The sequence below is a fragment of the Thalassophryne amazonica genome, chromosome 4 (genome assembly GCF_902500255.1).
Source record: "Thalassophryne amazonica chromosome 4, fThaAma1.1, whole genome shotgun sequence".
In the NCBI taxonomy this organism is placed as follows: Eukaryota; Metazoa; Chordata; class Actinopteri; order Batrachoidiformes; family Batrachoididae; genus Thalassophryne; species Thalassophryne amazonica.
In genome coordinates this window covers 83,029,475-83,173,653 of record NC_047106.1, presented here as the reverse complement: position 1 = coordinate 83,173,653, position 144,179 = coordinate 83,029,475, and the positions used below count along the sequence as shown (strand labels likewise).

The 144,179-nt window shown below is 40.2% G+C and overlaps 2 protein-coding genes and 1 long non-coding RNA gene across 7 annotated transcripts in view; all 3 read right to left on the bottom strand.

Moving 5' to 3' along the window:
* The window catches only part of taf15 (TAF15 RNA polymerase II, TATA box binding protein (TBP)-associated factor), a 52,241-nt gene extending 37,850 nt beyond the window's left edge, over positions 1 to 14,391 (bottom strand). For all 4 annotated transcript variants that reach the window (XR_004560085.1, XM_034168180.1, XM_034168181.1 and 1 more), the window contains exons 1-7: positions 14,235 to 14,391; positions 13,520 to 13,553; positions 13,277 to 13,310; positions 6,917 to 6,995; positions 6,517 to 6,589; positions 5,346 to 5,548; positions 1,046 to 1,232 (exon numbers count right to left, since the gene is read on the bottom strand). Coding sequence is in view for 3 of the 4 variants with exons in the window: in XM_034168180.1 (XP_034024071.1) it covers positions 1,046 to 1,232; positions 5,346 to 5,548; positions 6,517 to 6,589; positions 6,917 to 6,995; positions 13,277 to 13,310; positions 13,520 to 13,553; positions 14,235 to 14,244 (620 nt within the window). In the remaining variant the exon portion in view is untranslated. The remainder of the gene's footprint in view (positions 1 to 1,045; positions 1,233 to 5,345; positions 5,549 to 6,516; positions 6,590 to 6,916; positions 6,996 to 13,276; positions 13,311 to 13,519; positions 13,554 to 14,234) is intronic.
* Positions 14,392 to 25,525: 11,134 nt separating this feature from the next.
* LOC117508416 lies at positions 25,526 to 27,849 on the bottom strand. Its single transcript, XR_004560084.1, has 2 exons — positions 26,055 to 27,849; positions 25,526 to 25,848 (listed from the first exon to the last, which is right to left on the bottom strand). It is a non-coding gene; the product is annotated as an uncharacterized LOC117508416 (long non-coding RNA).
* A 5,546-nt stretch (positions 27,850 to 33,395) lies between these two features.
* Positions 33,396 to 136,516, bottom strand: porb (P450 (cytochrome) oxidoreductase b). 2 transcript variants are annotated; one of them, XM_034168178.1, is made up of 16 exons: positions 136,496 to 136,516; positions 83,774 to 83,959; positions 65,898 to 65,946; positions 58,707 to 58,835; positions 56,426 to 56,578; positions 50,697 to 50,821; positions 46,935 to 47,024; positions 42,389 to 42,487; positions 42,006 to 42,122; positions 41,591 to 41,709; positions 41,159 to 41,340; positions 39,819 to 39,968; positions 37,400 to 37,667; positions 36,224 to 36,369; positions 33,972 to 34,057; positions 33,396 to 33,542 (listed from the first exon to the last, which is right to left on the bottom strand). In XM_034168178.1, exons 2-16 carry the CDS (start codon positions 83,941 to 83,943, stop codon positions 33,398 to 33,400), a joined length of 2,028 nt encoding a protein of 675 aa, XP_034024069.1. In that variant the 5' UTR covers positions 83,944 to 83,959; positions 136,496 to 136,516; the 3' UTR covers positions 33,396 to 33,397. The 2 variants fall into 2 exon arrangements, with proteins under 2 accessions (XP_034024069.1, XP_034024070.1); XM_034168179.1 differs by lacking the exons at positions 83,774 to 83,959; positions 136,496 to 136,516 and adding an exon at positions 69,098 to 69,498.
* Between the last annotated feature and the right edge of the window lie 7,663 nt (positions 136,517 to 144,179).

Genomic DNA, 144,179 nt, shown 5'->3' with positions numbered 1-144,179 from the left:
AGCATGCCCCAAGTTTTTGTCTTAAAAATATCCCAAAACATGGCTAGTTGCCAATATAAGCTCAGATTTAGAGACAGGGTATTTAGCCATGACTATTTTGTACATATGAATCATGCAAATAGATTGGCTCAAAAGAATAGGCTGTATAAGTTGGTAGATGTTCTGATCACTTTACCCAATTTGTTCCAGCAGGACCGAAACAGTAGACAAATATTACTGAACCGGCTCGATGCTCTCACTGTTCCATTGCACAACACTTCTGTGAAATTACCCAGGAGCACATTTTCCATGAATTATGTTGACCATTTCAGCCCTGCTTGAAAGCTAGCATTACTGCTTTTGTTGAAATCAGCATTTATACATGATGTTGCCTACCGTCTTGGTTGACCTTCACCATGGCGTCCGGGTTACCAGTTGCCCGGATGTGATGACGTCAGTGAAAACTAAACACAGCCTCCGAAACTTGACACAAGAGGTGTCCCCTACTGGTTCATAGAAAAGGAGTTAACTATTCATTTGCAGAATGGAAAAAAAAATTTTAATAATCTATACCAGTGCCTGAGATGGTGTGTTTGCAAAACAGGACACCTATGGATTTCCTGATTCAGCAGAAATGTTCTGCCACCTGTATATCAAAGACCCCAACGATAAGCAGATTGGAAGTGGCTCATAGATGATATCCTTTACCTCTCAACCACCACTTACAAGTGTAAACTGATGACTGCACTTAAAAAGCATGTGGCACAAACACCATCACGTGTTTGACCTGTTGAAAGCTTGTGACTTATGTAAAAACAAACACTAAAAATCTTAAAACCAACTAGGTACTGTTTGGGTGTTGCCGTGAGCATTACCATCGCAACTACATAATTCTTAAAAATTATGCTTTTGAAAAAATGTGTCAATTTTGTTATCTAGAGCTTAATACTGATGTAAAAAATTAATTTCTAGTTGATAGGTGATGATTGACAGCTAGAGTGATAATTCATTTCTAACATCACATTGCAAAGAAATACCTTGGGGGCAGTGGCACTCTGCAACTTACCCCATACCAGGAGGTCCACCTCTTCCACCTCGGTCATAGCCGCCGCCACCACCACCACCACGCTCATATCCACCTCTGTCATAGCCGCCACGATCATAGCCACCACGGCCTCTGCCTCTGAAGCCTCCTCCTTCTGAACGGTCTCCATGATCACGGCTATACCTCCCTCCTTGACTACCACCTTCACCTAGTCCAAAAACATTGTGTGAAAACAACTGAACGAGTGGGCCGAACAACAGGACCAAGAAAACAAGCCATCAGTGACACAGTGAACTGAAATAAGATGACACCAATACTGCACAGACATTGATGTCTTAGAGACCCATTGACTTGACTTTGATGGTCCAAACTAGAAGGTGACTAGTATTTTGCTGTAAAGACTGGATTCAATAGTATATCTAGCACAGTAACCAACCAGCCTTCATTTTATAGAAATACACTTGTTAGTATCCAGCATATATTGTATTTGCTGCTTCAGATTGCAATTTTGGATTAATGTTCTACTGCACACAATGAAAGCCCAGTCACGTCTGAAAATGGAAGCAGTGAGTCAGCCTCAGATACTTCTAAATATCATAAGGGCTCTTCCACAGCAATGGAAGTGTCCACCGTTTTCTTGGATAATTTTGCTATTGTTTTAAATTTGCCCGTTTGCAGCCATGCAAAGCAATTTCTCATTGCTTTCAAGTGCAAGCTTGTAAAGCAGGCAGCTCCCAATGATTCAACATGCAAGATTCGTGCACATTATCGGTCTGGTTAATGCGTCAGTGTTCCTTGTGACTGAGTTTAACTTAACACTGAGGAGACGTTAGCTAAAATCAGTTTAACACCACCAACAAATTTCCCACTATCTGTAGAATGTTTCAGTAATTACATAAGCTGAATAAAATCTTATATTTTCCCTACAATTTGTACGACATTTCAGTAAGTACATAAGGTGAATAAAATCTTTTATTATATGACTGCGACGCTATGCGTGCTCTGATTGGCTGATTACCGGTCAGATATTTTCCCATATCCAGACCGGTTACCATGATAATCGGTCCGCAACGGGCATTTTCTTTACTAACCAGGAAACAAAAAACATGATTAGAAAAACCAAGTCGGACATGAACGTACTCCATAAATATCGAAACATCAGGAAAAAAAAAAAAAAAAACAGACTGAAAGCTCACCAGCTAACAACCGGACCGTCTGTTACCAAGTGCTTCATGGCGTTGAAGAAAGCAAACAAGCCCAACACAGCCACCACCATATTCGGGTGATATTGTAAGTTTACATGTTTATATGTATAACAGCCATATAATAAATTATTAATGTCGCTTGCTCAGTCTGTATGAGGATATTGGACTGTTTTTCGCACAGACCTAACTGGTTCTTGGTCCATACTAACATCTTGGTCTGATATTTCCCCATACAGACCTCTTGCTCAGTTAATAATCCTTTAATATTTGCTGCAAGTTCAAGTTTAAATAAACTGTGTTCAGGAGGTGGGGCACTTGGATTCAAAAATTGTAATTTTGTCTGAGACTCTTCCAATAACCTGTTTAATAGGAATCCTTTTATTTTCATATAATTGATTAAAAAAAAAGGGAATACTACATTTAAATAATATATCAATCAAAACAGACCCAAATGACACAAAAGGTGCTTGTTACCAACTCAATCCTTTATTATGAAGTTTGATGGGATTTAAGACGTTTTTTGGGACCACCCCAACAACTACACATACCAACAATGTCTATCCTTACACTATTCTTCTTCAAGCTACACTTAATTCAATAACTAATAGTCTTTAAATTTGAATTTACGCATGGAATTAGTTTATCTTTACAAAACACACTAAGAAGCATGATGGCGGCGCGCAGAGACGCTGCGGCTCAGAGCTCCCAAAAACAATGTTTTGTGTGGCTGTTGATCGTACTGTTTTTTTTTGGTTGAGCTCACTTTGTGTACATCAAACATCTTCTACAGTAGAGAAGATTTACTGCATCCCTACATTCCTTGGATGAGTACGGAGGTCCAGGTTCTAGTGCGAGACCGCAATGCAGCTTTTAAATCAGGTGACACAGCATGGTACAGCTCAGCAAGGTACAATTTGAAAAAAGGCATTAGGCAGGCTAAAGCTGCATACAAGGCAAAGATTGAAGACCACTTCATGAATAGAGATCCGACGCGTGTGTGGCAGGGGATCCAGCAGATCACAAACCACAGAGGCACTCGTGAACCACCTGTAGACATTGTCTCCCTGGCTGAGGAGCTCAATCATTTTTATGCCCGTTTTGAAACAAAAGGGCTTAACAACGGAGCTATTCCCCACCCCTCTGCTGACACAGACTATCCACTCACTGTTTCGGCAGAGGAGGTGAGGCACATAACACTAGGAAGGCAGAGGGGCCTGATGGAAATCTAGGAAGGGTGGTTCAAGACTGCACCCACCAGTTGGCAGATGTCTGCGGATATTTTTAACAGATCTCTCTTCAAAGGTACTGTACCAACTTGCTTCAAAACAGCCACCATCATTCCAGTGCTTAAGCAAAGTAACATCAGAACCATGAATGACTACAGATCGGTGGCCCTTACTCCTATTGTGGCTAAGTGCTTTGAGAGGCTGGTGATGAAGCATTTAAAATCTGTCCTTCCCCTTAATCTGGACCAGTATCAGTATGCCTATAGGGCAAATAGATCCACAGAGGATGCTATCATCACAGCTCTCCATACAGCTTTAACGCACCTCGACAATAAAGGTGCAAGTGTGAGAATGCTTTTTATAGATTACAGTTCTGCTTTCAACACAACTGTACCCAGTAAATTGGTCACAAAGCTCCTCAACCTAGGCCTTAGCAATACCTTATGTGCATGGATTAAGGATTTCCTGTCTGACCGCACACAAGCAGTCAAACTGGGCCCACATCTATCCTCCAGTCTGTCTCTTAGCACTGGCGCACCACAAGGCTGCATGCTAAATCCGTTGCTTTATTCCATCTATACATATGACTGTATTCCCACTCATCCCTCAAACATGATAAAATCTGCTGATGACACTACCGTGGTGGGACAGATCTTCAACGGCAACGAGGCAGCCTATAGAGATGAAGTTGAAAGGCTAGTTGAATGGTGCACAGAAAATAATTTGACCCCGAATGTCAAGAAAACCAAAGAGATTATAGTTGACTTCAGGAAGCGCAAGGATGACCCCTCGCCCTTAACCATCAAAGGTGAGGTAGTAGAGGGTCTCTTGTTTTAAATTTCTGGGCACCTGGATCACTGAGGATCTTAAATGGGAAGTTAACACATCTGCTGTGGTCAAAAAGGCACATCAGAGGCTTTATTTTCTACGAGCATTGAAGAAGAACAACCTGTCGGCTGAGCTGCTCAAGGCCTTTTATCATTGCTCCATTGAGAGTGTTTTAACCTACTGCATTACAGCATGGTTTGCAAACTGTTCTGAAAACAATAAGAAATCCATCAGACGAGTCATTAGAACGGCAGAAAAGATCATTGGTCTCCCTCTGCCCTCATTGGATGATGTTTTTAGGACTCGCTGCCTCCGCCGAGCAAGCAGTATTCTGCAGGATGGAATACACCCCTCACATCACCTTTTCTTTGCTTCCATCCGGCAGGCGTTATCGGGCCTTTAAAGCCCACACCACAAGGCTGAAAAACAGCTTCTTTCCTCGAGCTGTTACAGAACTGAACAGACACGCCCACGCTTTAGTTGAAACAACTGCATTATTCTAATTAAAATAAGGACGGACATGTGTAATAATTGTTTTTAATTATTTTTTAATTTTAGGTATATTTATTACTGTTTTTATGCTATTTAAGGGGTTTTATTAAGTTGGGTATTTTTACTGTTAATTGATGTTTTAGAGGGATACATGCAATATGGGACATGTGCAGCATGGGATTAAGTGTAATATGGGATAATGACAATGTGGGATTAGTACAATACGAGTTATGTTTGTCTCCGAGCTTGCGGAGGCATGTTGCACAGTCGCGCAGTGTTGCAAGACTTGCATGGAACACTGTGTCCATGCTCCACGCTGAAAGTCCGCAAAAAAATTAAACGTTTAATTTTTTTGCATCTGTTTTGCAGACCCCTTTGCATCCCTCAGCATATGACCACGTAGGGCTGGATAAAAATTGAAGTAGATGGTACGCCACATTACACAACTCGGCCCTGCGTGAAAGGGGCTTATGTGGGATATCAAAGTTGTACAGTGTGTGTTGAAGCTATAATTATTATAGTGACATGGTAATGGCCAACACATCTGCAATGAGTTATCAAAATCAGTACCTTCATTCCATCTTCCATAGCCACCGCTTTGCCCCTGGCCTCCATAGCCACCGCTTTGCCCCTGGCCTCCATAGGATCCCTGTTGTCCATAACTATCACCCCCTTGCCCCTGGCCACTATAGGATCCTTGCTGTCCATAAGAGCCCTGTTGACCATAGGAACCTCCTGATCCTTGCTGGCCATAAGATGGCTTGTCACCATACCTAAAATACATTTGGACAAAATTAGAAAAAGGATTCAGAATGAGAGAGCATGCAACAGTTTATTCTGGCACTAGCCTAACTAGTACCAGAATCAATGTCAGTTTCACATCACCACAAATGTCCAGTAAAACTGTACAGCAGCGCAAACCTCTGCCAACACTAGTTTCCATTTCCACAAATTTTTACCTTGCAAAAAATCTAAAAGGTCAAAGTCCTGTTAGAAGTGGCTTTTGATGAGCTACACAAACACTGCGTGTGTAAAGAAAGAGGGAAAACCACCTGCATTTGGACTATATGAGACAGTTAATTTCAAAATCTAAAAGGTTATGTGATGAAGCACTTGCTTAATTATTCTGACAAGTACACAAGGTACATTAGTACAGCACATCCAGTGTGCACGTGATGTTAGAATCAGTGCATGAAAGCCACACAGGTGCAAATATAGTGGACTTGTTACTCAATACATTAATTATGGATCACTACAAATACTTTCATTTGAAAAGCAAATGTCAGTGAGGGGAACCCCCCCAACAACATGCATTGATAAAAGCTTCATAACCAAATCACACTCATTTGAATCGTAAGGTGACTAAATATTCTTACCCCTACAAAAAAAAACAAAACAAAAAAAAAAACACACACCACAGGTCCTTCAATAGCTGCTTTTCACTATGGCATAGATGCACACACTTTGTGCCATTGTCACATTAAACTGAAACATGTCCAGTTTCACAGCTTTGGCAGCACCATTTCATCCCCATAAGTTGCAAAATTACGTCCGACTGAAAATAAGGTCAAATATACTTAATATGGATGTCAATAGCTTACTGGCTAGAACCTGACAGGAACAACTTTCAAAACTCTTACTGACCACTCCACTTAAAGTCAGCAACCAATGTTTTCAACACAAAACGTGAGAACGAGACATCAACTTTACTGTTTACAGCATTCAATATTGTCAGTCTTACCCAGATGACTCCTGTCCATAACCATCATAGCTCTGCTGTTGCCCATATCCTCCTGGAGACTGTCCATAACCATCTATCAAGGTACAGATTAAGAAATATTAATAAATCGGAGGGGGGGGGTTATACACACATGAAAAAACTAACATGACTTATCAGCATAAGGAATGAGCAGCACTCAACCACGAGACATTAAACACATGTATCAGGAGACAACTGAATGTAACAAAATTTTACATAGTGTGCATAAAGTCAAATAGATGCAGCAAGTCTGCTCATATAACCTCAAACCAAAAAGAATTTAATATTATTTTGGAGGTCAACTGATCACTTTCTCAAAAACAAGTAATTTGTTATAGCTTATACGCTGATCGGAGAATCAATCTTTTAACAATTATTTTACCTTGTGTCGCCCCTTGCTGTCCATAACCACTGTAACCTTGACCCCCATAGGAGCCACTGCCATTTCCTTGTCCATAACTCTGTAAAACAAAATGCAGAGTTACGCAGACAACACAGATGGGAAGAATCATGATAACAGGAATGACTAATGAAAATCATTAGTCAACTAATCTTGACGTGTACACACACACACACACACAACACAAAAAGCTAAGCAGATAAACTCTAAACTGACTTGACAAGGTGAAAACACAGCAAATGACATTTGTAGTACTCCTACAACCCCTGGCAAAAATTATGGAATCACTGGCTTCGGAGGATGTTCATTCAGTTTAATTTTGTAGAAAAAAAAAGCAGATCACAGACATGACACAAAACTAAAGTCATTTCAAATGACAACTTTCTGTATTTTGTTGCACCAACTCTGGCTTTTATAACAGCTTGCAGTCTCTGAGGCATGGACTTAATGAGTGACAAACAGTACTCTTCAATCTGGCTCCAACCTTCTCTGATTGCTGTTGCCAGATCAGCTTTGCAGGTTGGAGCCTTGTCATGGATCATTTTCTTCAACTTCCAAAGATTTTCAATTGCATTAAGATCCGGACTATTTGCAGGCCATGACATTGACCCTATGTGTCTTTTTGCAAGGAATGTTTTAACAGTTTTTGCTATATGGCAAGATGCATTATCATGTTGAATATCAACGTAAACTTGTGCATTTATTGATGATGTAATGACAGCCATCTCCCCAGTGCCTTTACCTGACATGCAGCCCCATATCATCAATGACTGTGGAAATTTACATGTTCTCTTCAGGCAGTCATCTTTATGAATCTCATTGGAACGGCACCAAACAAAAGTTCCAGCATCATCACCTTGCCCAATGCAGATTCGAGATTCATCACTGAATATGACTTTCATCCAGTCATCCACAGTCCACGATTGCTTTTCCTTAGCCCATTGTAACCTTGTTTTTTTTTTCTGTTTAGGTGTTGATGGCTTTCATTTAGCTTTTCTGTATGTAAATCCCATTTCCTTTAGGCGGTTTCTTACAGATCGGTCACAGACGTTGACTCCAGTTTCCTCCCATTCGTTCCTCATTTGTTTTGTTGTGCATTTTCGATTTTTGAGACATACTGCTTTAAGTTTTCTGTCTTGACGCTTTGATGTCTTCCTTGGTCTACCAGTATGTTTGCCTTTAACAACCTTCCCATGTTTTGTATTTGGTCCAGAGTTTAGACACAGCTGACTGTGAACAACCAACATCTTTTGCAACATTGCATGATGATTTACCCTCTTAAGAGTTTGATAATCCTCTCCTTTGTTTCAATTGACATCTCATGTTGGAGCCCTGATTCATGTCAATCCACTTGGTGCAACAGCTCTCCAAGGTGTGATCAATCCTTTTTAGATGCAGACTAACGAGCAGATCAGATTTGATGCAGGTGTTAGTTTTGGGGATGAAAATTTACAGGGTGATTCCATAATTTATTCCTCAGAATTGAGTGAGTCCATATTTTTTTTTCCCCTCTGCTTGGTCTAAAAAGTAACCGTTATTGACTGCCACAATTTTTTTTCTTGATTTCTTATAGTGTTTCTTAAAGCCAGAAAGTTGCCATTTGGAATGACTTTAGTTTTGTGTCATGTCTGTAATCTGCTTTTTTCTACAAAATTAAACAACTGAATGAACATCCTCTGACGCCGGTGATTCCATAATTTTTGCCAGGGGTTGTACATGCAATAGATTCATTCACAGCCCTTAAGTGAAAGAGTGCTGGATGTCTGGGGATGCTGGTCACTGTTTATTACTGCTGACCCCAGAGAAGGAATCCACAATGTAAAAAACTATAATGCCCAGTGAGAAAACCCACAGCAAGTTATAGTACAAAAAGAAACCCATCAAGAAGGCAAAGGAGCATTATTTTGCCAAAATAAAGAAAATATATGTTCAGAGTGGTCAGATGATTTTGATGAGCTGCTGATGCCAATGTTACAAGGTTCTCTCATGTCGTTTATGGTGTCAGCACCTACACATACAGTTGTATGCAAAGGTTTGGGCACCCCGATGATTTCCATAATTCTCCTTTATAAATCATTGGTCAACAATTTCAGTTAAATATATCATATAGCAGACAAACTGATATTTGAGAAGTGAAATTAAGTTTATAGGATTTACAGAGTGTGTACAATAATTACTTAAATTGGGCAGGCGCATAAATTTGGGCACCCCAACAGGGAAAATAAATAAATAAATCCATCAATATTTAGTTGATCCACCCTTTGCAGAAATAACACTTCCTATAGCTTCCAATGAGAGTCTGGATTCTGGTTGAAGGCATTTTGGACCATTCTTCTTTACAAACATCTCCAGTTCAGTCAGGATTTTTTTTGGTTTCCAAGCATGGACAGCCCACTTAAACTCACCACAGATTTTCAAAACTATTCAGGTCTGAGGACTGAGATAGCCATTCCAGAACACTGTACTTGTTCCTCTGCATGAATGCCTCAGTAGATTTTGAGCAGTGTTTAGGGTCGTCATCTTGTTGAAAGATCCAGCGCAACTTCAACTTTGTCACTGATTCTTGAACATTGTTGTCAAGAATCTGCTCGTATTGACTGGAATCCATGTGACCCTCAACTTTAACAAGATTCCAGTACCTGCACTGACCACACAGCCCCACAGCATGATTGAACCACCTCCAAATTTACTGTAGGTAGCAGGAGTTTTTCTTGGAATGCTGTGTTCTTTTTCTGCCATGCATACCGCCCCTTGTTATGTCCAAATAACTCAGTTTTAGTTTCCTCAGTCCATAGAACCTTATTCCAAAAGGAAGCCAGCTTGTCCAAATGTGCTTTAGCATACCTCAAGCGACTGTTTGTGGTGTGGATGCAGAAAAGGCTTCCTTTGCATTACAGCATCATACAGTATCTCCTTGTGCAAAGTGCGCTGTATAGTTGAACGATGCAGAGACACTATCTGTAGCAAGATCATGGTGTAGGCCTTTGGAGCAGGTCTGTGGGTTGACTGACTGTTGACACCATCCTTCGCTTCAGCTTATTTGCGATTTTTCTTGGCCTGCCACTTCAGACCTTACCTAGTACTGTGCCCGCGGTCTTCCATTTCCTCACTATGTTCCTCACGGTGGAAACTGATAGCTGAAATCTCTGAAATAGTTTTTTGTATATTCCCTTAAACCATGATGTTGAACAATCTTTGTTTTCAGGTCATTTGAAAGTTGTTTATCGGCTCCCATATTGCCACTCATTACAAGAGATGCAAAACACTTGCAAATGGCCACCTTAAATACCCTTTATGATTTGATTCACCTGTGTAAGGAGGTCAAGGGTCAATGAGCTTACCAACCAACTTTGTGTTCAATAATTAGTGCTGAATGTATTCAAATCAATAAAATGACAAGGGTGCCCAAATTTATGCACCTGCCTAATTTTGTTTAAATTATTGCACTCTGTAAATACTACAAACTTCATTTCACTTCTCAAGTATCAGTGTGTTTGTCTGCTATATGATATATTTAACTAAAATTTCTGATCCATACAACCAATGATTTATAAAGGAAAATCATGAAACTTAGCAGGGGTGCCCAAACTTTTGCATACAACTGTATAAACAGTTTTGGGATTTTAAGTCACACGATGCTCAAATTCAATTCACCAGTGACGGTGCAGGATCTGCATTTTAAAATGGAGGAACCAGAAGATCAGCGTGTGCACAAACATACTGTATTAGTCAAACATTTGGACACACTGAGTCAATTGAATGGGAAAATATAGGTTACCACTCTCTTACTGTCACACATAATGTCATTGTTGTAACCACAATAAACTTTTTTTAATGCGTACTTCTACAAACCCCTGACAATAATTATGGAATCACTGGCCTCGGAGGATGTTCATTCAGTTGTTTAATTTTGTAGAAAAAAAGCAGATCACAGACATGACACAAAACTAAAGTAATTTCAAATGGCAACTTTCTGGCTTTAAGAAACACTGTAAGAAATCAGGGGAAAAAAAATTGTGGCCGTCAGTAACGGTTACTTTTTTTAGACCAACCAGAGGGAATATAATAGACTCAATCAATTCTGAGGAATAAATTATGGAATCACCCTGTAAATTTTCATCCCCAAAACTAACACCTGCATCAAATCAGATCTGCTTCTTAGTCTGCTTCTAAAAATGAGTGATCACACCTTGGAGAGCTGTTGCACCAAGTGGACTGACATGAACCATGGCTCCAACACAAGAGATGTCAATTGAACAAAGGAGAGGATTATCAAACTCTTAAAAGAGGGTAAATCATCACGCAATGTTGCAAAAGATGTTGGTTGTTCACAGTCAGCTGTGTCTAAACTCTGGACCAAATACAAACATGGGAAGGTTGTTAAAGGCAAACATACTGGTAGACCAAGGAAAACAAAGCGTCAACACAGAAAACTTAAAGCAATATGACTCAAAAATCGAAAACGCACAACAAGACAAATGAGGAACGAATGGGAGGAAACTGGAGTCAACATCTGTGAACGAACTGTAAGAAACAGCGTACAGGAAATGGGATTTACATACAGAAAAGCTAAACGAAAGCTATCAACACCTAAACAAAAAAAAAAAACAAGGTTACAATGGGCTAAGGAAAAGCAATCGTGGACTGTGGATGACTGGATGAAGGTCATATTCAGTGATGAATCTCGAATCTGCATTGGGCAAGGTGATGATGCTGGAACTTTTGTTTGGTGCCGTTCCAATGAGATATATAAAGATGACTGCCTGAAGAGAACATGTAAATTTCCAGTCATTGATGATATGGGGCTGCATGTCAGGTAAAGGCACTGGGGAGATGGCTCATTACATCATCAATAAATGCACAAGTTTACATTGATATTTTGGACACTTTTCTTATCCCATCAATTGAAAGGATGTTTGGGGATGATGAAATCATTTTTCAAGATGATAATGCATCTTGCCATAGAGCAAAAACTGTGAAAACATTCCTTGCAAAAAGACACATAGGGTCAATGTCATGGCCTGCAAATAGTCCAGATCTTAATCCAATTGAAAATCTTTGGTGGAAGTTGAAGAAAATGGTCCATGACAAGGCTCCAACCTGCAAAGCTGATCTGGCAACAGCAATCAGAGAAAGATGGAGCCAGATTGATGAAGAGTACTGTTTGTCACTCATTAAGTCCATGTCTCAGAGACTGCAAGCTGTCATAAAAGCCAGAGGTGGTGCAACAAAATACTAGTGATGTGTTGGAGCGTTCTTTTCTTTTTCATGATTCCATATTTTTTTTTCCCTCTGCTTGGTCTAAAAAAGTAACCGTTACTGACTGCCATAATTTTTTTTCCTGATTTCTGATAGTGTTTCTTAAAGCCAGAAAGTTGCCATTTGAAATGACTTTAGTTCATGTCTGTGATCTGCTTTTTTTCTACAAAATTAAACAACTGAATGAACATCCGAGGCCAGTGATTCCATAATTTTTGCCAGGGGTTGTAGTAATTTTGGTATTTTTGTAATAATTTATGTTATAATAATAATAATGGTATGTTGCAAATTTGCGACAACAGGCATACTGGTCAATTTGGTATGTTGCATATTTGAGTCAAATATTGTAGCATATATGCAACAATAGGCGTTAAGGGGTTAAAGTCCTTTACTTTGAAGAAAGTGGTTTGTTTTCTAGTGACTGAAGCCAAATAAGATAGTGGTAGCAATGCAATTAATCTGTTTGGACAAATAACGCATAATGTGAAATGAGCCAGTAATTGCGATCCATCGCAACCTTTTGCAGGCCATATTATCAATTAGTCTGGTATGGTGTGATGCTAAAGACCATGATGCGATATCCAGTTACCACACGCAATATCATTGTGCTATATTTGGGCATCCTTAAATTAAATGGAGCTAAATTTAACAGTATCTTGAAAGCTATTAGAACACTAAATTATTTGTGCAAATGTTTGTTGCAGAAGAAAAAGTAAATAAATAAAGGTAAATGGAGGAACAGAATGGTGGTTAACCACAGCTGGTGTCACTCGACAGAAAGCGCCCCCAGTCCTTTCTGCTTCATGACTCAGGATGCCAAACATTTTTACTGACCTCTTGCCTGCCTCTGCATGTTTTGTACACCCAAAGGGGGAAGGGGGGATATAAATGAATAAATAAAAATCAACACCACATGAATTAACCATTCTCTCCCTTTAGCAAGAACTGGTGCCTCACAGCTCACTGGTGCCTGCTCTATGATAACGTTTTCTGCCCTACGCATCACGGGTACCCATGCACAGCATGGAAAAGGGTCTATTACCACTGGCCACCCCAACCCAGAGACATAGCACAGATGCGTACCTGTCCACTCTGCTGACCTCCATAGGATCCGTAGCTAAAGCAGGGGGAAACAAAGCAGTTAGTAACAACAGACTCTTGATCCAACTCAAAAATTAAATCACTTTCCTTTGATAAAATACCATTAATAAATAAAGTAGCACTATCACAATCATTTTCATAATCCCAATATTTTTTTTTCAAAAAAAGAAGAGAATCATTGTATCAAACTGGTTCGGTCTCAAATTTCAGTATTTGAGTTAGTACCTTTGTGCGCCACCATGTTGACCGTAGCCTGAATCTGAAAGTCAAGTCACAGATTTAAACAGCTTAGAAATCTTACAACGCATTTCTTTAACACCTTGTTAAAAGGTTGGTGAAGCAAATTAAATCAAACAGAGGAAGGGGAAGATTAATTCCACAGTTTTGATCGTTATACGCAAACAGGCCGGTCAGCACGCCTTCAACGAAAATGGCGGTTAATTCACTGCTGCCTCCGGCTAATTCCTGATACAAAGCGAAGCAACATACGAGTTTACAAATCCCGCGCATCCTCGCAGTAGTTATTACACAGAGACGGCCAGATATAAATTTTGTCTGTCATGTGGCATCTTACAATTGAGTACATCACATTTTGTAGGAGAAAGTAAAAACAAAGACGCATTGACGCAACATCAAGCACCAAACGACAAGGCCCGGTGCCACGCCAAAACAAAAACATAAAGTCGAAGACTCAACAAATACCACCACCATAATAAGTGTATTATATCTCGGTGACAAAAGGGAAATACTATTTTAAATTCGTCATAAAGTGAGTTCTGTTGTATTAATAGAAGACGGGCTGCATTTCATGAATTAGACGGAACCCGTCTGGCCTCAATAGTGGTTAACTACCAAATTAGCTTGTTCGGCTGCTGTTAAAATCATTACTAAAAAATCTAAACGGGAAAAGTGGACTAAGTAAATGTGATAACATACTTACCGGTGGCCATTCTGTATATTGTAATATAAGATTAAAAACGACGAATCCTGCTGCGATTGATTAGCCGATTAAAATGAACGCAGCTCGAGAGAATGAGGTGAGCACGCCGCGGCACTTCCCTTATGGCGGCTTTCCAGAGTTGCCAGATCTAACGAGAGAACCAAGCCCAAAAGAAGTGCATTGTCTTACCAAGAGAGGGGGGCGTGCGTGCGTGCGCGTGCGTGTGTGTGTGTGTGTGTGTGTGTGTGATGAATAAAATTATAGTTTGATCATACTATAAATATTAATAAACAGAAAAATGTTCAATTGTCCACTGACAGAGCCAAATGTTTTTGGTTTTGTGCATACATGCAGTGGTGTTGTGCCACCCAACACACTATGCAACTGAAGTAGTCATCTGCTGTATTTCCTGCAAACAGATAGAACGTGGACATCCCCTTGGTCATTTCTGGTTGACTGGGTCCTCAGCACTGACACACCTGCGTGCTAGCTCATGCACATTGCATGGAAGTAGTGAGACACCCACTTTCAGAGGTCTGGCCCAAGGCCAACAAGTCCAAAATGTAGAAGCTGACATTCCCTCACATTGCAAATGAGACACCCGAGTCTCCATAAGCAACCACTCATTTGACAAAAAGTCATTCCATTGGTACCCAAGGATTCCAAAGAGACCAACCACAAACGACAGTCATCATCATAGGTCAGTGGTTAGTGTCCAACCACACAGAAAGACAAGAAGCACCAGGACATCATTCCTGCAAACCCCTGCAGACTTATCAGCATTGTCAAACACTTCTGCCCAGCGACATCATGTTGCCATAAGATAATAAGCGCAAGGACCCAGACATATTAATGTCACTGCTGACCGAAGTGAATCTTTCTACAAATTTGGAACTTTGAGCACATACAAGATACACGTCTTCCAATGACTGAGTCCAGCAATTCACTTGGGGTCGTCACAGCAGATCCAAGGTGGATCTGCATGTTGAATTGGCACAAGTTTTACGTTGGATGCCCTTCCAAACGCATCTTCACTTTACATGGAGACATGTGGTAGGGGTGAGGTTTGAACCGGGAACCTTTCACACACTAACCACTTGACCACCACCGCTGCTCCATGACACGGACAGTATTTACAAAAAAGTCGCTTGTAATAATCAGATTTGGCAACAATATTGAGCTTTTCTTCGGCTCTCTGAAAGCACTTAACGTGTAAATATCGCCACCTATTGCTTTGGCATGTTAATTAGACATCAGAGCTTTGTAGAATTACAGACCGAATCTCACATTACAGTGCCTTGCAAAACTATTTGGCCCCTTGGCATTTCACACATTTCAATTTATTTATGCCATTTCAAATACAAAAAGTAAATCAGGCTTCTCAATATAAAAAATTCTAAAATTCTTTTCCTTAAACTCAAAGCAAATCTCTACAACTTGATATAAATTAATTAGATTAGACTAGATCAGATTACATTAGATATTACCTGGAACTTCATTGATCCCTTGGGAAGACTCCCTCGGGGAAATCGAGGTTCTAGCAGCATTGTATAGCAGCACACAGGGTAAGAAGCACACAGAGTATCAAAAGTTAAAAAATAAAAAGTTTGCAAATATAAATTTAAATACAAATACATAATGTAAATGCCAGACATACTGATCAATACTGGTTTACTGGCTACTACTGTTCCTCTCATTCCTGACTTCTGTCTTCCTGTTACTTCACCTTCCCCAAGTGACGAGGAGTACAGTCTGATGGCCTGAGGGACAAACGAGTTTTTCAATCTGTTGGTTTAAAATTAAAATTAAATTAAATTAAAATAAAAAATATAAAAGCCAAGATGATGGGTTGCCTAAATAACGGGCCCCTTTGGTATAATACCTGTAAATAATCAGTTTTTTTGCTAGTATTCTATAGACACACACACACACACACATATATATATATATATATATATATATATATATATATATATATATATATATATATATATATATCGTTGAAATCCCCCAGGAGTTGACCCCAAATATTTAAACTCATCTTCTTTCACCACTTCTACTCCTTGTAACTGCACTATTCCACTGGGCTCCCTCCCATTCACACACATGTACTCAGTCTTGCTTCTACTGACTTTCATTCCCCTTCTCTCCAAAGCATATCTCCACCTCTCCAGACTAGACTCAACTTGCTCTCTACTCTCACTACAGATCACAATGTCATCTGCAAACATCATAGTGTTAAGGATTTTATATATATATATATATGTTATCACTGTTAAACATTTGTACCTTCGTCTTCTTTCTTATGAAAACGGTGTTGTGCTGTTTGCACTTCACCCTGAGAATGTATGTGTTATTCAACCTTGTTTTAGCTTTGTCTTCTTTCTCATGAGAACGGTGTTGTGCTGTTTTGCACCTGTCTTAACCAAGCCTGAGAATTCAATTTTGTTTTAGCACTCTGGGGTCAATCTGAACTGGGAATGAAGGACTGGATGTACTTATTGTTATAACATAACTTTGTTTTCGTAGCCGCTAACGACTGGGAGTAAAAGAACTGAAGGTTGAATTTTGACTGATTGTGATGCTTAGTGTTCCAGGCAGATGCAAAACAGCTGATAACTGCAACAGACGAACGAGATGTGCTGACCTGAAGTGTTCTTCCTTACAGCTGCACCTTGACGTATGCGTTTATGTTATGGGAAGAAACTTGTCTTGCGTCATTACCCCCACCCTTAGGACAAGTTTCTTGTTTATGTGATGAGGGCGTCTCTTAATAAAAAGAGCGGAAAAGCAGGCCAGACTTTAGTGTAGCCTTGGTGTACAGCCTGGCCGCACTCCGCGCGTAATATTTGACTTTCTGTCTCACTGGTGTTTCTTGACTCTGTTTGTCTTGTTAAAGGTTTTAAAAATGTTTGGAGGAGAAAATACCCAACATTGACTGGGGGCTCGTCCGGGATCTCAACAATACCGGAGGTGTCCAGCGGAGGTCGTCAAGTCCAGACGTAAATCCTTGGCCAAGGTCCGATCGATTGATCGTGTCTGCAATTGTCGACCACCGTTGGCATCGTCTGGTTGACGAGATTTTCCCGAAGAAAACAGACAGGAAGTCGAGTCAGTGAGTAGAATTTCTTTGTAAATAGTACCGAGTGAGTGGTGATCAGATCACATAAACAGTTAAATTCCGCAAGCGATGATACAGAATCGTCTGTTAATGCAAAGCAGTTAAACTCTGTAAGGAGGGTGCGGACTCCTCTGTTTATATACGCGTACCGGTAGGGGATAAAAGTGATCACATAAACAGTTAAACTCCGTAAGCGATGGCGTGGAATCGTCTGTTAATGCAAAGCAGTTAAACTCCGCGAGGAGGGCGGACTCCTCTACGGTTGCGAGGGACGCAAGTAGTTAAATTCCGGAAGGAGGATACGGACTCCTCTGTTTTAATACGTAAAGGAAATCCCGGGTAGAAATATGTGCACTGTAAAAAAGCAGTTAAATTTGGCAGGGACGGCGGAGTCCCCTAATGCAGGACAGTAGTTAAATTTCACGGGAGGGCGAGCTCCCCTGACATAAGAATGCGCGTACGATTATTAAAAGTGTTTCTATGTGTAAATAGTGTTTTGTGTAAGTGTAAATAACTGTGTGAAAGTGCAATACTTTGGACAACGTTAGTGACAACCGTGTGTGTGGAAGCAGAGGCAAGTGATTCCGCTTCCTACGGGGAGGTGAAAGGAATCAACCACACGACGGCAAATTAATTGTCACGTCCAAAGAAAGTGTGAAAACTTCAGATTTAGAACACCCCAGGTGTGCCCCCGTCTGAAGTCCAAATTATAACAAGGGATAATAAAAATGGGGGGTAAGACGTCTAAAATAAGGAAAATTTATCAACTGACGACTGGAAATTTATGGAAGCAAAAAAAATCCAAAAACAACAAAAAATTGGAGACCTGGATTAATAAACATGACTTTGACGGACGACTGAACCTGATCAGTATACAGAAGCTAAAGAAGGAGTTAGAACAGCAACATAAAGGTGATGAGAAAAAGATGCAGAAAGTAGGGGCAGATTTAGTGGCATTTTGGGAGGAGGAAGCAGAGAACAGACAGAAGGGAGCAGAGAAGCAACGATTAGAGAAAGCAAGGAAAAAGAAAGCTGTAGGTAAGGCAGAAGAAGATGTGATAATTCAGCACAGAGAACCAGAACAACCTCAGCAACCACCGCCGGCTGGATCGTCGGTGACAACAACACCTTTATCTCCTCTACCAGAGGATGACGATGTACCGCCACCACAGTATGATTTAGCAGTAAAACCTAAGGTAAAAAGTGAAAAACCAGAAAAACCACAAACACGCAGTCAAGCGAAAGTGCCCACAGCCCCTCCCATGGTGGAACACAGTGACCAGGGAGGTGCCTATCCTATGATAGAAGTACCAAATCCTCGTGCAGGAACAGCAGGACAGCGATCAACCATGCTCGTATATCGAACATGGAATGCTGATGATATCAAAGCAGCAGTCGACATGATACCATCGCCACATGTCGATATTGAGGGATTTATGCAGGATATAGAAAACATTAGAAATTCTTACCACCTTAGTGGACCTGAAGTCCAACAGGTGTGGATGAAAGCATGTGGCCCTAAATGGAGTCAGATACGCGGAGACTGGAATCCTGCAGACCAGGATGGCGTACCATTGCCACATGATGATACAGTCTTGAAAACAAGAGTGGAAGCTATGATTACACGGGCAAAAGGAGTGTTAGGACCAAAGATAAATTATACTGAAATTACCAGGACAACTCAGAAAGAAGGAGAACCATGGATAGAGTTTAGATGCAGATTTGAGAGTGTATTTAGAGTCCATAGTGGCATATTGCCAGGAACACCAGTGTATGAAACAAATTGAAAAATGTTTCACCTGTGAAGCTGACAATGACCGATTTGATTCATGATGGCAACTCAACAGCTGTCATAACAGTAACAGGTGCCACTGAAGATGTTTTAAAATTGAGATTCACAGGTATGCCATTACATGTGTCACTTTGTAAACCATATTTGACAGAATGGCAAGAATTGGGACTGACAGTCATAACAGCTTTGTCAGCCACTGATTGGAGCAGAGTTGGACCACGAACGGAGTTCAGTCCATCAACTAAATTGTATAAAGTGCCAGTTAATGTCTCATTGGTGCTGACAGCTGGAACACACATTGATGTGTCCACTTCACAATCCTGAGTGTTTCAGTTGAGTCCTGAAGAGGATGATCTTCTCTCTTCTGTACCATCAGGATTGTGGACAACAGGTCCTTCAGACGTAGGACTGATAAAAAATGCACAACCTGTAGTTATAAGAACAAAAACAGAATACAGACCATGTGTAAGACAGTATCCATTGAAACCTGATGCAATTGAAGGAATCAGGCCAGTAATAGAGAATTTATTAACAGCAGGAGTAATAGTGCCATGTCCAGATTCACCATGTAGGACACCCATATTTCCTGTAAAAAAAGGCTCCGCCCTCAGTGGGATGGAGAATGATTCAAGATCTGCAGGCAGTAAATGCTGCTGTAGTAAAAAGAGCTCCATGTGTACCAGATCCGCACACACTGTTAAGCTCATTGAGATTAAATTCTAGTTGTTTTTCTGTAAATACCCAACACATAGTCCATGGGGACTCCTGTCTGATCTCATCCGTCTACCTGTCCATCACCACCGCAAACAAGAAAGGACTCAGAGCTGATCCTTGGTGTAATCCCACCTCCACCTTGAATGAGTCTGTCATGCTGACTGCGCATCTCACCGCTGTCACACTATTCTTGTACATGTCCTGCACTACCCTAACATACTTCTCTGCCACTCCAGACTTCCTCATACAATACCACAACTCTTCTCTTGGCACCCTATCATAAGCTTTTTCTAAGTCCACAAACACACAACGTAACTCTTTCTGGCCTTCTCTGTACTTCTCCAACAGTATTCTCAGAGCAAACATTGCATCTGTAGTACTCTTTCTCAGCATGAAACCATATTGCTGCTCACAGATCTTCACCTGTTTTCTAAGCCTAGCTTCTACTACTCTTTCCCATAACTTTATGCTGTGGCTGATCGACTTTATGCCTCTGTAGTTACTGCAGCTCTGCACATCACCCTTGTTCTTGAAAATAGGAACCAGCACACTTCGTCTCCACTCCTGAGGCATCCTCTCACTTGCCAAGATTTTATTAAACAATTTGGTTAGAAACTCTACTGCCATCTCTCCTAGACATTTCCATGCCTCCACCGGAATGTCATCTGGACCAACTGCCTTTCCACTCTTCATCCTCTTCATAGAAGCCCTCACTTCTTCCTTACTAATCTCTTGTACTTCCTGATTTACTCTCACCTCCTTCATCCAACCTTTTCTCTCGCTCATTTTCTTTATTCATCAGCCTTTCAAAATATTCCCTCCAACTTCTCAGCACACAGTCTTCACTTGTCAGCACATTACCATGTGCATCTTTTACCACCCTAACCTGCTGCACATCCTTTCCAGCTCTGTCCCTTTGTCTGGCCAATCGGTACAAGTCCTTTTCTCCTTCCTTACTATTCAACTTCTTGTACAGCTCGCAATATGTCTTTTCCTTTGCTTTTGCCACTTCTCTTTTCGCCTTACACTGCATCTCCTTGTACTCTTGTCTACTTTCTTCATCTCTCCGAATATCCCAAAACGTTTTCGCCAACCTCTTTCTCCTTATTCCACCACCGAGTCTCCTTGTCTTCCTTCCACTGTCCAGATGTCATACCCAGTACTGTCCTGTCTCCCTCACCACATCTGCAGTACCTTTCCAGTTGTCCAAAATTGCTTCCCCTCCAACCAGTGCTTCTCTCACCTGCTCACTAAATTTCCCACAACAGTCTTCCTCCTTCAGCTTCCACCATCTGATCCTTTGTTAAGCTCTCACTCTTGTCTTCTTCTTCTTTACCTCTAAAGTCATCCTACAAACAACCATCCTATGCTGTCTAATGACACTCTCTCCTGCCACCACCTTACAGTCTCTGATTTCATTTAGTTTGCATCTCCTATAAAGAATGTAGTCCACCTGTGTGCACCTTCCTCCACTCTTATGTTACCCTGTGCTTTTTCTTAAAGTAGGTATTCACCACAACCATTTCCATCTTTTTTGCAAAATCAACTACCATCTGTCCTTCCCCATTCCTATCCTTGATACCATATCTACCCATTACTTCCTCATCACCTCTGTTCCCTTCACCAACATGCCCATTGAAGTCTGCTTCTATCACCACTCTTTCATGCTTGGGCACACACTCCAGAAATCTTCTTTCTCCATCTCACAACCTACCTACCTATGGGGCATATGCACTGATGACAGTCATTATCACCCCTTCAATTTCTAACTTCACACTCATCACCCTGTCAGACACTCGCTTAATCTCCAACACACTTTTAACGTACTCTTCCTTTAAAATGACCCCAACACCATTTCTCTTTCTGTCCTCATCATGGTACAACAACTTGTACCCACCGCCGATGCTCCTGCTCTTACTTCCCTTCCACTTGGTCTCTTGCAAACACAATATGTCTGCCTTTCTCCTCTCCATCATATTAGCAGCCAGCTCTCTCCCTTTACCAGTCATACTACCAACATTCAAAGTCCTCACTCTCATTTCCACCCTTCTAGTTTTCTTCTTCTCCCGCTGTTTGTGGAAATGTTCTCCTCCTCTTCTTCGTTGTCTTCGCCCAGCAGTAGCCCAATTTCCACCGGCACCCTGTTGGGCAACAGCACCGGTGGCGGACGTTGTTAACCCGGGCCGTGACCGATCCGGTATGGACATTTGATAGTCTGCATAGTTGGGTTGGCTTGTTTTACGCAGGATGCCCTTCCTGACGCAACCCTCCTCATTTATCCGGGCTTGGGACCGGCACTCAGAATGTACTGGCTGCACACCCCATGTGGCTGAGTTAAAAAAAAAAGGCATGTTAACCAGCTGTTGGAAAACAAAAACAAACAGAATCTGAATGTAGAAAGAAATGTACAAGAATGATGCTCTTGATGATGGATTTGTTTTTGATTTTGGACTGGCTGAGAAAACTGAACCTCAGAAAAAGGAACCTGAGAACTGTGGGACAGTAACAGTTCCTTCAACAGTCGTGAAACCAGTTTTGTACCACAAACTGCAGGAAGACTAAAAAGGACAAATAAACCTCCCAGTAGACTGAATTTGTAAAAAGACTACCGTACTTTTTGTAACTAAAAAAAGAACGTTTTTTTTTTTTAAGGTGCAGTTACAGTATAAGTTTACAGGGGAGGACTGTGGCGTCCTAAAAGGAACCAGCAGGGGGCCCCAGGCCTTTAAAAGGCTGTATCCACATCTGGAGCAGAGTTGTTGAGCGGGACAAGAGAGGACGTGGATTTGCACTGTAATAGTTGGTTGTGTTTTCTAAGAAGCAGCCTTTTTCCTGGAGATCCATATAACACAGAGTACTTAGGTGTTGATATTTCTTGTCATTTCAACAAGGGTTTTTGATTCATAGGGACTGTTTTTTGAAGCTTTCCAGAGGCGTCATACATTTAGCAAGGAAATGTTTGGAAGACTGGTCAGTTTGTGAAAAAGTGGGGGATTTCAGTACCTGAGTGTTAACATCCTTCAGCTTCAGACATTCTGGCCTTAGAAATGTTTGGGGAGTCAGTTCTTTGTTAAAAATGGAAAATTAAGGCACCTTTTGATGCTGTAAAGATATATCTATGGCCATACTCACTACAGATGTAAATGCAGAGTCCAAAAACGAGGTCATTAAAGAGGTCCCGGTATGGAAGAGGAGGTATTAATACAGAGGGGCCTTATCCATTCACAAGCTGCAGTCAACCACATTTACAAAAAAATCCTGTTTAGTATTGGAAAAACTCATCCTGAAATCAAAAATCCCAAAAAGAATGTCTTTAAAAGAGAAGCAAAAGTTGTTAGAGCAGCTGTGTGAAGCCAAACATCCATCCAGAAATTTACACATCCAGAACAGATGCAAAGTTGTTTCAATATTGGAATTACAGACTCAATCTTTCTAATATAAAAGTATTGACCAGTGTGTATTTATGCAAAATCTTAAGATATTTCTCTCATCTTAATAGTTAATCACACCTTAAATTTTGGTCTGTTTTGTTTAGGTGCCGGTGTTCTGAGCACCGTTTGAAAAAAAAAAAACAAACTTAACTTTTAATCACGGAAATATGGTACAAACTGTCCTTGAATCGGTGTCAGTGCTGAACTTCATTTCCGTTATATACGGTGTTAATTACATGAAAAATTGGGACTTTTGTTTTTGTCCAGCAAGTGTGAATATCCGGTTTATACAGTGACAGTTTAGGCAAGTTTTATTTGCATTAACATTTTTAAAGAACTTGCTGGTGTTGCGTCAAACTCTGATTGTTCTGATGGCCACACCAAACCATTCTAAGTTTCCCAAAACATCATTTATCCTCTTTAGAAAAAAATTGGTAGTATAAAAACACAATATCCACTGCATAGATGACAAACCTTCAGCATTTTATTTCATGAAACAATTGATTTTCTTTAAGTACTTTATTTGGTCCCAAAAATCAAGGTCACAACCTTATTTACTCAAATTTTATTAATTAAAAATACATACCATGATAAAATTCAACAATTATACAGTGAAATGATAAAACAGGGTAATGTTTCTCAGATTTACATGTATTACTACATTTTCAGAAAAGAGAAAATAGTGATGTAAAGAGTAAATATGATCAGGGATTAGCATAATAGTCTAATACATACGGTACATCCAGAATGTATTCACAGCGCTTCACTTTTTTCATATTTTGTTGTTACAGCCGAATTCCAAAATTTATTAAATTCATTTATGCACACAATACCCCATAATGACAATGCAAAATGTTTATTTTTTGCAAAATAAAAAAAAAACTCTAACTAAAATCACATATACATAAGTGTTTACAGCCTTTGCAATAATGCTCAAAATTGAGTGCAAGTGCATCTTGTTTCCACTGATCATCCTTGAGATGTTTCTACAGCTTAACTGAAGTCCACTTGGGCTAAATTCAGTTGATTGGACATGATTTGGAACGACACACCTGCCTACGTATAAGGTCCCACAGGTGACAGTGCATGTCAGAGCAAGCATGAAGTAAAAGGAATTGTCTGTAGACCTCAGAAAGATTATCATGAGGCATAAATCTGGGGAAGGGTACAGAAACATTTGTGGCTGCTCTGAAGGTCCCAATGAGCTCAGTGGCCTCCATCATCCATAAATGAAAGTCTGGATCCACCAGGATTCTTCTAGAGCTGCCCGCCCGTCTAAACTGAGTGACGGGGGAGAAGGGCCTTAGTCCGGGAGGTGACCAAGAACCTGATGGTCACTCTGTCGGAGCTCCAGCATTCCTCGATATGAGACAGAACGTTCCAGGACAACCACCTCTGCAGCAATCTACCAATCAGGCCTGTATGGTAGAGTGGCCAGAAAGAAGCCACTCCTTAGGAAAAGGCACATGGCGGCCGACCTGCAGTTCACCAAAATGCACCCGAAGGACTCTCAGACCATGAGAAACAAAATTCTCTGGTCTGATGAGAAAGATTGAACTCTCTGGTATAATGCCAGGCGTCATGTTTGGAGAAAACCAGGCACAGTCCCTACCACCAGCATCATGCTGTGGGGATGTTTGTCAGCGGCAGGTATGGGGACACTAGTCAGGTTTGAGGGAAAAATGAATGCAGAGACATCCTGGATGAAAACCTGCTCCAGAGCACTCTTGACCTCAGACTTGGGCGACGGTTCATCTTTCAGCAGGACAATGACCCTAAACATGCAGTCAAGATATCAAAGGAGTGGCTTCAGAACAAGTCTGTGAATGTCCTTGAGTGGTCCGGCCAGAGCCCAGACCTGAACCCAATTCAACATGTCTGGAGAGATCTGAAAATGGTTGTGCACCGACACTCCCCATCCAACCTGATGGATCGTGAGAGGTGTTGCAAAGAGGAATGGGCAAATCTGCGGAAAGATGCATGCACCAAGCTTGTGGCATCATATCCAAGAAGACTTGAAGCTGTAATGGCTGCCAAAGGTGCATCAACAAAATATTGCGCGAAGAGTGTGAATACTTATGTACACGTGATTTCGTGTCTTTTTTTTTTAGAAATTTGCAAAAAAAAAAACAAAATAGTAGTAATAATAATAATAATAATAATAAAAAAGCCTTTTCATGTCATTATGGGGTGTTGTGAATTGAAATTTGAGGGAAAAAATTAATTTACTCCATTTTGGTATAAGGCTGTAACATAAAATGTGGATAAAGTGAAGCACCGTGAATACTTTCTGGATGCACCATAAGGCAGTGTTAGAAAAGGCACAAGCTGCACTTAGTTTTCTAAGTGATGCTATGATTTTTACATGCTTGTTTTACTTGCAAGAATGAGTTAAAAAACATTTGTATGATCAAGTCAGTGACAATATGTGTTCTCCATACAGATGTGCATATCTATGAAATTACTAAGGGGGTGGGACAAAACTATAATGCCCAACAGAGGTTGCCTGTCAGAACTTTATGTGCATGTTGCAGAATTTTATCTCATCACAATACCCTTGTTTAACTCAGGGGTCACCAACCCTGCACCTGGAGAGCACCTGCCCTGCATGTTTTCGAACTGTCCCTGTTCCCACCCCCTGGCAATTAACTCTATTACATGTTCTCAGCTTATCAAGAGCTGGAAAATACCCATAAAAAAAAAAAGTAGGTAGATGTGAAAAACATACAAGGCAGTTGATCTCCAAGAACAGGGTTTGTAACCCCTGCTTTCACTGATGTATGAGTGAAGGAGTGATGTAGTCAGAAGTGCCCACAATGAGATTACTGTTCAGTGTGGCTAAGGTGCACTCACCACACTCCTGACTGCATGTGAACAACTACAAATTAAGATTTGTAGGGATGAAGTTACTCTTTAAAAGGCAGTCTTATGCAAATAAAAGAAAAACACTCATGTTCCCTTAAAAGTAAAAAAAAAAAAAAAAAAATCTTCCCATTGCATCATCCTCTCTTAATACATTACTGTTTCCGATTTAAGTTAACAGCAACTTCTGCATATAAGGAAAATTCCTCTCAAAATACAAAGTTGTAAAAAAAAAAAAAAAATACTGTACCAAGTTTGTTGCCAGTTTTGTACATTTTCTCACTTAAGTTTTACATGCTGTACAAGACATTTAATGCATTATAATCAGAGAAATTTGTAGCTCAGTTTATCAGCACAACTTTATATCAGATATGTGACAGTACAACACACTGCCACAAATGTTACATTTTATGCATTCAGTCACATGATGTCGTACATTCGCCCGTGACAATGTGTAATGGTATTCCCTTGAGTAAAACAATTCAATTGCAAGTGTGAGAAACTGAATTTAAAAACATTCATGGTTGAACCCTTCATTTTCACAGTAGAATTATGTACTAACAGGTTGGATTAGCAAGATTTTATCCCACAAAACACACTGACTTCCCCACTTAGTATCCCCCTCAGAAGCTGCACACCTAAATTTAATGAATGGTAACAATTACATAAAATATAACAGTGTTCAACATTTATGACTTATTCTAAAACAACAACCCTGATCAAATAAATTTGGAAAATAGGTTCCTAAATGTGATCTCAGAATACGGGTGGGCAATATGACCTAACATTAATATCACTGTATTTGTAAGTGTTTGGACTCTGATGTTATTATATCATGGCATTACTGGTTTTACACTATATGTCCCCTCAATAATTGCCTTATTTGAGCAAGAGTTTAACCTGGGCTGCTGTCATTTTCAAATTTGCTCCTCCAAAGTTAAAATCTGGATGAAAGACTTCATTAATCAAAGATTCTTACAGATTCCCATTAAAATAAAAAAATCAGTTGTGTTTCATTAATGATCATTAAGGCTTACAATTAATCAATGTAAAGACTTAAAAGAGCGTGCACACAGCACATGACTGTCTTCCAGTTAAAGCAATAAGAAATGTGTTGTTTTGACTTACAAGAGCTCAGCAGAACAGGGAGAGGAGAAAGCGAGAGAGAGAAACAAGATTAATGGCTGCACAGACCACCTCAATCTCTGGTGTTGATCATCACAGCCTCTGCACTGTAGTGTTGATTGGCGCCGTGCTGACATAATTAGTCATTTCCATGGATACCTGGCATTATTTTCTATAATTTTGTAAGCAAAGAAAATTATATATATATGTGTGTGTTCAGCACTATTATATGGGTGAAACAAAAACAGATTCTCATGGTTTTGACGGTATTGTGCAGTCTATTAGGGTTGGGACAACTAATGAAAATCATTAGCTATCGACTAGTTCCCAACTAAATTTGACACTGAATGAATTAAGCCAATTCCTAACTTTCAAGGTGAAACTCAAATGTGACATTTTCACAAATATAGGCACAAAATCACAAATACAAAAAAAAATAAAAATAAATAAATAATAATAAAAAAAAATCAAAATCATGAAGACCATACATAACTCAGCTACATGGGGTGTGCATTCTGAGTGCTGGTCCCAAGTCCGGATAAATGAGTAGGGTTGCGTCAGGAAGGGCATCCAGTGTAAAAAAAAAAAAAAGAAAAAAAAAGCCAGCCCAACCAAGCAGAGTACAAGTCAAATTTCCATACAAGATCGGTCGAGGCCCTGGTTAACAACGACTGCTACCAGTGCCACTGCCCAACAGGGTGCTGCCGGAATTTGGACAACTGCTTGGTGAAGAAGAAGAGCAGGAGAACATGTCCACAGACAGAAGAGGAAAACGCAAAGGGTTCGAAGTGAGAGTGGGGACTTTGAATGTTGGCAGTATGACTGGTAAAGGGAGAAAGCTGGCTGATATGATGGAGAGGGGAAAGGTCGTATTGTGTCTGCAAGAGACCAGGTGGAACAGAAGTAAGAACAGGAGCATCGGCAGTGAATTCAAGCTGTTGTATCATGGTGTGGATAGGAAGAGAAATGGTGTTGGGTCATTTTAAAGGAAGAATATGTTAAGAGTGTGTAGGACATTAAGTGAGCATCTGACAGAGAGATGAGTGTGAAGTCAGAAATTGAAGGGGTGATGATGAATATCATCAATGCACGTCCCACAGGTAGGTTGCGAGATGAAGGAGAAAGATTGCTGGAGTGAGTTAGATGAGGTGGTGGATAGTGTGCCCAAGCATGAAAGAGTGGTGATAGGAGCGGACTTCAATGGGCATGTTGGCGAAGAGAACAGAGGTGATGAGGAAGTAATGGGTAGATATGGTATCAAAGCAGGAATGTGGAAGGGCAGATAGTAGTTGATTTTGCAAAAAGGATAGAAATGACTGTGGTGAATACCTACTTTAACAAAAAGGAGGAACACAGGGTGACATATTAGAGTGGAGGAAGGTCCACACAGGTGGACAACATTCTTTGTAGGCGATGCAAGCAAAGCAAGAAATCAGAGACTGTAACGTGGTGGCAGGAGAGAGTGTAGCTAGACAGCGTAGGATGGTGGTTTGTAGGATGGCTTTAGATGTGAAGTAGAGCGTGAGAGCTCAAACGATCAGATGGTGGAAGTTGAAGGAGGAAGACTGTTGTGTGAAATTTAGTGAACAGGTGAGACAGTCACAGGATAGAGGGGAAAAGTACTGCAGACGTGGTGAGAGAGAGAGCTGGGAAGGTACTGGGTGTGACATCTGGACAGAGGAAAGAAGACAAGGAGACTTGGTCGTGGAATGAAGAGGTCCTGGAAAGCACAAGGAGAAAGAGGTTGGGGAAAAAAAAAGAATCAGGATAGTCAGAGAGTTGAAGTAGACATGAGTGCACTACTTTTTAACAAAATTGGAGCAACTTCAACTTTTGACCCCTATACAGACTGAAATTGACCTTTGTCACCATTCTAGCTGTTTTTACACCATAACATTCAGTCTTAGTCCAAACTATACATTTTTGGAATATTTATGATCAGACAAATACAGTTATAGTTTTCAATATAATTGGAGCATTTCTAAATTTTGACCCCTATGTAGTTCTTCATTGACCCCTACCTGGCCACCATATTGGACTTTCAAGTGGCCAGCACTTTTTTTGTCAAACAATGATTTATGAAGAACATTCAAGCCAAATCTGACGCTTGTATCACCAAGTGAGGGACTGTTTCAGTTGTCTGCTGCACTATGAAGTTGAACAGCCACAGCATGAAGCTATGGGAAATAAGAGTAGAAACTAGGCTTAGAAAACAGGTGACGATCTGTGAGCATATCGTTTCATGCCGAGAAAGAGCACTAGAGATGCAATGTTTCACTGAGAATACTGATGGAAAAGTATAGAGAAGGCCAGAAGGAGTTACATTGTGTGTTTGTGGAATTAGATGAAGCTTATGACAGGGTGCCAAGAGAAGAGTTGTGGTATTACATGAGGATGTCTTGAGTGGCAGAGGAGTATGTGAAGGTAGTGCAGGACATGTACAATAATAGTGTGACAGCAGTGAGATGCACAGTAGGAATGACAGACTCATTCAAGGTGGAGGTGGGATTACACCAAGGATCAGCTCTGAGTCCTTTCTTGTTTGCAATGGTGATGGACAGGTTGACAGATGAGATCAGACAGGAGTTTCCATGGACTATGATGTTTGCAGATGACATTGTGATCCAGTGGTGGGCACACTTCTGATAATAGATAATTATCGAAGATAATGTTTTCATTATCGGATTATCTTTTTAGATAAATTTAAAAACCATCATCGGACTAATTATCTTCCGATGAATTACCGTTCGATAACTTTTAGATTGATAATGTACTAAACTAAGCTGAACAGTGAAAAACATTTTTAAAACTGTTGAGACCGACCTGTTAAAAGTTTCCTAATAGGCATGTTGTTCTACCCTCTGCAATCAGAAACCACTCTATCGTCTGTAAGCAAAGGAGAACTGGTGACCAAAAAAAAGTCATTTCCTTTAACACCATACTAATATAATCGCAATGTCACCAAGTCATCCAGAGGCATACATGTTTAACTTATGGTTCAAATTTTAGACAGGTTATTTAAAATTATTGTCATGTCTGAAGTTTATAAAGTGAAATATCAGATATATGTTTTCGTTTTAAAGTAATGTGCTAATTTTTAAGGTTTTGTGAGCACATGCTGTGCCAGGCAGCAATGCATTATGGGTAGCATAAGGTAATCTCAGACGTTCACGACAGGACAAATGCATTTCAGACATCTGTTCAGGGTCCACAGATAACAGCATTAAACTGTAGTGCCTAAAACTCTCGTGAATATATTCTCTGGGTTTATAGACGTTAGTGTATTTGTGTTTGTTAAATTCCACGCATCTTAAATGTAGCAGATACGGATTATCTGGAATTTTGTTTGACATTTTTTCAAGGCCGCTACTGCCATCTACAGGCCAGGAGTGTTCATGGCAGTATTAAACGTCTGGGTACATGGCTGCTCTCAAAGTGTTGGTATTGTCCATTGTCCAGGCGCTTTTTGTGTGCATATATGTTAACTTTGTATTCTAAAACTACGGTTAGAAGTAATTCCGACTCCTTATCGGTCCAGACGAACGAGGTTGGCGCCATGTTTTTAGTTTTTGTGGAAGTGACGACAAGAGAATAAGGCTCCTGATTGTATAGAATTTTAATCAGTACCACCACCCAAAGGTTTGGCAGACTAATTACAACACATATATATGGTTCGATGTGGATGGATTTTTTTTTTTTAAACGACGTAGTGTGGATGAAGTTTTTTCCCCAAACTGAAAGGGTAAGATATTCGGTTTTACAAATACCCGACAACGTGTGTACATGGCCTTATGTCTGTGAAAGGCACTATATAAATAAATTTACTTACTTACTTACTAATATTGAGTGCACGTTTTACAACATCATAAAAGTTTTAAAACATGCAATTGCGATGACACTTCCAGGGCTCCGTAAAAATGCGTTTTTACAAATAAAAATGGAATATTTTACAAAAGCACATTTATCTTTAAACCAACACACGACACACGTCACATTAACGTGTTGGTTTACATAATGGATTACTGAACCAATCACTGTTTAGCACTTTTACCCAGAATGCTTTGCGGTCTGTGTTTGTTACAAAACCTCAGAATTAGTGCCTTATTCAACATTAAAAGATATGTTATATTTTAACTTTGCACAAATGACAGACTTGACATTAATGGAGTTATTCTATCAGTATTTTCAAAAAAACATAAGTTAGTATGACTTTATGTTTCAAGACCTCCGCCTGACCGGGGTGTTGAAATTGATAGGGAGCTGACCTTATGGCTGCTCTTGGTGTGCCTCTGTGGTGGGAGCGCTGTTGTAAACAAGAGCTTCCAGCAGGGGCAGAATGTTGAAAGAAAAATGATTATGATTAGTAAAGAGTTGATTTCGTGGGTGCTCTCAGGATTTGTCTGTGCTGCTTCCTGCAGGGGGCAGCATGGTCAAACATTCTTGCTTATTCTTTAGGTCTTTTACCGCTTTTGATGCTTTCAAAAGCGATCGTGTTAAAAATCAATTTCAGCTCTTTAGTAACTGCAAATGTCCCATAGACAACACCAGAATTTATCGATTATGTGTAACTTCCGATACATTTTTGGGTGGTTTATCAGTTTATCTTTATCAAAGATAACTTTTCAGTTATCTTATTATCTGTTATCGAAGTTCATTTTTTGGTTATCTGTGCCCACCACTGTTGTGATCTGTAGTGAGAGTAGAGAGCAGGTTGAGTCTAGCCTGGAGAGGTGGAGATATGCTCTGGAGAGCAGGGGAATGAAAGTCAGTAGGAACAAGACTGAGTACATGTGTGTGAATAAGAAGGAGCCCAGTGTAAGAATGCAGTTACAAGGAGTAGAAGTGGTGAAAGTAGATGAGTTTAAATACTTGGGGTCAACTGTCCAAAGTAAGGGAGAGTGCGGTAGAGAGGCGAAGACGAGAGTGTAGCCAGGGTGGAGTGGGAATTTGTGACTGAAGAATATGTGCAAGAGTGAAGGGGAAAGTTTACACGACAATAGTGAGACAAGCTATGTTGTTCGGCTTAGAGATGGTGGCACTAAAAAAAGACAGGAGGCAGAGCTGAAGGTGGAGCTCAAGATGTTGAGATTCTCTTTGGGCATAGCAAGAATGGACAGGAATAGGAATGAACATATCAGAGGGACAGCTTGGGTGGGAAGGTTTGGAGACAAAGTCAGAAAGGCGACATTGAGATGGTTTGGACATGTGCAGAGGAGGGACACAGGGTATACAGGGAGAAGGATGCTGAGGACGGAGCCAACAGGCAGGAGGAAAAGAGGAAGGTCAAAGAGCAGGTTTATGGATGGGGGGAGGGAGGACATTCAGGTGGCTGCTGCGACAGAGGAAGATACAGAGGACGGGGTGAGATGCAAACGACTGATCGACTGTGGCGACTCCTAACAGGAGCAGCCAAAAGAGGAAGCATGAAGACAATACCTGCATTCATTTACTAGGCACAGACTACCTGTTGGAGCAGACTAATTCACCTGTCAAAGTTCATACACTTTCTTCACTGAGTGAAGGGAGTGGTGGCAGCTCCAGCAGGTCTATTCTTTTAAGAGTTAAATGAACTTAATAAATGGATTTCGACTAGTCAACTAATAAAAAGTAGTCCACTAGGCGGATGTTAGCTAGTTGTAGTCGACTATTTTGACTAGTCATTCCATATCTACAATAGATATCGTGGCACCCTACTACACTGGTGAAAACTATGACATGGTGTACCCCCACCCCTATACCAGATGACCCATAATTCATTCAGAGACCATTTGCATTCATTTAGATGGGTTTTTTGTTTGTTGGTTGTTTTGATTTTTAAATTAACAGTCCCAGGAATCTAGACTGGGTAACCACAGTTTGTCCTGGGAACCAGGCAAACTTAAATAAATGGGGACCTCCGAAGACACATGATGTAGATACACAGGAAATACAGACTGAAATGCTAATGAGTGTATTAAGCAAAACCTGCTGAGGTAAGAGTTGACAGACACGAAGCCTAATAATTGTCTGTTAGCGTTCAAGAACCTGGGGAAGTATGAACAAGTGCTTTCTTGTCATGAAAAAACAAGACACAAAAACACTAAAAAAGCTAGTTGAATCTGAGAGGATGCTTTCAAGCCTAACTCCACACATCCTGGGAGTAACGTCCCTTGGTCATGAGTTTCTTGATGTAATCTGTGGCCTGAGTTCGCGTCATGCCTCCCAGCTCCTCTGCAATGTCATGGAAAGCCATCTGCACATCCTTTGCCATGTTCCTTGCATCCCTAAACCAGGAAAGAAGACATTTTATGGGCTAACCTTTCATGTTGTACATTTATAAATTTATTGACGTTGCCTTCTAATTACAAAATAAATATCATCTAGGAATAATGTTCACATTATAGTAGAAGAGGTGCTAATGTAAATTTATTAAAAAAATACTAAACACACCAAAAAGAGGAACAGCTTCAATATAATTAGAAGATTTGAATAACATTTTCTAATCTTCACATTTTATTTCATTACACTAAATGTTCAAATACAATAAAGATTCTGGGCTAAATCTGATACAAAACATCAACAACTTTAAGTCTACTGAAACAATCTTTAAAAAATCCAAATGATTCCACAACATTAACAATTTAAGATGTGGGTTCCTTATTTTGACTCGCTAAAAACTAAACTGAAACTGTAAGACAAAAAAAAGTAATTACCCGCATATGTAGATATGAGCGTTATCTGTGTTAATTAGCTTCCACACATGCTCTTTATTTTTCTTCAGGAGATGTTGCACATACACCTTTTTTAAGAGAGAAAAAAAAACAGTTAATTGCAGCCATTCACTTTCACAGTGAACAGTATTATACACAGACACAGTGGCCTTGATTTACTAAAGGTGTGTGTTAAAACGTGCACAAACACCAGACCATTTGCAAAAAAGAAAAAAAAAAAATTGTTGAAAAAAGTGCATGCTGATTTATTAACTGAGCAGACTGGAGACTGAGCCTTCAAATGAGCAAACTGCTGTCCAGTTAGCCTGTTTGCTTTCATGAATATGCAATTTGGTGAGGCTTGCACATGCAACATGATTTACCAAGGTCAAAAAGAAATTTAGCAGGTGCTGAGAGAGTCTGAATTTGCATGTTTGAAACCCTGGTGTTAAAGAAATTGTGCGTGACAGACTGCTGCTACAGCAGCAGAAAGGCTGCCAAGTTATCTTACACAGAATTAAAAAAACAAAGGGAGACAGTGCAATAATTCCACAGATGCACTTCATCAAACAGATATTAATGGGATTTCGATTTTCAGATGAGGGAGCTAAAATGTTTAAACATGCTACACCTATAGCAGCAGAAATATTAAATGAGAACTTTGTGCTGATGCCTGAAGAGCAACAACAGCAGTTGTATAACCAAGTTACCAGCCTGACACAAAGAACACTTACAGAACCTATATCAGTGCAGCTGGAACTGTAAAAGAATGGACAATTTTTAAGTTGCGCCGCCACCTTGAAACCGAGACTTCCGGTTAAGGAGCCTCTCGCTCGCGTGGTTGGCGTCATTAGAAACAACAGCTTGTTATGACGCCTCACAAAGCGGCTGACCAATTGAAGCTGGACGCCACTTAAACGATGCCTCCGAAAGTCAACGTAAGTCCAGATTTCTTGTTTTGTTTTGGCTTCTGTGTCCTTCGTTAGTGCTGTGTGGCTGGGGCTTTACATTTGTTGCTAGGAAAGTTCAATGACCAAAATACCATTATTCTAGGCACAATGAACATGTTTTCACTATTATTTGATTTCTTTGTGTGACTGACATCATTATTCAAGCATTCAAAAGGCTATTCCTACCTCCACACAACTCCAACCACATGAGAAAGTTTCTGACAGTTCTTGTTGAAAGAAACCGCGTCTCCCTAACCGGACAGAGTTGTGACGTCATCACGCATGTGCGTAGGTGCTGCTCTATTGCAACATGAAAATTAGGGCTGCAGCTATCACATATTTTCATAATCGAATATTCTATCGATTACTCGATTAATTGATAAAATAATCAGATAAAAAGTACCTTTGTGGTTTTAAACAATATCAATAGTGGCAGGGCTCTCCCTAAAGCAGTGGCACAATGTTTCTGTGCCATCATGCAGTTTTTTAAGTTTAGGGTGTTCCTTCTCTCTGTTTTGCCGGGTTATTAATTTTTTCATATTAAGAGTTTTAGAGCTTTGCCCAACCATAAGCCCAGGCAAGTCTGTGAACTCTTCAGTGTGCATTCTTTTTTCCCTTCTTATTGCATATTTCATTTGCATTTTTTATTACTGTGATTTACTCAGTGTTTAGTGTATATTTATACATGCTGTACAGAGTGTAGCTCAAACCAAAGTCGAATTCTTTGTTTTCTGTGGATACTTGGCGAATAACACAGCCTTTGAAAATGGCTGTGGATTGCAGCATTTCCACAAAAACTGCCTGTTGATTAAAAACTCTTACCAAATCTGAATTAAAGCTTTTTTTTTTAATCATTAAACATGAGTCATTTAAAGTGCGCGTCCTTTCACTTCATCTGCGGAGGTGGAGAACGGCCAGTGGAGCAAAACGTGTTTTTTAAAAAATATATACAAACACATTGCTTCACTTTAAATGCGCAATAAGTCCGTTTCAGACGATCCGCGCAGACCTTTTCTCTTAAAAAGGCTTTAATTTACTCAGTGTGTGGCTTTGCAAACTTGTAGCATCGCCTGCTACATTGATTACCGCTATGGTCTTCTGTGTTTTTTGTGGGAGCGTTACAGCGCCACATACAGGCCTGGCATATGTAAGACAGCTTTAAACGAAACCTTGAGGCAAACAATTTGCCTCGAACATTTGTTGTAATCGAATTACTCGAATCGTTTCAGCCGTAATGAAAATCATTCATTGTTGTGGTTGTGAACATTAAGAGAACTTAAGAAAGACTCAGGTAAACAGCCTTACCTTGTAGTCTTGGTCTCTAGAGAAGGCAACATTAAGCTGTGTCAGAACATTATGCCTTTCTGCCTTCTCCAGCTCCTCCTGGTAAATATAATCCTCGTTCTTATGTCTGCAGCCAAAATACATCACCGTCTCACCAACGTCCTTTCCTGTATGGCCATTAAATAAACAAATAAATAATACTACAAAGGTTATTTTAAATTTGCTGATGATGCATATTCCATCCATCCATTTTCTTCCGCTTCATCCGAGGTCGGGTCGCAGAGGCAGCAGCTCAAGCAAAGCTGCCCAGACCTCCCGATCCACACACACCTCCCCCAGCTGCTCCGGGGGAACCCCAAGGCAGCTGCGAGACATAGTCCCTCCAGCGTGTCCTGGGTCTTCCCCAAGGCCTCCTCCCTATGGGAGGTGCCCGGAACACCTCTCCAGCAAGGCGTCCAGGGGGCATCCGATAAAGATGCCCGAGCCACCTCAGCTGGCTCCTTTCGACGGGGAGGAGCAGCGGCTCGACTCCGAGCTCCTCCCGAGTGACCGAGCTCCTCACCCTATCTCTAAGGGCGCGCCCAGCAACCCTGCGGAGGAAACTCATCTCAGCTGCTTGTACTCGCGATCTCGTTCTTTCGGTCATGAGCCAAACTCTTGACCATAGGTGAGAGTCAGAACGTAGATCGATCGGTAAATCGAGAGCTTTGCCCCCTGCTCAGCTCTCTCTTCACCACGACGGTCTGATACAGCGACTGCATCACTGCAGATGCTGCACCGATCCGTCTATCGATCTCATGCTCCGTCCATCCCTCTCTCGTGAACAAGACCCCAAGATACTTAAACTCCTCCACTGTGGAAGAGTGATACATATTCAAATCTGCTATTTGGGCTCTTGAAACTATAAACGATGATTCAGACAGCTGAACAGAAGTAATGTGCTTTGTAGCTACATTTATTAGCATCATCACTGTCTTATCCCCACAAACACAATGGGCACATTGTGTAATTATATGAGGGGTTCCTTCCTTTGCACATCTTCACACTCCACAGAGTGCATATCAGAAAAGCAGCTCATTATGTCATTGGCTTTTCCTGAAATTTTGTGCTTCTACAATGAGCAAGTATGGTTTTTCTTTCATTTGTTTGAATCTTGTCTGCATTTGTTTTTATTTTGTTTAATCCCCCCAAACTCACCTTGCTCTTTGAGCCACCCCCGTTCTTGGATAAAGCCCATGAAGGGAGCAATTCCTGTTCCAGGGCCAACCATGACCACTGGGTTGCTGGCCTTGAAGGGCAGCCGGAACTGAGATTTGCGAACATACATGGGAACGGTGGATTTGTGGCCATTATTAGTGATCTGTTTATTCTTCAGCCAGTTGGTGGCTACACCCTTGTTGATGCGACCAGTCTTAGTCTCGTACTCCACCACCACAGCACAGATGTGGATACTGTTGGGGTGAACCTGAAAAATAATAATCACTAAATCACTGATAACAATTTTGATCATTGTTTCTGCACTAAATGTGGGAATTATTGTTCTCCATGTGAGACTACAGTACCGTACACTGACAATACTCCACAAGGCAGTCCTGATTTATTCAAGGAGGGAAAGTGGATATAATCGATTAAAGGACATGTCGCGTGCTTTTTAATGTGCCGCTCAATAACATAACATCAGAATATTTGTGGTTTAAGTCTGTTCATGCATATCCGGTCATATTTAGTGGTCACTGATGTATTTTATTGATAATTAAACCTCTCGCTCTGCAAGTCAGCAAGTGCATTTCTGGAAAACATTTCACTCATTTTTCGGCGGGCGACGTCAATCTGAGCAAACACAGAAACAGCACAACAGCAAACAGAGTGAAATGAACGCTGCAACGTCAGTTCATGAAACTACGTCACCATTTATTCGACAGTGATGGCTCAGCATGCATGCAGATCAGTGGACCTGCAAGCAGAAGCTTGAAAAAAGTTGGGAATATGCCATTTTCTGGAGTTTTAGGAGTTTCCACCAGCTCGTGATTGTGCGCGGAATTCCTCCGCACGTCTGTCTCAATGTACCGAAAAAGTGCTGATGTCCACGTCTTCCGCAATTCCTGTGCTAGTCAGAGGACATCCCGGATAAAACATAGCGTCCAGTTTCAAAATGAACGGCACATTCCACTGTTACAGGAGTTTTTGTCATGGAAAGAGGAGCGGAGGAATTCCGCGCGTTGCGGCGGTGCCGCATGGCGCAAAGCAACGCCGTGATGAAGCCTCACAGGACATGTTCTGGCATGTCAAGCTCATCCACAATTTCTCGGTTAGTCACACGACTGAAAACCCAGCGACAGCCATCAGAAAGCCATCTCAAAGCCGTCCTGTAAGACCAACACAGAGGTGGTTTTGTGCCGCGCCATGAACGGCACAGTGGCGCATCCGTCCGCTTTTCTTTCCATGAAAAAAACTCCTGTAACAGTGGAATGTGCCAAAAAGTACTGATGTCCACGTCTCCTGCCATTTTTGTGTAAGTCAGACAACGTCCCGGATCAACAAAGCCTTCACGTTGGAAATGATCTAGTTGATTCAGCCTGTCGATCGGCGCTCAGAGCGCGGCGCGCTCTCAGCAGCTGTGGGCGGTCTTTAAACCAGTTGGAGCACTCCTTAATCTGTGTAATCCCATAAAATCGTCCCTGAAAGCCAACAGAATTTTCCGAATGGTGTCCACCTGGAGGTCTCTCACAGTTTCTGGAAAAAATTGATGCAGCAAAGCTCCAAATCGTTCAGACATTTATTCGCAATAAAAATCCGACGAGAGGGGTGGACCACTGCTCACCCAAAGCCTGCTCACAGGCGAATGACGCAACCGACAGGCGTGAAAAAACTCACGCATGCGCACGAAGGTTCAAGCTTGGCTGATGCAATCACACGTGATTCATATCCATATGGTTTTTGAAAAAAAATAAAAAGGTCCGATACTTTTCTAACAGACCTCGTATATCATCACATGACATCCACAAGCCAAATTCTGAGTTATGAATTCTGTGCAACATGTCCTTTAATTGTTTTTGAGTCTCTTATTTCAGCTTCTTAAATGTGAATATTGTCTCATTTGTTTTGTGAATTTGTCTCATTTCTTACAGTAAACTGAATATCTTTGTGTTGTGAATAATACACATTTAAGTACATTTATCTGAGGCTTTTGGGGAGCACATAACATTTTTCACCATTTTACAGACCAAACAACTAATCGATTAAATAATCATCAGAGCAATCAGTAATGAAAAACATCCCACAGAAAAGCTTTTTTTTTAAGACCAGTAATGAAAAACATCCCACAGAAAAGCTTTTTTTTTAAGACTTGGAGTATTTCAGAAATAAAAATAGCATTTGCACTGGAGTATACAATAGTAGCAATAGCTGTACCAAAGGCTGATTAACTCTTTCTGGTCTGCTCAACTAATCTAGATCTAACAGACACCTAAGTGAACATTTGGAACCACCGGCATACATCATTTGCCATCTTTTTACAACCAGGAGTATCCTGTAACTGACTGCAGAAACACAAGACAGTGCACATGTGGGGAAAAAAGCTTTGAAAGCTCATTTCCACTCTTCATTAAAGAATCACCTTAGACGAGGACGCAATGGAGTAGTAGCGAGCCTGGAGACGAGGCAGCAGCTCACACAAGTGGTCAATGGGGGGTCTCAAGGATGGCATGTCTTCCAGGATTGCAAGGATATTACGACTAGCATCCAGCACCCAACTCTGGTAAAGTGCCTGTAACACAAAGACAAAAACATGATCCATATTAGACAGAAAACCATCCATTACCAGACAAAAATTATGGCATGATTTGCAGTGCTAATTCATTTCTGCAGAGAAGATAAAATTGTTAAATTTCTGTCACATAAGCCCTTTTCACACCGGGCTGCTTCGAGTTTTGTTGTGCGGTGTCATGACGACGCCACGTGGAAGCAACCCAGTGCCAAGTCGATGTATCTCACCGCCACAACAGCGTGAGGGGCGCAAAGGACGAAGCAAATCGGACGCCAAAAATTACACGTTTAATTTTTTTTGCATCCTGTGCTCGACGCAGAAATGAAGTGATTTCAGCGCAAGTCAGAGCAACGCGACGGTACTCAACGTGACTGGAAGCCACACACTCACAAGACAATGTTACCCAACGCCAATTTATGATTCCTGCTGTGTTCCATTGTTCCCAAAGTATAAATCACACAGGATTGTTTTTATACCATGTATGCAGTAAAACTACATGCTCAAAAAGAGCAGAGAAAAAAAAATACTGATTGCAGCTACTGCTGCTGCAGCTCCTGCTCACAGACTGATTGCCAGAGACAGGACATGTCCACATCCAGTAAAAAGTCCGGACATCTCTAGTCCACTCACAGATGATTCGTTCACGTGCACATGTGAACAATTAAAAGAAAAAGACTGTCTGGCTGCAGGCAGTTAGTTCCTTGTTCTCCCCTCAAACTCTTTCATCACTGTGTTTAAAAAAAAAATGACACAAAAAGACATAAGTCCTGCTCAAAGACTGATTGCCAGAGACAGGACATGTCCACATCAAGTACAACTCCAGACATCTCCACATTTGCTCATGGACAGTTCGTGGGCGTGCATCTCGCGGTCAAAGGAGGAAAGATAAACTATAACAGAACTCAGAGCGCAGACCTGCAGCTCAGCACAAGAACAAATATAAACTAGAAGAGAAATCAGAGTGCACAGTCTGTCCGCAGTCACACTGTGCACTCTGATTTCTCTGTGCAGAGAACCTGCAGGCTGCGTTCTCGCCTCCTCTCTGCCCCCTGCTGCGTGCACCTGACGCAGACATTCCTGCGTCGTCATGACGCCACAGGAAGCAACTCGAAGTGGGCCCGGTGTGAAAAGGGCTTTATGAGGTTGATAGTAAGTTATTCAAGTTAAAACCCCATTACCACCCCTCACACCTTGCCCTCAGGTGAGGAGGAGGCCATCTTGCGCATATTTTCTTGGTCTTTGGGGTCAGATGCATACTGTGCCAGTTCATAGAGGATGTTGGTTCGAGGAGGGTGAGTGATGTCCAGGTAGTGAGTCAGGGCAGTGCGGTAGGTTGTGGGACAGGGGAACGGGTGCTTCTTGTTGGACTCCTCTGAAAGGGGGGATGGGGAGAAACACATCGCAAATAATTTAAAGATAAAGATGGACCCTTATGTTGCAAGGCTATAACAAGGAACATACCATGCTAATAAACTCAAGGTTCTTTAACTTTCAATGCTGTCGGTACTGGAGCAGGATGTGACAATCATTTACAGATAAAGATGGACCTCATGTTGCAAGGCCACAGCAAGGAGCATGCCATGCAAATAAACTCAAGGTTCTTTCACTGTACTGTAACGTACCATCAAGGTTGTTGAGAGAGATAACTACATCAAGGCTCACGTCAAGGATTTGTCCCAGTTTGTTCACCAACACAGAGTCATTTGTGGGGAAAACTGCAACATGGTCGCCTGACTCATACCTGAAATCACAGATTGTGATAAAGGTTTGGACTTGATACATGCAAGTTGTTCATTAAAGCTACTCACAAAACTAAAATGGGGTCGTGTGCTAACTCATACATGAGTATGTTTGCTGTCTTAATTGGGAATTATCAAGTGTTTGAAAAGTACTGGGATAGTTTTAAAACTGCCAATTACAAAATGTTTTTACAGTATATTCTGATGGGCATTACAAAAAAACAAAAACAAACAAAAACCTTCAGACACAGCCACATTGAAAGTGAAAACTTCACTGGGTATACTTGGCCAGCCTCACCTGATCTTGGAGTCTGTTATATCTAGTTCTAGGTGCATAAGATGTCTCTGACCACCTTTGTTGAGTCTGCGTTTGACAGTGACTGGTGCCAGGAAAGGGTTTTTGGAATCAAAGGGCCTGTAAATAAAGACATAGCTTAAATATTGCCATACCACTGGACAAGGCAGAACAGCTCCAAAAGTGAAATAAAACCATATTTGTGTGTATTAGGACTATAAGATACAGCCCTAAGTTTATGAAAGCATAAGGATACAAAAAAGTACTTCCTCTGTCCAGTAGTGGGCAGTATGCATAATTTTTAAACAATGAACTTTGGTATACTTTGCAGATTCGAAAATGAGGTAAAAAGTGAACAGATATGACAACTTTTTTGCAATACATACGGCTTTTGGATTTCAAAACTCTTCAAGCGGCCAATTTCTCCGGTGTACACATTCTTCATATTGATGTCTGGGTGCTCCTTCAGCTCATACTGGCGGATGCTGTGTGAGAAAATAACTTGTAAATGCATATATTAATATAAACTCAAAGTCAGAATGTTGTAGGGGCATCAACAAACAATAATACTGACAATGATTATAACCATTTGATTTTCAATGTACAGATGGTTGAACAATTGATTTAGCATTTGACAAATTGGCTCAAATGATATGTAAATTTGTTCTTCAGACATTGTGCTTAGTACAGTGTATCCGAGAAGTATTCAGTGTTTCACTTTTTCCATGTTTTATGGTACAGCCCGATTCCTAAACTGAGTAAATTCATTGTTCCCCTCAAAATTCTACTCATAACACCCAAAAAAAAGTTTTTTCTTTTAATTTATTTTTGCAAATTTATAATAATAATAATAATAATAATAATAATAATAAGAAGAAGAAGAAGAAGAAGAAGAATGAGAAGAAGAAATAATCACATGTACATAAGTGTTCACAGCCTTTGCTTAATACTTTGTTGATGCACCTTTGGCAGTTATTACAACCTCACGTCTTCTTGAATATGATACCACAAGCTTGGTGCACCTATTTTTGGGCATTTTTGCCCATTCTTCTTTTCAGCACATCTTAAGCTCCATCAGGGTGGATGGGGAGTGTTGGTGCACAGCCATTTTCAGATCTCTCTAGAGATGTTCAATCGAATTCAGGTGTGGGCCACTCAAGGACATTCACAGAGTGGTCCTGAAGCCACTCCTTTGATATACTGGCTGTGTGGTGAGGGTTATTGTCCTCCTGAAAGATGAACCGTCACCCCAGTCTGAGGTCAAGAGCGCTCTGGAACAGGTTTTCATCCAGGATGTCTTGATACATTGCTGCATTCATCTTTCCCTCAATCCTGACTAGTGTCCCAGTTACTGTCACTGAAAAACATCCTTACAGCATGATGCTGCCACCACCATGCTTCACTGTAGGAATGGTGCCTGGTTTCCTCCAAACATGATGCCTGCCATTCAGGCCAAAGCATTCAATCGTTGTCTTATCAGACCAGAGAATTTTGTTTCTCATGGTCAGAGTCCATCGTCAGAGTCTGATCGCTTAGTTTAGATGGAGGTCAGCTCCAGGAAGAGTCCTGGTGAATCTGAACTTCTTCCATTTATGGATGATGGAAGTCACTGTGCTCAATGAGACATGAGTCATTTTCAGTGGTGGGCACAGTTCAGCTAATCTAATAACCAATAATTATCAAAGCTAATGTTTTTGCTAGTGGATTAGCTTTTCAGATATGTTTTAAAACCATCATCGGACCAATTATCTTCCAATAAATTTAGTTCCGATAACGTTCAGTCCGATAACATTTTTTTTTTTTTTTTTTGCTGGTAAAGTGATCAATGTTTAACGGTCAAAAACATTTGTAAACCCTAAAATCAAACATTTTAGTTCGTCTATTGTGTGTTTGTGGCAGACTGCCTGCCTGTCGCTTGCTGATGACAGCAACATTAAGTGCAAAACGTGATTGGCCGGTCAACGTAGGGAGCATTGTGGGTAGTATAGTTCAGGTTCACTTTGGATGTTACATTGAGTGTTATCGTCTGCTTGACACAAGAAGAAAATGGACTAATTTTAACATTTTATTTCTTTGTGGCTGATGGTATAATTTAATAGCCAAGACTTGGTGGGGGAGAGGAGCTCTCACGGCACAGTTGTATGTACAAAGGGAGGGACTTTTCTTCACTGTTTAGACACGGTTTTGGATTTAAAAAAAGGACGCTTTATGCGGATTGTTTATATTTATTCAGATGAATCCCACTGAAACTAACAGGTAAGAATTTATCTTTGCTACGTGTCTTTTATTCTGCCAATCAATGCATTAATGAACGTATTTCAGCTGTTTAAGCCGGAGGGTTAAAAGTGTGTGAAAAAAGCAGCAGCTTTTTAGTTCGTAAATGATGGTACATAATACCGAGAAACTGACTTCTAATACTGTGTTTTACTGCTTCTGAAAGATGATGACAGTGTTTGGGGTTTTATTTTTTATTCATTCATTTTTCGTGCATTTTTATGTGTCTGTGAGCCTTGAATTTACCCAGCAGCCCCTGCAGCGCTTAAAGTGAAACTAGTTTATCAGAAGCCGACAGTGTAATCTGATGTGGCCGCACCCAAATCAATACTAAAAGTTATCGACTATCTGTAATAAAGACAATTTTTTTGCAGTTTATCAGTTTAGTGTCAGAAAAGATAACTTCTGTTATTGGATTAATGGTTATCGAAGCTAACATTTTGGTTAGCTGTGCCCACCACTGGTCATTATATCTGTACCCTTCCCCAGATTTGTGCCTAGAGACAATCCTGTCTGAGGTCTACAGACAATTCCTTTGACTTCATGCTTGGTTTGTGCTCTGACATGCACTGTCAAATGCGGGACCTTATATGCAGACAGGTGTGTTTCTTTCCAAATCATGTCCAATCAACTGAATTTAGCCCAGGTGGACTCCAATTAAGCTGTAGAAATATCTCAAGGATGATCAGAGGAAACAGGATGCATCTGAGCTCAATTTTGAGATTCATGATAAATGTTGTAAATACTTATGTACATATGATTTCTTAGTTTTATTTTTAATAAATTTGCAAAAAATTTCAAAAACGTTTTTTTCCACATTGTCATTATGGCGTATTGTGTGTAGAATTTTGAGGAAAAAAATTTCATCCATTTTGGAAAAAGTGAAGTGCTGTGAATACTTTCTGAATGCACCGTATGTGCTCAAGATTTTGTGTTTTAATACATTTGCGCAAAACGCTTAATAGTAATGATAATAGTTTAAAGATGCAGCACAGTGGCTTAAGCATGGTTTACACAGACGGTTTTGTCGGCGGGTAGTACGTAGACCGAAGTTCGCGGTAGTTCCGGCTGTTTTCGCGGTGGAAAGGGGCGGAGCATTTCGCCAGCGTTTTGACTGCCGTACTAGCCGCAAATACGCGGATAAAACACCGCTAAATCCGCTGAATAAAGTGGCGTTTTGACACCGTAGCATTTGGCACATGTCAGGCAACGGGGGTTAATACCCAGTTCTATCCTTTACAATCGCAGGTTAAGACGCGCGTGAGAACGGCGGTGTTCTGCAGCCCTGTGTACCGCTGGATTTATCCAGGCAAATCCTGCGTTACTCCAGGAACTTTTGCATATAGGCTCCGCCCCCAGAGTATAACAGGCTGAAGCAGCAGGAATACATGCCTCTGTCACTGCAGGGGGAGGGAGCTCATACTCAGCCTTTTCTTCTCTTTCCCTTTCCCCTCAACGTGTTGCTCCGTCTCCACCACAGGGCTACCCTCTGCTTCTGAACCAGACCTCTTGGTAAGTCCTTGCTGCTGCCAATTTTCTTTTAGGAGGCATACTGGAGCTTCTCTGCAAAAATATCTGGAGCTGGCCGCGAGTGAGAGGCCTGCATGCAGAACGCTAGCGTTTTTATATTGACTGCCGCCTATCGGCCGTTTGGAACACCGTTAACCGGGAGGTGGCGTTTAGAACGGCGTACTGTCCGTTAGCGCCGCCGTTTTGTCTGCCTCTGTCACCGGTTAAAGTGCCCTTGAGGACGCCGATGTGGGCTCTATGGCCGTTTTACACGCCGTTGATTAGGGATACAACGCCAGCCGACAATGACGGCGGTGTAAACTGCAGCACTACAGGAAGGGGCAGGATGAAACGGCGATTAAAAAGTATCAAACGCCGTTGTTCGCGTTGTCTCCGTCGTCACGCGAATTCTCCGGGAGCACTCCCGGAATTATTCGACATGTTGAATAATTTTTTCGACGATTCCCGGTAAAGCCAGAACTAAGCTACGCCCCCTAGTGCCGGCGTTAACAACGGCGTGTGATCCTTAAGACGGCCAAAAACTCTTCCGGGAGCTCTTACTGTCTATGTGTAAACGGGTCTTTAGTGGTTAGCACTGTTGTCACAGCAAGAAGGTCATGGAATTGATTCCCACCTGTGGAAATAGTAGAGAAGCTTGAATCTTCGACTGGACTGGGTTGCTTGACGTGAGGACGTTTCGCTTGAAATCACAGAAGCTTCCTCAGCTAAAATTCTTGCTCTGGTAGTCTGACTTCTGTCTTGACTCTTGGTCTCCCACCTGTGGAGTTTGCATGTTCTACTGTGTTTGTGTGTATTACCTCTGGATGCTCCAGCTTTCTCCCACATCCAAAGACATGCAGGTTAGGTGAATTGGAAACTTTAAAAATTGTCCGTAGGTGTGCATGCGCATGTGAATGTGTGTCTATATGTGGCCCTGCGACAGACTGGCGTCCTGTCCAGGGTGTACCCTGCCTGATGCTCTATGAGCCTGATAATCACAGAGAAACATGATCCATCGCATGTGCAATTTGAAATGAAGAAAAGTTTTGTTTTAAAATGCAGACAGCCCCTTTAATTTATGATGAACACCACAAAGATTAAACTTTAAACTCTGTCTATTGAATCAATAATAATAAGAATAATAAAAACCTTGATTCGTCTCCTAAGGCTTCCACACCAAAGTGTTCACAGACAGCTGGCCAGAACTGCTCTCTCCATGAAACGAAGTCCTCTTCCAGGCTGAAAGAAATAATTACGGTAGTAAGGATTTTTTTTTAAATCTTCCTTCAGTGGTTTTATTCTACAGTGACAACCATGAACATTTATAAGGATAAATTAATGAGCTGTCTCAGAGAAAATCAAGCAGAAAAAGAGAAGTTGGCTGGATGACCATCACCGATTTCAATTAAACTTTCCAGAAGTGAAGAACAATCAAACACTTGGACCCATAACATTTTTTCACTCCATAAAATGTTCTGAACAACTTTAGACAATTTTTAAAATTATCCACTTTTGGCCATGCTTGCTGTCTCTACATTGAGCTGTCTCTGAGAAAATCATGCGGGGTGGCTGGATGACAGACTACAATTTTGAAGAAATTTTCACCATATAGCCTTCAAGTACACTGATTAGGAATGACAAAGTCAGTTTTTCCATCAGGCAAAATATTACTTGAATTATGGTCAGTTCAAAATTTGATGTCAAAATGGCCTCAGCTTGTGTTACATTAAAATATAGTAAAAATGGCCAACTTTGACATATCAGTTCTCAATTCTTGACAGGTAGATAGAAAAAGTGAGTGTAATTCCTCATACGGGGTGCCAGTGACCTTCAAAAACCACTGTTTGTTCTGTGGCATATTTCCTTATATTTCAGTAATTGACACTTTCTGAATCCTATAGGTGAGCACTTTCAGGGCCAAACCTGGGTGAGTGGGAAATTAGAATTTTCTCATAAATCAGTCAATTTTCTTCTTATTTCAGCAAATAAGATGTGCTTTCCTATGTTTTCCAGTACACAGAATCGATTTATATGGTTATTTTGGTGATTAGAGGTCAAGGTCATTGATAAAGGTCAAGGTCATTCTCAAATTTTACAATTTTTCACATATGTTTTGTGCTTAACAGGACATTTTAGCACCTGAAATGATAAAATTTAGTTTGAGACTACATCAATTGATAGAACATGCTGTTAGCATAAAGTTAATTGCTAACATGCACAGTTTTAAGTATTTTAGCATTCTGTGAGGTTATCAAATCTAGCATTCTAAATGAAGAAGTTAATGAAAAACGTGTGTTAAATTTTATTTAACTGAAAACAATTCATGTAAAATTTTGCCTGATGGAAAAACTGTCATTCCTAATAAATCTACTTGAAGGGTATATGGTGAAAATTTCATCAAAACTGGAGTCTGTCATCCAGCCACCCCCGCATGATTTTCTCTGAGACAGCTCATTAAGAAACATAACTGAGTATTTTGGCAGCTTCAGATATTCACAAGATTTTAATCAGTCATTGGAAAGGGTCAGAAGGCAGGGGACCTACTCCAGGTAATTGTTTTGGCCTTCAATCTCTGCTAGGATTAAATTACGAGAATTATAATTTCACTAGATTATCTATTTCATCAAGAATTGTCCTTGACCAGGATATTGGTTATTTTATGACAATTACTTAAAGTACTGATTTAAAAAAATGCTGTACTTTGTTTTTTTTAAATGCATTTTTATAATGCACTTACATCAATACAAAAATTAAGGTATCTCAATCATTCAGAAATTTACAGGTATGTTAATTGGCCCAAGCAGAAGGTCACCTGTTTGAGTCTGGGCTGCTTGAGGTTTCTTCCTCAAATCATCAGAGGGAGTTTTTCCTTACCACTGTCACCTGTGTGCTTGCTCTGGGGGTTGGTAAGGTTAGACCTTACTTGTGTGAAGCACCTTGAGGCAACGGTGTTGTGATTTGGCACTATATACATGAAAATAATTTGAAAATTGAAATTACTGGAAATTTCTGAATGATTGAGGACCTTAATCCTTGAAAAAAATATGGTATCACCACATGTAGAGGACAGTCACCCAGGATCCTTACTTTCAAATATATAAATCACACATGAAATCCTTTGACAAATTGTATCATAGAAGCACGGTTCAACGAAACTAACTAACTAACTAAATAAATAATTTAAACTCAACTCTCCCTGCATTCCACAGCATGAAGTAAGTAAGAGTCTACGATTCGCCTAGGATAGTACATCAGGTTCCTTCCCCAGCCAATGCTGGTAGCCATTTAGCGCTGGATAGACTGAGACTGGATGGCAGATTAAGCGTCTTGACCGAGGACACAGACAGGTAGTGTCACCGGAAATCAAACCCAGGTCTACAAAATAGTAGCCCAACTTTTACACAGTCAACTGTGCATCTCTATCACTGTACAATATTGTGTATTCCTTCATAATGCATTCAGCTGCACCTCGTAAACTCAAATCTACAGTGGAAAGACTGTGAAAAAGGAAAGCTTACTTTTTTGTTTTCCTTTCCTGAAATACATCTTTATTTAATATTCTTTCTTTCTTTACAGTATTTATTTTAACCAATTAATTCCATCAAGTCATAACAATATCCTATTCAAGCCAATATAGGCAAAAAATTACTTTATTTTAATTTTGCTTAATATTTTCATTCAACCAAATCCTGCCCAAGTACCTTTGTGATGATGTAGTTGCTTTACTATGGCATTAAAAAAGAGAAAAGAAAAAAAAAAAGAAATGCTGCAAAGCTAAAGACATTTGGAACATGCATGTATTGTTATATAAACAACTGCATGCACATAACTTCTTTAAAGTTTGAAAAAAAAAAAAAAGATCACATTGGTACATAAGGATATTCTGGACAAGAAAAAAAAAAAATTGTCAAAGTGCATATCACTAGTAAAATGTCAAATGAGCTGACTATTCTAAAATAAAAAATGGATTATAAAATATTGATGTACTGCATTTCATTTTTGGTGCCATACGCCCTGAAATTAAGTCACAAACATCGGGAAATTAGCCTGACTTCACCCGCTATTGCTAAACGCTCAGAAACAAAGCTGTGAGAAATGTGGACTTCAATGTCGTTATGGAGGGCCACACCCCTCAAGAACCTGTAATGAAGTCAATGGGGGAAAAAACTTAATTTTTTGCAGTTTGAAATCTGTGTTTTTTGTGGACCAGTCAATCCGTCAAAATGGTGAACAGGTGTGTGTTTTGGGAGAATTCAACAACAGCACTCCTGATGTTTATTTGCAGCACAGAGTCCACAAAGGTAAGAAGATTCTTAGGAGGAAAGTGGGAGCTTTTTTTTTTTTTTTTATCACAGAGTTGGACAAAACATGACGACGAATGACTGCTGTTAACAGGAGAGGCATGATGTGGACCAGCTAGCCGTTTGCGTTATTGGCTAAGCAGAGCTAATCTGATAGCTAAGCTAAGTTACCCGGAGCCAGCGAGGCTGGTGGAGAAACATTTTTCTGTGGATAAATGACAGGGCCATGCAGCAGAAGAACAATTCTACAAGGGTCTGTGTGCGAACACAGCAGGAGAGAAAACAGTGACACTGCTTTCAGTATGTAATCATTATTATTCAGTTTTATTAAGATGTATGCAATGTTTTTTAGTTTTTTATTTTAATACACTGCAGGTTACAAAGAGGTGGAGACGGACATATGCTGATCGGAAAATAGAAGAATTTGACTTGAAATCCAAATTAAAGCCATATTATATTTGTAGACAAAAATCAACTTGGATTGACTGTGTACTGGTGTAAGCCATGAAGTGGACTGTAACAGGAGACAGGTGGAGAGGTCTATAACCAGACCAAAGTCACAGACAGGGTGAACACTATATTGTGTGCCAAAGAATAACAGCACACTTACTTGCAATCATCATCTCCTAAACCAAGGTCAAAGATGCGTGTGGCTCCGAGTTCTTCAAGCCTTTTATCAACATATTTTCCCATTGCATTGTAGTGCTCATATGTTTTGTTGCCCAAAGCAAAAACCTGGAAATACAACAAGTATTAGACACAATAGTGCTGCAAAACTCCATTTATGACCAAAATGTGTGTTTCAAGTTTCACCTCAATGGAAAGCTTAGACATTTGAGGTTCTGAGTAATTAACAATAATCTCTAATGAACCAAGTTACAACTGGTAGGAAAATAAAATACACCTAAAAAGATGTCTTAAAAATAACCAAATCTGAATGATTAGAATTTATGTAATCAGTCAGATTATTTGACTGACTACACAAATCCTTCCTCATATTTTCATGTTTTTTACTTTATATTTCAAATATAGACAAGTTAAAAACATGAATATGAGGAAGGACGCAGCTACGCCAAGGAATTTAATTAGGGTTACCATAGTGATGTTCTTCAGCGAAATGAGGCCAGAGACATCGTATTTGATCAATGATAACATGACAACACACACAGCCTTTTCTTTGTTGATGTACATAAAGCACATTACAATTCAAAGAAGTGAAGTAAACTGTGTGTCAATATGAAAAGCGTGCAAACCTATTCAAATTTCTATTCAAGACTATCTCTGTTCATTTCAAACGGGGGAAACAACCATTTTCTGATAATAAATTACTGTTCTTTCATTACAGTATAGTTATGATGTAAAATAAAACCAATCAGTGTCAGTTTAATGTGTATGTTTTTGTGCCACCAAAGTCTGACAAGACAATGTGTATGTACAGTAGTGTTCAGAATCAGGGGCATCGGACTGGGGGGTAAAGGGTGCTATGTACCCAGGGCCCAGAGCATGGGGGGGCGGCACAAAAAACCGGCATTAAATACATTGTTGTGTTGCATGTTATTAATGTCCATACAATTCATGTTGTAAAAGAATATAATTAGAATGAATGTATAAATGTTGCAAAACATAATTCTGCTCTAACAATAATATTGAAAGATCTCTGAGGGCCCTTCCACCCCTGCACAGTTGTACAATGGTTGAGTCCAGGTGCACAGGTACTCTGAACAGGCACTCTGCTCCCCCGCCCCCAACACACACATCCCAAATAGTTGTCAACTAATTTAGTCATCAATTAGTTGTTAAATAACTTTGTTTTACAGCAAATGTTTCGTTTCTTCCATATAAATCAAACGTTTCTGCAGCCCGGCTTTGCTTTGAACCTTGAACCAATTGAAGCAGTGATTCGCAGATCAAAGCAGTGCTTCGATCTGGTGCTTTGTTGATTCAGTGTTTGATTTCACTTAATCTTAATTTTTCCCCACTAAAACCCCAAAGAGCATATGTCTGTGAGTTATATTTACCTTTTATGTTAATCTGACCTGTTATGGTCTTCTGAAACAGTTGATAGATGTATTTTATAACTTAAAAACGGGACCGATGCTAATGCGTTAGCATGTCTACGGTGTTTTCAATGTTGAAGTTAGCATTAAGCTGTTGCAGCTGTCAGCACATTTGTTTTCTGTATAATCATGGCTCAGCGTTTGTTGTCGTAAAAGAGTCAAATGTATTACAAATTGTAATATTTCATTCATTTATTTTTATTTATATATCAATAATAATAATAGCAACAATAATACTAATAATGCCACAATACAGTTTTAGAGAAACGGACAAAAAGAATCTGATAAAACAAAACAGAAAAGATTAAACCAACTAACAATGAATATGAAAAAATAAATAAATATAGAAATAACTGCTGCCTGTGAACACCTAGTGACTCTTAGACCTCCACTTCATCCCTGTTTTATTTAAGTTTAATGACAATTTGTTTTGGTCAAACCACATCTAAGCTGTTTTTACACAAGACAAAAATAAAATGCAGTAAACTGCACATTTGTGTCTTTTTTTCATGAAAATATCTTATTAAATATAAAATATTACACTTTAGTCAGGCCTTTAAAATACTTTTGTGGACATTTGCTGTAATATGTTGTCAGTGGTTGAGATAGTTTCTGTAGGCATCTAAAAATGCTCCTAATCGGGTGAATCCTGATGGAAATCTCTTTGTGGTGTGTCGGTGATGTATGTATGTGCAAAATAAAACAAAACACTACTCCAGGTATGTTCCTGACAAGAATATAACATCATAACTTTGTTACAAGGTCAAACATTGATGTTGTGTGACAAAGGCCTTTTAATAATAAGTCACTTAAAGAAATAATGACAAAACTCACAAGTAAAAAAAAAATAAAAAAAAATAAAATAAATAAATAAATAAATAATCGACCGATTAACTGATTAGTAAAATAATCGTTAGTTGCAGCCCTAGTGTTTAGGCTGAAATGATATGTCTTTCCTAAAAAAAAAAAAAAAAAAAAAATCAAAGTCCGGATTTCAAAAAAGAAGAGAAAAAAGGGCAGGGAAAGAAAACTAAATGAGGGAAAGCAGCTGCTAATCAAATTCTTTGAAAAGAGAGTGGTGAGCTTGAAAGCTAGCCATACTGAGTTGGGAGGCCTGGGGGACCAAATTGCACCAATTTTCAAAAAAAAAAAAAAAAAAGTGGTGCAATTTGGTACATTCCTGTGCATTTTAACAGACGGGAATGCACCAAATTGCACCATTTTTCTAGAAAAATGGTGCAATTTGGTCCCCCAGACCCCCCAACTCAATATTGCTCCCCCAACTTTAAAAAGGGTTCTGACTCCCAGGTGTGATCTAAGGTATACCTGGTTTGACTACGCATTAGAAATTTGGTGTTTGCGTTAATAAAAAAGAACATAACAGTGTGTGTGTGTGTGTGGGGCCTTCAATATGGCTACTACCTAGGGCCCAGAATTTGGTGCTACGCCCCTGTTCAGAATAATAGTAGTGCTATGTGACTAAAAAGATTAATACAGGTTTTGAGTATATTTCTTATTGTTACATGGGAAACAAGGTACCAGTAGATTCAGTAGATTCTTGATATGCACACTCTTAAGACTATGAAATTGGGCTATTAGTAAAAAAAAAAAAAAAGTAGAAAAGGGGGTGTTCACAATAATAGTAGTGTGGCATTCAGTCAGTGAGCTCGTCAATTTTGTGGAACAAACAGGTGTGAATCAGGTGTCCCCTATTTAAGGATGAAGACAGCACCTGTTGAACATGCTTTTCTCTTTGAAAGCCTGAGGAAAATGGGACGTTCAAGACATTGTTCAGAAGAACAGCGTAGTTTGATTAAAAAGTTGATTGGAGAGGGAAAAATCTATACGCAGGTGCAAAAAATTATAGGCTGTTCATCTACAATGATCTCCAATGCTTTAAAATGGACAAAAAAAAAAAAAAAAAAAAAAAGAGACAAGTGGAAGAAAACAGAAAACAACCATCAAAATGGATAGAAGGATAACCAGAATGGCAAAGGCTCACCCACTGATCAGCTCCAGGATGATCAAAGACAGTCTGGAGTTACCTGTAAGTGCTGTGACAGTTAGAAGATGCCTGTGTGAAGCTAATTTATTTGCAAGAATCCCCCGCAAAGTCCCTCTGTTAAATAAAAGACGTGCAGAAGAGGTTACAATCTGCCAAAGAACACATCAACTGGCCTAAAGAGAAATGGAGGAATAGTTTGGTGACTGATGAGAGTAAAATAGTACTTTTTGGGTCCAAGGGCCACAGCCAGTTTGTGAGATGACCCCCAAACTCTGAATTCAAGCCACAGTTCACAGTGAAGACAGTGAAGCATGGTGGTGCAAGCATCATGATATGGGCATGTTTCTCCTACTATGGTGTTGGGCCTATATATCGCATACCAGGTATCATGGATCAGTTTGGATATGTCAAAATACTTGAAGAGGTCATGTTGCCTTATGCTGAGGACATGCCCTTGAAATGGGTGTTTCAACAAGACAATGACCCCAAGCACACTAGTAAATGAGCAAAATCTTGGTTCCAAACCAACAAAATTAATGCCTTGCAGATGTGAAGAAATCATGAAAAACTGTGGTTATACAACTAAATACTAGTTTAGTGATTCACAGGATTGCTAAAAAAAGCAGTTTGAACATAAAAGTTTTGAGTTTGTAGAGTCAACAGCAGATGCTACTATTATTGTGAACACCCCCCTTTCTACTTTTTTTTTTTTACTAATAGCCCAATTTCTTTGCCTTAAGAGTGTGCATATCATGAATGCTTAGTCTTGTTGGATTTGTGAGAATCGACTGAATCTACTGGTACCTTGTTTCCCATGTAACAATAAGAAATATACTCAAAACCTGGATTAATCTTTTTAGTCACCTAGCACTACTATTATTCTGAACACTACTGCATGTACGGTGAGAACATGAACAAACTGTGCACATAACTCTTTTCCATATAAAGAAAACCATGTACCCACTTGCAAAATTTGTTGCAGCATCATGTGGAAGACAGAGTCCCAAGTATGGAAAGGTTTCTCTAAAGCCCCTTTCACACTGACCAGCGTATTGCGGCGTACTGACGACGCCAAGTTAAGCAGCTTTACCTTGAGTTCTTGCTCCCTATGCAGTAGTATGTTGAGGGCTATATGAGGTGGATGCAAAAATGTAAAGCTGTTTAATTTTTTTGGCGTAGAGCACTGGACGCAGAAAAAATGCAGTTTTTTAAGCAAGTCTACACAACACACCACAACGGTTTGTAAATCTACACAACACTGCACTACTGTACACCAAGCCTCCGCAATTCTACATGCCAGGGCAAAAAACCCTTTTATTAGTACATACCTGGATGTACAATGTGAGTCTGTTCATGTGCCGTTTGCATTTCCATAATGTCAAAAAACAGCAGGCAGGAGTGGACAGAAAATATAGCAGCGAGGGCTACATACGTGGCAGTAAGCAACTGAAAGCAAAACCAGGAACGAAACCACACATCAGCCGACACAGAGACTACACCAAAAGCTGCGCAATTTTCCAATGTACTCCATACACATGACAACACAACTGTATGCAAGCCCGGTGTGAAAGAGGCTTAACTTTCTCCCAATTTCGGACTTGATGTCAAACAGACTTCTTCAGTATAAGATGGAAGACTTCATAAGATAGACATAAGATGGACATTGTAACAGACTGACTACACGATGGTGACACTGTAGTGTGAAACAAAGAAAGAAGAAGGAAAAAGTAACATCGCAGTGCTGTATATTTGGAGCATATTGTGGTACAGCTTAAGACAGAGAAATATGGGAACTGCTGTTTGTATGAGCCACTCTCTCATCCAATTTAAACACAACATTTTTCATCTCGCTGTGTCACTTAAAGTCTTCTGTAACAGGTCAAAATGGTATTAAATGAAGCATGTTGCACTTACTGATTAAAGCATAATTCAACACAAGTTGTCCTACACAACCATCTTCTGAATAAATCTCTTGAATTATTGCAGTGGCACAGACATGCGGGACATACAATGCAGTGCAGAGGCTGATATCACCAGATATGATTTCACAAACTAAAACTTGTGGGAACAGATTAAAATGGAAATCCTATGTGACATGTCAATCCTCTGCTGTTGCTGGGCAGACTGTTTTCATATCAAATAAATAAATAAATATAGCTGGTTCAATGTGGGCAAAAGAATTTCTTTCTCAACAATTTACTTCTAGTATGACCACTGGGAAGACACTAAGTTTTCAAAGATAGAAAAGTGCTGATATATTTGACCATTAAGACTCACAGTGTACTTTAATCCGGAAAGGTCTTCATCACTGTTTTCCTGTAACCAGTCATAGAAGTCCTGGGCGTTATCTGTGGGGTCTCCTTCACCATAGGTGGCCATGCAAAATATGGCGAGGGAGTTTTCAATCTCACACAGACGGGACAGCTCACCCTGAGACATAGGACAAAAACAACAGTGACCATGAAAGAATTAATACCTTGTTCCTATAGCTACAGTTGTATGGAAAAGTTTGGGGAACCCTGATAATTTTCATGATTGTCCTTTATAAATCATTGGTTGTCTGGATCAGAAATTTCAGTTAAATGTATCATACAGCAGGCGAACACGCTGATATTTGAGAAGTGAAATTAAGTTTCTAGTATTTACAGAAAGTGTGCAATAATTATTTAAACAAAATTAGGCAGGTGCATACATTTGGGCACCCTTGTCATTTTATTAATTTGAATACATTTAGCACTAATTACTGGAACACAAAATTGGTTTGTGACCTCCTTACACAGTCATCAATCATGAGAAAGGGTATTTAAGGTGGCCATTTACAAATCTTTCCCCTCTTTGCATCTCTTCTGAGTGGTAACATGGGAGCCTCTAAACAACTCTCAAATGACCTGAAAACAAAGATTGTTCAACATCATGGTTCAGGGGAAGGATACAAAAAGCTATCTCAGAGATTTCAGCTGTCAGTTTCCACTGTGAGGAACATAGTGAGGAAATGGAAGACCACAGGCACAGTATTAGTTACGGCCCCGAGTGGCAGGCCAAGAAAAATCTCAGATAAGATGAAGCGAAAGATGGTGAGAACAGTCATAGTCAACCCACAGACCTGCTCCAAAGACCTACAACATGATCTGGCTGCAGATAGTGTCTCTGTGCATCGTTCAACTATACAGTGCACTTTGCACAAGGAGATGCTGTATGAAGCTGTAATGCAGAGGAAGCCTTTTCTGCGTACACACCATAGAATTGCTTGAGGTATGCTAAAGCACATTTGGATAAGCCAGCTTCAATTTGGAATAAGGTGCTGTGGACTGATGAAACTAAAACTGAGTTATTTGGACATAACAAGGGGCGGTATGCATGGTTGGAAAAGAACAGCATTCCAATTAAAATTTGGAGGTGGTTCCATCATGGTGTGTGGCTGTGTGGCCAGTGCAGGTACTGGGAATCTTGTTAAAGTTGAGGGTCACATGGATTTCAGTCAATATCAGCAGATTCTTGCGAACAATGTTCATGAAACAGTGACAACGTTTAAGTTGCGCCGGGGCTGGATCTTTCAACAAGACAATGACCCTAAACACTGCTCAAAATCTACTAAGACATTCATGCAGAGCAACAAGTACAATGTTCTGGAATGGCCATCTCAGCCCCCAGACCTGAATATTATTGAAAATCTGTGGTGTGATTTTAAGTGGGCTGTCCATGCTCAAAAACCAACAATCCTGAGATGTTTTGTAAAGAAGAATGGTCCAAAACATGTTCAACCAGAATCCAGACTCTCACTGGAAGCTATAGGAAGCGTTTAGAGCAGGGGCGGGCAATCATGTGCCATGAATGGCCGAGACACTGCAGGTTTTTCTTACCACCAATTTCACTGATGATCAGGTGATTATGTTCACGGGAGAACCCAACTACTGAGGTGATTGGTTGCAAGGAAAACCTGCAGTGTCTCAGCTCTCTTTGCCCACCCCTGGTTTAGAGGCTGTTATTTCTACAAAAGGAGGATCTACTAAATATTGATGTATTTTTTGTCTGTTGGGGTGCCCGCATTTATGCATCTGCCTAATTTTGTTTAAATTATTGCACACTTTATATAAATCCTATAAATTTCATTTCACTTCTCAAATATCACTCTTTGTCTGCTATATGGTATATTTAACAGAAATTGCTGATCCAAACAACTATTGATTTATAAAAGAAAATCAAGGAAATCATCAGGGGTGCCCAAACTTACACACAACTGTAACTTTAATATCCTTGTTACTATAGCTAGCTAGACCAAAAAATTTTACTCAATACAAGCGTTAATAAAATGATTTTGGGTAAATATCTTTGTATAAAAAACACAGTAAAAACATCTTTGTCACTCTCAAGCGCCATGGCAATACACCGTTTACATAACATCACAAACACTATATTAAGCGCATCATACATATATTCTTGTTTGGTCATTTGGATGATGCACTTAATATAGACATCCAAATGTCCAAACAAAAATATTTGTATGAACGATGTATCAACGGTACTTGTATTTGCAAATTGTTCCAATGATGCAAATTACCATGTCATATTCCTCAGGATCAGCAGCCATTCCCTTCATGCCATAGCGCTGGGCATCTTTGGAGAGTCTATTAGCAAATTCCTCTGCAGTGCCCGTCTGGGACCCATAGAACACAATGATGTTCTTGCCCTGGTTACACATTGAGGAGAAAACAAAACAAAAACAAAAAGTGAGGGAAATTCACATGGTACAAATAAAGGTTTCACACACAGAAATACACACTCTAAAACAGTGCAGCCTCATTTATTTATGTCCACTTGCTACCTCTCTTTAACATAAAGAGCTCTTACAAGTTTTGGATGTTGAACTCAACTTTACAAGTTCAGCTGCGTTGTAAAGTTGAGTTCAACATACAAATGGACATAACTAAACAAGGCTGCAATGTTTTGGAGTGCAGTTGTGCTAAAAAAAATTTCATACCCTGGCAGATTTTTGTTTTTTCCATGAAACTTTTAACATGAAAACTTTTTTTCACTCATGGTTAGTGGTTGCATGAATCCATTTATTGTCAAATAACTGTTTACTCTTTAAATAATAATGGAAACAGAAACTACCCAAATGACACTGATCAAAAGTTTATATACCCCTGTTCTTAATACCGTGTATTGCCCCCTTTAACATCTACGACAGCTTGGAGTCTTTTGTGGTAGTTGTGGATGAGGCTCTCTGATGGTAAAGCTTCCAGTGAATGTCTTGGACTTTATTTACATCAATTACGAAGAAAAAAAAAAAAAAGAAAAAAAAAAAAAGAAAAATTATTTTTGGCAAGGGCCAAAGGCCCAAAGCTCCTGGCAGGGGGTCTGGGGGAAATTTTAAATCTCAGATGCTGCATTCTGGTGCATTTCAGGTCTATTTACCCACCAAAAAATAAATAAATAAAAATTGTTGGGTCAGGTCAATTTTTCCACCCCCATCTTATCAAACAACTTGTATTGTGCTACCAGCCTTTAATCCAAAAACACACACACACACACACACACACACACACACACACACACACACACAAAACATACATTGTGGTTCAGAAAAGTACACAGTAAAGGAAATGACAATTCAAAGAACTCAAAAATAATAATTCTCAGTATCAATTCAAATGGAACAATAGGAGTATTTATGGCACATTAATGCATCAACTTGTTCAGCCTTCACTCACTTATGAGTTTTCCTAGTTTTAGCAGCAGCGTTGGAGCTATTGATAATCTCTGTTTATAAATTCTTAGCCACCTTAAAATCCTTAAAAATGTGTTTTTACTTCAAGATTAATTTCTGATTACTGTACATTTAAGTTAAACTTTTCTTACATTAGAAAACTAAAATGGTTTGAATTGAAAAAATAAAGACTTTTTTTTTTAAAGAAATCTTTGATGTTCATCTGTAAATTCAAGCCATAACGTATCTGTTGTTGAGATAATTTACATTATAGGGAACCTTGGGTATTTATTTTTAGACAAATAAAATAGCATGAAAAGTAATGTGTACATTAAATAAAAAGAAATATGAGAACACTGTGCAATTTTCTGTGATTACTTAACAGTTTAAAAAAATTTAGATAAAACAATCTAAGTTATTTAATGTTTAAACTTTCCTTGTAGTTACGACAGTGACAACTAAAAAATTGTGTAGCTTTATATGATAAAAATAAAAATAGGTCAAACAACTTACAAATATAAAATGTTCACTCAGCTCGACAGTGATTGATTCAACATCCTGCAGCTAAAAGCTAACATTAGCTGATAAACTTCAGCAGACCACTAACGTCATGTATTATTTTCAATTACTCACTCACTGCTGACACATTTTTGTCCATTGCTCAAACTCAATCTTGTGGTTATCACTCGCAGAATGCGAGTTAAACTTTTGTCTGCATGCTAATGGCATTAGCATTGTTAGCAGCTTCGGCAGCTTTGCCCCTTAGCGCCATTCAATGTATGATTACTGGAAGAAATACACAACCTTTAACTTTTAATGTCCACACAAAGTAAATCGCTAGGAGAACCACCGCACAGTCCCCAAAAATATGACTTAATAAACTGCCGAACTGCGAAACTAAAATAACCCTTCTCTCACGTTTTGGCCCTGATCGGGGCCTACTGATCCTATTTTTCCCCCCTTTCTTTTTCCACCATCTGCTCCAGCTTTGATTTTTGTTGTTTATTTTCATCATGTGTTTATTCTCTGTTCTATTTTGCTCTGTCACTTTGTTTCTTTCTTAGGTTCATACTTTGGCCATAAGTTCAGTTCTGTTCTACTTTTGTTCAGCCGGTTTATGTTTGCATTATTGATAATTAGGTTATTTGTTTATTTTATTTTTCTCATGTATGTTATCAGTTATGCAGTAATTTCAGGTTTTGTTTTCTGTTATCATGCAGTCACTGTTTTTCTTATAGTTTGTTTAACCACTTTGTTTTCTTAGTCAGTTCCTGACTAGTTTAGCCTTAGTACTCATTTTCCATTATTCTCTGATTAGTTCTCAGATGCCCGGTTCATTGTTATATTTTATTCCATCTTCGGTTTCTGTTTTAGCTTGGTTCATAGTTCCCCGTTTTTCTTCATGTCTATCTTACTATGTTCACTCCACACCACGCAGTTGCCATTGTCTCTTCACCAGCTCTTAGGTCTTCACCTCACACTTTGATTCTGTCCACTTTATGTTTTCATTCACTCTCACTCCTGGCACCTGTTCACGCATCTTGGTTTCTTACATCATTCCACTTTCTGCACTCCCTTCCTCACTATCTTGCCCCTTGTATAATTTTTGTCCACCAGCCACAACCCCTTTCTAGATTGTTCTCACGTGCACCTAGTTTACACCTGCCTTATTGAAACACCTCTCAGCCACCACTCCCGTGCCAGTTTGTTGCCGTTAGTACACAGTCCTGTTTTGCCTAGCCATGTACCATTTATTGCTCTGTGTTCCTCAACCATGCCTCTAGCCTCATCCCGGATGTCGGTCTTTGCCCGTGTCGCTGACCCCTGCTCATCCATGACTGTGTCTCTGCCTAATCCTGATTGTATTTCTGCTCCGCTGCTTGATTACATGTGTACCGAACCAGAGCCTGGAATAAAGATGATGTCTTCATTTACACCAAAACCTAGTTTGGGAGTCTGCATTGCGGGTCCAGCCGCCATGGGTGCTTGGCAGCCCCCAGCCTGACACCTTCTTCTTCTTTGGTGCTGCATTACCGGCACCAACTGCTTGGGCGTGGAACTGAATGAATGGATTCTGATGTATCAAAAATATCAGAAATGTTCACCACATGAGTAAAAACCTGGATTTCTGGTAATTTCCAGAAAACGTTCATCACTGGTGTCATACTGTTTATATTTCTTTATAACCGATGTAAAAAAAAAAAAGAAAAAAGTCTAAGACATTCAGTGGCAGCTTTACCATCAGAGAAGCTCGTCCATAACTATCACAAAAGACTCCAAGCTGTTATTGATGTTAAAGGGGGAAATACACGGCATTAAGAACAGACGAATGTAAACTTTTGATCAGGGTTATTTGCGTAGTTTTTGTTGTCATTATGATTTAAAAAGCGTAAACACAGTTGTTTGACAATAAATGGCTTCAATAAACCACTAACCATGAGTGGAAAAAAAAAACGTTTGTGTTATTCATATTCTCTGAAAAATGGGCAAAAAAAGTCTGCCAGGGCCTGTACATTTTTGAGCAAAACAGTACAGTTTGGAACTTGAGCCATATATGGCAGCTGCAGAAAATCAAAGGCAATACACCCAAAACATGTGAAAATGTTAATTTAGATCACAACTGCTTATAATAACTGGTACAGAATATCAATTTTGACAGCATACGAGGTCTGTCCAAAAAGTATCGGACCTTTTTATTTTTTGCAAAAACCATATGGATTTGAATCACGTGTGACTGCATCAGCCAAGCTTGAACCTTCATGCGCATGCGTGAGTTTTTTCACGCCTGTCGGTTGCGTCATTCGCCTGTGAGCAGGCTTTGTGTGAGCAGTGGTCCACCCCTCTCGTCGGATTTTTATTGCGAATAAATGTCTGAACGATTTGGAGCTTTGCTGCATCAAATTTTTCCAGAAATTGTGAGAGACCTCCAGGTGGACACCATTCGGAAGATTTAGATGGCTTTCAGTGACGATTTTATGGGGATTACACAGATTAAGGAGTGCTCTAGACGGTTTAAAGACCGCCCACAGCGTCTGAGAGCACGACGCGCTCCGAGCACCGATCGACAAGCTCAAACCCCGCTCAAACAACCACATCATTTCCAACGTGAAGGCTTTGTTGATCCGGGACGTCGTCTAACTTTCACAAAAAAGGCAGAGGGCGTGGACATCAGCACTTTCTCGGCACATTCTACTGTTACAGGAGTTTTTTTTTTTCATGGAAAGAGAAGTGGAGGATTGCGCCACCATGCCGCTCATAGCGCGGGACAAAACCACCTCCGTGTTAGTCTCACAGGACGGCTTTCAGGTGGCTTTCAGACGGCTACCGGTTGCTTCTCAGTCGTGTGAGTATCCGAGAAATTGTGCATGAGCTGGACATGCCCCAACATGTCCTGTGAGGCTTCATCACAGCGGTGATGCTGTGATGAGTGATGCGGCCTCCATCAGCGCTTATTCAATAGTATACAAATAATGAATGTTTGTGAGTTCAGTGCTATGAATATTTCATGAGGTGAAAGCTGCAATGTAGGGATGGCACATTGCGCCATGCGGCTCCGCCACGACGCGCGGAGTTGCTCCGCATGTCTGTCTCAATGTGCCGAAAAAGTGCTGATGTCCACGTCTTCAGCAATTTCTGTGCTAGTCAGACAACATACCGGATCAAGACAGCGTCCAGTTTAGAAATGAACGGCACATTCCACTGTTACAGGAGTTTTTGTCATGGAAAGAGGAGCGGAGGAACTCCGCGCGTTGCGGCGGAGCCGCATGGCGCAAAGCAACGCCGTGATGAAGCCTCACAGGACATGTTGAGGCATGTCCAGCTCATGCACAATTTCTCGGATACTCACACGACTGAAAAGCAACCGGAAGCCGTCTGAGCCATCTGAAAGCCGTCCAAATGATCTGGTTGTTTGAGTGGGGTTTGAGCCTGTCGATCGGCGCTCACAGCGCACCGCGCTCTCAGACGCTGTGGGCGGTCTTTAAACCGGCTGGAGCACTCCTTAATCTGTGTAATCCCCATAAAATCGTCACTGAAAGCCATCTAAATTTTCCGAATCGTGTCCATCTGGAGGACTCTCACAGTTTCTGGAAAAATTTGATGCAGCAAAGCTCCAAATCGTTCAGACATTTATTCGCAATAAAAATCCGACGAGAGGGGTGGACCACTGCTCATTCAAAACCTGCTCACAGGCGAATGACGCAACCGACAGGCGTGAAAAAACTCACGCATGCGCACGAAGGTTCAAGCTTGGCTGATGCAATCACACGTGATTCAAATCCATATGGTTTTTTTGCAAAAAATAAAAAAGGTCCGATACTTTTTGGACAGACCTCGTATGTTGGTTTAGTTTTAGTCATTGTCAACTAAAATGTCATTTAGATTTAGTTAATTTAACGATGTGAAGGTAGATTAGTTAAAATACTTGGGGTGGGTTAACAAACCAAAGAAATGGAAAGTGTGGTAGAGAGGTGAAAACCAGAGTGCAGGCTGGGTGGAGAGAGGTGGCAGGAGTAATTTGTGACAGAAGGATATCCACATGAGTGAAAAAGAAGGTTTACATGACAGTAGCGAACAGACAGGAGGGAGAGCTGAAGATGCTGCAAATTTCTTTCGAAGTGACAAGGATGGACAGGATTAAAAATGAACACATCAGAGGGACAGCATAGGTAGGATGGGTTTGAGACAAAGTCAGACAGGTGAGACAGAGGGCTTGGGCATCTGCAGAGGAGGCACCCGGGGTATATAGGGATAAGGATGCAGAGGATGGAACATCCAGAAAGGATGAGAAGAGGGAGGCCAAAGAGGAGGATTATGGATGTGCTGAAGAAAGACATGGAGGTGGTTGGTGTGACAGAGGAAGAAGCAGAGGACAGGGTGAGATTGAGACACGATCTGTTGTGGCGACCCCTACTGGGACCAGCTGAAAGAAGTCATCTGATCTATTTTAAATTTAGTCTAGTTTGAGTAGACTAAATATAAGATTTTAGTCAACTAAATCTCTTGTAGATTTCCAAACTAAACAATGCCAAAATTAATACTGCAGGGGGATACAACACTAAATATGGCCACATTGTCAACACAAAATTTAAACAGGATTGGTATTGTTCACATTTTTGCAATAACCGTGAAAAACAGGATACTTTAAAATGGTGAAAACTAATAGTTAAAAAAAATATGAAGGTTGACTACACAGAATATTGGGTTTTTCATTAAAAATTTGAGTATCAAACTTAAACAATACCACCAGGGAGGTATTTAAAAAAAATCCCCAAAACAGAATTAGAAATTATGTCAAAATATTTTTATACACAATATTTCTGTTACACTTCCACAAATATGAACCAGTTATCGAGTGAACATGTTTGAGAGCAGGCAATGCACAATTGGTCACGACTGAAGTATGACCCTGCTAGGTTCAGCCAAACTACTTTTATTGTTTGCTCTTGAGATTCTGTTATTGGGGGTGGGGTGGGGGTGAAGAACCTGACAAAATACTGCACGCTCCTAGGTTAAAGAGCAACTCTGTATCTCTTGGGCACAATGGTATTCTTGGACTATACATGTGTGGCTTTACATGGTCCGACAGACACTTCTGCCTCTATGCAGTTTTGGAATGCCTTCATTTTGGGTTCACGCCAATCAAAAAACATCTACCTCAGGTATGGAGGGCATTATGGAACCAAAAATGGAAGTATTGTAAAGTAGGTACTATTCTTTACGCTTGCCAAATTTTGTGGCCCAAATCTTGCTCAATGTGGAGATGACAAAATTATCTGTGGCTCAAGCTGCCTGTCTTATCAAAATGTGAGGGGAAAAAAAAACAAAAAAAAACAAGAAAAAAGTGTGATGTGATCGGAGATATGGTGGAATTCTGACAATAAATAGGCACATTAAATTTTATACCCAAAAATAACGTTAGCACCATGCAGTTATTGGTATGGTTAGTGAAGCTAAAACTGAGTGCAGTTATTGGTATGGTTAGTGAAGCTGAAACTGAGTGATCCTAGTCTTTTGGTATTCTTTAATGCAAAAGGCACTCACCATTTTCTTCATTTTCTCAATGAAACTTGTTTCTCGTGATGTTGGTGCTCTGCAAAAAAGACAAAAAAGACAGCTGACATTGTAATTAGAGAACTATTATCCTAAAACAGGGGTTGAGATAAGTTGTAATAGCTGACCATTACTTAGTAATAGTAATGTCTTCTTGTCCACTAATAGGGTTCTTCGGACAACATGATGCTCTTATGATTTAAGGGTAAGTTATTAACACAAATAACCTGTGACTGACAACTGTTTAACGTATTTTTATTAGAGTTGGGGTGATTAGTTGTAATAGTGAACTACAATTAGCTAGTACCAGATGGATTTTAGTTTAGGAAATTCATATTTTTTGCACAGTTATCAAAAACAGAGACAGGGTACCCTCATAGAGATTGTTCCACCAAGGACAAAGCTCAAACAAGAATCAACCAACACAGTTCACCAGCACCCGGCAATCCCATCACTTAAAGGGATATACATATATGGCTAATATGATACTTTAAAAAATGTTTTGTGCTGTTCATTATCACAAAATTAAAAAATTATTATATAATGGCTGAGTGGATCCTTGTCATTTGATTGGTGGGTTGTATGTCACGTGACATGGATCATTTGCACCATTTGCGGTTGTGTTTCATTTACTGTGCAATAGTTCCTTTTTAGTGTGCAATTTTGGTGCTATATGAAATTTGCTATTGCACGCCCCGACCAACACATGCGCTCACACCAACATGGGCGGCATTTAGCTAAACATGAAGGCGCTAATTGACGATGCTAATTCTTCAAACACACACACACAAAAACAAAACAAATCCACTCTGCTGTAAGCCTTCTGGAGGCATGAAAAGCTGGACAAATTTCTGACGTGATTTTTTGCTGGACTGAGGCACTACAAGAAGTTTTTTTTTTTTTGGAAGTACACAAAGTCGGTGCATGGCATCACAGACTACAGCGTTGCAATTTTGGACTCCTATTTAAAGTTCACGTTGGACTGTTAAGCACCAGTGGAACACCAAAATGTAAGCCCCTTTTCTCTTGTTTATAAATTAATAAAATATCAAATGACAAGGATCTATTTTAGCAGTTATATAAAACAATTGTTTTTTCATTCTTTCAATTTAACTAATAATTAATTCAGTGAAAGCTGGAATGTACCATCCCTACATTGCAGCTTTCACCTCATGAAATATTCATAGCACTGAACTCACAAACATTCATTATTTGTATACTATTGAATAAGCGCTGATGGAGGCCGCATCACTCATTTAGCACACACTTATCCAAGTCCCACTCAGGATCTAACTGAAAACAACATGCGAATGTGACATGGTGTTGGGTCTCTCTATTCTTAACTGAAATTATTTATTCTATTGTGTAACAAAGGACAAAAACCTGCTTATTAATAGACTGTTACATTGTTTGCTGCATGCCTGCAGAGTACTCAGCAAGTCGCTCATGTGGAATGCCGTGGCGAGTAAAGCATGTTAACGCAGACATCCTTCACGTAACTACACGGATGTGGGTGAATCTATGGATAACACTGCGGCAAATTTCTGTAACATGCCCAACGAAGGGTGGACAAAGTCCCTTAAATGTGTCCCATATGTGACAATCGGAACAATAAGACAATATTTAGTAGAAAACATTGGCACCAGCAGCTGTAATCCTGTATGCACTGTGAACACTTTTTTCACAACTTTATTTGTGGACATCATTCAATATTACTATAAAATAGCTTGTGTGAAAACTACATTTAATGTCTCAACTGAAACATGCTTCACACAAATAACTGTTTGGTGGGGGAAAGACTGAAAAACAGCGGCACTTTCCATAACAGGGCGTTCTCAGGCAGACTGCAGACCGCTGTAAAAATGCAGCATTTCATTCATTCTTCAAACCTCCAAGCGTACTGCTCCAGTCATGAAAAGAACACCAACTTGCAAATTGATCAGTCTGTGTGCAGTTATTTCCACTAGCTGATCACTGAGCAGCTGATCCACAGCATGAATTCTGCCTTCCAGAGCAGCTCTTATATAATCATCTGAATCATCTACCTGTTGCCACATGTACATAAGGGCTAGATTGTCATTCCTACACTCACAAAGTCAAACTAAATGCTAACATTACAAAAACTAAGCAAACGAAAAAAAAAAAAAAACGTCAAGAACGACAGCAAAACAAAGTACAGACAAACTGAGTTTTTCGGTGGCATTCATTCAAATTTTTCAACAGTTTAAAAATCCTGACGAAGTGGCAGCTGCAGGAATGAAGCTGCGCGAAGGTTAAACAATACCAACAAAGTCAACGAAAGTCCAGATTTCGTGTTTTGTTAGGGTTTAGTTGCCTTTCATTAAGTGCCGTGTGACTGGGCCATAAGGGTCACAAGGGAGCTGGAGCCCATCCCATGGTCATAGGGTGAGATGCAGAGTACACACTGGACAGGCTGCCAGTCTACTGCAGGCCCACACGTAGACAGACAAACACCAATGGTGAATTTAAGGTTTCTAATTCACTGAACCTGCATGTCTTTTGAAGTAGCAGGAACCCACAGCAAATTTTGAGAACATGAAAGCTCCATATAGAGAGGCCCACCTGGGAAGCGATCTCACAACCTTTGTGCTGTGAGGCAACAATGCTAACCACTGAGCCACTGTGCAGCCCAGCTTTTTTTTTATTTATTCATTAAAAAAAATATATATATATCAACAATGGTTATTTCTCAAAATTAATTTTCAGAAACAATCTGAACCCATAAGCTTGGGGGAAAAAAATATCACAATTAAGCAAAAGTCAAAGTTGAGGATAATCGATTTCATGTATGAAATTAAGTAGGACTGCAAATTTGCAAGTACCTGAACAGTTTTTAAAGAGCTTGTTGGAACTGGAAATTTTAAAAAACAGCTCCATTATGAGTTATGCTGTCAAATGTCATCATAATTTTAACCTAGTAGCAACAAACATGATTACTGAAACCACAAACTTGCCTAAAAATGGCTTAAAACCCCCCAGTAAAATTCCCCCTTATTCAAACTATTCACCCAAAGACTATGAGAGCAGTGCGGGCTAACAGACCTCACATCTGGATTAAATAATACTAGTGACAGACCTGCAAATTTTAAGTGAGCAGTGTTTGCATTTTTTTTTAAAGGGCTAATCTTTTTATGTTTTTGAAGAGCTAGTACAGCAACCACTTTACTGACCTTTCAGCAGCATCTCTCCTGTCTTCTGGCAGGGAGAAGACACAGCCCATGGCATGCAGCCCTTAGCTCACTGCCACCACTGGCTGAACCACGATGGGATCCACCACAGTCAAAATCAATAGCAGAACGTTAATACTCCACAACCACAGGATCAAAAATAATCCATAAATGTAGCCTGACAACACAGACGCAGGCAACTTTCTCCTCTAACACGAGCTGAACTCTGGTTCTTCCTGCGCTTCCCAGCATCTGTTCGTCATGCACAGAGCAGCAGTATACAATCCTCATCAATTATCTGGCAACACACAATGGTGGGAAACTGACTTTCCCATAAAATGCAACCGAACTGCAGACCCACACAAAAACACACTGAAACACTCTAGGGCTGAAAATGCCTTCCTCCTCATTCCCGCCCCTTTTCCTCTGCAGTCTGAAAGGTGTTAGGAGCGAAAAACTCTACAAGTTCCATTGTAAGAATTCAGCTAGTTATCAGAGCAAGTCCTTCATGGACCATTGAAGGGGGAAGAGCTGGGAATGGTCTTTTTTCCTGAAGAGTCCCCTGCCCCCCATCTCATGGGAGGAGAAACGGGATGTTATTGCTATGGCAACTTCATTTATCATAAAAGGATTCCATTTGTGACATGGTCCAAGTCCAGCAGCAGAGCTGCTCGACTTGCACACACAAATAAAGAGCAGGAAAAGAAAAATGAAAGGAGAGAGTAGCTCAGAGAGAAGAAAGGATTGGTTGTCTTTTGCCTCAACTTTACACCTTTCGATAGAACTCACAAAAGACATTTGGCTTGCTCTCCAGAGAACTTTCAAAATGGATTCTAGCCCAACAACAAAAGCACAGAACAGACATGGAAGACTACGCCCCCTTCATAGCAGTTAAGTAATCACTGCTCCCTTTAAGGGGAGGGGAAACCAAGCTGCTGCTTTTGTCATTCTGCTCTCTTCCTGTATTCCTGTCTTCAACAGACATACCTTCCACAAGGCAAACATGTTCAGCAGAGCCACCAACCTCTTGTTTTCACACAAATGGTCAGAACATACTCTGAACCTTCAAATATCTCAGTTGCACAGCCAAGCAAGACCTCAATCATACAGTAAACAGAGCTGCTCCTAGTCAGTGGCTTTACTCCTGTAACCAAATTAAACTATGCTGTGCTTTGGGAGGGACTAAACACTAACTGGCAGAAAACATAGCCCAATGAAAACAAGCCAAGCCTATCATTTGACTGATAAGGGACAAAGGGAGAGAACAGGTCAGTAAGAGATTTGCATTAGTTTCCACAAAAGAAATATTCTGAATTATACAGTATTTTCCAGACTATAATTTACTTGTCCTTATTTGATTTTTCAAAATAGTTTTCCTGGTCCTGCAACTTATATTTCAAAGAGGCATGTACAAAAAAAAAAAAAAAAAAAAAAAAACACTGCATCATCATTAATGGCCACAAGATAGCACCATCTACATGTGTGACAAGCTGCTCCTGTATACTGATCTGAATAAGGAACTGTGATTCATACTTCAGAGCCGGTGTCACAGACCGAACGGTCCCCCCTAAAAATTGGTCCGCCCTGTCTCCACTGCGCATGCGCCAGATTTTATTTAAATGAGGCGATAATCTGTGACGCTTTGAAATGACGGACACGCAGTGAACGCAACAGCTACCAGCTCGTGTAGCCGTTACGCTCTGATTGCATCCTCCGTCTTTTATGATGAAAGAATACTGTATTCATGTGGAAATGATTGTTGTACAAAAGCTTAAGATATCTGTTGCTGAGATAGATGATGACTGGAGTGCAGTTTTAAGCAGAAACGAGGTGATAATCCATGAACTGCGGCTGATGACGTGCAGTGAAGGCAGGGTGGACCGATTTTTAGGGGAGACCATTTGGTCTACAACATCAGACATAGGGGCAATGCACCATTAACCATCTGAGCCCCAATCATGCACCTGTGAGTCATGATCCACTTTCCTCATGCTTCTATTAATAGATCAGCAACATAATGTCACAGAGACTTCAATGGACCACTAAGCCTGTCAGAATAAATTTTCCTTAAAGATATATTCCCTCACAAAAGATCACAATAAACGAGAATATGTTATTGTCGGCAACACAGTTTTAAGACCATTTTATGCCACGGATATTGATAACATCGCAAAAAAAATGCAAGTACATCCTTTCAACTTTTAATTTTCAGGAACATTTAACACGAATTGAATTGTGAAAAATAAATGACTAAAACAACCAAAATCTATATTAAAAAAAAAAAAAAAAAAAAAAAAAATCACATTTCAAATGGGTGATATGAGCTCATGGTCCCTCAGTGCCTGAATTAATGGGCCATTTTCTCCATATGATTGGCCAGTGGTGTGCAAAGTATTCCAGAAAGGTCCAAGAGGGTCCAGGCTTTCTTTGCAGCCAATGACTTCAGCAGGTGATGTGCTCACTAACACAGATTTAGACAGATTCGTAAACAATATTTGACGGAAATAGGTCTTTTGTATATACAGAAAATGTTTTAGATCTTTGACTTCAGCTCATGAGAAATGGGAGCAAAAACAAACGTATTGCGTTTATATTTTTGTTCTGTTTATTAGCTCTTTTATATTATTACTTTACATAGCGGCTGGGTAGATCCATGTCGTTTCATTGGTAGGTTGTATGTCACGTGACATGGATTATCTGTACCATTTGCCGTTGTGTTTCATTGACCGTACAATAGTTCCTTTTTGGCTTGCAATTTTGGTGCTACATGAAATGTGCAACTGTATGCCCCAACCACCGCACGTGCGCTCAGACTACCGGGAGCGGTGCTTAGCTAAACATGTTTTGCTGACGGACGGCAATTTGACTGATTGATTGATAAGAAATTAATGACACTACCAACACATTAAGTGTCTTATAAGTGTCAAACAGTTTCCAAATATTTACCTGGTACAATAAACACAAAATTCACCGCAATGTCAGGCATTACAGGTTAAACAGCAGGCTATCAGTAGTTTAGGAATGTGACCACTTCACCGGGATAAATCCCAACTCTTTACGACAACCAAAGCAGGTTTGTTAGCGTACAAACGGTGTGTCCCTCCCTTACTTGGGCCTGATGGCTGAAAGTCTCCTCCGAAAGACTAGGCAATTGGAACAAAATACCTTGCTCAAAGGTAAAACTGTTGTGAATGGGACTCAAACAGCTACCAACTTAAAATCTAATAAAAAGATTAATCTCTAAGAAAACGTATAATGCGTGAACGTGAAACATCTCTAAACAATGTCTTAAGATCAGGAATGTCAAAAATTCACCTAAATGTGAGCAAAAGCAACACATTCAAGCAGGACATGTTTCACTGTAAGTACGCAGTTACACGGTAAACAATAAGGCGGGGCACCCGCTGCAAGTAAATATGCATGTGTCAAGTGCGAATGACCTACACGAGCACGGGTCAACACAATGTCGCTTACCTAGCGGTAGAACATTAAGCGATTCAATGAGCGATTGATGTTGATGAAGTTTATTATTGGGATAGAGATCCCATAACGTTTGCCATATGTTTCTAAAATAATTGTTAATCTTTGGCTTTAGATCTGTGTAGGGTAAGTTTGTTTCTGTAACATTCATAGCAAGAGCTTCTTTTGCCAACTGTTTCATTCCCCTTAATGCCTGTATGACTAGGGATCCAGGCAAATATTACTTGCTTACATAATGTACTGATGTTATACAAAGTTTCCAAAAGCTGTACAATAAACGGATGTTTATAAATTTTGCCCTGCAAAGCCATCAAACTAGACAGAGTCTGTGGGCAGATTTCTCTATAACATCCAAAACCATTTTCAGGGCAAATAATTCGGCTGTATAAATAGAAGAACTGTCTGGTAATCTAATTTGCCGTTGAAGAGGGCCACTTGCACAAGCTGCACCTACTTTATTCTGGTCTTTCGACCCATCTGTATAGATGTCACAATAATGTCTGTATTTACACCTCATTTCTCCAAATTTGGTCAAAAAGATTAAATCATTGGTACAACTCTTTTTAAACGGCTGTAATGATAAATCAAGTACTGGGTCAACGAGCATCCAAGGTGGAATATAAGGAATGCGGAAAGAAGCTATATTAGTAGTACTGAGTATGCACAATAGAGTTTCTTTATTACGTAAAGCAAAAGGTTTAATAGCTGACGGCTTACAAGTACAGAAATTAGAATATCGTGGCATAAGGGTACCACCATAAGTCGGATTGTGACAGTTATTTTTTAGTTTAACTGCGTAGTGTAGAGATAACTTTTCGCATCTTAAATGTAACGGTAATTCAATTGCCTCCACATAAAGGGATTGCATAGGAGAGGTACGAAATGCTTCTAGACAAAGTCGGAGACCTTGACTCTGAATTTATTTGCAACTTTTCAAGGTAAAACTCACGGGCAGAGCTATAAACTGCACAACCCTAATCCAGTTTAGATCTAACTAGAGATCTATAGAGGCGGAGGAGTACAATGTGATCAGCACCCCAATCCATTTTTGACACAACTTTAAGCAGGGCTAAGGCTTTAAGGCATTTTCGTCTCACGTAATCAATATGTGCCTTAAAAGTAAGTTTATTATCAAAGATTAGGCCAAGATATTTAGTCTGTTGAACTACAGGAATGATTGTGTCATTTAGTTTAAATTCAGGATCAGGGTGCACTGATTGTTTAGTACAAAAATGAACACACAGTCTTGGTTTTAGAAAAGCAAAAACCATTATCAGCCCAACTTTCAATTCTACGTAAACAATTTTGCAACACCCTTTCCATAAATAACAGATTTTGTGACAAACAAGAAATACAAAAGCCATCCACAAACAAAGATCTATCAAACCCGGGATTTACCACGTCAACAATGTTATTTATCTTCAATAAGAACAGAGTAATGGATAGGATGCTGCCTTGCAGAACACCAATTTCCTGAGTATGTAAATCCGAAAATGTTGACCTGAGGCGAACTCGAAATACATGATTGGAAAGAAAATTTCAAATGAAAAGGGCAGCCTGCCCCTCAACCCAAGATTGTGAAGGTCTCTCATAATACCCTACTTCCATGTAGTATCATAAGCCTTTTCAAGATCAAAGAAAATCAAGACCACATGATGACCACGAATAATACCATCAGGAATGAGGTGATCAATCATGCTTCGATTTTGACGAAAACCACTTTGGAATTTGGATATCAATCCATTCTTCTCCAAGAACCATACAATCTGGCATTAATCATTCGTTCCATGTTTTTACAAAAGACAATTGGTTAAAGACATAGGACAATAATTTGTTGGGGTAGTTGCATCCTTTCCAGGTTTCGCAATAGGAATAATGGTGGCTTCACGTCACACATCTGGAAAATCACCAGTTGTCCAGATTTTATTTAAAACATTTAATAAAACGAAGAGAGACGCTTCTGGCAGATGCTTCAAAAATTGATAATGGATTTAATCTGGACCAACTGCCGTATCATGACATTTACTGAGAAAAGTTTTCAATTCAGTAATAGTAAATGGAACATTATAATCTTCCGCATTGTTTGATAAAAGTTGAGTGCCAGGCTCTCAGCTTGGTTTTTATAAACCTGAAATGTAGGAGAGTAGTGAGTGGAAGATGAATTATGTCCAAATTCCTCAGCCAATAAATTCACAATGTCCTGTCTTGCTGTACATTTAACACCGCTTGCTTTAGTTAAATATACTACAGAAGAGCATACGTGTTTTCCGCTTATTTTTCTTACCATCTCCCACACTTGATTCATGGGAGTATTAATATTCAGTTTAGAAGCATAATTCCTCCAACATTGTTGTTTATTATTCCTAATTATATTATGGGCCTTTGCCCGCATCTCGCGAAATATTCGTAAATTGTCCTGTGTCGGGTATTTCCTGAATTTTCTTAAGGTCTTTTTACGGCACTTGACAGCTTCTTTACAGTCTACATTAAACCAGGGATTATGTTTACGATATTCCGTACCAGATTTTGGTATCGTATGTGTAGCTATAGCAAACAATGTGCGAGTAAATAAAATCAAAGGATCTTCTGCATCTTGAAAACGTTCAACACAAATACTGTATGTACACTTAAGTAAAAAAAGCATCCCAATTTGCTTTGTGAAGTTGCCATTTCGAAACTCTCTCCTCCGGCAAAGGTTGAACAATATCAATAAAAATAGGGAAGTGGTCACTCCCACATTGTACACCATGAATTTTCCATTGAAAATCCATAAAAATATTTGGTGAACAAATAGACAAATCGATAGCCATCATGGAAACAGAGGCTAGATGGAGATATGTCGGAGAATCATCCTTTAAAAAACACAAATCAAAATGATCAAGTATCAAGTCAACAACGGTACCTAATCAATTTGAGTTTCGACAGCTCCAGAGAGCTGTGGGCATTAAAATCCCCTACTAACAAAAACAGCACTGGAAGCTGACTGACCAGTCCGTCCAATTCAACCTGCGTAAGGTCATACCTCGGTGGAATATAAACTGAACATATAATAAATGTGCAATGAAGAGTCACCTTAGCTCCGACAGCCTGGAGATTCATATGAAGCTCAAGAGCTTCATGTGGAATACCGTTCATAATCAATATAGAGGAACCTCGAATAAGTCTGCTGTCTGCCAAAGAAGCACCCGTTTTATTAAACATATCATAACCTCTAAAGGAAACATTATCTGATTCACTTAAAATAGTTTCCTGTAAACAAATGGCATAGGGATTAGGATCAATTAAAAGACACTTAATTTCTTCAAAATTAGGCTTGAGCCCTCAACAGTTCCATTGTATAACGCCTTTTTATTTTCCCGGATACATTTAGGTACCATTATATCTCGGGACAACCTGAATTTTCCAGGGAGGATGATGAATAGGGGAAATATCCATAGCTTCATCTCCCTCAACTTGTAAGATATCAAATTTATTACCGCATTTTCTGCACCATAAGGCGCACCTAAAAGCCTTACATTTTCACAAAAATCGGCCGTCGCCCTATAATCCGGTGCGCCTTATGTGCACACTGAATTCCAAAATCTGTAAAAACAGCCGACGTTGTCTTTGACCGTCGGAATATCGGACCATTTCCCGCTGACACAAGGACGTAATACGTAAAGTACGTACGCTAGCAGCGTAGAGTATGTACCCCGGCAGCGATAAACCAATCGGAGAACATTACATAATACGTAAAATATGTACGCTGGTAGCGTAGAGTACGTACGCTGCCAGCGATAAACCAATCAGAGAAGAGTCTGTGAGTTCGTGGTACGTACACTTATCTCCGCCACTCCTCCGGTAGTTACCGTATACTACAGGTATCCTGCAAAACAACATTTGTTTGTCTAAGGACCCCGAAAATGGTGCCAGCGAAGAGACATGCTTACGAGGCACAATTCAAACTGCAGGCTATCAGTTACGCGGTTGTTCATGGGAATAGAGCAGCTGCAAGATGAAACAAGAAAATGAACTGCGCAAAGTTAAAAAGACCAAACGGAGTTTCCGCAGAAACAAAGCGAGGTGGCCACAGCTAGAAGACCAGCTGTTCAATTCAGACACAGAAGATGAAGACTTCGATGGATTTGTGACAGAACCATAATAAAAAATAATGTGAGTACCATATTGTTAAATACCGGTAGTTCAAAGTTGTTAAAAAGTTCAAGTAAACTCACCGTTTTGCTTTCGTGACCTTTTTTTTTTTTTTTTTGTAGACTATATGTTTTAGCGTGCGCCTTTTGTAAGGGTTAAGTACCCGCTAATTGAGGCCGCGTCTCATAATCCGGTGCGCCTTTTGTAAGGGTTAAGTACCCGCTAATTGAGGGCGCGCCTTATAATCCGGTGCACTTTATGGTGCAGAAAATACGGTACTGGTTATCAATAATTCTGATGATGTAAGTTTCGATGCATTGGGTTGAGCTTTGCTTTTACCTGCAACCGACTTTTTGGTCGGCTGACTACAATCAGAAGAATACCGAACAGGCTCCCGTGTTAAACTTCGACTGCAGCGATCATCCTTAGCCTTAGTACTCTGTTGGGCCTGTTTCTCAGGCAGAAGTTTCGTTTTATCAGTATTAGATAATTTAGTAGTGCCATTTAATGCAGGAGCATCGCCTTTTACTCAAGTTAAATCCGTTTGGATACTCACTGTCCTTTTCAGGTGTTTCACAGTAGATTGTTGGTTAGCTACTTTTGGTCTAGTCATTTCAGTTGCCTTAATCGCATACAAAGTATTTTGTACATGTTGGGTTTCATACACTACGTGCTTCTGGGTAAGACAAGTTACCCAGAACTGAGTTTTTGGATTTGCTTTTCCTCAATCCATCTTGGGTACGTTAGTGAATTGGCAGCGTGATTGCCAGAGCAATTTACACACTGCACTGGACCCTGAGAGTTGGTAGAATCATGGTCACACTTGCCACATTTTCCGCAACACCCAGCACATTGACAAGAAGACCTGAAATGGCCAAACTTCTGACATTTGAAACAATGGACAGGGTGAGGTATATACGGGCTAACCCTGACACGCAAGTATCCAACATCATTAAATTGTGGGAGACCAAACCTGTTAAACATTATAAACAAGGTATTTGTTGGTTTCTTAACACCATTCTGGTTGATTGTGAAGCGATATACATCAGTGACACCCTGGTCGGCCAATTCCTCAAGGATCTCCTCGACACCACAATCCTTAAGATCAGTGCAACAGATTACTCCATTACACAAATTCAGCGTCTTGTGTGGAGTGACCTTGACTTTAAGATTGACAAATGTCCGAACCTTGAGGAGATTTTGGGCCTGACCAGGTCAGTCAACCTCGACCAGAATATCTCCTGATTTAAGTTGTTTTATCGATTTGGCAGTTCCAATTATCCCCTGTATGCCCTTGTTGATGGCAAAAGGTGACAATTTGAGTGGCAAATTCGGGTCACTACTTTGGATGACCAAAATGTGCAGGAAATGCACAGAATTAGCGTTCCCATCGTTTGAATCATTACGAAGTCTCCTGGTTGTTTTATCTGTATTTGCCATTTTAATACATCTAAATTCATCACCAGTGCTCCCCACCCACTATGGAGCCCAACAAGGGGACGTCATATATATGAGGCTAAGCACTCATACCGATGACAGAGATACAGCAGTGATATACTTGGGGCAGACATAATCCACCCCGATTGACCTGATTAAGCAGTCACCTTCTAGGATACCACACAAAAGTGACGGATAAGACCGCAACGACACTACCAACACCACACAAAATTGAATCCCCAGCCAGAAAGAAACTTGGAAACTCCAGAATCCCCTACCGAATCCTACTTCTAAAGCCTAACAAAATTAAAATAAAACCAGTAATCAAAATCTTTGCCATGTTGACTATGGTGTTTCCCCTGTACGATGTACAGGGTATAAACTCACAAGCATTATAGCCAATATGGCCCCTATAATAACCCAAAAATTAAACTACTGATTCGTGGGCACCCGGGAACACCCAAGCTCTGGCTTCAGAAGGTAGAGAGCTAAACAAAAATATCATAAAAACCCTACAAAGACAAAAACATGCTAGACCAAGTACATAAGAATTTTAATTGGTAAAATTGGCTTGTCACCACCAGCCGACTGGTCTATATAAACCTCCCGACTAAAGGAATCTGGGGCAAAATGATGTGTTGCTTCAGGAGGACCACAGCCACACCATCCACTCAATCATCAGGGTCCCCTTCTCCCCCGACATGGGTTGCAGTCCATGGCAAACAGACTGTTCCTTTTAGTCGCTTCTTACGACATGCAGGGAATACAGCGGGCCTATTCTCCAGTCCACCCCGAACCCGCAGGGGGCAGATGGCAATTTGAAGGAGCTAACTGACACTGCTAATTCTTCTAACACACAAACAAAATTCACTTCGCTGTAAGCTGTTTGGAGGCATGAACAGCTGTTGGGATGAAAATATAGACTCATTTATGGTATGATTTTTCACTGGACTGAGGAAGTACACAAAGTCCACCCCCCGCCCCCATTTTTTTGGAAGTACACAAAGTCAGTGCACGGCATCATGGACTACATTGGTTTTTCCAAGTTTACTGAGAACAGGACTATTGACATCAAAACACCAGTGGAACACCAAAATGTAAGTCCCTTTTCTAATGTTTATAAATTAATAAAATATCAAATGACAAGGATCTATTTTAGCCGTTATATAAAACAAATAATGTTTTTTTCATTCTTTCAATGGAACAAATATTTCATGAGGTGAAATATTTGACTATTGAACTCAATCATTCATTATTTGCATATTATAGTTTTCTATCTCACAGCGATGGGTATCAATGTGCTAGTATGATAATAAAGCTTCCATGATGTCAAGGTCAGTAAGCCTTTCCTTGCCCACAAAGATATCCAAGCCTAAATATTACAACATCCTTGCAAGCATTGAACAGTGTAGGGGTATCCCTGAGAAATGCCAGTATTCACTGGTTTAGATTCTGCCCATGCTCCACACAAGACTCTCAGTCCATTCAATCTACATTATAACAGCCAAATGGCCTCTGTGTGTGTGTGTATGGCTTTGATCACAGACAAACTGGGGAGAGCTGACATTTTTTGTTTGGTATGCTTATGTATTTTGGGTCAAGGATGAATGCTGCAAAAGGAAAAGTTGATAGAACTAATATTTTTGGAGAAATCAGGAATATTAGCTAACAACAGTGAACAATGGACATTGTGCTGTAATGTACCATGGGAATTCAGGGTTTGGGGGTTTTAAATGTTATTGTGGTTCATGTTAGTTTAACAGTGTTGTTAGTGCTATTGATTTATTGTGTTTTTGTAGTTCAGTTGGTTTAGTCAGTTTAGTTAAGTGTCACATTACCATTACCATGACTGAGTTAAGTGTCACACTGCCGTTACCATGAGTGAAAACTGTACTGTGTTTGATGTCTTCTGCCACTGTCTCGGTTTGTGTATGTGTAAAAATAAAAGCACCTGCTTGCGAGAGAATGCAGAAAAGAAAAATCTCTGCGTGCGTGCATATAACTTTGATCACGGACAAACTGGGGGGAGCTGACATTTGCCATTTGGTATGCTGATGTATTCTGGGTCAAGGATGAAGGCTGCCAAAATGGAATGTTGATAGAACAATATTTTTGGAGAAATTAGCAATATTAGCTAACAGTGAACAATGGACATCATGCTGCAATGCACCATAGGAGTTTAGGGTTTTAATTGTTATTGTGGTTCATGTTAGTTTAACAGCGTTGTTTGTGTTATTGATTTGTGATTTTGTAGTTCAATTGGTTTAGTCAGTTTAGTTAAGTGTCACATTACCATTACCGTCACTGAGTTAAGTGTCACATTACCATTACCGTGACTGAGTTAAGTGTCACATTGCCATTACCATGAGGGAAAACTGTACTGTGCTTGATGTCTTCTGCCACCGTGGTTTGTGGATATATAAAAATAAAAGCACCTGCTTGCGGGAGAATGCAAAAAAGACAAAAAGCTCTGTGTGCGTGTGTATAACGTCAATCACAGACAAACTGTGGGGAGCTAACATTTGCCACTTGGTATGCTTATGTATTTTGGATCAAGGATGAAGGCCGCCAAAACGGAACGTTGATAGGACTAATATTTTTGGAGAAACTACGGATATTAGCTAACAACACCGAACAATGGACAATGCTAATTACATTCAGGACTCACACTCCAGTCCAGCAGGGAGCGTTAAATTATCTTTATATTAAAAATAGGGCTGCAGCTATCGATTATTTTAGTAATCGAGTATGCTCTCGATTATTCTGGTGATTAATCGCGTAATTGCATAAAAAGTACTTTTGCGTTTTTAAACATCAACAATCCAGGGCTCTTCCTAAGCAATGGCACAATGTTGCTGCGCCATCACACAGATTGTCAAATTTATTCTATCTCTTTCTGTTTTTCCTGGGTAATCATTTATTTTTTCAGATCTTTACAAGTTTGGATCTTTCCTGGTGTCAGGGGCTCAGCCAAAGTCGGGCTAAAGTCTTGACATTTTGCTGAAATGGCGATAGGATGTGGCTTTCTGATTTTCTGTCAAATTTAACCATTTTAAGTTTTTTTTTTTTGTTTTTTGTTTTTTTTAAGGTTGGTGGACTGGGTCCCTGCGTGATTTTTTTTTTATCCTTCTTTCTCTGCAATTCAGCAGATGCAGCTGGAGGTTGAACATGCAGGCTTCACAGTCACTGTTTTTTTGTTTTTTTTTTAATGCAAGTGACTGTGTTTCTGAAGCATTGTGTGTTGCCCAAAAAAGTGAAACACTCAGTGCGAGTCTTAGAAAAACACAGAAGAAACAGTGGAATTCTGCTGAGACTGTCAGTGTGGGAGGGGACGGAGCTTTGACTTGCCCGGTGTGAGGGGAGCGCAGAGAGCCCCTCACACCAGGCAGAGAGAGAGAGACAGCAGCCGGTTGCCGAGCAAATAGCCACTAGCCACATAGAGGGGAGAGCAGTCAGTGGACGAAACAGTGTTAAAAAACAAACAAACAATACTTCGCTTTAAATGCACAGTAAGCTATTTCAGATGATCAGCGTGGACCGTCTTTCTCCTAAAAGGCTTTATTTTACTGTGTTTTGTGTTGGAAAGTGGTAGCTTTTGGCACTAAATGGATTAGCACTTACACGACCTGTGAGCTTGTTCTAGTCTTGTTCCGTTTTTTTTTCTGGGGACGTTACAGCACCACACAGAGGCCTGGCATATGTACTACAACATTAAATGAAACTGAAGCACAGAATTTGCCTCGAACATTTTTTGTAATGGAATTATTCGAGTTACTTGACCAATCGTTTCAGCACTAATTAAATGCGTGAGTGCGTGCGGGCATGATTGTATATAGTAAGTTCAATGTAAGCACATAATTGTAAATACGTTAAAAATACATGGATGACACAAGAAACTGAAAACACTTATTTCCATTGTGGCTCATTTAAAAATCAAATGACAAAATAGAAGTAATAATAAAATATAACAACAACAACAACAGCAATTGGAGATTTCTGACATCCGCCAATCCGGGTCCAGTTCACCTCCAAAATTTAGTGGAGTCTTCCATGCCCTAATATGTATCTATGGTACAAATTTGGTGAGAATCCGTGAAGTAGTTTTGACATAATCCTTAAAAGCCTATAAAATGGTAAATGATTGGACTGCATTTATATAGCGCTTTTCCATCTGCATCAGATGCTAAAAGCACTTTACACACTAATGCTTTATATTCACCCAGATGTGAGGGTGCTGCCATACAAAGTACTCGCTACACACCGGGAGCAACTAGGGGATTAAGAACCTTGCACAAGGGCCCTTAGCGATTTTCTGGTCAAGCTGGGATTTGAACAGACGATCCTCTGGTTTCAAGTCCAATGCTTAACCACTAGACCATCACCTCCCCTATAAAGAGAAACTTTATCCAAAATCCAGTTCCACATCACCTCCAAAATTTAATGGAGTCTTCCATGGCCTAATATGTATCTGTTCAGCAAATCATATCGTGTTGTAACCATTTTATGTAGTACATCAGTTACAGTCATGATATCAACCCAGAGAGTGCTACACAGCATAATTGAGCACCACCCTTGAAAAATGTCAGCTATCTATATTATAAACACTACCCATTCTAGAGCCTGTGGATCCCCATGGGCAATACACTAGTTCAATAGTTATTTAGCACCAAATCACAACAGAAGTTGCCCCAGGGCCACAAATGTATAACAAAAACTTCCTCAGGCCTTTGCCTTCTTTTTTTTGTAAATGGCAAGAATCTACAAGCTGTCCAGACTTGCTAGAATGACTATGTTAGCCATACAAAAAACAAACAAAAAAGCACACAGAACTGTCTCAAGCAATGATAAAAATGTTGCAGCTAAGCAACTATATATAGTCCAGTGTTCACAGTGACAGAGGGCCAGAAGAACACACAGGAGGTCAAGATCGCGCTTTAATTCTGCAAACTATATTCCAGATTAATCAATTAAGTAAAAGAGAAAACAACAATTAATAATGAAAAGAACTTTGTTTCAAACCAAGCTAGAGTCACCACGCAAGAAGAAAATGCAATATGATGGCATTTGTTACAACGGCCAGTTTATTCTGTTTGTTGTGTTTATGCACCCCCTAGTGTGTATTCTGTTCAGGCACGTTCCCGGCCACCTAAAAAAAACTCCTCTGGGACCCACCTTTAGTAAAGTGAAGAAGTGGTCCAGTATTACTGTTTCTCCTCAGGAAACTCAGCAGAATGTCTGTCTGTGCGTGCATTAGCAAGTTATCAAATGTGTGTTTGTGTAATGAAGCAATTTAAATATATGGAATAACATTACTTTGATTACTTATCAACTGCATTATAGATTCAAATGCTAATTGCTATTGCTGATATACCAAAGCATAATAAGAGATTATACATTTGTTTTATTTTGTTAGTTATTCATTTATTTTATCTGTACTTTACAGAAACCATACACAGATTAAATCCAATGAAACTTACAAGTGACCTGATTCTTCACAAATGGACAAATATTATGTTCTAACCGAATACTGCAGTGTTTATCAACCTCAAGTCATTTGCAACCAGCAAATTAAGTTCAGTATTACTCCCAAGCACTCCCCAAACCCAAAGCTTTCACATGGTGGATACTCACGGTGTGTCAAGCTTCCTGAACTCAGGGATGGGCTCCGGCTTCTTGCGGGACATGAACCAATAAATAAAAACCCCAGCAATCAGGGAGAAGAGGAAGATATCCAAGTTGCTAAAAAGAGGGTCACCATCATCCATCATAGGTTCAGTGTGGGTGGGAGTCTTCATTTCCATCTTAGTCACGTTGACACTACAATATATGAAAGAAAAGGTCACATCAATTACTCAGCGCACAACATAAAGTTCATAAAGTAATTGATGTGACTTACAGCTTTCCTCTGTTCTAAAGGTGTTTTGCACCTTTAGAACAGAGGAAAGCTGTAAGTCTAGACTTCATGCATTCAGGGAAATGCTGACCAAGAGTCAGATAACATACAGAATATCTAATAAGAAAAATTATACATAAATCAATGAGTGGCCTTTTACAGACCTTCTGAATGTATAACATAATGGCCATCTTCATGGGTGCTGGTGTGAAATTTTTTTTTTTAACTTAACATTTTTCACTGGAGGTTTGCTGGTGGTGCAAATGTGCTTCACAACGATGAATGGCCAAGGTACGAAGCAACCCAGGAAATTTGGAAAAATTTATTTTTAAAAGTGTACATGTTGGTCATTGTTTTTATTCCTGGGGGGGAAAACATTTGAAATGAAAAGCATGAATCAAATCATTTGTTTACATTGGGGAAAAAAGCTAAATAAAGATGAAAAGAGGCTATCACTGTATATAATGAGTTTACTAACAAATTTATGGAATATTATAAAAATCTAAATATCTGTTGAAACCCCAAATTTAAAATGCATTATTACTTTGATATGAACATTCGTTACTGATGTAAGGGCCCAGTCACATGGCACCCAGCATTAGCTGAGTGAAAGAAAAAAATACCAAAGTCACAAATCGTTGAGAAAAAGTGGGCGAATGAGCTTGGATTTCTCCCATCACCGAAAAGCCTGCGAGTGCAGAGTGAATAAAAGACCAAAACGAAATCGAAACTAACAAAAGAAAAATTAAGCAAACGGTGACCTTGACACGTTTAAACAAAATCAAAATGAAGCGCCAGGGTGTGACCATTTCTGCAGTGAGTCTGTGCTGTCCACAGCCATCTGCAGCTCCGTTGTCCTGACAACCTGTGCGCACACACGCACGTCACAGGCAGAGTTGTTGAGAGACTGGAAAGAGACAGGCTGGAGGTTGGACGAAGTTGGATGACAATCAAACAGAATGCTGACGGTACGGGAATACGCAAACAATGAGGAACTGTCAAGACAGAAAGCAAAACGGAACACGGACAAATTGAGGCTGTCGTCAGGATTCGTTCACATTTTCCATTCAACAGTCTGAAAATTCTGACGACGTGACAGCTACAGAAACAAAGCTGGACGATGGTTAAACAATGTCTCCAAAAGTCAACATAAGTCCAGATTTCCTGTTTCATTTTGGCTTCAGTGTCCTTCGTTAGTGCCGTGTGACCGGGGATTAACAAATGTATCAGTGTACTGATACTGAATACAGAGGATAATTCAGTGTTCAGAGATGAATACTGCATTAGGTGTATCTAAGTGTACCTATTACAATAGCAGGTGAGTGTAAACAGAATTAAAATAATTTTTGGTCACCCAGTTTGAGTAGATAACTTTCACCATTTAGCATTTCCAATGAGCTTCTACTTTATGAGAATCACTGTGGTCAGTACTGATCACTTGCATGGCGTGCGTGCAAGAACCAATTGAAAGAGGTTCTAACATTAATTCTCCAGTTACGCATTCTATTCATCCTGTAATTCTCTTTTTTATTTTTCCATTCTTTTGTATTTCTTCCTGTATTGTGCAAGCATACCAGGTGTCACGTTTCTCCCAGCAGATGCTAATTTAAAGCATTTAGTTCAGGCTCACATGCACGCAAGTACAGGCAAACACTGGAGCAAAGAGTGCAATGAGCTCATTGGACTTGTGTATGCGTGCGGGTCCACTAGTTAATCAACCTCAGACAGCATAATTCTCTCAGACTGATAATCAGCTCACAATCTGAATTCACTGACAACTGAAGTAATTACTTTAAAAAATATAACAACGCTAAAATACCCTTGACTACATGGGCATCATCATCTTTATTATTTATTAAACTGCTGGCTAAAGCTAAGCGTAAATTTGGTAAGATTGTAATTCACGGCGGCAGTAATGACACCCGGTTACGCCAATCGGAGGTCACTAAAATCAACATTGAATCGGTGTGTAACTTTGCAAAAACAATGTCGGACTCTGTAGTTTTCTCTGGGCCCCTCCCCAATCGGACCGTGTCAAGGATTTTATACAGTTCATGCTCATATTATCATTTATTTTCTTTAGTTTATGCTTATATTATTATTTATTTTCTTATAGTTTATGCTTATTATTTTTCCTCTTTGTGAGAAGAGGAGGTTTTAGAAAGAAAGACTTGTTGTCTGCATTCTTCATGGTTGAGCAAACTATTTTTCATTTTGCCTTATCTGCTTTGATGAGCCACAAGGCTCATGTTGCAGGAATGGAAGGTTTCAGCCGTTACCTATCTTTGCTATCACCCTCTTGCAGACATGACTCGTGTAACCTCTTCCGACTGTCCTTGTTTGTTTTTTCTCATGTTGATGAACTAAATAAAAGGCTGGGCCAGAGGAGGAGATCTTAGGAGAGCTTTGTAGCTGAGCACTTACAAGCTGCTTCATTGTTCTCCTCCTCTGCACAGAGCAAAATATATATATATATTTGTCTCTCTCTGACTGGTTTCTTTTCAGCGTTTGTGCCTCTCATTTCTTTAAAAACAGGGTGCAAACCCAACAGTTTTTTCTTGGCGCCCAACGTGGGGCGTCGACAGATCTTCTCGAGCAAACGGAGGGAGACACGCCGCAGACTGTGCACAGCCGATTCCACTAGAGGGATCGAAGGAAAGTCCTGAGGAGTGAATTCTCCGTCGGGCCGGTGACTATAGACGTCCACCTCCACTCGCCGCAGTAGACTGACGACGCCTCCGAACCAAATGAGGGGCGCAACAAATTAACATAAGTAATTACTGCCTGCCTGTGAGGAAAATATGTTGAGGAGGGGTTAGAGTCCCCATCCAGAATAAAGTGCGGGGGAGGGAGTTAGAGTCTCCGGTCCTGCCGGCACAGGTGGCGGAGGGGTTCGAGTCCCCATCCGGCTGAGAAATACAGGAGGAGTAAGAATAAATTTCAGGAGAAGCAGTTAGAGAGACGCGAATTAATTGATTATTTCAAAAGTGAAACTATGTTTGTGGTATGAATGAGAGAAAATTGTTTTTGTTGTTTTGTTGTAAGGATTTTGTTGTGTTATGTCTTGATATAAAAAGATTTATTATTATTATTATTTTTTTTTTTTTTAAGATGAGGGCTTGTCTGTAATTGCAATCATTGATGAAATCTGTAATTTATTTTGTATATGTGTGAGAGTTGGAGCGGTTGTGGGAGTGTGTGTGTGTGTGTGTGACAGTGTCGGACTGTATGTGTGGTATTGTTTGAGTATTCCTTAGTAATGATAAAAGAATGAGACTGTGAGTGACTGAAGCACGGACAGCTTGATATCCCATTTTATCAGGGGATAAAAGTGGAGCCATTGTCTGCAAAGTAGGTCATTTTAAGTCCATACGCACCACACTCACATATTCCCGACGAGTCTGCAAAGAGGGGGATTCCAAGGAAGGTCCACCCCACGGGGTAGAAGCTTGACCTGAACTTTGCAGAGTGAAGGGGAATAGGTGAACAATATGGGAAACACATGCACAGAAAATAAGCCCCTATTTCAGGGCGACGAAAAATACATGCACAAACGCAATCCGGAAAATCTGAAGTACATAACTAAATGGAAAAATATGGCTTTTCAGGTAAATTGGTTGTGCCAGATTGTGAAGGTTTGGTGTTAAAGCTTACAACAGCAGCAGCAAATAAAAAGGTAACAGGAAAGTAAGAAAAGAAGGAGAAATAGAGTGTGCAAAAGTATGGCTCAGTGAAGCACGGATGAGAGTAGAGGCCATAAAGAGGAAAAAAGACGAGAAAGGAAAGTCAGAGGGGAAAGTAATGTTTGTAAAACCTGAAGATAATGAGACGGCCGTGAGAGGCCGTGATGTAAATCCACCCCTGCTGCCACAAAATCAGGCTGCAGTAAGACGAGCGGCACCAACAGTGGCTCCACCACTGGTAAAGGACCCGATTTTTGACCCTAATTATCCCCAGGGGAGTTCTGAAGGTCCGTCATATGACCCAATAAGCTCACTGTATCCAAATCCATTTTTGGATAATCAGAGGGTGGAATTTTCAACTGTATTGACCCCGCCTGCGGCAACAAATTCTTTAATGCCCGAAAAATACATTTTGAGAGACAGGGCTATGATTAAGCCGCCTCTAAAATACAGTTTCAATATATCCCCAGATCACAGTTTTATTGCTCCAATGATCCAGGTCCCAAACCCAAATATAGCTCAAGGACAGCCGCCATTCCTTCATGTCTTCCGTCCATGGACACCAGAAGAGACAGCCCGCTACTGTATATACAAATTTGGCCCAGGCCTGGCAGTACTGTTTGGATCTGTCGGAGTTGAGACAAACTGAACAATTATTGGAGGAAGGTCTGATGACCGGTGAAAACAGAGAACACGTAGTAATGATGTCACCAAAAGATCTACACATAACTATGCTATTCACTCCACGAAAGGATGAAAGGTATGGAGCAGGATTTCTGAAAATTCCATCAGAATTACAGACAGTAGCACACCTATACACAGACAGAAAAACCACCTCTGTGTGTAGTGTAGTGCTGACCCAAAGTGCAGACAAATGGTACAGAGGAAAACCTGAGGCTGTGCTGCATATTTCACTGACAAGGGCAGACACTCAGTCCTGGAAGGACCTTGGAGGAATTGCTAAAATAGCTGAGGAAGCAACTGATTGGCACGAAGCAGATGCAGTGTCGGTGTGGGATTTCAGTCCATCCACAGGCTTGTATCGGAAATACATGTTTGTAAGTGCTTGGACGACACCGGTGATACATGAAGTAGATCTGGACGATTGAAATTTAACAACATCTGTGTTGTTGACACAGGAACATGAGACTTTATTGGCCAAACTGCCTCCTCATCTCTGGGTGAATGCACCCACAGATGTAAGACTGTTGAAAAATATTCCACCAGTCAAAATTAAGCCACGATCTGATTGGAGACCACGGATTAAACAATATCCGTTAAAACCTGAAGCAGAAAAAGGAATTGAACCGGTTATTGCAGAATTATTGGAAGCAGGAGTCATCAGGGAATGTTTAGATGCATCCTGTAACACTCCAATATATCCTGTGAAAAAAAGCAGACAATCAGAATTGGCGAATGGTACAAGACCTACGTGCAGTAAATGCTGCAGTAGAAACTAGTGCCCCTCTGATACCAGACCCACATACGATGCTAAATAGATTAAGTCCTGGAAACATGTACTTCTCTGTCATAGACACCAGTAATGCATTTTTCTAAGTACCTGTTCATCCAGACTCTCAATTTTGGTTTGCTTTTACATTCAAAGGGAAAAGATATACATATACAAGACTCCCTCAAGGTTTTGCTGACAGTCTGACCATTTTTACACAAGCAATAAATTGTTGCTTATCTTCATTTACTCCACCAGAAGATTCACAAATCTTGGTGTATGTAGATGACATTTTGGTGGCAGGAAAGACAAAAGACAGCTGTACAAAATGTACTATGATGCTTTTGCAACATTTGGCAGAAACAGGAAGTAAAATTAAAAAGCAAAAGTTGCAGTTTGCGCAACCACAAGTGACTTATTTAGGCCACGTCCTATCAGCTGAGGGGAAACGAATACAAGACGATCGAAAGCACGCTATTCTCAAAGCGCGTAAACCGTCAACAAAAAAGGAAATGATGACTTTCTTAGGTATCTGTAATTATTGCAGAGCCTGGATTCCATGTTATGCAGAGAAGGTGCAGAAATTGCAGGATTTAATACATTCTATACCAATGACTATGACTGACAAAATACAGTGGAATAAAGAAGCTGAAGAACAGTTTACAGCTCTTAAACAAGAACTTGTGAGTTCCACAGTATTATCTCTGCCCAATTATGCCAAGCCATTCACTCTCATGGTGGACACAAAACAGGGATTCATGTGTGCAGTCTTGCTACAACAACATGGTAATAAAAATAAACCAGTTGGCTATTATTCCAAAAGTTTGGATACATTCTTATCGCCTGCTAGACAGATAGCATATACAGCAATGCTATTGTCTCAGCCACATATTACCATTGAAAGATGCAACACCTTGAATCCCGCCACACTCCTACCTACTGAGACAGACGGTGAACCGCATGATTGTTTGGCAGACACACAGAAACAACAATTACCTCGACCAGACTTAACAGACGAACCATTTACAGATGGACTACATTACTTTGTGGATGGCTCATGTTTCAAAGATCAGAAAGGACAGACATTAACAGGCTATGCTGTTGTTCAATTACCAAATACTGTTATTGAAGCAAAAGAGATTGATCATTTTAAATCAGCCCAAGCTGCAGAACTCATTGCATTAACCAGAGCTTGTATCTTGGCTAAAGGACAGAAACTGACAGCCTATACAGATAGTCAATATGCATTTTCAACAATTTGGTTCTTTGCAAAACAATGGCAACAAAGACGTATGATAACCTCTACGGGGAAATCAGTGACACATGCAGGCTTACTCACAAATTTGCTAGAAGCAGTGACATTACCATCACACCTGGCATTATGTAAATGCGCAGCCCACACCAGAGGAAACTGCCTGGCAGACAAAATAGCGAAAGAAGCAGCAGCTGGTCGATATGGTACTTCTTCTATTTACACAGTTCAGATAGACAATGAACCATTAATAGATTCTGACCTTTTATTGGATATGCAAAAACAGGCACCAGCGCAGGAACGACATTTGTGGTTGAAAAATGGGGCAACCCCAAACCCCAAAGGACTTTATTGTGTACATAACAAACCCGTCCTACCCAAAAGCTTATTCAAAGCAGCCGCAATTGCGACGCATGGGTTAACGCAAGTGTCGACAGGGGGGATGGTATATATGGTAGACCAATACTTTACTACCTATGGATTTAATTTATACTCAAAAATTTTTTGTAAAGCCTGTGTTACCTGATTGAAACACAACCCACAGGGAAATATAAGACCCCGGAGAGGGCAATTCCGAAAACCACAGTATCCTTTTCAAATTGTTCATATGGACTTTATTGAACTAAGTCGATGTGGACCTTATCAATACTGTCTAGTATTAATTGATGCCTTTTCAAAATGGGTAGAAATTGTTCCATCACAAAAAGCAGATGCTTTAACAGTAGCAAAAGCATTGTGTAAGACAATTATTCCGTATTATGGAATACCAGAGACATTGTACAGTGATAATGGAACACATTTTGTAAATGAAGTTGTACAAAGAGTAGCAGAACACATGAAAATTAAGTTAAAACATCATTGTGCTTATCACCCACAAAGTGCAGGATTAGTGGAAAGGACAAATGGCACAATAAAAATAAGACTAAGGAAATGTATGGAAGAGACAAAACGAACCTGGATTGAATGTTTGGACCTAGTAAAACTGTATATGAGAATAACACCAACACCATCAGGTTTAACACCATTTGAGATACTTTATGGACGACCATATCGTCTACCAATTTTTGACATGGATACTAAAACAGCAGATGAGGAACAAACATTAGCAGATTTTTATGAAAAAGACATTAACACAGAAAGAGATAACTCAAACACATTTACTGCCGAATAATTTTGATCTCCCACAGGACGGCCTTCCAGTAGTCCAGCCAGGAGACTGGGTGTTCATCAGAGTGATTAAGAGGAAGAACTGGTCCAGTCCTCGTTGGGAAGGTCCATACCAAGTGCTGTTAACAACACCAACTGCAGTAAAGATCAACGTGGATACATCTAAGTCACTGTAAGATACAGCGTGTGTTGGCTGCCTCCACAGTGTAAGGGGAAGTCTGGCTACAAAGGGAGTCTATTTAATTAGCAATAGATTGTCTCAACGCCAGTGAAGCAGGGAGATCCTTGCACTATTAGGTGAGGTTGGTTAACAACACTGTATCCTAGCAATCATGACTGAACTACAGCAGACCCCGGAGCGGCGTGCTCAGAGCCGCCGCTGCCGGACTGTTGGTAGGGCAGCCGGTTGCGTTGTGATCTTAGTGTGTTTCGTGCTCCTCGGATTCCTGGCCTGGTGGTTGACCCAAGAATTGCAGCTCACTGTGGACCGAGCCAGAGAACAACACAAGCAACGTCAGAAGAGGTTTATTCATAATGTGAATAAGACTGATGGACACCCTCATATATACCATACTAATATGTGGTACAGATATGTTCATTTATTGGCTACGGAATTACATGTTACTAATTGTTATGTTTGTTCGCAAATGCCTATATCCTCAACACACCCAGCTCTGACGGCTAAACCGTACCCTGCTAGGGTGACAGAATGTCTTATCATACGGATGTATAATCAAACTGTATTTCGGGGGCAACAGTTTTCAGCAAATCTGACAAGACGTAACACCACTTGCCTCAGTGCAACCACTTATATGATAGGGATTTCAACAGAAGACGTACAAGCGTGCCCAAGTGCTGCTCCATTGACTAGACTGAAGGGGAATGCAAAAATATCATCACATGTTAAATTGTCATCACAACGGCCATTCCCGATTTGCTTTTACGGGACAGGGAATAAAACTGTAGGTAAAATTAAGAAACGTCTGTGTACCCAAACGTATGTTTTATCAAATAATTTAAGCCTAACCAAAACATATTATGTGGATGGTACTTATCTTCATCACATTGGATGGGGATGTAATTATACAGGCTCCTGTCTATGGGGAACGGATGAATCATGTGCTTATGTTAGTAAGTTTTTGCTACCACCTGTAAATGGTACGCCGGTGTATGATGACATCTATTGGCTTTGTGGTTCCAGACTGTACATGAGTCTCCCACCAAATTGGGGTGGTGTGTGTTCACCTACCCAGGTGACTGACCATACATATGTGGTAGTGCCAAGGACCTCCACAGAGAAGAATGGCAGCACCAGACGGAGGAGATCGATATACCCAGATGTGTTACCACATGATCACATGTGGGGCTCGGATGTACCAAAGGACCAAAAATTGTGGCCTGTAGGAGATAAAATAGCACATTCATTGTTCCCCTGGATAGGAGTGGTAAAAAAATTCATTAATGATTGAAACTCTGAATTATCAATTGGGTCTGTTCATGAATGTAACTGAGAAAATAGTAGTTGCTCAAAACACTGAAATAGATGCTTTACGTACCATGGTGATGCAAAATCGCATGGTTTTAGACTTGCTTACTGGTTCACAGGGAGGAGTTTGTGTTCTGCTGAACACAACATGCTGTACTTTCATCCCAGACAACATTCATTCAGTGGATGTGCAGGACGCATTGGAAGAGCTGAATAAACTTCGTGATGCAATGCATAAAGACACCCTAGCCATGAACCGGTGGAATCCCTGGTCCTGGTTGACTTCAGGACCATGGTGGCAGTTACTATTGAAAATGGTGACACCAGTTATTATAGTCCTAATTCTGATTGGACTTTGCATGTGTTGTGTGATCCCTTATATCAAAACAATGGTTGGCAAAATGGTGTCAAATACATTTGTACAGTGTAATCTGGCTTTCCAACAAACTATGCGAAAATATCAAGCATTGAAACAGTCAGACCTTAGTGGAGAAAACTATAATGACTGTGTTGAGAATTATGATGATATTGAAAAGCTCACAACTCCAGTTCAAGCTTGAACTGTTGATGTGATGAGTTAACACACTCTTAGCCTATGAAGCTTTAGCTGAAAATGTAATAAGACAAGTGGTTAAAGTGGACAAATTTTCTACTGAAGTGTGTTTTGGACATGACAAACTTATGTAAATAAACGATAAACAGGGAGGATTATGTCAAGGATTTTATACAGTTCATGCTCATATTATCATTTATTTTCTTTAGTTTATGCTTATATTATTATTATTTATTTTCTTATAGTTTATGCTTATTATTTTTCCTCTTTGTGAGAAGAGGAGGTTTTAGAAAGACTTGTCTGCATTCTTCATGGTTGAGCAAACTATTTTTCATTTTGCCTTATCCTGCTTTGACGAGCCACAAGGCTCATGTTGCAGGAATGGAAGGTTTCAGCCGTTACCTATCTTTTCTATCACCCTCTTGCAGACATGACTCGTGTAATGTCTCCCGACTGTCCTTGTTTGTTTTTTCTCATGTTGATGAACTAAATAAAAGGCTGGGCCAGAGGAAGAGATTTTAGGAGAGCTTTGTAGCTGAGCACTTACAAGCTGCTTCATTGTTCTCCTCCTCTGCGCAGAGCAAAAAATATATATATATTTGTCTCTCTCTGACTGGTTTCTTTTCAGTGTTTGTGCCTCTCATTTCTTTAAAAACAGGGTGCAAACCCAACAGACCGGGAGTGACATGTTTAGCCGCATGTTCTCCTTGAATTCCTGGCTGTCTGAGTGGTGTCCAAAAAATGAGGTGGGCTTCATAGATAATTGGCAAAGCTTCTGGGGAAAACCTGGTCTTGTTAGGAGAGACGGCATCCATCCCACTTTGGATGGAGCAGCTCTCATTTCTAGAAATCTGGCCAACTTTCTTAAATCCTCCAAACCGTGACTATCCAGGGTTGGGACCAGGAAGCAGAGTTGTAGTCTTACACACCTCTCTGCAGCTTCTCTCCCCCTGCCATCCCCTCATTACCCCATCCCCGTAGAGACAGTGCCTGCTCCCAGACCACCAATAACCAGCAAAAATCTATTTAAGCATAAAAATTCAAAAAGAAAAAATAATATAGCACCCTCAACTGCACCACAGACTAAAACAGTTAAATGTGGTCTATTAAACATTAGGTCTCTCTCTTCTAAGTCCCTGTTAGTAAATGATATAATAATTGATCAACATATTGATTTATTCTGCCTTACAGAAACCTGGTTACAGCAGGATGAATATGTTAGTTTAAATGAGTCAACACCCCCGAGTCACACTAACTGCCAGAATGCTCGTAGCACGGGCCGAGGCGGAGGATTAGCAGCAATCTTCCATTCCAGCTTATTAATTAATCAAAAACCCAGACAGAGCTTTAATTCATTTGAAAGCTTGACTCTTAGTCTTGTCCATCCAAATTGGAAGTCCCAAAAACCAGTTTTATTTGTTATTATCTATCGTCCACCTGGTCGTGACTGTGAGTTTCTCTGTGAATTTTCAGACCTTTTGTCTGACTTTGTGCTTAGCTCAGATAAGATAATTATAGTGGGCGATTTTAACATCCACAGAGATGCTGAGAATGACAGCCTCAACAATGCATTTAATCTATTATTAGACTCAATTGGCTTTGCTCAAAATGTAAATGAGTCCACCCACCACTTTAATCATATCTTAGATCTTGTTCTGACTTATGGTATGGAAATTGAAGACTTAACAGTATTCCCTGAAAACTCCCTTCTGTCTGATCATTTCTTAATAACATTTACATTTACTCTGGTGGACTACCCAGCAGTGGGGAATAAGTTTCATTACACTAGAAGTCTTTCAGAAAGCGCTGTAACTAGGTTTAAGGATATGATTCCTTCTTTATGTTCTCTAATGCCATATACCAACACAGTGCAGAGTAGCTACCTAAACTCTGTAAGTGAGATAGAGTATCTCGTCAATAGTTTTACATCCTCATTGAAGACAACTTTGGATGCTGTAGCTCCTCTGAAAAAGAGAGCTTTAAATCAGAAGTGCCTGACTCCGTGGTATAACTCACAAACTCGCAGCTTAAAGCAGATAACCCGTAAGTTGGAGAGGAAATGGCATCTCACTAATTTAGAAGATCTTCACTTAGCCTGGAAAAAGAGTCTGTTGCTCTATAAAAAAGCCCTCCGTAAAGCTAGGACATCTTACTACTCATCACTAATTGAAGAAAATAAGAACAACCCCAGGTTTCTTTTCAGCACTGTAGCCAGGCTGACAAAGAGTCAGAGCTCTATTGAGCCGAGTATTCCTTTCACTTTAACTAGTAATGACTTCATGACTTTCTTTGCTAATAAAATTTTAACTATTAGAGAAAAAGTTACTCATAACCATCCCAAAGACGTATCGTTATCTTTGGCTGCTTTCAGTGATGCCGGTATTTGGTTAGACTCTTTCTCTCCGATTGTTCTGTCTGAGTTATTTTCATTAGTTACTTCATCCAAACCATCAACATGTCTCTTAGACCCCATTCCTACCAGGCTGCTCAAGGAAGCCCTACCATTATTTAATGCTTTGATCTTAAATATGATCAATCTATCTTTATTAGTTGGCCATGTACCACAGGCTTTTAAGGTGGCAGTAATTAAACCATTACTTAAAAAGCCATCACTTGACCCAGCTATCTTAGCTAATTATAGGCCAATCTCCAACCTTCCTTTTCTCTCAAAAATTCTTGAAAGGGTAGTTGTAAAACAGCTAACTGATCATCTGCAGAGGAATGGTCTATTTGAAGAGTTTCAGTCAGGTTTTAGAATTCATCATAGTACAGAAACAGCATTAGTGAAGGTTACAAATGATCTTCTTATGGCCTCAGACAGTGGACTCATCTCTGTGCTTGTTCTGTTAGACCTCAGTGCTGCTTTTGATACTGTTGACCATAAAATTTTATTACAGAGATTAGAGCATGCCATAGGTATTAAAGGCACTGCGCTGCGGTGGTTTGAATCATATTTGTCTAATAGATTACAATTTGTTCATGTAAATGGGGAATCTTCTTCACAGACTAAGGTTAATTATGGAGTTCCACAAGGTTCTGTGCTAGGACCAATTTTATTCACTTTATACATGCTTCCCTTAGGCAGTATTATTAGACGGCATTGCTTAAATTTTCATTGTTACGCAGATGATACCCAGCTTTATCTATCCATGAAGCCAGAGGACACACACCAATTAGCTAAACTGCAGGATTGTCTTACAGACAAAGACATGGATGACCTCTAATTTCCTGCTTTTAAACTCAGATAAAACTGAAGTTATTGTACTTGGCCCCACAAATCTTAGAAATATGGTGTCTAACCAGATCCTTACTCTGGATGGCATTACCCTGACCTCTAGTAATACTGTGAGAAATCTTGGAGTCATTTTTGATCAGGATATGTCAAAGCGCATATTAAACAAATATGTAGGACTGCTTTTTTGCATTTACGCAATATCTCTAAAATTAGAAAGGTCTTGTCTCAGAGTGATGCTGAAAAACTAATTCATGCATTTATTTCCTCTAGGCTGGACTATTGTAATTCATTATTATCAGGTTGTCCTAAAAGTTCCCTGAAAAGCCTTCAGTTAATTCAAAATGCTGCAGCTAGAGTACTAACGGGGACTAGAAGGAGAGAGCATATCTTACCCATATTGGCCTCTCTTCATTGGCTTCCTGTTAATTCTAGAATAGAATTTAAAATTCTTCTTCTTACTTATAAGGTTTTGAATAATCAGGTCCCATCTTATCTTAGGGACCTCATAGTACCATATTACCCCAATAGAGCGCTTCGCTCTCAGACTGCAGGCTTACTTGTAGTTCCTAGGGTTTGTATGAGTAGAATGGGAGGCAGAGCCTTCAGCTTTCAGGCTCCTCTCCTGTGGAACCAGCTCCCAATTCGGATCAGGGAGACAGACACCCTCTCTACTTTTAAGATTAGGCTTAGCTTATAGTTAGGGCTGGATCAGGTGACCCTGAACCATCCCTTAGTTATGCTGCTGTAGACTTAGACTGCTGGGGGGTTCCCATGATGCACTGTTTCTTTCTCTTTTTGCTCTGTATGCACCACTCTGCATTTAATCATTAGTGATTGATCTCTGCTCCCCTCCACAGCATGTCTTTTTCCTGGTTCTCTCCCTCAGCCCCAACCAGTCCCAGCAGAAGACTGCCCCTCCCTGAGCCTGGTTCTGCTGGAGATTTCTTCCTGTTAAAAGGGAGTTTTTCCTTCCCACTGTCGCCAAGTGCTTGCTCACAGGGGGTCGTTTTGACCGTTGGGGTTTTTACGTAATTATTGTATGGCCTTGCCTTACAATATAAAGCACCTTGGGGCAACTGTTTGTTGTGATTTGGCGCTATATAAATAAAATTGATTGATTGATTGATTGATTGATAGCGCCATGATAACACCATGTTGGCGCACGTTTAGGCATGAGTTTGGTCCAAACCTCCAGCCCTCCCACACCTGGTCCCTTCAAAGTGTGGGTTTTCAATTCACAGATTCACAGCAGCATTTAAAGATGTCCTTTTTTTTTTTTTTTTATGCAGTCCAAAAATAGACACTCCATCACAGTTCTGCAGTTGTGCACTGTGCGCCAGGCTGCAGTCCACCTGTAATGCACCAGACCAGCTAGACCCGAACCACAGGTTCCTGGAGAGCCGCCTCTGTGCTCCTCCCTGGCTCCGCGGCTCTCTAGCTTTTTTTTTTTTTTTTTTGCGGCTTTAAACACACAAAACTTTATGTTTGTCCATTTATTTCTGCAAAATCGCTCTTTTGCAAGTGCGCTGCTGTTGTCCTTTCATGGACAGCCGCCTCTCTACTCTTTCTGGCTTCCTTTCCATCCGTGGCTTGCTGGCTTTATTTTTTCCCTGGCTTTAAGCACAATCATTTTTACAACGTGATTCCACTTTTGATTTTGTGTTCGTCTGTTTATTTCTGCAAAAGCGCTCTTTTGCGCGCGGTGCCGTTCTGCATACAGAATGAGGTGGCCGTTTTATTATATACACCTGTGGATCATTTTCAATATATATATTTCTTTATTTCTTCCGCAGCTTACAAGTCACCATGATACAACTTTTAACTTTGTGTTATGTCTTCAAAGTTGGTCTGCACAGCTCCTGCTCTAAGCTGCTCCACTGGAGTTATCTTCCATGGCTTTAAACACACATCCACTTTCACGCAGTCACCCAAATTTTAACTTTGTGTTCGTCCAATATTGACTGAAATATCACTCTTTTGTGAGCTGGCGTTCTGCCTAAATGCTCGTTTGAAGCGTGATGAGGAGTCACTACTGCCTCAGTGCGCACACACAGTGGAGCTCATGTGATACATTAATTCCAGAAGTGATTACAGGTATTTTCGGCATCCAAGGTTTGACAGAAAATGATTAATCCGCTACAAAATAACTATTTTATATAGAGTCCAGCGCACAGAGCAGGTGGAATCTGGAGCGCAAAGAGGAGACCCACTCCAAAAATAGCCTCTCAGGTCTTGCCTAAGTGCGCACACACAGTGATCCATTAACAAGATATTAAATCAACATACTTTTACATACAACAGACATCAACATACAGACATACTTTTATAGCAAGGAACTGTTTTATCAAGCTATAAAAAACATTAAAAATAATTACCTTAAGCTGCTCAAAATACATCCCACATGGAGCAGGAAAGAGAGGAAAAAAGTGTCCAGATGAAACAGTCCTCTGTGATGCCAGAAGTGATTAGAAGTGTTTTCAACATCCAAGGTTTGGCAGAAAATGATTAATCCACTACAAAATATATAGAGTCCAGCGCACAGAGTAGGTGCAATTGTGTGCGCAAGAGGAGTCGCCGCTCCAAAAATAGCCTCTCAGGTCCTGCGAAGGTGCCAGGCGCACGGATAATGGACTTTTTGCAGACTCGTAAGCACCACGCAAATGCCTCTAAGCCGTCGCAGTAACTCGAACACAAACTGCGCCACACTGTTGTTGCTAAATTTTGAACATCTTGAAATTAGCGCCACCTCAGAGAGGAGCCTCGTTAACTGAAGATAATGCCTCTAAGAGCCACTCTGAGCCACTATAATGCCACGATAGCTCACAAAACAAAAAAAACAGGGTGCGGGCCTCCTTCTTCACTCGGTGGGACCGAGGCTTTAAGGTGCACTGAAAAGAGCATGCCTGCCTGTGGCTCATGCAATAGCACGAACATCATCTTGACGATCCCACAGTTGGACACCGTTCTTTGTTCTACCGGCTGCCACGTGCTCTGCACTGGACGCTGTGTATATAAAATAATTATTTTGTGGTGGATTAATCATTTTTTCTGCAAATTGGCCTTTGAAAACGGCTGTAATCGCATCCTGTATCACACAGGACGCTGCAGCCGGAGCCGTTCTCGCGCACCTAACTACATGCAGAAAGCATTTTGAACCATCTAAAAAGGTAATTATTTGTCATGTTTATATTATCATGGCTTGAGAAAACAGTTGCGTGTTCTTTGCTTCTTGTGTGCAGCTGTTAAAGTATGTTTATAATAGATTTAACTTGTTATAATCCTTCAGACAAGCTGCACTCTGATGCAATCCGTTTGACGTCACCACTCACTCTATTCACTGTCTTTACTCCACTTGATGAACTGCATGCAGTGTTGGAGATTAGTTTGTGCCATATAGAATGACATTTGTGCGTGAAAGAGTTTCTGAACATTTCAAAATTCTCTGTGCACAATAGTACGCACTGACGCCCCTCTAGCGTCCTGTTTGCACCCGTTAAAAAGGAGTTTACTCTTCAACATGACACAGGTCGTGCTATTGCATGAATCAAAGGCATGCTTGTGTCAGTGAGCCTTTAGTCTGAAGTCACACATACATAGGGTTGGGTATCGAGAACCGGTTCTTTTCGGGTATCATTAAGAAATGATCAATAGTTTTTTTTGCTTAACGATTCCCTTTTTTGAGGGTGTTTGTCGGGAAAATGATCATTCCTCTACGTTGATTACAGAACCTGCACCGGATCTGTAATCAACTGTTTCTGTAGCGCGACTCCACTTTGAAGCGTGAAGCAATGCTTTGATCCGCTGGTTCATTGGTTCTTTGATTCTCTGCTCTTCAAGAATCGGCAAGTCTGCTTCTTAACCCCTCTCAAAGCCAATAAAATATGTCAATTGTGAGTCAATTTTGTGCAGATTAAAGTCACTAACTGGGAGAGAAACTGCAAACAGAAGCCATGGAGATCTGTGTGCAGGTTGGTGGACCCACCTGCTCTGGTTCCTCATCCAGAACAAAAGAGGGATCATCTCCATCAGAATCCTCACTGTCTGATGACACGCTGTCCGCTCCGTCTTGCTCCAATAAAAAAAACAAAAAAAAAAAAACGCTGGTGTGCCGTGGTCACTGCTATATCACTGTATTACATTACTAAGATATATATTGATTTGTAACAGAAAACTATCCAAACGGAATAAATTTAAGTGTAAAGATGAATGAATATATCAGAGCAGTAAACTGATCAGTCCGTGTGAACTCGCATTGACTTCCCATGTGCGGTTATTCCACGAGCTGCAGCTGATCCACAACATGAATTCTGCCTTCCAAAACAGCTCTTTATATAATCATTTGAATTATCTAACTGTTGCCACATGTACATAAGGGCTGGATTGTCATTCCTACACTCATATTGTTATATTTAATAAAAAATAAGTGCACGCAAGAGATGCAGCTGTTGCTGCGTTCAAGTACCGTCAGAAATTACACAACTTTTTTGTTGTTTCAAATTCAGCAGTTGCTTGTGGCAAAATAATTAATTCTATCCACACAAAAGATTAATTCTTCCCTATATCAGGTGCCTGAGCCCATTGAAGCTGACCCCCCCACCCAGATAAAAATAATCTAAGCAAGCAGGCTGAGTTTTCCCTGTAATTTCCAACGGTACATGAACGCAGCAGCAGCGCTCACAAACTGTCTTCTGCACTGTGTGAAAACATTCAGCTAGTCGAACGAAGTCAAACTAAACACTAATGTTACAAATACCAAGCGAACGATTAAAAAAAACATCAGAAAAGACAGCAAAACAAAAAACGGACAAATTGAGATTTTTGTTGCCCTTCGTTCAAATTTTTCAAGTTTAAAAATCCTGACAAAGCGCCAGCTGCAGGAACGAAACTGAGTGAAGGTTAAACGATGCCCACAAAAGTCAATGAAAGTCCAGATTTCTTGTTTAGTTTGGGCTTCGTGGCCCTTCGTTAAGTGCTGTGTGACTGGGCCATAAGTAATGCAACATAAAAGTACTCATGACTGTGTCTCCACACACGTGCTAATAATGATTGATTGATAAGAAATTAATGACACTATCAACACATAAGTGTCATGTAAGTGTCAAACAGTTTCCAAATATTTACCTGGTACAATAAACACAAAATTCACCGCAATGTCATGCACTGCAGGTCAAACAGCAGGCTATCAGTAGTTTAGGAATCTGATTACTTCACCGGGATAAATCCCAACTCTTTATGACAAATGAAGCAGGTTTGTTAGCGTACAAAAGGTGTGTCCCTCCCTTACTTGGGCCTGACAGCTGAAAGCCTCCTCCGAAAGACTAGGCAACTGAAACAAAATACCTTGCCCAAAGGTATAACTGTTGTGAATGGGACTCGAACAGCTACCAACTTAAAATCGAATAAAAAGATTAATCTCTAAGAAAACTTATAATGAATGCGTGAATGTGAAACATCTCTAAACAATGTCTTAAGATCAGGAACGTCATAAAAAATTTACCTGAATGTGAGCAAAAGCAACACATTCAAGCAGGACATGTTTCACTGTAAGTACGCAGTTACACGGTAAACGATAAGGTGGGGCGCCCGCTGCAAGTAAATATGCATGTGTCAAGTGTGAATGACCTATACGAGCATGGGTCAACACAATGTCTTCCCGTCGCTTAGCTAACAGTACAAGATTAAGCGATTCAATGAGCAGTTGATGTCGAAGTTTATTATTGGGATACAGATCCCATAACGTTTGCCATATGTTTCTAAAATAATTGTTAAACTTCGGCTTTAGATCCGTGTAGGGTAAGTTTATTTCTGTAACATCCATAGCAAGAGCTTCTTTTGCCAACTTGTCAGCTTTTTCATTCCCCTTAATGCCTGTATGACTAGGGATCCAGGCAAATATTACTTGCTTACCTAATGTACTGATGTTATACAAAGTTTCCAAAAGCTGAACAATGTGTGTGCTAATAATGAGTGATCTCTGATGTATTTTATTCCTCTCAGATTTGAGCGTTAGCAGGTGCATTTGCGGAAAATGTCTCACTCTGCAATCCTCTGCATTTTTCAGTGTGTGACGTCCTATTAGCAAAACAGAAACATCCCAATGACTGACAGACAGAGGGAAACGAACCTGCTCCACCTGAAAAGAAGCTTCTGAGCTATCGTTCAAAAGTGATGGCTCGGATTTACAGAGAGGAGATGACACGCTTCACCCTGAAACTCTTTACTCTTTCAGAGTGTCAGATTTTGGAGCCTTAAGTGTGGTGATACGCTGTTTCTGTGGATGCTGGTTTACCAAATCTGTGGACATAGGCGTGGGGACATCTGAGGCTGTTTTTAACAGACTGCCTGGACACAGAGATGGATTTGTTACATTGGAAAAAGTCAGGATACATTATTTTCAGGAATGAATGGACGTTATTTAACGTGCCACAATCGTGAAAGTGGCTTTGCTCGCTTCTTTGTTCGTGTGGCGTTTACATTTGGAAAATATAACACGGTGAGTCTGTCATGTTCAGGATTTTACCCCTTTTGTGTTTTGTGGCAAGCTTCTTCTTATTTATTTATTTTTTTTGCTTTGAGGAGCTGGAGTATGTGTGTGTGTGTGCTGCTTGTTGCTCCTCTCAGCTCACTGCAAAAAGGAATTGTCTCCAAGACTGTTTTTCCCCAGCAGCAGATGCATTTTTTTTTAAAGATTTTATTGATAACAATGCTCATAATTAATTGTGCACAAAGCTGAACCTGGAGCAGAGACGGTTATTGACAGGCTGCGTTTATGACTCATGGCCATCCAGTTCCACAGAAACCTTCACAGAGCTGCATCTTTTACCGTGACTGCATCAAAATTAACAGTTTTCACTTAAAAACGAGTCATCATAACATGACATCGCACTTATGTAAACTTTGGAATTCATCTGTGCCTCTGTTCTTAATGTTATCAGCTACATTCCATTGAAGCACACGCTGGGATGCTTCTAGTAGCAACGTCACTTGTCGGAAACACCCAAGTACTCACGAGTACTTGGCTTTCTGACGTCTCCGTAGCTGTTTGCTGTGAATGCCGTATACTTTGAAACCGGTCACGGAAGTGCACAAAGTAATCCCAGTGGATCATCGGATGGCCACCAACAGCCTAAATCTAAATTGTTATGATTTTGGTGCAACATGTCCTTCAAGCTTCTGAAACTGCCCATCCCCAATAAAGATTGATTCATGTGAGAAAACGTATTTTCAAAAAAATTTGTTGACAAGGACGGAAAGAGTAAACAGGACAGCCATCCAGCAAGCTATAAAATTCACCATATAGGGATGCACCGATCCACAAATTTTCACTTCCGATCCGATCCCGATACCTGAATTTGGATATCTGCTGATACGATACTTTTCTGATCCAATACCAGAGCTCTGTTTTCTTTAACATTATTATCATTATTGTTAATTTTATGAGGATTTTCTTAAAAAGAAGACCTGAAAGTTCAGCTACAATTTGCCAGAAGGTGCATCTAAGATGAAAGCCTAGATTTGATGTTATGGTGAAAGAATTAAGTATTTTTATTTTTATAGACTTTTATAGCCTTTTTTTTTTTTTTTTTTAGAACTTAAAGAGAAAAGACAGCACTCTGACTGACTGTCTCTCAGTTTTCAATTTCAGTGGGGCTTTATTGATATGGGAGGCATATGTTTACATTGTCAAAGAAAGTGTTAGAGTAAAAATTGCTTTCTCTCTCTGTTTTTCCTTCTTTTTCTCCCTTTCAGTGGACATCTCTGTTCGCTGTCCTCCTCGGCTGCATGCTGAGCTGGCTTTTCACAGCCTCGAGACAGTGAAGCGGCTGACTTTTTAGCACACATTTTCAGCAACAATTTAGCTAATTTTTTTTGGAAAATCTGTGCTCGATGAACAGACAATTTGAACCTGACAGCCTGGAAGAAATTTGCAGCCAACTGCAGCTAGAACACTGCAGAAGAGAGCTCTCTCAAACAGCCCAGCTTCAAAAACCTTCCCCTCTCCTCCTCCCGCTCGGCAGTAAACAAGCAGAGAGCAAAGAACAGCAGTTGAGAGGATTCACAGTGGCTCTTCTCCAGTATCGGAAAATGTTGATGGTTGGACCGGTATTTTCCCTGATACGTGAATTACGTCGGTATCGGGTTCCGATACTGATCCGGGCTTGGATCGGTCCCATCCCTATCACCATATCCTCAAAATATAATGCAGTGGTGGGCACAGCTAACCGAAAAATTATCTTTGATAACTGCTAATCCGCTAATTGAAAAGTTAACTTTCATAAGGTTAATTATTAAGATCCTATTGTCTTACATACAATATGTACATATTCAATAAAGTCTATCAATCAATCAAAAACAATATTTACATTTTAAGAGTGGAAATTGTGCAAATCAAGAAATATTTGTAGATCTTCCTCTGTGCATTTGCAGGTATGAGACAAATTCAACTCCATAGAAAGTTAGCTTTGAGTTAGCAGAAATTAGCATGCTTGCTAAAGTCTGCAAAATGTCTTGTAAATGACTCCAGAGGTGTTATCAGGTTACATAAACAGCATTTTCAGTTTTAGAAGTGTTGATTTCTCACTAGCTTTTACTTAATATATGACAAAGAAGATACACACAAGCGAAACATTGTTTTGCAGCTAGCCACCAGCCTGTGATTTCACCACGCTAACATCCGTGAAATGTGTTGAAAATACGTTCAGAGGTGTTATTAAGTTCCAAAAACAGTGTTTTCAGTTTTAGAAGTGTTTATTCTTTACTAGCTTTTACATAAAATACGAGAAACGTATATAAACACACAAAACAAAGTAATTTTGGAGAAACCAGCCACTGACGTCACGGTGCAGGTCTACTTCCTGTCACACCCACCACTCAAAAACAAAACTTAACAGACTGAAACAGAATGTGACTTTTTAACCTCTTAAAAGTACCTCAGGTCAAGGTCAAGGCTATCATTTTTGAATCTGTCCAATGTCTGTGTCCCAAGAATGTTCCCTGTAAATTTGAAGACTCTGGGAGTAATAGGACTGGACTTATGCTGAGCACAGACGGACATAAAACCTTCACAATACCCGATGGCCATATTTGGTGGCCTCGAGTAAAAACAGCAATGAAATAACTTTAGCTACCTACTATACATTCACTGGCACATCAGGAAGGCTAAGTGTATTTATGTTTTCCATAAGTACCAGTTTATATAAACCCTGCAAAGCTCTTAGACATTAAAGCTGGTCAGATTTATTATTATTAATTTTTTTTTTTAAACCAACCACAAATGGAACAATGCCAGCAGTGTTGCCCATACATAGGCTTTGCTTGGGCAGCCCATCCAGGTAAATTGAGATCCGCATGAAGCACGATGTCTTGTACCTTTAGATAGCATTGTTAGTGGCCATGTGTGTTTCAATAAGAGATGTATAACTGTTTTATTGTTCATTAGGTTCGTCTGTATCGCTAGTCTTAAAAGCTATAGTTATCAACTTTCAAACAGTGTTACAAAGTCAGGGCAAAGGCAACTTAATCCATAGTCCGCACTCGTTTAGTGTTAATAAAATCCCTTCTTTGTCCGACATGAGAACTTTCTGGACAACATGCGAAATAACTGCGAAATTCTCCCTCTTTTTTTTTTTTTTTAAAGCACGAAAGCAGGCTACCTCGTCGCAAAAAAGCACCTCGGAGACCACCTGCCACCTCTGATTTCACAGAAGAGGGTGTGTAGAATACGTACTCTTACAATAATCGTTATTACCTGTGATGTATTTTCTAAAAAATGTGTATTCTTGTTTCAGATATTAACGGTATTAGGGGAAAAGACGGTGGTAAGTTTATAATTTTTAATACTCATTTTATTTGAACAGCCTCATTAATTTTGATCACTTATAGACTAAGATGAAATGGAAGAGTGTCGACATTTCCAAGTATTTTCGACCAGTGATGACAGCAGGAAGCAGCAGCGGTAGTGTAGTAAAAGATCAGCACAGTAGAGAGGAAGAATTGAGTGAGACTGTAAGAGGCCACAGATGAAAGGGAGCACAAAGATCCAACTGGTAGGAAACTTATAAGAGGAGATGAGCCTTTTTTTGTCCCTCAGTGGGTAAAATTTCAGAGTGAGGTAAAGTGTAAAGTAAAAAATTCCATATTTAAATTATTCTGAGTTCTCAGTTTCTTACACATTCTTTCACACACTCTCTCAAACAGTCTTAACGCACTCAATCTCTCATGCTTGACTCAGTAATATTCAATTTTTATTTTATTTTTTATAGATATCTCCAAATCGTGACAGGAGGGACCACAACAGCCCATATTAACAGACTTTCCCAAATCCGTGCAAGGAGGTTCAAGGAGGAGTTTTCGTGCTGAATGGTATAAGAGCTACACCTGGCTTCAGTACTCCTGTGTCAAAGACTCTGTTTTTTGTTTTGCATGTAGACATTTTAGCCTGCCAGATGCCTCAAGAACCGTTTTCACGTCATCAAATGGCTACCGCAATTGGAAGAAGGCAACATTCAAAGACAGTGGTTTCTGTTCACAAACACAGTCAGAGAACCATATCAAAGCTATGTATGTCTGGAATGAAAATAGACAAATGAAAATGAACAGCACATCACTAGCAGCACTATTAAATGAAAAAAAATAAAGAACAGATTGCAGAAAAAAAATACTATGTCAAATCACTGGCAGAGATTTTGTTATTAACTGCCACTGAAAATGTATCACAGAGGTCACAGAGAATCAGAGGATGAGACTAACAAGGGCATACGTGGGCTGTCCGTAAAGTATCGGTCCTTTTTATTTTTTTTTAAAACTATATGGATTTCATTCATATGTTTTTACGTCAGGCAAGTTTGAACCCTCGTGCGCATGCGTGAGTTTTTCCACGCCTGTCGGTGACGTCATTCGGCTGTGAGCACGCCTTGGGAAGGAGCGGTCTCGCCCCCTCGTCGGAATTTCATTGTCTGGAAATGGCGTAATGAAAAGGACTTTTTTCCATCAGATTTTTTTCAGAAGCTGTTAGAAACTGGCACCTGGAAACCATTTGAAAAATTTATCTGGCTTTCGGTGAAAATTTTGCAGGCTTCACAGAGAATAAGGACTGTTAACTGTCACTTTAAGGACCCCGTTAAGGACGGTCGGTGCGCCGCGCTCCGTGCCGCGATGACGCGGCACAAACCACTGGATAATTTCTAAGCTGATGGCTCTGGATACGAGACGTTGTGTGCTCTTTCTCTGGTAATCACAAGAGCTGGACATCAGCCATTTTCCCGCAGATTTCGCTTTTAACCAGAGATTTTGTCGTGGAACACCGAAACGGAGGCGTTCTTTGTCTCGCTCATCAAGCGAATCGGTCGTGACGCGCGAAGCCTCCGCGCGGCGTTCCACGACAAAGTCTCTGGTTAAAAGTGAAATCTGCCGGAAAATGGCTGATGTCCAGCTCTTGTGATTACCAGAGAAAGAGCACACAACGTCTCATATCCACAGAGCCATCAGCTTAGAAATTATCCAGTGGTTTGTGCCGCGTCATCGCGGCACGGAGCGCGGTGCGCCGACCGTCCTTAAAGGGGTCCTTAAAGCGACAGTTAACAGTCCTTATTCTCTGTGAAGCCTGCAAAATTTTCACTGAAAGCCAGATAAATTTTTCGAATGGTTTCCAGGTGCCAGTTTCTAACAGCTTCTGAAAAAAACCTGATGGAAAAAAGTCCTTTTCATTCCGCCATTTCCAGACAATGAAATTCCGACGAGGGGGCGGGGCCACTCCTTCCCAAGGCGTGCTCACAGGCGAATGACGTCACCAACAGGCGTGGAAAAACTCACGCATGCGCACGAGGGTTCAAACTTGCCTGACGTAAAAACATATGAATGAAATCCATATAGTTTTTTAAAAAAAATAAAAAGGACCGATACTTTATGGACAGCCTATGTATTTCTGGCAATGCTGGATTTGTTGGCAAAGCATGACCCAAAAATTGAAAAAAAGATTGTCAAATCAACCCAAAAATGCAACATACACGAGCAAAACTATACAAAATGAAATACTTGAATGTCTTGCAGATATGGTGAAGGAAGAAATAGTTAATGAAGTAAAGAAAAGTGTCCAATTTTCACTGTTGATGAAACTAAAGATGTAAAGTAAAAGGAACAGATCTCATTTGTTTTGAGGTATTTCTATGAGGGAATGCTTTACGAAAGCTTTCTAGAATTTTCTGAAGCAGATCATCTAGATGCAACTTCAATGTCTAAAAAGATTAATGTTTTTCAGAAGTATGGATTAGAATACGAGACAAATCTGGTAGGACAGGGCTATGATGGTGTGGCTGTTATGAGTGGTGTACATGCTGGTGTCCAGGCAAAAGTTAAAGAAGTGGCCAAGCATGCAGTCTACATTCATTGTAGTGCTCATTGTTTAAACTTGGTCATAGTGGATAGCGTCAAAAGTGTCCCAGATGCAGGAACATTTTTTCATTATTGGAGCAACTGTATGTATTTTTATCTGGATCATATGTTCACAGGTACAGAAGGAAATGTATGATGGTGCCCCAAGAGAGCTCCAGCGTCTTAGTGACGCTGGATGGGCATGCAGGCAGGTAGCATGCCGTAATGTTTTGGACAGGTTGCCTGCTATTTTATGTGTCCTGGAGGAGTTATCTTCTGAAAAGCATCCCCAAAGAGCTGTAGAAGCAAGGGAATACTGGCACAAATTGATATAAATTTTGTGGCATGTCTTGTGATCTTCACTGAGCTTTTAAGTGAATCAAAATTCCTTTCAGATCACTTGCAGTCAGAAACTTTGGACTTCTGTAAAGCTGTGGACATCATTAGAGCTTTTAAAGATACGCTGGTTCTCTATCGCAGTGATGATCATTTTGATTAACTATGGAGTACACAAACAACATGTAAACTCAAAGACAGCCTAATTACATCTACTATCGGACAGCATGTGGCACCTGAAGGCAAGAGTTGTTTTCGGAACAAAATTTATTATGTAATCTTGGACAGAATGATGGGAGAAATAGACAAGCGTTTTTCCAAAACAAGTTGTGATGTCCTGAAAGGAGTACAGGCACTTAATCCTTCTAGCAAGACTTAGGTGAAGATGTTATGTTATTGGCAAGTACATACAATTCAAACATTCAGGACCTCTCTCATGAGCTTGCACAGATCAGACGGGTTCTTGACAGATATCAGAAAGACAAAAAAAATGGTTCTGGTGAGCTTTATGGATTTCATAAAGTTTATGATGCAATTTGAAGATGTTTTTTTTAGTTGTACAGACTGAGCAAAATTGCTGTTGTTTTGCCTGTTAGCAGTGCAAGTTGTGAACGCAGTTTTTCCCACACTTAGATTAATTAAGAACTACTTAAGATCAACAATGACAGAAAGCAGATTATCAAACTTGGCCTTACTCAGCATTGAATCAGAAGGAGCTAAAGCTCTAGATCTGGACGTGTTCATTAAGAGGTTTGCGGAAAAACATGGTAATCGAAGGCTGCAGTTAATTTAAATTTAAAATTAATCACCAGTTTTGTGTTTTAGGGATTAAAGTCGTGTTATGTTAACAAAAGTCCATGCACACTTGTGGCAATGTACTCTTTTTAGATTTCACTTTCATTTCATAACGCGACAGTTGAGCACTTTTTTATTGCTGAGGGGAGAAAACACTTTGTTGTGGATTTAGAGGAACATTGGAAACAAGAGAAGAGGGTGTGAGGAGAGGACAGAAGGATGGACAGAGGACAGAGGGATGGACAGAAGACAGAGGGATGAGCAGAGGACAGAAGGATGGACAGAAACCAGAGTACAGAAGGATGAGCAGAGGACAGAGTACAGAAGGATGAGCTGAGGACAAGTGCTGATACACACACCCTTGAGGTGTGTTTCTGTGAGTCTTCAGCTCAGGTAAGACTCATACAGCTTCTCTGCTGTCATTTGATTAAATATGGTGTTTTCTACTACAGCAATGTTCGTTCTGTGATCATGAAAACACAATTTACACAATTTTGCCCATTGGAGTGCTTGAAATTACCATTCCACTCACGCATTTTTTACACACATTGTTTATAGTTTTTTTCTATATTGGTCTGCAAAAATGTTTTAATGTTATGTGAAAACTGGTCCGTGGCACAAAAAGCTTGCGGGTCGCTGTTCTAGGCTATATGAAACTTGGACTCGTGACGCTATAATCCAGATTCCTGACCTATAATAGCATAATACATAAACATTACATTGCCACCCCACCTAATAGTGCCTGTCCCTGCTTGCCACCCCATGAATTTATCTCTAGATCCGCCCCTGGACAAATGAGTTTTTCAGTCTGTTGGTCCAGCACTTGGGAAGGAGCAGTCTGTGGCTGAAGAGGCTCCTCTAGTCACTGATGACAGTGTGCAGAGGAGAACTGGCATCGTCCATCATGTTTAGCATTTGAAAAATTCTTTTTTTAAATTCAAACATTTCAAAAAGTTGAAACGTCAGATGCATTTTCAGGTCTATGCAAAGAACTTGCTTGGATTTTGGTAGAAACTAAATTATCTCAGTTTTGTGAAATCTGAAAGGCCCTATAGCTTTAATTGTACTATTAAACTGCAAAATAAACAGTATCAGTGTATAAAAAATAAACAAACAACATTGCTTTTGCGAAAATCACGAAAAGCACAGAGAAAAGGAGCAAAACTGATCTGAGTTTATAACTTTTCGTTCCTTTTTTCTAAGATATGGGGATTTCCACATTGATTGGTGAGAAGATTACGAGAATAGTTTTATTCATAGCCCTTTTTGGATCAATACATTCATCCTACACACTGATCAGAATTCATTCAGACCAGCTGTGCTGAAAAGCAGACGTTCAAACAATTTGGGATGGTCTTCTTTTCTGGAGCCGTTGGCTTTCAGTCAGATTAGTGCATGCCCTTCAAGTGGGAATGGGTTCAATGGGTTGACGGCACAGGGAAAAGATGACAAACAAGTTGCCCTTGACGTTAACAGAGATTTTCTGTGTGGGGTTGTATCCAGAAGTGTTGAACCTGTTGTCTGTGTGGAGGACAAGGCAGCACAGATTGTGTGTGCACACTACATTGGGAGAAGGTGCTGTTCAGAAATACTTTCATTCCTTTTCACGGAAATTGCTTGTGAATAAAAGCAATGTTTTTAAAGAAGTCCCTCTGTGTGATAATACAGTGCGTTTCTCAGCCTGAAATGAAAGAAGCCGCTGCTTTGTCCCATCACCAACATGAAGAAAAAGAACTAATTTTAAATGCTGAAAGTTCTTTCTATAATTATTTTATTAACTTCACAGCACTCCATTTATTTACGATAACCATTCACCGCAGCCAATCAGTCTCTTCAGCTTTCTACTTGTGATGAAAATAAATCCCATTAGTATCCACTAAGACCAAAAAAAAGCATGTTAAATTACACTAAACACCAAGAAGTCATTAATTATGAGCAGCTAAGGTTATAGACGCAGGGTTATGACATAGTTTCAGAAATGTTCCGTATTGCTTGTCCACATGGAGACATGAATCCAGAGTTTTCAGATTTATCTGCACTGGGACCCATTTTGAAAAAGTATCCTTTTAGGCCACCGAAAACAAGACAAGTTGAAAGGGAACCGCCTGCTTTTCCATCTGAGAAAGTGATGCGTGCAGCGCAGCGAGAGAGAAGATGCCTGTCACACACTCGGATTACCAAGACCCTTTATTCAAGTAGATTCGACATCTTCTGTTGGTTAGTCATGACAAACGAAAGCGGATTTTTATTTTTTTCATGCCAGCTTAATTTAATTATGCCATATCACGGGTCTGATGATGCAACTATTGCACAAGTGCACATTGCGATGGTGATGCTCAAATGAGTCAAAAGTCAAAATGCATGAGAAGTCACCATTTTTTTTTTTTTTTTTTATATTTCCTGGGTGGGTTGGGGGCCCCATGACACTGGAGACCCCACATCATGATGTTCCTCAGCAATTGGCAATGGAATCATCTATCAACCTAACCTTCATACTGAACAATGTATATGAAAGAAATCAAATCCATTCATCATTTTAATTAATTGGGGGCTTCCCAATGAATTATGAATTACTGGATGAAATGCACGAAGCAGATTCACTCAAATCAGCAGCCACTGTTATGTGATACACTATGGCACACTTTGATTACATTGTCATCCAACTTCAGCAGGGCTGCACAATATTGTAAAAAAACTGACATTGCAATTTTTTGCAAATGGCGATATATATTGCAATATATGAATATCTTGCGGGAATTGTGAGGATACACTCAAAATGTCTGAAAATCCTATAGTACATATGCCAATTGTAACACTTCCACTGTGAAATCATTTGTGGAACTTCCACAAAAAACAGAGAAGATGACAGGTGTAAGCAGTCAGTGTAGCACAAGAAGCTACAACTTTCCAAAGCGGCACTCTGAGTAAAATAAAACCTTTGAAGAGAAAGAGGGTCCACGTGATCATCTGAAATAGATTAACTGCATATTTAAAGCAAAGCAGTGTGTAATTCAATTTTCAATTTATTTTCATTTATATAGAGCCAATCACAACAGAGTTGCCCCAAGGCGCTTCACACAAGTAAGGTCTAACCTTACCAACCCACAGAGCAGCAGTGGTAAGGAAAAACTCCCTCTGAGGAAGAAACCTCAAGCAGACCAGACTCAAAGGGGTCTGCTTGGGCCATGCTACAGACACAATTTACAGAACAATTCACAAAATGAATACACACAAAATGCTGTTGGTGCACAGCACAGGAGGATCTTCAGGACAAATACCACACCCATCTGTGGATGGAGCTGCATCTTAAACAGAGAGAAAAAACAGAATCAGATCAAATCAATTTTATTTATATAGCGCCAAATCACAACAAACAGTTGCCCCAAGGCGCTTTATATTGTAAGGCAAGGCCATACAATAATTACGGGAAAACCCCAACGGTCAAAACGACCCACTGTGAGCAAGCACTTGGCAACAGTGGGAAGGAAAAACTCCCTTTTAACAGGAAGAAACCTCCAGCAGAACCAGGCTCAGGGAGGGGCAGTCTTCTGCTGGGACTGGTTGGGGCTGAGGGAGAGAACCAGGAAAAAGACATGCTGTGGAGGGGAGCAGAGATCAATCACTAATGATTAAATGCAGAGTGGTGCATACAGAGCAAAAAGAGAAAGAAACACTCAGTGCATCATGGGAACTCCCCAGCAGTCTAAGTCTATACCAGCATAAGTAAGGGATGGTTCAGGGTCACCTGATCCAGCCCTAACTATAAGTTTTAGCAAAAAGGAAAATTTTAAGCCTAATCTTAAAAGTAGAGAGGGTGTCTGTCTCCCTGATCTGAATTGGGAGCTGGTTCCACAGGAGAGGAGCCTGAAAGCTGAAGGCTCTGCCCCCCATTCCACTCTTACAAACCCTAGGAACTACAAGTAAGCCAGCAGTCTGAGAGCGAAGCCCTCTATTGGGGTGATATGGTACAATGAGGTCCCTAAGATAAGATGGGACCTGATTATTCAAAACCTTATAAGACGAAGAATTTTAAATTCTATCTGGAATTAACAGGAAGCCAATGAAGAGAGGCCAATATGGGTGAGATATGCTCTCTCCTTCTAGTCCCTGTTAGCACTCTAGCTGCAGCATTTTGAATTAACTGAAGGCTTTTCAGGGAACTTTTAGGACAACCTGATAATAATGAATTACAATAGTCCAGCCTAGAGGAAATAAATGCATGAATTAGTTTTTCAGCATCACTCTGAGACAAGACCTTTCTAATTTTAGAGATATTGCGCAAATGCAAAAAAGCAGTCCTACATATTTGTTTAATATGCGCATTGAATGAGATATCCTGAACAAAAATGACTCCAAGATTTCTCACAGTATTACTAGAGGTCAGGGTAATGCCATCCAGAGTAAGGATCTGGTTAGACACCATGTTTCTAAGATTTGTAGGGCCAAGTACAATAACTTCAGTTTTATCTGAGTTTAAAAGCAGGAAATTAGAGGTCATCCATGTCTTTATGTCTGTAAGACAATCCTGCAGTTTAGCTAATTGGTGTGTGTCCTCTGGCTTCATGGATAGATAAAGCTGGGTATCATCTGCATAACAATGAAAATTTAAGCAATGCCGTCTAATAATACTGCCTAAGGGAAACATGTATAAAGTGAATAAAATTGGTCCTAGCACAGAACCTTGTGGAACTCCATAATTAACCTTAGTCTGTGAAGAAGATTCCCCATTTACATGAACAAATTGTAATCTATTAGATAAATATGATTCAAACCACCACAGTGCAGTGCCTTTAATACCTATGGCATGCTCTAATCTCTGTAATACAATTTTATGGTCAACAGTATCAAAAGCAGCACTGAGGTCTAACAGAACAAGCACAGAGATGAGTCCACTGTCTGAGGCCATAAGATCATTTGTAACCTTCACTAATGCTGTTTCTGTACTATGATGAATTCTAAAACCTGACTGAAACTCTTCAAATAGACCATTCCTCTGCAGATGATCAGTTAGCTGTTTTACAACTACCCTTTCAAGAATTTTTGAGAGAAAAGGAAGGTTGGAGATTGGCCTATAATTAGCTAAGATAGCTGGGTCAAGTGATGGCTTTTTAAGTAATGGTTTAATTACTGCCACCTTAAAAGCCTGTGGTACATAGCCAACTAACAAAGATAGATTGATCATATTTAAGATCGAAGCATTAAATAATGGTAGGGCTTCCTTGAGCAGCCTGGTAGGAATGGGGTCTAATAAACATGTTGATGGTTTGGATGAAGTAACTAATGAAAATAACTCAGACAGAACAATCAGAGAGAAAGAGTCTAGCCAAATACCGGCATCACTGAAAGCAGCCAAAGATAACGATACGTCTTTGGGATGGTTATGAGTAATTTTTTCTCTAATAGTTAAAATTTTGTTAGTTAATGGAATACTCAGCTCAATAGAGCTCTGACTCTTTGTCAGCCTGGCTACAGTGCTGAAAAGAAACCTGGGGTTGTTCTTCTAGTGACTTCTAGTGTAATGAAACTTATTCCCCACTGCTGGGTAGTCCATCAGAGTAAATGTAAATGTTATTAAGAAATGATCAGACAGAAGGGAGTTTTCAGGGAATACTGTTAAGTCTTCAATTTCCATACCATAAGTCAGAACAAGATCTAAGATATGATTAAAGTGGTGGGTGGACTCATTTACATTTTGAGCAAAGCCAATTGAGTCTAATAATACATTAAATGCAGTGTTAAGACTGTCATTCTCAGCATCTGTGTGGACGTTAAAATCGCCCACCATAATTATCTTATCTGAGCTAAGCACTAAGTCAGACAAAAGGTCTGAAAATTCACAGACAAACTCACAGTAACGACCAGGTGGACGATAGATAATAACAAAAATAAAACTGGTTTTTGGGACTTCCAATTTGGATGGACAAGACTAAGAGTCAAGCTTTCAAATTAATTAAAGCTCTGTCTGGGTTTTTGATTAATTAATAAGCTGGAAGATTGCTGCTAATCCTCCGCCTTGGCCCATGCTACGAGCATTCTGGCAGTTAGTGTGACTCGGGCGTGTTGACTCATTTAAACTAACATATTCATCCTGCTGTAACCAGGTTTCTGTAAGGCAGAATAAATCAATATGTTGATCAATTATTATATCATTTACTAACAGGGACTTAGAAGAGAGAGACCTAATGTTTAATAGACCACATTTAACTGTTTTAGTCTGTGGTGCAGTTGAAGGTGCTATATTATTTTTTCTTTTTGAATTTTTATGCTTAAATAGACTTTTACTGGTTATTGGTGGTCTGGGAGCAGGCACCGTCTCTACGGGGATGGGGTAATGAGGGGATGGCAGGGGGAGAGAAGCTGCAGAGAGGTGTGTAAGACTACAACTCTGCTTCCTGGTCCCAACCCTGGATAGTCACGGTTTGGAGGATTTAAGAAAATTGGCCAGATTTCTAGAAATGAGAGCAGCTCCATCCAAAGTGGGATGGATGCCGTCTCTCCTAACAAGACCAGGTTTTCCCCAGAAGCTTTGCCAATTATCTATGAAGCCCACCTCATTTTTTGGACACCACTCAGACAGCCAGCAATTCTGGGAGAACATGCGGCTAAACATGTCACTCCCGGTCCGATTGGGGAGGGGCCCAGAGAAAACTACAGAGTCCAACATTGTTTTTGCAAAGTTACACACCGATTCAATGTTAATTTTAGTGACCGATTGGCGTAACCGGCTGTCATTACTGCCGACGTGAATTATAATCTTACCAAATTTACGCTTAGCCTTAGCCAGCAGTTTCAAATTTCCTTCAATGTCGCCTGCTCTGGCCCCCGGAAGACAATTAACTATGGTTGCTGGTGTCGCTAACTTCACATTTCTCAAAACAGAGTCGCCAATAACCAGAGTTTGATCCTTGGTGGGTGTGTCGCCGAGTGGGGAAAAACGGTTAGAAATGTGAACGGGTTGGGGGTGTACACGGGGCTTCTGTTTAGGGTTACGCTTCCTCCTCACAGTCACCCAGTCGGCCTGCTTTCCCGGCTGCTCGGGATCTGCTGGAAGGGAACTAACGGTGGCTAAGCTACCTTGGTCCGCACCGACTACAGGGGCCTGGCTAGCTGTAGAATTTTCCATGGTGCGGAGCCGAGTCTCCAGTTCGCCCAGCCTGGCCTCCAAAGCTACAAATAAGCTACACTTATTACAAGTACCATTACTGCTAAAGGAGGCCGAGGAATAACTAAACATTTCACACCCAGAGCAGAAAAGTGCGGGAGAGACAGGAGAAGCTGCCATGCTAAATTGGCTAAGAGCTAGTAGCTGCGCTAAGCTAGCGGATTTCTAAAAACACACAAAGTGAATAATGTGTAAATAATTTAAAGGTGATTCAGCAGAGGGAGTGCTTTAGTTAAGGCACGCGAAGATTACACTGTGAAACAAATCGTTATCTAGTTAACTAGATCAATCTAACTGCGCAGATTAAACAGCTAACAGATACAGCAAAACACAGCTGTGCTCCGGAACAGGAAGTGATACAATACCGCAGTGAGAGCCAACCACCAGTAGAGGCCAGAATCAGACATCAGAAAGACAAGAAATACAGTATAATTTGCCAGCATTAAACAACAAGAAAAACAGGAAATACTAAGGTGATTGCTGGCCACGAGCCCTAGGCTTCACTAAAAGACCCAGAATTAAAGTAAAGTTGAGGCCGCAGCATGCTCCATTTTCTAATAAAATGAATTAAAACGGTAAAAAGCGCAGAACAAAACTATACCAGTATGCCAGCCATATAAAAAGGGAAAATAAGCGCGTCTTAAGTCTGGACTTGAAAGTCTCCACAGTATCTGACTTTTATTGACGCAGGAAGATCATTCCACAGAACAGGGGCACGATAAGAGAACACTCTATGACCTGCAGACTTCTTATTCACCCTAGGGACACAAAGTAGTCCTGCACCCTGAGAACGCAAAGCCCGGGCCGGTACGTGAGGTTTAATAAGCGAAGTGCACAACGCATCTGTGCATGCGTGGGTCAAACGGGGGCAAAAATCCCAACTACCAAACTCACACGGCTCCCATTGAATTTCATATACAGTAGCATTAGCGGACTGTAAAAGTTAAGGCTTTTACAGGGATTGTTTCAAAGGTTTTAAGCCTTAAGCAATGCATACAATAATGACAGGGGCGCATTGTGCTGTTTTCAAATGCTCAAACGGAATTTATAGGCTTGAAAGTTGGCTGATAACACACTACTGCAAAGTTCTGCCGAGTCCACACAAAGACAGAAAGAAGAAGAAATGTGGTCGTAAACCTCCATTCATTCTACACAATTTCGCCATAGAAAAGAAAGATCAATCAATCAATCAACTTTTTTTTTATATAGCGCCAAATCACAACAAACAGTTGCCCCAAGGTGCTTTATATTGTAAGGCAAGGCCATACAATAATTATGAAAAACCCCAACGGTCAAAACGACCCCCTGTGAGCAAGCACTTGGCTACAGTGGGAAGGAAAAACTCCCTTTTAACAGGAAGAAACCTCCAGCAGAACCAGGCTCAGGGAGGGGCAGTCTTCTGCTGAGACTGGTTGGGGCTGAGGGAAAGAACCAGGAAAAAGACATGCTGTGGAAGGGGGCAGAGATCGATCACTAATGATTAAATGCGGAGTGATGCATACAGAGCAAAAAGAGAAAGAAACAGTGCATCATGGGAACCCCCCCACAGTCTACGTCTAAAGCAGCATAACCAAGGGATAGTCCAGGGTCACCTGATCCAGCCCTAACTATAAGCCTTAGCGAAAAGGAAAGTTTTAAGCCTAATCTTAAAAGTAGAGAGGGTATCTGTCTCCCTGATCTGAATTGGGAGCTGGTTCCACAGGAGAGGAGCCTGAAAGCTGAAGGCTCTGCCTCCCATTCTACTCTTACAAACCCTAGGAACTACAAGTAAGCCTGCAGTCAGAGCGAAGCGCTCTAATGGGGTAATATGGTACAACGAGGTCCCTAAGATAAGATGGGACCTGATTATTCAAAACCTTATAAGTAAGAAGAAGAATTTTAAATTCTATTCTAGAATTAACAGGAAGCCAATGAATATCAGACTGTTATACTATTCCAACTAAAGATAGAAAAAATAAACTATCTAACATTGTTATACGATTTACAAGCAGAAAATATAAATATGAGTTATTAAGACAGGCAAAGAATTTGAAAGGAACGAGTGTCTATATAAATGAGCATCTAACAAAAAAAAAATGCAGATATTGCTAGGGAAGCAAGACTACTAAGAAAACAGAAACATATTGTTGCTACATGGGTCTGGAATTGTAGGGTGTGGATTAGAGTGAAAGAAGGAACAAACGGTATACAAATCAAAAACATGGAGGACCTTACGAAATACAGACCTGAATAGACAATCAAATATAACATCTGTTGGTAATTGGACCAACAAAAAATCAGATCAAACATGGAAACAGAGGATAAAATATATGACATAGACACTAATATTGATGAAAGTATATTTGACTTAAAAACGATTGGTTGTGAGTATTATACAGTAGAACAGCTGAATAGTGAAAAAATTGCAGAAGATACCCTGTCACTCATACATATAAACAGTCGAAGCTTGTATTGTAAAATGTCACAAATAAAAGATTATTTAAATCAGTTTAAAAATAGATTTAGTATTGTTGCAATCACTGAATCTTGGCTTAAAGATGATCTCATGGATGAAGTTCAAATGGAGGGATATGAGCTGTATTTTGTAAACAGAAGATATAAAAAAGGCGGTGGTATTGCTCTGTATACAAAAACAGATCTGATGTGTACAATTGTTGAAGAAATGACAATTATGAATGATGTCATAGAAATTGTAACAGTGGAACTTGTACATGAAACATCTAAGAATATTTTAGTTAGTTGTGTATACAGAGCACCAGATTCTTGTGTTGTGAAATTTACAGATAAAATAATTGAATTATTCCATCAAATTAAAAACAAAACGCTTTTTATGTGTGGGGACTTTAATATTAACATAGAAAGCTCCAGCTGCCAAAGATCAAGTGATTTTGTGAATACAATGTATAGTTTGGGGTTATTCCCCTTGATAACAAAACCAACCAGAATTACATCGCAAAGTGCAACGGTAATTGATAATATATTTACAAACAGAACAGATGAAATTATCAAGAATGGGATCTTCATGACAGATATTAGCGACCATTTACCAATTTTTTCAATATTTAAATATAAAAATAGGTACAACAAAAAAACTGATATAAACTTTAAAAGAGATAAGTCAGTAAAAGCCTTAGAGGCATTAAAATATGACCTTAAAAATCAAAACTGGGAAGAAGTTTATGTCAGTGATGTTAATGTAGCATATAACTCATTTATGAAAATATTGATGAAATCATACAATAAAAATTGTAAATTAATTGAAATTAGTAAGAAAAGAGTAAATAAACCATGGCTGACAAAGGGAATAAAAAATGCTTGTGCAAAGAAAAACTATTTATACAGGTGCTTTTTAAAATTGCAAACAAAGGAATCAGAACATAAATACAAAAAATATAAAAATAAACTATTAACAATAATTAGGAAACAAAAAAAAGATTATTACAGTGAAAAACTAAATAAGAGTAAAGATAATATGAGGGTAACATGGGGAATTATAAAAGTGTGATTGATAGTGATGGAACGAAAGAAACTATTCCAAATTACTTTGTTAAGGAAAATAAAGAGATATATGATATAAAAGAAGTTGCAAATGGGTTTAATGATTATTTTTCAAATGTAGGGTCAAGTCTGGTGGGAAATAAACCAATAATAGAAGATAAATTATGTACATTGGTAAATACGGTCAATAGTATTTTCCTGGACAATGTGGAAAAAGATGAAATAAGAAATATTGTTAAAAACTGTGTAAGCAAAAGATCAACTGACCATGAAGATTTAGACATGATGACTGTAAAAAGTATAATAGAAATTGTTATTGAACCATTTACTTATATTTGTAATCTGTCTCTGTCAACTGGGGTTTTTCCAGATGAAATGAAAATTGCTAAGGTAGTCCCATTATATAAAAATGGAGACAAACATAATTTTTCTAATTACAGGCCAGTATCATTGCTTCCACAGTTTTCTAAAATTATGGAAAAAGTTTTTGTAACAAGATTGGATAAATTTATTGAGAAACATCATATTTTAAATAATGCTCAGTATGGATTCAGAACAAAACATTCGACAGCTATGGCAATTATGGAACTAATAGAGAAAATATCAACAACAATAGATAATAAGGATTATTTTGTAAGTATTTTTATTGACCTGAAAAAGGCTTTTGATGTTATAGACCACTCAAGATTGCTCCACAAGTTACAACAATATGGAATAAGAGGTGTTGCACATCAGTGGGTAAAAAGCTACTTAGAAAATAGAAAACAGTTTGTTCAGATAAATAATACCAAATCAGAATTGTGTAACATTATTTATGGAGTACCACAAGGATCGGTACTTGGACCCAAACTGTTTATTTTGTATATCAATGATTTTGTGAATGTATCCAATGTGCTTGGCAGCATTTTATTTGCTGATGATACAGCGCTGTTTTACTCTGGATCAGATATACAGGAAGTAGCACAAGTGATAAATACAGAGTTGGAAAAAGTTAAACATTGGTTTGATATAAACAGATTGTCACTAAATATTAATAAGACAAATTTCATATTGTTTAATGATAGAGCGAAAGAAAATAATGTGTCATTACAAATAGATGGAATGGATATACAAAGGGTAAAAGAAATGAAATTTTTAGGAGTCATGATTGATGAAGATCTTACATGGAAGTCACACATAAATTACATAAAAGGAAAAATAGCGAAAGCCATTGCTGTTTTGCATAAAGTAAAATATTCATTAAATAGTTATGGTTTATTAACATTGTACAATTCATTGATTGTCCCATATTTAACTTACTGTGTAGAAATCTGGGGATCAACATATACAACCTATATACAACCTTTATTTATTTTGCAGAAAAGAGCTTTAAAAGTGATTAGTAACAGTGGTTTTAGAGATTCATCTAATCCATTGTTTATTAAGTATAGGGTACTTAAATTTCATGATTTAGTTGATTTGAAAATATTACAAACGATGTACCAAGTTAATAAAAATACTTTACCAACAAACATTCAAAATATGTTTGAAAAAAGAGTAAGTAGTTATAAATTGAAAGGAATAGAAGTCTTTAAAAAACCAAGATTTAGAACCAAAGTAAAGGAAAGGAGTATTGCAGTAAATGGTGTCAAATTATGGAACAATCTTAATAAAGAAATTAAAGAATTAAGGTCGCTTAAATTATTTAAAAAACATATTAAATTAGATGTATTAAGTAAGTATGAAACTATGAAGTAAGTCAGTGGGCTGCAAGAAAGTAAAAAAAAAAAAAAAAGTAAACTGTTAATAATGTTTGGAGTGTCTTAAGTTTAAATGTAACCTGTCAGTGATGTAATCTATTAATTAATGGTCATAATTATGAAATGGGTCAGTGGTATGTGACAAGTTAAAGAAATGCAATCTGTTAAATAATGTTGACTATGATGCTGTATATTGAAAGATTGTATTGTTAAAAGGGGCAGAAATCATAAGACTTGTTCTTCTTTCTGCTCCATTTCATTCTGGTATTGTGGTGCTTTTGTTTTTTGCTTTTCTGTTTTTCTTTTAAATGAATGAAATAAATATTAAAGAAAGAAAGAAAGAAAGAGAGGCCAACACGGGTGAGATATGCTCTCTCCTGCTAGTCCCCATCAGTACTCTAGCTGCAGCATTTTGAATTAACTGAAGGCTTTTTAGGGAACTTTTAGGACAACCTGATAATAATGAATTACAATAGTCCAGCCTAGAGGAAATAAATGCATGAATTAGTTTTTCAGCATCACTCTGAGACAAGACCTTTCTGATTTTAGAGATATTGCGTAAATGCAAAAAGGCAGTCCTACATATTTGTTTAATATGCGCTTTGAATGACATATCCTGATCAAAAATGACTCCAAGATTTCTCACAGTATTACTAGAGGTCAGGGAAATGCCATCCAGAGTAAAGATCTGGTTAGAGACCATGCTTCTAAGATTTGTGGGGCCAAGTACAATAACTTCAGTTTTATCTGAGTTTAAAAGCAGGAAATTAGAGGTCATCCATGTCTTTGTCTGTAAGACAATCCTGCAGTTTAGCTAATTGGTGTGTGTCCTCTGGTTTCATGGATAGATAAAGCTGGGTATCATCTGCGTAACAATGAAAATTTAAGCAATACCGTCTAATAATACTGCCTAAGGGAAGCATGTATAAAGTGAATAAAATTGGTCCTAGCACAGAACCTTGTGGAACTCCATAATTAACTTTAGTCTGTGAAGAAGATTCCCCATTTACATGAACAAACTGTAATCTATTAGACAAATATGATTCAAACCACCGCAGCGCAGTGCCCTTAATACCTATGACATGCTCTAATCTCTGTAATAAAATTTTATGGTCAACAGTATCAAAAGCAGCACTGAGGTCCAACAGAACAAGCACAGAGATAAGTCCACTGTCCGAAGCCATAAGAAGATCATTTGTAACCTTCACTAATGCTGTTTCTGTACTATGATGAATTCTAAAACCTGACTGAACCTCTTCAAATAGACCATTCCTCTGCAGGTGATCAGTTAGCTGTTTTACAACTACCCTCTCAAGAATCTTTGAGAGAAAAGGAAGGTTGGAGATTGGCCTATAATTAGCTAAGATAGCTGGGTCAAGTGATGGCTTTTTAAGTAATGGTTTAATTACTGCCACCTTAAAAGCCTGTGGTACATAGCCAACTAACAAAGATAAGTTGATCATATTTAAGATTGAAGCATTAAATAATGGTAGGACTTCCTTGAGCAGCCTGGCAGGAATGGGGTCTAATAAACATGTTGATGGTTTGGATGAAGTAACTAATGAAAATAACTCAGACAGAACAATCGGAGAGAAAGAGTCTAACCAAATACCGGCATCACTGAAAGCAGCCAAAGATAACGATACATCTTTGGGATGATTATGAGTAATTTTTTCTCTAATAGTCAAAATTTTGTTAGCAAAGAAAGTCATGAAGTCATTACTAGTTAAAGTTAATGGAATACTCAGCTCAATAGAGCTCTGACTCTTTGTCAGCCTGGCTACAGTGCTGAAAAGAAACCTGGGGTTGTTCTTATTTTCTTCAATTAGTGATGAGTAGAAAGATGTCCTAGCTTTACGGAGGGCTTTTTTATAGAGCAACTTACGGGTTATCTGCTTTAAGCTACGAGTTTGAGAGTTATACCACGGAGTCAGACACTTCTGATTTAAAGCTCTCTTTTTCAGAGGAGCTACAGCATCCAAAGTTGTCTTCAATGAGGATGTAAAACTATTGACGAGATACTCTAACTCCCTTACAGAGTTTAGGTAGCTACTCTGCTCTGTGTTGGTATATGACATTAGAGAACATAAAGAAGGAATCATATCCTTAAACCTAGTTACAGCGCTTTCTGAAAGACTTCTAGTGTAATGAAACTTATTCCCCACTGCAGGGTAGTCCATCAGGGTAAATGTAAATATTAAAAAATGATCAGACAGAAGGGAGTTTTCAGGGAATACTGTTAAGTCTTCTATTTCCATACCATAAGTCAAAACAAGATCTAAGATATGATTAAAGTGGTGGGTGGACTCATTTACTTTTTGAGCAAAGCCAATAGAGTCTAATAATAGATTAAATGCAGTGTTGAGGCTGTCATTCTCAGCATCTGTGTGGATGTTAAAATCGCCCACTATAAGTATCTTATCTGAGCTAAGCACTAAGTCAGACAGAAGGTCTGAAAATTCACAGAGAAACTCACAATAACAACCAGGTGGACGATAGATAATAACAAATAAAACTGGTTTTTGGGACTTCCAATTTGGATGGAAAAGACTAAGAGACAAGCTTTCAAATGAATTAAAGCTCTGTCTAGGTTTTTGATTAATTAATAAGCTGGAATGGAAGATTGCTGCTAATCCTCCGCCCCGGCCCGTACTACGAGCATTCTGACAGTTAGTGTGACTCGGGGGTGTTGACTCATTTAAACTAACATATTCATCCTGCTGTAACCAGGTTTCTGTTAGGCAGAATAAATCTATACGTTGATCAATTATTATATCATTTACCAACAGGGACTTAGAAGAGAGAGACCTAATGTTTAATAGACCACATTTAACTGTTTTAGTCTGTGGTGCAGTTGAAGGTGCTATATTATTTTTTCTTTTTGAATTTTTTTGCTTAAATAGATTTTTGCTGGTTATTGGTGGTCTGGGAGCAGGCACCGTCTCTACGGGGATGGGGTAATGAGGAGATGGCAGGGGGAGAGAAGCTGCAGAGAGGTGTATAAGACCACAGCTCTGCCTCCTGGTCCCAACGCTAGACAGTCACAGTTTGGAGGATCCAAGAAAATTGGCCAGATTTCTAGAAATGAGAGCTGCTCCATCTAAAGTGGGATGGATGCCGTCTCTCCTAACAAGACCAGGTTTTCCCCAGAAGCTTTGCCAACTATCTATGAAGCCCACCTCATTTTTTGGACACCACTCAGACAGCCAGCAATTCAAGGAGAACATGCGGCTAAACATGTCACTCCCGGTCTGATTGGGGAGGGGCCCAGAGAAGACAACAGAGTCCGACATTGTTTTTGCAAAGTTACACACCGATTTAATGTTAATTTTAGTGACCTCCGATTGGCGTAACCGAGTGTCATTACTGCCGACGTGAATTACAATCTTACCAAATTTACGCTTAGCCTTAGCCAGCAATTTCAAATTTCCTTCAATGTCACCTGCTCTGGCCCCCGGAAGACAATTGACAATGGTTGCTGGTGTCGCTAACTTCACATTTCTCAAAACAGAGTCGCCAATAACCAGAGTTTGATCCTCGGCGAGTGTATCGTCGAGTGGGGAAAAACGGTTAGAGATGTGAACGGGTTGACGGTGTACACGGGGCTTCTGTTTAGGGCTACGCTTCCTCCTCACAGTCACCCAGTCAGCCTGCTTTCCCGACTGCCCGGGATCTGCCAGGGGGGAACTAACGGCGGCTAAGCCACCTTGGTCCGCACCGACTACAGGGGCCTGGCTAGCTGTAGAATTTTCCACGGTGCGGAGCCGAGTCTCCAATTCGCCCAGCCTGGCCTCCAAAGCTACGAATAAGCTGCACTTATTACAAGTACCATTACTGCTAAAGGAGGCCGAGGAACAACTAAACATTTCACAACCAGAGCAGAAAAGTGCGGGAGAGACAGGAGAAGCCGCCATGCTAAATCGGCTAAGAGCTAGTAGCTACGCAACCTAGCGGATTCCTAAAAACACGCAAAGTGAATAATGTATAAATAATTTAGAGGTGATTCAGCAGAAGGAGTGCTTTAGTTAAGGCACCAGACAGGCCATGAAGCAGCACAAGTAACGCACGGCAACAGCGAACGCACGACAACGGTGCAAAAATAAAATAAAAATCCACTAGACAGGCTGTGGAGCAGCACAGATAACACACGACAACAGTGGTAAAAAATAAAATAAAAATCCACTGGACAGGCTGTGGAGCAGCACAGGTAACACACGACAACAGTGGTAAAAAATAAAATAAAAATCCACTGGACAGGCTGTGGAGCAGCACAGGTAACACACGACAACAGTGGTAAAAAATAAAATAAAAATCCACTGGACAGGCTGTGGAGCAGCACAGGTAACACACGACAACAGTGGTAAAAAATAAAATAAAAATCCACTAGACAGGCTGTGGAGCAGCACAGGTAACGCACGACAACAGTGGTAAAAAATAAAATAAAAATCCACTGGACAGGCTGTGGAGCAGCACAGGTAACGCACGACAACGGTGCTAAAAAAATAAAATCAAAATCCACTGGACAGGCTGTGGAGCAGCACAGGTAACGCACGACAACAGTGCTAAAAAAATAAAATCAAAATCCACTGGACAGGCTGTGGAGCAGCACAGGTAACGCACGACAACAGTGCTAAAATAAAATAAAAATCCACTAGACAGGCTGTGGAGCAGCACAGGTAACGCACGACAACGGTGCTAAAATAAAATAAAAATCCACTAGACAGGCTGTGGAGCAGCACGACAACAGTGCTAAAAAATAAAATAAAAATAAAAACGAAAGCGTTAGCAAGCTAGTTAGCTTGCCAACGCTGATGAAAGTTAGCTGATAAAAGTGCTCCGTCGCGATGTTTCGACCGTTAGAGGTCTTCTTTAGGTGTTGGAGCACGGTGAAAAAGTAAAAAAAGTAAAAAAGTCTTGAAAAAGACTGTTAATTCAAAGAACTCAAACAGCTCAGTTCAAACAGCTAACAGATACAGCAGAACACCGCTGTGCTCCGGAACAGGAAGTCAACGTCCAGACGGACGTAAAAGATGGACTAAAATTGTAAGTTTCTTGCACACATTTATTTTGTCAATATCCTGAAACCGTGCCGCCGTTTTCGTGCATCGGCTTATGACTAATGTCGTTCCGCCTAATATTGCAAAACTGACATGTTCTATAAACAAACTGCATGCATGCACATATCACAGTATGTCTGTCAACTTATCAAAACAAAGTGACACCAAAGAGGTTATATGTGAGACTCATCGTCATTGTAATCATTATGAAGCCGGCGGAGTAGCGATTTCTCATCCCTGCTTAGCAAATATTCTGCAATATCCACAGTTTCAGTCTCTGGACTTCGTCTAACCATCCGTTAACTGCCTTCAAGGGGCCAGAAATTTGTTTGTCTCCAATTATCAACAAGGACTGGTCATTTTTGACAGCGGCTCTCTCTTCCTCCTTTAGGGCCTTTCACACTGAACGCGTCAGAAGCGTCAAAAATCGGTCTAAAAAGCATTATTTTCAATGAGACGCGTTGCTTTTTAGACGCGTCAGAAGCGTCGCATCAAAAGCCGAGCTAAAACGACGCTTCTGACGGGAACGCGCATTGCCGCTTGTCGGCAGGCTGACGCGGTCAAAGTTCAATCCAATCCAACTTTGGACACTCTGAGCTGTGACCTACCTTCGCGTTGTCCAATAGGAACGACGCGTCGGGCCAAAACACGGAAGACTAGTGGCAGAAACCCCTGATCGGTGCAGAAACTACAGATCTATACAAAACGGATTGGTGCAGAAACCACTGATCTGTACAAAACATTAACATGTGACAGGACTGCTCATTTATAGAGCCGTTTTCTGAAGAAAAATCATTGGAAATGCTTTTTTTTGTTGTTGTTTGTTACCTCAAAATTTCTAATTACTGTTAAAAAAAAAAGTTTAGAACACTTGAAAATAAAATAGCTAAATAAATCAATAAATGGTTCTTTAGAAACCTTTCATCTGTAAATTTAAAACCACCTGTTATTTCAGATTAGATAATTTCTTGTTTAACATAAGGAACCTTGGACATTTATTTTTAGACAAATAAAATAACATGGAAACTTGTACATTTTTTTTTTTTTTAAGTCTGGTAGATTATTTATATCTCATTTCAACCAGAAGAACAGACACTGTAAATAAATACAAATGTTTATTATAAATGCAACAGGAAATAATTTAACAATGACGGCAGTAAGATTGTAAAGTAGGATTTCTGTGACATAAACCTCGCGATTAATTTTTTTTTCAATATAGTCATTTCAACTTGTAATTTCATCAAAATATGTAATTAACTTTAATGGTGTTATCAGGACAGAGTCATTTCTAAAATATGAATTTGAGCACAATAAGTGGAGAGCTTCTACCTGTGCAAATGTCTTTTGACTTTGATTCATGGACATTTTTAATGATCCGTTCATTTATTGTTAAAAAATAAAATGAAACAGCTTTTTAAAAAATTATAAAATAGTTGCTGCTGAAAGAGCCTTTTATTTAGAAGCAGGTGATGTCATGCTGAATTCTCAGGACCAGATGAAGGTCTCTTTTGTAGCTTTGAACTCTGGTGGTGTTGAAGAGCAGAGATGTTTTCTTTCGACTGGACTTCATGGTGTTCAGCTCATCAATGGAAGTTTGGTTGTCTGCACAGCAAATGTTCCTGATTGGGACAAATAAATATTTCTTTAAATATAAAGAAACACTAAACAGTTTATATATAAACTAAAAGGAAAAAGGTTATTTAAAGTTGAGCTTTTGTGGTGTCTGAAAAAAGCTGTAGCTTTATTTGGTAAAAAAAAAAAGACTGAACATTTACAAATTAAAGCGTTCACTCAGATCAACTGTGCTAAACGGCTACACTAACGTTAGCCGATCATTAAACCTTCACAGCAGTGTAAATGTCACATTTTATTTTAATATTATTCTCACCTTGAAAAAGCTGCAGAACTAAACTCCGTTGGGTAAACGGGGACTTTGCATATATCCAAAAAGTGGGAGATTTCAGACTGAGTGGGTCTGCTCCATCCCCCCGGCTGCCTGCCTCGGTCTGCCCAGGAATGATGCCTGAAGGCCGGCTTCTCCGTGCGGGTCGGCCCGCTGTCGCGGTTCGATCGATATCCCACCAAGTCGTCAGTCCTCCCTCGGTCGGCGTCACTCCGAAAAGTAGCTGGAAAAAAGCTTCTCCCAGCAGGGTGATGGGAGAATCGTTATACTGCTGTTTTTTAAAGCTTTTTTGTGGTTCAGGCGACCCAAATTCAAGATGCGATCGCTGAACTTTTTTCAGGTTGTGGAAACAGCCAGAGTGTGACGTAACCGCAATCTCCGCCCCCTTGCCGCTTCCGAAACGACGCGTCTGACGTCACGACGCATTGCAAACGTATCGGCCTGGCATTACGACGCGTTGGGATGCGTTAAAGCGTCGTGCTGAAGCATTCAAAGTGAAAGGCCCTTTTGTCGGCACTTTTGTAACAATGCAGCACACATAAGCACAGCCAGCTCTTCTTTCCGCTTCTGTCCACTGCCATACGTAGTCCTGGTTGTAACAGGCAATCTGCGGAGCTTACAAAAAACGCTTTAAATCATCAACTTTCCAGCGGTTGAAATGGTCCAAATCACAGTACTCCTCGCTGCTTTCTGCCACCAGGGACGTAGCAACAAAAGACTGGGTAAGTTGATGAATGTTCAAAGAACACCTAATTGGAAACAGGTGAGTGTCATGATTGGGTATAAAAGGAGCATCCCCAAAAGGCTCAGCCGTTCACAAGGAAAGATGGGGCAAAGATCACCACTTTGTGAACAACTGCGTGAAAAAAAAAGTACAACAGTTTAAGAACAATGTTTCTCAACACTCAACTGCAAGGAATTTAGGGATTCCATCATCTACAGTCCATAATATAATCAGAAGATTCAGAGAATCTGGAGAACTTTCTAAACGTAAGCGGCAAGTCCGAAAACCAACACTGAATGCCCGTGACCTTCGATCTCCATTAAAAACCAACATCATTGTGTAAAGGATCTTTACCATGTGGGCTCAGGAACACTTCAGAAAACGATTGTCAGTTAACACAGTTTGTTGCTACATCTACAAGGCAAGTTAAAACTCTAACATGCAAAGCAAAAGCCATATATCAACAACATCCAGAAACGCCGCCACCTTCTCTGGGCCCGAGCTCATTTGAAATGGACAGACGCAAAGTGGAAAAGTGTGTTGTGGTCTGATGAGTCCCCATTTCAAATTGTTTTTGGAAATCATGAACGTCGTGTTCTCCAGACAAAAGAAGAAAAAGACAATCCAGATTGTTACCAGCACAAAGTTCAAAAGCCAGCATCTGTGATGGTTGGGGGTGTGTTAGTGCCCATGGCATGGGCAACTTACACATCTGTGATGGCACCATCAATGCTGAAAGGTACATCCAGGTTTTGGAGCAACAAATGCTGCGATCCAAGCAACGTCTTTTTCAGGGACGTCCCTGCTTATTTCAGCAAGACAATGCCAAGCCACATTCTGCACGTGTTACAACAGCGTGGCTTCGCATTAAAAGAGTGCGGGTACTAGACTGGCCTGCCTGCAGTCCAGACCTGTCGCACATTGAAAATGTGTGGCGCATTATGAAGCGCAAAATACGAAAACAGACACCCGGGACTGTTGAACAACTGAAGTTGTACATCAAGCAAGAATGGGAAAGAATTCCACCTACAAAGCTTCAATAATTAGTGGCCTCAGTTCCCAAACGCATATTGAGTGTTAGAAGGAAAGGTGATGTAACACAGTGGTAAACATACCACTGTCCCAGCTTTTTTGAAATGTGCTGCAGGCATCCATTTCAAAATGAGCAAATATTTGCACAAAAACAATAAAGTTTATCAGTTTGAACATTAAATATCTTGTCTTTGTGGTGTATTCAATTGAATATAAGTAGAAAAGGATTTGCAAATCATTGCATTCTGTTTTTAATTTAGATTTTACACTTTTTTCACAACTTCATTGGAATTGGGGTTGTACAAAGTGATTACTGATACAGCCCAGTATTCTGCAACTTTGTACACCATCCAAGCTGTATTAATAATACAGAATTCGTAAATAGCCACCTTAATTATCCCATAGTGTTAGGGTTTGGCTTAGGATTCATCCAATAGCCAGTTTCATGTGGCGTGTAGGATAACATCAAGCTATATGACCCATTATAGAGTGTGACACGCTGTGGTGTTTAGGGTGTAGGATTCTGAGTCAGGAACCCCAGGTCTGAATCCAAATCATGTTCAACATCTTCTTTTTCTACTTCAAGTAGAAAATTATTAAGGATTTGCATGAACCAAGAGACTGGGAAGTTTAAATAACAGTGGGTGCCCTATGGCCTTTTAATTATTCATAATATTCTTTCAAAATGTCAGAAAAAAATAAAATAAATAGAACTAGCGTATTGCCCGTAGGGATCCACAGCCTGTAGATTTGGTGGTGTTTAAAAAAATAGGTGGCTGACATTTTTCAAGGGTGGTAATTTTAAATGATTTTAACTGAAAGTGCAAAAAATTAAAATGACTTTTGTGAATAATTGTATTTATTATTTTGCACATTTAGTTGATGGCATGTTTTATAACTGGCAAGGTTGAGAGAATTCACTTGTTCTTGTTACCAGGGACGGATTAATGGTGATATCAGTGTTCACTGTTACGCAACATCTGTAATTTCGCCAAAAATATTAGTCCTATCAACCTTCTGTTTTCGCGGCATTCATCGTTGACCCAAAATATGGAAGCATACTCAACGGCAAATGACAGCTCTCCCCAGTTTCTACACGGTGGAAGTTATACACATGCACACATGCAGAGGCCACTTGGCTATTAATATATAATGATTTCCTGCCTCCCGCTCGACGGAGGCAGGAAAGTCCCCTCCTAGGGTTGGGTATCGATAACCGGTTCTTTTCGGGTATCGTTAAGAAGTGATTCGATCCACTGATATCAATAACCTTTTTGCTTAACAATTCCCTTATTGGTTCTTCAGAGCGCCCATTGTTTTTGAGGGTGTTTCTTGGGAAAATGATAATTTCTCTACATTGATTACAGACCCTGCAACAGGTCTGATCCTATGAAAGGCTCATTAAAAGCCTGCTAACGAGTAGAGAAGCTTGAATCTTCGACTGGACTGGGTTGCTTGATGCGAGGACGTTTCGCTTCAAATCGCAGAAGCTTCCTCAGATAAAATTCTTGCTCTGGTGGTCTGACTTCTGTCTTGACTCTTGTAGAGAAGAATAAACAAGAAGTCAACTCGGTGGATGCCAATATCAAGTTCACACGTGAGGATGCCAGAAACAACCATTTAGCCTTCTTGGACTGTGATGTTACGAGTGGAGAGAACAGGCAGCTCCAGACAGAGGTTTACAGAAAACCAACTCACACCGCCCAATATCTGCTCTTTGGCTCAAACCACCCCCTTGAACACAAGTTCGGGGTGATCAGGATGCTTCAACACAGAGACCTACAGGTGCCCACAACTGCAGAGGGAAGGGCTAAAGAACAACAACTTGTCCGGAAAGCCCTCATAGTATGTGGGTACCCACGATGGTCCCTGGACAAAGTGCAGAAGACCCAGAGAACAAAGAGACCAGATAGACAGGAGACGGAGACAAGAAAAGAGGAGCGCCTCTCCCTTATTTAGCAGGAGTAGGGGAAAAACTACAGAGGCTCTTCAGACAGCACAAAATCCCAGTTTACTTTAAACCTGTTAACACCTTGAGATAGAAATTAGTTCACCCTAAGGACAGGATCCCTAGTTACAAACAGAGCAATGTAGTGTATTCTATCAGATGTCAGGAAAACTGTAACGAACACTACATAGGTGAGACTAAGCAACCTTTACACAAAAGGCTATACCAGCACCGCAGAGAGGGCGCCAGTGGACCTCAGTCTGCAGTTCATCTCCACCTTAAAGACACTAACCACACGTTTGAGGACAAGGAAGTTAAAATATTAGCCAGAGAGAAGAAATGGTTTGAGACAGGGGTCAAGGAGGCATTCTTTGTGAAACGTTTGAAACCCAGCCTTAACCGGGGAGGGGGTCTGAGACAAGCAGTTTCAGTCTTTTGTTCATGGTAATGAGTCATTCACGTCATCAGCAGAGTCGTCAAGGGAGCCATTAGGAGAGGGTCTGTCCCATCATTAGGAGGGACAGCTGCCCTGTCATTAGGAGGGTGCTAACTAGAGCACAATAGGTGCTAATTAGAGCTATTGTTTAGTCACTAGCCTATAGCAGTCTGACTCTCGGTAGTAGGGGTCTGGTTAGGTTTAAAACTCCAGCTTTTGTGACTTCTTGATTATTCTTCTCTACAATAGTCAAGACAGAAGTCAGACCACCAGAGCAAGAATTTTAGCTGAGGAAGCTTCTGCGATTTGAAGCGAAACGTCCTCGCGTCAACCAACCCAGTCCAGTCGAAGTTTCAAGCTTCTGTACTATGGAAACCTACTATGGAGAGCCTACACAGAAACCTGCTAACGGGTCTTTCATTGGATTTAGGTGTGCTGGAACAGGGAGACAACTAAGAGTGTCAGGAAGGTAGATCTCAAGGACCAAACTTGGGCACCCCTGGTTTAAGGTATGTGTTAACTAAAAATAAAGACAATTAAGATGATAGTTCATTCAATATTTACTTGTTAACAAAGTTACCTATTGAAGAGGAACATATTTTTCTTCCACTGTAGCGTAGCATTATAAAACACTGGCATTATCACATTTCCTATTCAAACATGCCATCTCTGTTACAGCAAGCACATATGCATACTGAGGCTAATGAAATCATTATTGTTAATGTTTACAGCTAAGTAAGTAGCTAGCAGTGTCTCGCTCTCTCTTTGCCCTGCTGTTTCTGATCACCTCAGGCATGCACAAGTGCTGTGTACATGCATCAGACACACACACGCACGCGAGTGCGTTTCACCTTCTCTCCAGCTGATCACACTGGGTTTTCTGTTTTCATATATCACACCTCTGTGGATCAAAGCTGTTCACACACGAATGTCCACTGCTGCTGGAAGTTTTTCCACACTTGATGGCTCAAAGACTCGCTTCTGTAAACTGCCGCCTGGTTTCCACAAACAGAGGCGCAGTTCGCTCTGCGAGATCATCCCAGACGACAGGAACGAGGCTAATCCCACTGCTGCAAAGCCCCCCCCCCGAGCAAACAAATATGCAATAATAAAGGATCACTTCCTCAAAATTTTGAACTATCAGATGCTGAAAGGGCCAGCAGGCTTTTCTTTCTGCACAGGCTGGAGGACAGCAATCCCTTCAGAGTTCATGGACAGAATGCCGCTGCTCCGGTCAGACTTTTTGTGCAGCAACTCTCTCCTCTGGTGCGTGTGATCACGGACTACTGTGCGCTGGCGGAGGAGACTGACAAATTCTTACTGGTCGGCCAGCACAACGGCATAACCGCGGCATCACATGCAGCCAGAAGCCCCACACCACTGTGGAGAAAGCAGCTGTATCTCTCCTCCACAAAAGCGCTCACAAACCGGCTTCTGTACTGTGTGACGTCACAAAAACGAAGCAAAAATAAATAAATAAATAGTCAAGAACTACAGCAAAACAAAATATGAATGAATTGTGGTTTTTGGCGGCATTCGTTCAAATTTTTCAGCAGTTTAAAAATCCTAATGAAATGCCAGCTGCAGGAATGAAGCTGCACGAAGGTTAAACTATGCCAACAAAAGTCAATGAAAGTCCAGATTTCTTGTTTCGTTTGGGCTTTGTTGCCCTTCGTTCAGTGCTGTGTGACCTGGCCATTAAAAAAATAAGCAATGACGATTATTTAATTAATCACCGATTATTTTGATAGTCAACGTAATGTGACTAGTCGACTAACCATGACAACCCTAATACACGTACACAAAAACCACGTGACTTTTATATTATTACGTCAATATTCCAGTTTACAAAGCAGTCTTCACATTGCTTGTTTGGTCAGACAACAGCTCAAACCCAAACATCACAAATTTTACAATGAGCAGTGAGACAACAGGACTTGACAAGAACAAAAAGTAAGTCCCTTCGGCTGCTCCCTTGTTTTCACTCAGGGTCGCCACAGCAGATCCAAGGTGGACCTACATGTGGAGTTGTTTTTCGCAGGATGCCCTTCCTGACGCAACTCCACATTACATGGTCAAAGTATGTGACAAGAACAAACCCCTTAAAATTATTTTATTTTATTTTTGTTTGGAGCGCAGTATACACACACCATGCATACAAGACAATCACATTGTTGGATAAAATCAGAAGAGTGATCAGATGTAGGACTCTTTTGTAAACCGGTGGACAGACTAAACCACGACCAGCGGAATGGAGTTTTCAGCAATCGGGCTGGGACTACTCCCTGGACCATAACACTGTCTGAAACACCGTCCCGCCTTGATTTAATAACAACAACAATTAAAATACAAAATTGTTACCGATAGTACAACAATGTTGTCTAAAGCATATTACGTAAAAGTATACTTTAACTACCGCATTTTAAAGTCAGACAACTATCAACAAGACATGTTAACTTGCTTAGCAACGTCAGTAAATTCTCTGTAGCTATCGCTGAACTAAAACCATGAACGCTTCTTCAGATTTTTAGCGTCCAGGTTTATGCAGTGTGCTATTTTCCGTGTAATTCTTCCAAACTGTCTCAGCCCCCGATTTGAATATATGTCAGAGTTAAACCGTGAACTAAACTCTTACCTTCGCCTCCTCTCGATGTGTGGCAGCTTCTTTGATGCGGAAGGAAACTTTACACTGTCCCGGACTGAACCAAAACAACCCTGTCGGCGGGGGAGATCAGCCTCCTCTTCGAGCTCAGATCAATTTGAAAACGAGATTATATTATTTACTCAGAGGCTATATGCATGTAAATTTCTTAAAGACATTTCTAATCAAATTCAGAGTTGAACTGAAGTGTACTATTTTTTCTGTTTACAGACACGTGTCTTGATTTAGACCCCTATAAAAAGTATATTCCCTCATGTCGCTGTGCATGCAGAACGCGCAACAGTAAATAACTGACTGTACAAGCAGGCTAAGGGTCATGTTGTGTAATTTAGTTACCAGAACTCTGTGTGTGTGTGTGTGTGTGTGTGTGTGTGTGTGTGTGTGTGTGTGTGTGTGTGTGTGTGTGTGTGTGTGTGTGTGTGTGTGTGTGTGTGTGTGTGTGTGTGTGTGTGTGTGAGATTGCTTACCTTTTAGAGCAAAATAGTCATATGTCTTTGGACAGTCATCATAAATCATTTCAGTGCCCTTAAAAGCGACATGAGTGATGTGTGTCCCTGATAACATCCTTGCATGCGTCACATTCTACGTGTAATGTTTTGTTTCCCTGTGTATTGCTCAGGGTTCTGAACATTATTTTTCCACAAAATGTATTTTTGGGTAATGGGTAATTACCCAAAAAATTTGGGTAATTTTTGTTGCATTTATGAATATTTCGTTTGGTATGTTGTCTGGTCCCGTTGCCTTTTTCCGTTTTAGTTTCCTCTTTACCCGCAGCATCTCTTCGAGGTCTATTTTTGGTATGTTTTGCGGTCTTAGTTGGTTTGTAACTTTCTCAACCTCTGCCGATATTCTATTGGTCCATGCCTCATACTCCGGTTTACCTTCTCTTGCTCGGTATAGGCCCTCGTAGTAGTTTGCTATGTAGGATTTGATTTCTTCCTCATCAGTGATTTCTCTATTGTCCTCTGTGATGTAGTTGTATTCTGCCTGTCCCTTCTTGGCTAACTTTTTCCTCATTTTCCATATCTCATTTCTTGGGTCTCTGCAGGTGATAATTTTGTTCAGGTTCTCTTGAACTTCTTTTTTATATTTTTCATCCGTTGCCTTTCTTAATTTCATTTGTGCCTCATAGTAGCTCTCTAGAGCTTCCTTTTTTCCTCTTTGCCCGCCTTCTGGAAAATTTTCCTTTTCTCTCTCACTTTCTCCCGCAGGCCTTTTGTTTCTGGGTCTTTTCTTCTTTTCTGTTGGTTTATCCTTATTGTTCTCTGTCCTATTGTCTCTTTTAGGGCTTCCTTTATTACTGTTTCATATTCTTTGTATTCACTGGGTTTTTTATTTGTAATTTTTTTGGACTACTTTGTTGTATTCCTTCCAACCTTCTTCATGTTCTAGGTTCCATCTTTTAATTCTTTTTGTTCTTCTGCTGGTCTCTGGTATTTGGATGCAAGCTGCTATCGTGTTGTGATCTGACTCCCCATGTTTACTTTTGGGTTTGAGGGTTCCTGCTTCATCAACTTCTACTCTTGTTCTTTGTTCCATTTCGTCACATGCTATTATGTAGTCTATTACAGATTTTTCATCATTGTGTCTGTTCTCTCTTGTCCACAGGCCTGTTTCAGATTTGAGGTTAATTGCCTTGCAGTCTGCTTCTTTTAGTAGGTTTTTTAGGATTCTCCCATTTCTACTTTCTTTTTGTTGGTATTGTCCTGCTCTAATTTCCAGTTTTGTATCGAAGTCTCCTGCTAGTAGTACATTTCCTTCCTGTTTGTAGCATTGGATTTGTGTTCTGATTATGGCGTACTGCCTTTCCACCTCATCCTTATAGCATGTCTCTTGTGGTCCGTAGTAGCATCCTATGAAGTCTGGTTTATGTTTTGGGTTTTCTATTTTTAGCCAGAGTATTTTCATTGTGCTGTCTTCTAGGTTTTCTTGGGCTGTTGTGTGCTTTGCTATTTCATTCGTTATAGCAATTGCTATGCCTCCTCCTGTTCTGTTTAGTCTTTGCTTGGAGAACCATGTGTAGTTGGGTATTATTGGTGGCTCTCCTTTTGTTTCTGTTACTATTACTATATCTGTGTTGTTAGTTCGTATTATCTCAGATAAGCTGTGTATTTTCCCTCTAATGCCATTGATGTTTGTGTATATGATGTTTACCTTCCCTTGGTTATACTTTTTTTTCCCCTCTTTTGTGTTTGGTTCTTTTCTCCCTTATTGTTCCTATCCATGGTATCGTATATTTTTGTACTTCATTATTGAATGTTACTTTTCTTTTCGTATTTCTTTCTCCAAGTCTTTTTATTCTTTTTTCAGGGCTCTGGGTGTTGTCCTATTTAATTTTTTCAATGTTTATCCTGTTCGGTGTCCTTTCATTTTCCTCATATCTTGATGTGCCTCGTTGTCTGGTCATTTTCCTTGTCCATGTTTGTTCTTCTCTGTTTGGTGTTTGGTCTTGGACGTGTTTGTAGAAACATCTAGTGCCTCTGTTGCATATACCTTTTATGTAGTAGCGGCATACCACATCTTTTGCTTGCTCTCTTCTGTCTCTGTTTCTCTCCGTCGATTCGTTTTTTTCTTCAATTATTGCCCTCAACTCTTTTTCTGCCTTTTCAGTGCTCCTTTGTTCTCCTCGGATTTTGATCGTGGTTGGTTTTTCGTGATCTACTATGATTTTGACTTTGTGTTTCTTTTCCATGTCTTGTATCCTCCATCCATTTTTCCCAATTATTTGCGGTACATCCTCGCTTTGGTTGGCTGTCAGCCTAATTGTACGTTTGCAATCCTCTCTTTTCTGCAGCTTCCTTCCTTGAGCGGCCTCTACACATTTGACTACGTGATTGGCGTATTCAGCTGCAACTTCTTTGGTCAGGTGGAGGTCATCGTCGAGTAGGTCCTCTGTAGGCGTTCTGCTTACCACCGCTGGTGTCCTTATTATATTCATGTCGCTTGGTATGTATCTTGTCAAGTGGGAATTGAACTTCTCTCCTTCAGATTTACCTGTCCTTCTCCCTATCGGGGGAATTTCTACAACATATAATGCAGTTTCTTGGTTTGTCTTTCCTTTTAGTTCTTCCAGTAGGTGTATGTATTCTGTTGCTTCTCTTTTTCCAGTCCGTCCTTTATGTTGTTTGTTCCCAGGAGGACGACCAGGTTATCAAATTCCTCTATATCTTTTCTCTGTATCCTCCTCAGATCCTCAATTTTGTAAATGGTGGTTTCAGCATGCCATTCTTTGCAGTCTGCTTCTAGCAGGTGCTGGACTATGTGCCTTCTGTTAGAGTCCGCTATCAAAAGGTTTTTTTCCAGTTTCTTTGATGTTGTCTCTTGATCTGATGTTATTGGCGATTTCTTGTTAAATTGTTCTAACAGGTCTTTGTTAACTTCCTCAAGCTCATCGCAGTATTTTTCTAATCTCACTTTTTCCTTTTTATTCTCTTTTAGGTCTTTTTCTACCTGGTGGATGGTCCTCTCATTTTCTCTCAATTTATCTTTGAGGGTGGTGTTTTCTTTTGTTAGTCTATCAATTTTATCAGTGTCCTCCTGGTGTTGCATTCTCTTGTTGCGCAGGTCCTCCTTTAATTTCTCTATTCCCATTTGGTTTGACTGTTGCTTTTTGTTACTTTTTTCCCTTTCCAGCAGTTTTTTCTGCCACTCAATTATCATTCTTTCTTTCTCCTCTGCTGTTGCTTCTCTCTCTTCCACTTTTTCTTCCCTTTTTTTTTTATCCTGTCCTCCTTGTCCTGCATTTTTTTCTGCTTGTCTTGGAGTTTTTTCTCCAAAAGCTCTTCGCATTCTTCTCTCGCTTTTGCGTCTCTCGTCCGGGTCTCTTCTTCTCTCTGTAGCATCATTTCTTCTTGCTGTTTAAGTTGGTGTTCTTTGTCGCTTAACCTATTTTCCCACTCTATAAGTTTTGTTTCTTTGTGTAGCAGTGTTTCCATATTAGCCTGGGCTAGGTGTTGCTGCTGGTCTGTGTTTTTCCCTATCTTTCCTGCTCCCCTTTTTCTCCCATCTTGTGTACTTCTCTCTTCTATCTTTTTTCCTTCACTAAATGCCTTGTAGTCGAGGGTATGGTGTCTCCTTAGTTCTCTCCTGTTGAGGGAGGTTGTTCCTATTTCTTCCTTACTTATTCCCTCAGTGTCTGCATCAGTGGTTTCTGTTGGCCCACTGTCATTGGCTACCTCGTCCTGGCTAAGCCCAGCCTCGTCATAATCCAAGTCCGTGTCTTCAAGTTCAGGTTCCGTATTTAGTTTGGCTTTTTTGGCTGGTTGATTGTCACTGTCTATATCCGCGCTGTCCTCGTTTGATTTTTCCTGCATCAGATCTTCATGTTTTTTTTACTTGCTGCCATATTCATTGGATTGGAGTCATTGGATAAATACTGGGCTTTGTCCCGCCCATCGGACGCTCAGCGTGTCTGGGGGTCTATGGGGCAGTGGGCTGGCCTCAGCTGGCCCGGACGCTCAGCTTCTGCATGATGATTGGATGATCTGTCTGAGGCTGAATCCCTTTTTGATTGACAGCGAAATGAGCGAATCAGCGATCTTTTGGTGTAAACATCCGTGGGAGCATTTTTTAATTTTCATTCTGTTCTGAGTTGAACCGGAGACTTTCCTAATCCTCTTAGCGGCATTTTCTTTGTTAAAAACGACTATCGACAAATCGAGCTTCTATTTCTGGTGTTTTTTTTTTGTAGCTGCTTGTGTTTGGAGACTGACTTCTATCACTCTTTCTGACTTCTATCGCAGTTTCTGTCCCTACCGAGTAGCGGGTGCTGCTGAGCTCCTCCACCGTCACAAAGCACTCACAGGCGGACAAACTTCACACTAGCCTTCCGCCAGTCCCAGCTAGTGAGCTAGCTAGGTAGCAAGCTGCACATAATGGCAGACAATTTGAATGTTGTGGATCGGATTTTGGCGAAGCCATTTGATAGTCTTCCTTACGAAGAAGCCATGGCTGCTGTCATGGCTTCAGCTCTCAATGGTTTGCAGGTCAAAGTTAAAGCAATAGCCCCCAGTGCAATGTTTGTGCATTGCTATGCACACAGACTGAATCCGGTTCTGTCTCAGGGGGCTAAATGCTTATCTGAGTGCAGAATATTTTTTGCATCACTCTCTTGGTTTGCCACATTTTTCTCAAAATCCACAAAGAGGATGTCTTTTCTTGAGTCTGCAGGCTGCTCAAGGTTGCCCAGAAATGCTCCTACTCGATGGAATTTCACATCACGGATAGTGAGCACTGGGGCAAACAGTTATGATGCCCTCCTGCAAACTTTTGAGATGATCATTGCAGATAAGTCCATGGATGATGACACATTAGACTGTGCCAATTTCTTTGTGTTTGTTATTGCAGTAGTCATTAAAACTGGAAATTTGTTCTTGAAAATAGCTGTTGTGAGTTAATTTGTGGGATTGTGGGTGTTCAGGACGAAGTTAGTGTTTTCATGGGTGGTGGGGCGGAGGTGGTGGCCACGTTAGTGTGCGCGGGGGGGGGGGGGGGGGGGCGCATGCAGGGAGTTTCGCCCGGGGAGTAAATCACTCTAGGACCGCCACTGCTTTACGCTATCATTCAGGTTATCACACATCTATTTTTGTCTTTCACACACGTAGGTTATTAGATTTCTCACTTGCACATACGCACGCACGCACGCACGCACACACACACACACACACACACACACAACTCACTTCTTCTCAATCGATCCAGAAACTCATAAAATTCTACATATTCCTGCGATGACTGCAGTCATACTGATCATGGTTTATTGTTTGTTTGCTTAATTAAAACAATGTTTAAAATTGAGGTTACACGTCTGGCACTGAGTGGACCCTTTAATCTCAAAAGCGCTACAGTCTTTTGTCTCCAGTCTGGCCCTGGGGACATTCAGCAACACCTAGTCTGAAAAGCTAACAATCAGGAATATATGGAGCAACAAAGTCAACTTTACATTATTTTAAAAAAGAAACTTCAACCATGTTTGACTGGATGGACAAGGTTCAGGGGTACAACTCACAGACCAAAGATTAAATGTTAAAGGTTACTGAGATATTGCTGAGTGGTACAGATGGTTGGAATTAGTAACACCCACGCACTCATCTTCAACCACTTACTCCAATTAAGGGTCACGGGGGTGGGGGGGCTGGAGCCTATCCCAGCAGTCATAGCGTGTGAGGCGGGGTACACCCTGGACAGGACGCCAGTCTGCCCTCAGCTGGAGCACCTGGAGGGAACCCATGCAAACACCAACCCAGAAAGGCATGGATGGGAATCGATCCCATAACCTTCTTGCTGTGAGGCAACACTGCTAATCACTAAGTCACCGTGCTGTCCAGAATTAGTAACAGACTTTTAATATTATTTGCAGCTTGGCTTTTCATCCTGCTGGGGAGGGAAATCAGAAAGACTCAGGAGTCAGGTTTTAAGACAGACTTCAGAGACTTGACTTCTGTCTGGTGATACAGAAGTTAAGGTTCACAATGTTCCAGGTGAAAATGGCAAATTCCAAAAGGTCAGAGTGAACAATAAGGAGACTGTGCTATTTGAAACTGTGGGGATCTGTCAAAGCAGAGAGCAGCGCAATCATAAACTCTCAGGTTGACAGAGTTTCAGGGACTGAGACGGTGGCCAAGGACAGGCAGAGTTCAGGCGGCAGGCCAATTTGAGTTCAAAGGCTGAGGCATGTTAGTCCTAGGCAGGCAGAGGTCAGGCAACAGGATCCTGGAATATGAGGTATAATCTAATTTTGGCTTGTTGGACCTTGTCTGTCACCTGTGCTTGTCGGCCCATATATCAGCTCTTTTCTTCTTCTCAGTTTTAGAAATGCTGCTTACTGTGTTTTGCTGTCAGGTGCATGAGATTGAGCAATCAGCATTGAGCCCCGCAAATGTAGTCCAGCAAAATTTTGGGGTCACTTAGAACTACATAACCCTGCAGCAGGGACTTGCCTCACCCCCTTATACAACCCCAATTCCAATGAAGTTGGCACGTTGTGTAAACATACATGGTGGATGAGGAAGAAGTAATGGCGATAGTTTGTGGACTATTTTTAACTGAGAAAAAAAAATACAAAAAGAAAAGGAGTTGGTTAAAGGACTGAAGACAGCAGGAGCACTGGACTTTCTGGTGCGGCATGACAGCTATTTTGGTTGGATTCCCCTCTATGCTTCTGCTTTCTGATTGGCTACATGTCATGTTCAGCAGGCTGTGTGCTTGTTTGTGCTCAGGGGACACCCCACACTCTGGGATATCGGACCAAGACAATCCAACATGTTGAATATTCACGATTTGCGGTCTGAGCATTCCCGATGTCTTTAGAAGCAGACTAGTGTGCCCTTAACACACCACACACAGCAGGAATATCTGATAAGATTTAGAGCCATCACGATAGTCAGGGCTTCCTTAAGATTGTCGGAAGGGGAAGATCGGGTCAGAAATCGACCTACTTATCTTGATGTGTGAACCAGGTACAACTTCATTTCCAATGAAGCTGTGTGCAATGTAAATAAAAACAGAATACAATGATTTGCAAATCCTCTTCAACCTGTATTCAATTGAATACACCACAGAGACAAGATATTTAATGTTCAAACTGATAAACTTTTTTGTTTTTGTTATTTACGTTTTGCACAACGTCCCAACTTCATTGGAATTAGGGTTGTGATTT

Excerpts from the sequence above, each read along its gene's own strand:
- porb (XM_034168178.1), bottom strand. The coding sequence starts at position 83,943 with ATGGAAATGAAGACTCCCACCCACACTGAACCTATGATGGATGATGGT. Across the intron at positions 58,836-65,897 it reads TTGAGAAAATGAAGAAAATG|GGCAAGAACATCATTGTGTT; the intron begins GTGAGTGCCTTT and ends ATGTGTAACCAG. Across the intron at positions 50,822-56,425 it reads TTTCCGGATTAAAGTACACT|GTTTTTGCTTTGGGCAACAA; the intron begins GTGAGTCTTAAT and ends TTGTATTTCCAG.